The sequence below is a fragment of the Miscanthus floridulus genome, chromosome 10 (assembly GCF_019320115.1).
Source record: "Miscanthus floridulus cultivar M001 chromosome 10, ASM1932011v1, whole genome shotgun sequence".
Classification (NCBI taxonomy): Eukaryota; Viridiplantae; Streptophyta; class Magnoliopsida; order Poales; family Poaceae; genus Miscanthus; species Miscanthus floridulus.
In genome coordinates, this window is record NC_089589.1 from 18066730 (window position 1) to 18200751 (window position 134022).

Genomic DNA, 134022 nt, shown 5'->3' on the forward strand with positions numbered 1-134022 from the left:
GGGTTTGCTAGTTGGGCTTCTCCGGGCAATTAGACGATAGGTGACCCTCTTTTCCACAGCAGAAACACTTGTTGGGAGTGCTAGGGGCACTAGTCTTCGTGTGAGTGTTGTTAGGCGCTCCCTGTCGTGGTGTCTGCTGACCACTCTGCTGTTGAGGACGTTGATTGCCATTTTGCTACTAGTTTGGGTTGCGCTGAGGGTACTGACCACGATTCCACTGATTGGGTGGTCCCTAGTACCTCTGCTAGAAGCCTTGCTGAGGGTTGGTGCGCAAACGAGTATTGCTTCTAGAGGCCTATCCCTGAAGCCTCCTCTTCTTAGCCTCCATCTCTTTATGCTTATTATCAATAACAATAGCACGATTCACCAGCGTCTGGAAATTAGGGTATGTATTGGACATAAGCTGGAGTTGTAGACCGTCATATAGACCCTTGAGAAAGCAACATTGCTTATCAGTATCATCAGCCACCTCATTCGGAGCATAACGTGACAACTGAGCAAATGTCACGATACTCAGCTACAGACATAGATCCCTGTTTTAGAGCTCTGAATTCCTCCTGCTTGAGCTCTATCAATCCTTCAGGTATGTGGTAGAATATGAAATTCTCTCTAAATTCCTGCCAGGTAACAGGAGGAGCATTAGTGGGACGTTCATACTCGAATGACTCCCACCAGTCTTGAGCTTCTCCCTGAAGTTGTCCTGACGCGAACAACACCTTCTGCTGGTCATCGCACTATGCTATGTTGAGTTTCTTTTCCACTGCACAAAGTCAATCATCGGCTTCTAGTGGATTAGTGGCATGAGAAAACACCGGGGGCGGCCCTTCAAGAATTCACCACGCTTGTCACGCGGTGCTCCACCAATTGGATGATTTTGCTAATTCTGCACCAGAGCTTGCGTAAGTTATGTCTGCACTGCCAGAAGTTGCTCAATAGTATGTGGCGGTGGTGGTGGTGGATGTGGGGGAACACCTCCACGACCTTGGCCTCTTCCTCTTCTAGACATCTGACATCCAACAAAATATTCAAAATTTAGAGATTTCCAAGTTATAGGCACTTATAGAGATATAGAATATATCCTAAATTTTTTCTGGATGAGTTCCAACATCAGCAGCTTGGTAAAATAGTCATATCTCGAGTTTCAGATATCCAAAATAGGCGTTCTTTACATGGTTGGAAAGTTTAAGAAATTATATAGAACTTTTATTCAGAACACATGCCCAGATTCTGTCGTTATGTTAAGCAAAAATAGGACATAACCGAAACTATTTCAGATTCTAGACTGCGCAGAAACTTTAACTTGAAACAGCTATATCTCACAAACCATATCAGGTATAGGGGTGATTCTAGAGGCATTGGAAATACACTTAAGTCTAGTTGTCCCCATAAAAAATTCATAATTTTTTATCAAGCAGATTTAGATTGGAATTGAGATAAGAACATATTGCTCCAAAAAATAGATCCGAGAGAACAAGATGTACCAAACCCAACTATTTATTTATTGACTCAAACTTTAATATTGTTAACTATGGAACTTGCGGACATGCCCACAAAGTTCCAGCACTCATTACAAAAATCCAACTCACACATAAACATAATAATAAATCAACTAGGCACACCAAAGTTCACACCACACTACTAGACTCGACTTGACTCAACTTGACCCGTGCTACTAACGTCTTATCACATAAAAAGGAACTCCAATACCTATGGGAGAAATTCATGGGGAAGCTCCTCATAGATCCTAGGTAGGTTGGGACACACCCTTTGCTCATCTATCACTTATCAGTATCTCTTAAGGGTCGCCTCCTGTGCCTTCAACTGATCTTCCAGCCGTCGATTCTTATCTACTAATTCATAGGCATAGTTCACCATCACTTGAGTAGTGGGATCTGTACCTTCGGGGTCCATTATTGTCCATCCCAAGTCAGGGTGTTGGCAAGGGAGGAAGTGGTATTGATCTTCCTTCATATCATCAAAGCGACGACCACGGAGACCCATGCAGGCTACAGCTGTTGTGTCTTCTATGCTATCTTCCATGGTAGCACAGTGAGCGTGATGCGTATAGTTCGAGTCCAGCCGGTATGCTTCCTTCTGTTCGTCCCTGATGTAGATGCACACCCTGGTCTTCCAATAAGTGTCCTCCAGAGGATGCGTATGCTCATTGCAGACATACTCCACAGCTGCGTTCCAATCAATGTAGTAGGTCTGAAGAATCCCCATAAGTCGGTGGTGCGAGACAGAGGATTCACACCCCGGCTTGTACCAGATCTTTGTAGTCCATCCTAGGGGAGGGATCGGCTCATCCTCTTGAATGGCCTCCTCCTCCTCCTCCTTATCAGACAATACAACGACCTCCACTTCTTCAGGTTCTTCTTCTTCGGGCTCTTCCTAGAATGGCTCAGGTGTAGGTGTAGGTGTTGGCGAGTCAACTTCTTTCTCATGGAGTTCCTCCTCCTCACTTGGCTCTATGGACTCATACAAGCCATGAGGTGGGTAGTAGCCTTCAATACTGATGCGAGCGGTCTTAATGGCACGAGACATCTATAGAATTAGATTTAGTTAGAGTAGAAGCAAAAATTTCATAACAGAATGAGGCAAAAAAAGCATAAAACTTTAGCAAATAACAAGGGTGAGATGCGAAGCATGAAATGAGTGAAGCAAAAGAAGCTAAAACGACCATTGCTAACTAGGCTTACGTCCTACAGTTGACACGGCTCCGATACCAATCTGTCACTCCCAATTTTAAGGATAAAATGAGATGCAAAATCTTATGTGCGCCCAGAGATCGGTCACACACATAAGCCGACAAATTATAGATAGTATCATCACAAGTGTTTATTATATCATGAATAATAAGACATAGTCTTCACATAAATGTAGCGAAAGTATAAAGAAAAATCTCTTGCGGAAGCTCCATATCACAGGGACTGTCAACTAGGTTGACCATAAGTCTAGTAATCCTTAAAAAAGTCATCATTACCATAGCCATCTGTTACCCATCCAGAATTTTTATCCAAATAATGAAAATAAACAAGCGTAAGTACGTGTCGTACTCAACAAGTGTAACATGGGGTTCATGAGGCTCAAAAGGCTTGACACAGGTTTAATAGCATTCAACTTTTAGTTGTCACAATTTTAGCATAAGAGTAGCAACAAGTTGTTTCAATCTCAAAGTAAAACACATGATCAATGTAAACAGGAATAATGAATAGCATAAATAGATAATTCTTAGTGATCATCTATTCCATAAGGGTCCAAGGCCGCTCGTGACCATGAGCACGGCTGATATACCAGTTTTACACTCTACAGAGGTTGTACACTTTCACTGTGAGTCGTGATACCCATATTCCTGGGTTAATTACTCTCAAAACACTTCCAAGGTGAGCAGGCAGGGGTCACTATGAAGCCTTTCAAAGGTTCGTCCAACAAGTTAGGACTGCTAGGTTTCTGTGCCCTGTGAATGTAGGGCTCCCGTTTCGACAGGCATAATGACACGCAGCCTATACACTGACGGACAGATGTCGCACTATATCCAACCTAAACACACCCCTCTTGCTCCATAAAGGTAACCTCTAACAAGCTAAAAAGGTCCTTGTACTGATCTAAAGCCAGAGCCATGTAGCCCTCACAGCTGTACTGTAAGTCCCGGATGTTCACTTACAGATAAGTCCTTAGGGAGAGGAATCTGGAGCACCATAAAAATAGCCCAATGCTCTAGCCCCCTTGTTCCATGTTGCTAAAAAGCATCTTTTAATATTTATTGCATATACCATTAGTCAAGTTAAAAGATCATGGTTTAATTGAGCACTAGCAAAGCTACCCAACGCATATCCCATAGGAGACAAGGTATAAGTTCAATTCTAGGGAATCCCTATCAAGGTGACACATGCAACATGAATTAAATGTATTAAAGTTGATAGGAAACAAGGATAATCCCATGCTATACTTGCCTTGAACAAAGTGCTCCTGCTGATTCTGCTTGTCAAAGTAGTACTCTTGTTCACCCACGACTTGCTCACCGTCTATACTCGATAATCACAGCAACATACAAGCATCCAGAAGCAATCATGCATAGCAACAAAAGCTATAGATTAGAACAGTACACTAACAGCATAAACTCAAGATAAACAGTTTGTAAAATGAATCTACATCTCACTACGAACACACAGACGCGAAGATCATAAAAATCAGAGCTAAAATGAAGAAGTTATGAATTAAACAAGATTTCCTTTAGTAAAATAATATATTAAATCTAACCTCGAATTTTAAAAGTTGAAAACATACTTAACAGTAGTTTGAACATGTAGATTATGGAATTACGAACCTAACGCAACTTGAATAGATCAAATCGGAGTTAAAACGAAGATTTTATGGCTAAAACAAGATTAGTGGCAAAACTGTAAATAGATGAAAATGTATTTTGGATCTAAACCGAAAGAAACTACGCTTTTGAAAGAAGAAGGCGTCTTCTGGATTTGCATATTGGACTGCGTGTTATAACATAGAAAAGTGCAGGGACTCTTTAGCATAAATGCAGGGACGGCGGGTTGAGATCCAAATAATTATAAGGGCCTTTTTGCAAATCGACAAGCGAAGGGTAAGATCTATTTGGGATCGTCCGATCCAGATCAAACGGATGGAATTAAATCGTAAGGGGGAAGTGGCCGGTGGTGAGTCTAGGCGGTAGCGCCTTTGATGGATCCTCGTCGGAGTTGGGCGAATCGGTGACTCTGGCCATTATTTGGCTCAGGAGAAGGTCAGGGAGCAAGAGGAGAACGAGGCGAACACGATGGATGGGACTAGGGCGGCGGCAATGGCTTGGGGGTGATGCAGTGCTAGATGGGGTGGCTCGAGCTCGTCAGAGAGACATTGGCGATGTGGCACCAATGGTAGAGAGCGAGGGAGAAGGAAAAATGGGTACCGAGGCTTGCTTACCTTGCTTAGAAGCTCGGCAAGGCAGTCACGGAGGTGGAGAAGCAGCGGCGCGGCAAACCAATGGCGGTGGTGGATCTCTACGCTGGGGCTCACTAGCTACGCTGGGGAATCGTCAGTGTTCAGATTCATCATGCAAGCATCTCCAGCTAAGCTAGGGACTCCTTTGGTGGTCGGATTTTGCTACGTCTCATCGGTGTGCGATCAAGCTGCTCCATGCTATTCGGATCAGGGTGTTGATTTTGGGCAGCACGTTTGGGGTCCTGATACGCGCATGTCAGATGACGTCGGCAAGCTTTTAGACTTCTTTTCTTTGACCCTGCTACAAGATTCATTCTTCATCTTCTAGCAGGCTCGGGGACTAAGTGGCTACACTTCACCTAGCGGTGAATGTAGTGATCTTTTGTTGATTTACCCTCCTTATTGATGGAGTCTAAGTGGCTACACTTCTCCTAAGTGGAAGAATTTTCAAATTTTATCTTGAGCCCCTTACATCTTTCTAGAAAACCTCAGCTTTGAGTAAGTCTGGGGCTTGCTCATAGTTGAACTTCTCGGACGCCGTTCCCACTGCTCGGACAATAGCTCGGATGATAGTTCAACTGCTCGGATGCCATTCCCACTGCTCGGACAACTGCTCGGACGCCTGTTCAACTGGTTGGATACTCACTTCAACAGCTTGGCTCCCAGTTAAACTCGTTGGACACCTATTCCTGATGATCAGCAGCAAGTTGGATAGCTCGGACAAGCTCAAGATGGTGTTGCTCATCGGATGCAAGGCGCTCGGGGACTAGCTGTGGGGGATATGACCCCTGGTATCCATAAGACAAGACATGGGCCACACCATTAGAGGTGGCCTAGCCCACAAGATCAAGGCTTGTGGTGCACGACACTGCTCGGCGTGCACAGCAAAGCTACAATAAGACATTGTATAATACCAAATAGGATACTTTCCTTGTAACCCTAGTCCTCTAGAGCATATAAGGAGGGGCAGGGGTCCCCTAGTCGACATCCCCATACGGATCCTAGGCCTAGCCTAAGGCATCTGATCACACGCAATATCATACGATAGCCAATACAATCCAACAGACCACAGAAGTAGGGTATTATGTCATGCTGACGGCTCGAACCTGTCCTAACTCTTGTGTCTCTGTTGCCTTCTTATTCTTGATTACACGCATCTCTACCAATCAATCTACCATTGGGGGATACCCCTCAGAGGACTGCCGATGATATTCTGTCGATAGTTGGCGCACTAGGTAGGGTGTGTGTGCTATTTCCATGACGAACAAGATGGTACGTTTTGTAGGCTCTTCATCCTCCCTAAAGCCTGGCCAGATCTTTACAGTAAGATCGATCTCCCAGGTCATCAATGCTGATGGAGATGGAGAGATCATTGAGCCAGTGCAGATCGATCTTGCACCGATGACACCGACACCTACAACAGTAGATCCGATCTCAGAACCGCCTCCAAGGTCATCTTCACCACCAACTCACCGCCTGCTCCTCCGCTACCTGAGGAAGTAGATCGACAATGATGATCTGATCGCATCCATCGATCAAGTTGGCCAAAAGCATGCTGACCACCTGGGGACAACAATAACGCCTTCCAGGATCATGACAAAGTGGTTGCCACTATCTTTGGGGGCCTCATCGCCATCGAGAGCATAAGAGATCGAAAACTCACCGCCCGCCAGGTGCTCGCCATCAACGTCAACCATATAACGCCATACGTCGCTGACCTGACGTTCTATCTAAAGCTAAGTCACGCTTTAATATTCTTCTAAATGATCTCCAATCTTCATATATCGCCATGATGTTTCTCCGATCTATTTTCTCCATGTTTGCTCTCCAAATGATTTTCTTTCATGTATACCATCTTAAAGATGACATACAACTAAGTTTAAGGCAAATCCCCAAATAATCATGTTGATGCTCGGATGTTCCTAGAGACGGCCCTATTTCCGGCTCCTCCCTACACATGCACGAGCTTCTGCCCTCTGCGTTATGGGTTGTCGACAACAGCTCCTTAGCAACGCTTTGTTCTTCCTACACACGCATGGGTTCCGCACTCTGTGTCATGGTTAATGGGCTAGCTAGGGCTGGAGACTCAGCTACACACTAACTGGTCAGACGGTTTATGTTAAATATAAACACATCTTCAGAATAACACTAAGTGTTCACACCAACTGATCATTGAGCTGCATATGCTACTTTCATCACCATTGCTGATTCTTCTCCAGAGTTCATATATTCTATTTTTACATCATGTACTACCCATTCTACACATTTGTTTCATAGGGGCATGGCTCGATCAATGAGGTTATTCTTAGGAACTGGACAAGATGATCATTGTCTGGGTGGTCAGACCACCTATCAGACAGACTTCACCGCCAACCAACTGGTCGGACTGCTCCGCACTCACTCCTGCTCGGCGTTCACTTCGTCGCCGACTAGTTGGTTGGACTGATCATTGCATGGGCTTCATCATCAGCTATGCTAAGGGCTCGCCAACTACACCGGGGACTCCTCAGTGTTTGGATTCTTTGTGCAAGAGCGAGGATCATTGTCCAAGTGGTCGGACCACCTGGTGCTTGGAGTCTTCCACTGATCAACTGGTCGGGCCGCTAGGTTTATGGACTTCATCACCGACTAGTTGATCGGACTGTTCGCCGGTCACTTCTACTCAATGCTCACTTCGCCACCGACTAGCTGGCCGGACTGTTTCATCGCTCACGCTTCATCGTCAGCTACACTGGGGGTTACTAGCTAAGTTGGGGACTCCTTGGTGTTTAGAAAGATTAATCTACTGCTCGGCACTCACTCCTGATCGGTGTTCACTTCGCCACCGACCAGTTGGCCAGACTATTCGTCGCTCATGCTTCGTCGTCAGCTATGCTGGGGGCTCGCCAGCTATGCTAGGGACTCCTCGGTGTTTGGATTCATCGTGCAAGCGTCTCTAGCTAAGCTAGGGACTCCTTTGGTGGTCAGATCTTGCTATGTCTCATTGGTGTGCTATCAAGCTGCTCCATGCTATTCAGATCAGGGTGCTGATTTTGGGCAGCACGTCTGGGGTCTTGATACATGCATGTCAGATGACATTGGAAAGCTTTCAGACTTCTTTTCGTTGACCCTGCTACAAGATTCATTCTTCATCTTCCAGCAGGCTCGAGGACTAAGTGGCTACACTTCACCTAGCGGTGAATGTAGTGCTCTTTTATTGATTTACCCTCCTTATTGACGGAGTCTAAGTGGCTACACTTCTCCTAAGTGTAAGAATTTTTAAATTTTATCTTGAGCCCCTTACATCTTTCTAGCAAACCTCGGTTTTGAGTAAGTCTGGGGCTTGCTCACAGTTGAACTGCTCAGACGTCGTTTCCACTCTAATCTCTAGTACGCCTAGAGGGGGGTGAATAGACCTGTAAAAATTCAACTCAAACCAAAGTCAAATTCACCCGCGGCACTACCGCTTCATGAGCACAGCACTGTCGCACCTACAGGAGAGATTAGTTCATAGTTTAAAATCTACCTAATGAAATTTAGATCATGTAAATTTCATAGCTTCCTATAGGGTAGTAGATCACAGATCAACAGCTAAAAATGGTGGAAACACCACACATAAGTAGATCGGCCTCAATCCTAGAAATCATCTCAACAACAACAAGAACACAAGTGTAGCAACACAAGCACAAGATGACATAAGGATTTATCCCATGGTTCAGCTCGCCACCAAGGCTTGCCTATGTCCACATTGTTGAGGTATGCCACTAAGGCTTAGGGATTTGTAACCCTACCTCGTTCTCAAGTCAAGACAGTGAACTCTTGAGATGAGGGGTGATTTCACTTGCTGCAAGAGGTGGTTACAAACCTCCCGGGACTGCCACACAAGTTGGCAAGCTCCACAGACAATGCTCTACCTAGCTAGGAGCCAAGCTCCAAGAGTAACAAATATAACTGCTGGCTAAAACATGAACCAAGTGCTCTTTAGAATTTGGAATCAATGGAGTTGCTCTCTAATCAAGTTTTGGACCTTTTTCCCCTCATGGATTGATGGGGAAATCAATGGATTTGCTTGGGGGCTTTAGATCAACAATGGAGTCAGAGAGAGAGAGAGAGAGCTCCTGCTCTGTTTTGAGCGTGTTGGAGTGAAGAAGAAGAGAGCAGGTTGGTTCGTTACCATTGGGAAGGAAAGGAAAAGGAATATATACCCCCAACCCCCCAACGGTCATATAAAACACAGAGAGCCATTGGGAAGGAGAGAGAAATTATATATACCCCTAGCTCCCAATGGACACTGCACCTAAGAGGTTGGGTGAGATGAGGCCATGACAAAAGGATCGGCCACGGGCATGCACGCGGTTAGAGCTCACCGCTGCCTCACCCGAACCCTAACCACCCCAAGGGTAGGTTGGGACACACCCTTTGCTCATCTTTCACTTATCAGTATCTCTTAAGAGTCGCCTCATGTGCCTTCAACTGATCTTCCAGCCATCGATTCTTGTCTACTAATTCATAGGCATAGTTCACCATCACTTGAGTAGTGGGATCTGTACCTTCAGGGTCCATTATTGTCCATCCCAAGTCAGGGTGTTGGCAAGGGAGGAAGCGGTATTGATCTTCCTTCATATCATCAAAGCGACGACCACGGAGACCCATGCAGGCTACAGCTGTTGTGTCTTCTATGCTATCTTCCATGGTAGCATAGTGAGCGTGATGCGTATAGTTCGAGTCCAGCCGGTATGCTTCCTTCTGTTCGTCCCTAATGTAGATGCACACCCTAGTCTTCCAATAAGTGTCCTCCAGAGGATGCGTATGCTCATTGCAGACATACTCCACAGCTACGTCCCAATCAATGTAGTAGGTCTGAAGAATCCCCATAAGTCGGTGGTGCGAGACAGAGGATTCACACCCCGGCTTGTACCAGATCTTTGTAGTCCATCCTAGGGGAGGGATCAGCTCATCCTCTTGAATGGCCTCCTCCTCCTCCTCCTTATCAGATAATATAACAACCTCCACTTCTTCGGGTTCTTCTTCTTCGGGCTCTTCCTAGAATGGCTCAGGTGTAGGTGCAGGTTTTGGTGAGTCAACTTCTTGCTCATGGAGTTCCTCCTCCTCACTTGGCTCTATGGACTCATACAAGCCATGAGGTGGGTAGTAGCCTTCAGTGCTGACGCGAGTGGTCTTACTGGCACGAGACATCAATAGAATTAGATTTAGTTAGAGTAGAAGCAAAAATTTTCATAATAGAATGAGGCAAAAAAGCATAAAACTTTAGCAAATAACAAGGGTGAGATGCGAAGCATGAAATGAGTGAAGCAAAAGAAGCTAAAACGACCATTGCTAACTAGGCTTACGTCCTACAGTCGACACGGCTCCGATACCAATCTGTCACACCCGATTTTAAGGATAAAATGAGATGCAAAATCTTATGTGTGCCCAGAGATCGGTCACACACATAAGCCAACAAATTATAGATAGTATCATCACAAGTGTTTATTATATTATGAATAATAAGACATAGTCTTCACATAAATGTAGCGAAAGTATAAAGAAAAATCTCTTACGGAAGCTCCATATCACAGGGATGTCAACTAGTTGACCATAAGTCTAGTAATCCTTAAAAAAGTCATCATTACCATAGCCATCTGTTACCCATCCAGAATTTTTATCCAAATAATGAAAATAAACAAGCGTAAGTAGGTGTCGTACTCAACAAGTGTAACATGGGGTTCATGAGGCTCAAAAGGCTTGACACAGGTTTAATAGCATTCAACTTTTAGTTGTCACAATTTTAGCATAAGAGTAGCAACAATTTGTTTCAATCTCAAAGTAAAAAACATGATCAATGTAAACAGGAATAATGAATAGCATAAATAGATAATTCTTAGTGATCATCTATTCCATAAGGGTCCAAGGCCGCTCGTGACCATGAGCACGGCTGATATACCAGTTTTACACTCTACAGAGGTTGTACACTTTCACTGTGAGTCGTGATACCCATATTCCTGGGTTAATTACTCTCAAAACACTTCCAAGGTGAGCAGGCAGGGGTCACTATGAAGCCTTTCAAAGGTTCGTCCAACAAGTTAGGACTGCTAGGTTTCTGTGCCCTGTGAATGTAGGGCTCCCGTTTCGACAGGCATAATGACACGCAGCCTATACACTGACGGACAGATGTCGCACTATATCCAACCTAAAACACACCCCTCTTGCTCCATAAAGGTAACCTCTAACAAGCTAAAAAGGTCCTTGTACTGATCTAAAGCCAGAGCCATGTAGCCCTCACAGCTGTACTGTAAGTCCCGGATGTTCACTTACAGATAAGTCCTTAGGGAGAGGAATCTGGAGCACCATAAAAATAGCCCAATGCTCTAGCCCCCTTGTTCCATGTTGCTAAAAAGCATCTTTTAATATTTATTGCATATACCATTAGTCAAGTTAAAAGATCATGGTTTAATTGAGCACTAGCAAAGCTACCCAACGCATATCCCATAGGAGACAAGGTATAAGTTCAATTCTAGGGAATCCCTATCAAGGTGACACATGCAACATGAATTAAATGTATTAAAGTTGATAGGAAACAAGGATAATCCCATGCTATACTTGCCTTGAACAAAGTGCTCCTGCTGATTCTGCTTGTCAAAGTAGTACTCTTGTTCACCCACGACTTGCTCACCGTCTATACTCGATAATCACAGCAACATACAAGCATCCAGAAGCAATCATGCATAGCAACAAAAGCTATAGATTAGAACAGTACACTAACAGCATAAACTCAAGATAAACAGTTTGTAAAATGAATCTACATCTCACTACGAACACACAGACGCGAAGATCATAAAAATCAGAGCTAAAATGAAGAAGTTATGAATTAAACAAGATTTCCTTTAGTAAAATAATATATTAAATCTAACCTCGAATTTTAAAAGTTGAAAACATACTTAACAGTAGTTTGAACATGTAGATTATGGAATTACGAACCTAACGCAACTTGAATAGATCAAATCGGAGTTAAAACGAAGATTTTATGGCTAAAACAAGATTAGTGGCAAAACTGTAAATAGATGAAAATGTATTTTGGATCTAAACCGAAAGAAACTACGCTTTTGAAAGAAGAAGGCGTCTTCTGGATTTGCATATTGGACTGCGTGTTATAACATAGAAAAGTGCAGGGACTCTTTAGCATAAATGCAGGGACGGCGGGTTGAGATCCAAATAATTATAAGGGCCTTTTTGCAAATCGACAAGCGAAGGGTAAGATCTATTTGGGATCGTCCGATCCAGATCAAACGGATGGAATTAAATCGTAAGGGGGAAGTGGCCGGTGGTGAGTCTAGGCGGTAGCGCCTTTGATGGATCCTCGTCGGAGTTGGGCGAATCGGTGACTCCGGCCATTATTTGGCTCGGGAGAAGGTCAGGGAGCAAGAGGAGAACGAGGCGAACACGATGGATGGGACTAGGGCGGCGGCAATGGCTTGGGGGTGATGCAGTGCTAGATGGGGTGGCTCGAGCTCGTCAGAGAGACATTGGCGATGTGGCACCAATGGTAGAGAGCGAGGGAGAAGGAAAAATGGGTACCGAGGCTTGCTTACCTTGCTTAGAAGCTCGGCAAGGCAGTCACGGAGGTGGAGAAGCAGCGGCGCGGCAAACCAATGGCGGTGGTGGATCTCTACGCTGGGGCTCACTAGCTACGCTGGGGAATCGTCAGTGTTCAGATTCATCATGCAAGCATCTCCAGCTAAGCTAGGGACTCCTTTGGTGGTCGGATTTTGCTACGTCTCATCGGTGTGCGATCAAGCTGCTCCATGCTATTCGGATCAGGGTGTTGATTTTGGGCAGCACGTTTGGGGTCCTGATACGCGCATGTCAGATGACGTCGGCAAGCTTTTAGACTTCTTTTCTTTGACCCTGCTACAAGATTCATTCTTCATCTTCTAGCAGGCTCGGGGACTAAGTGGCTACACTTCACCTAGCGGTGAATGTAGTGATCTTTTGTTGATTTACCCTCCTTATTGATGGAGTCTAAGTGGCTACACTTCTCCTAAGTGGAAGAATTTTCAAATTTTATCTTGAGCCCCTTACATCTTTCTAGAAAACCTCAGCTTTGAGTAAGTCTGGGGCTTGCTCATAGTTGAACTTCTCGGACGCCGTTCCCACTGCTCGGACAATAGCTCGGATGATAGTTCAACTGCTCGGATGCCATTCCCACTGCTCGGACAACTGCTCGGACGCCTGTTCAACTGGTTGGATACTCACTTCAACAGCTTGGCTCCCAGTTAAACTCGTTGGACACCTATTCCTGATGATCAGCAGCAAGTTGGATAGCTCGGACAAGCTCAAGATGGTGTTGCTCATCGGATGCAAGGCGCTCGGGGACTAGCTGTGGGGGATATGACCCCTGGTATCCATAAGACAAGACATGGGCCACACCATTAGAGGTGGCCTAGCCCACAAGATCAAGGCTTGTGGTGCACGACACTGCTCGGCGTGCACAGCAAAGCTACAATAAGACATTGTATAATACCAAATAGGATACTTTCCTTGTAACCCTAGTCCTCTAGAGCATATAAGGAGGGGCAGGTGTCCCCTAGTCGACATCCCCATACGGATCCTAGGCCTAGCCTAAGGCATCTGATCACACGCAATATCATACGATAGCCAATACAATCCAACAGACCACAGAAGTAGGGTATTATGTCATGCTGACGGCTCGAACCTGTCCAACTCTTGTGTCTCTGTTGCCTTCTTATTCTTGATTACACGCATCTCTGTCAATCAATCTACCTTTGGGGATACCCCTTAGAGGACTGCCGATGATATTCTGTCGATAGTTGGCGCACTAGGTAGGGTGTGTGTGCTATTTCCATGACGAACAAGATGGTACGTTTTGTAGGCTCTTCATCCTCCCTAAAGCCTGGCCAGATCTTTACAGTAAGATCGATCTCCCAGGTCATCAATGCTGATGGAGATGGAGAGATCATTGAGCCAGTGCAGATCGATCTTGCACCGATGACACCGACACCTACAACAGTAGATCCGATCTCAGAACCGCCTCCAAGGTCATCTTCACCACCAACTCACCGCCTGCTCCTCCGCTACCTGAGGAAGTAGATCGACAATGATGATCTGATCGCATCCATCGATCAAGTTGGCCAAAAGCATGCTGACCACCTGGGGACAACAATAACGCCTTCCAGGATCATGACAAAGTGGTTGCCACTATCTTTGGGGGCCTCATCGCCATCGAGAGCATAAGAGATCGAAAACTCACCGCCCGCCAGGTGCTCGCCATCAACGTCAACCATATAACGCCATACGTCGCTGACCTGACGTTCTATCTAAAGCTAAGTCACGCTTTAATATTCTTCTAAATGATCTCCAATCTTCATATATCGCCATGATGTTTCTCCGATCTATTTTCTCCATGTTTGCTCTCCAAATGATTTTCTTTCATGTATACCATCTTAAAGATGACATACAACTAAGTTTAAGGCAAATCCCCAAATAATCATGTTGATGCTCGGATGTTCCTAGAGACGGCCCTATTTCCGGCTCCTCCCTACACATGCACGAGCTTCTGCCCTCTGCGTTATGGGTTGTCGACAACAGCTCCTTAGCAACGCTTTGTTCTTCCTACACACGCATGGGTTCCGCACTCTGTGTCATGGTTAATGGGCTAGCTAGGGCTGGAGACTCAGCTACACACTAACTGGTCAGACGGTTTATGTTAAATATAAACACATCTTCAGAATAACACTAAGTGTTCACACCAACTGATCATTGAGCTGCATATGCTATTTCATCACCATTGCTGATTCTTCTCCAGAGTTCATATATTCTATTTTTACATCATGTACTACCCATTCTACACATTTGTTTCATAGGGGCATGGCTCGATCAATGAGGTTATTCTTAGGAACTGGACAAGATGATCATTGTCTGGGTGGTCGGACCACCTATCAGACATACTTCACCGCCAACCAACTGGTCGGACTGCTCCACACTCACTCCTGCTCGGCATTCACTTCATCGTCGACTAGTTGGTTGGACTGATCATCGCATGGGCTTTATCATCAGCTACGCTAGGGGCTCGCCAGCTATGCCAGGGACTCCTCGGTGTTTGGATTCTTTGTGCAAGAGCGAGGATCATCATCCAAGTGGTTGGACCACCTGGTGCTCGGACTCCTCTGCTGATCAACTGGTCGGGCCACTAGGTTTATGGACTTCATCACCGACCAGTTGATCAGACTGTTCGCCGGTCACTTCTACTCAATGCTCACTTTGCCGCCGACTAGCTGGCTAGACTGTTTCATTGCTCGCGCTTCATCGTCAGCTACACTGGGGGTTACCAGCTAAGCTGGGGACTCCTTGGTGTTTAGAAAGATTAATCTACTGCTCGGCACTCACTCCTGATCGGTGTTCACTTCACCGCCGACCAGTTGGCCAGACTATTCGTCGCTCGTGCTTCGTCGTCAGCTACGCTGGGGGCTCGCCAGCTATGCTAGGGACTCCTCGGTGTTTGGATTCATCGTGCAATCGTCTCTAGCTAAGCTAGGGACTCCTTTGGTGGTCAGATCTTGCTATGTCTCATCGATGTGCTATCAAGCTGCTCCATGCTATTCAGATCAGGGTGCTAATTTTGGGCAGCATGTCTGGGGTCTTGATACATGCATGTTAGATGACGTTGGCAAGCTTTTAGACTTCTTTTCTTTGACCCTGCTATAAGATTCATTCTTCATCTTCTAGCAGGCTCGAGGACTAAGTGGCTACACTTCACCTAGTGGTGAATGTAGTGCTCTTTTATTGATTTACCCTCCTTATTGACGGAGTCTAAGTGGCTACACTTCTCCTAAGTGGAAGAATTTTTAAATTTTATCTTGAGCCCCTTACATCTTTCTAGCAAACCTTGGTTTTGAGTAAGTCTGGGGCTTGCTCACAGTTGAACTGCTCGGACGTCATTTCCACTCTAATCTCTAGTACGCCTAGAGGGGGGTGAATAGGCCTATAAAAATTCAACTCAAACCAAAGTCAAATTCACTCGCGGCACTACCGCTTCATGAGCACAACACTGCTGCACCTACAGGAGAGATTAGTTCATAATTTAAAATCTACCTAATGAAATTTAGATCATGTAAATTTCTTAGCTTCCTATAGGGTAGTAGATCACAGATCGATAGCTGAAAATGGTGGAAACACCACACATAAGTAGATCGGCCTCAATCCTAGAAATCACCTCAACAACAACAAGAACACAAGTGTAGCAACACAAGCAAAAGATGATATAATGATTTATCCCGTGATTCAGCTCGCCACCAAGGCTTGCCTATGTCCACATTATTGAGGTATGCCACTAAGGCTTAGGGATTTGTAACCCTACCTCATTCTCAAGTCAAGAGAGTGAACTCTTGAGATGAGGGGTGATTTCACTTGCTGCAAGAGGTGGTTACAAACCTCCCAGGACTGCCACACAAGTTGGCAAGCTCCATGGACGATGCTCTACCTAGCTAGGAGCCAAGCTCCAAGAGTAACAAACATAACCGCTAGCTAAAACATGAACCAATTGCTCTCTAGAATTTGGAATCAATGGAGTTGCTCTCTAATCAAGTTTTGGACCTTTTTCCCCTCATGGATTGATGGAGAAATCAATGGATTTGCTTGGGGGCTTTAGATCAACAATGGAGTGAGAGAGAGAGAGAGCTCCTGCTCTGTTTTGAGCGTGTTGGAGTGAAGAAGAAGAGAGCAGGTTGGTTCGTTACCGTTGGGAAGGAAAGGGAAAGGAATATATACCCCCAACCCCCCAACGATCATATAAGACACAGATAGCCATTAGGAAGGAGAGAGAAATTATATATACCCCTAGCCCCCAATGGACACTGCACCTAAGAGGTTGGGTGAGACAAGGCCATGACAAAAGGATCGGGCGCGGGCATGCACGTGGTTAGAGCTCACCGTTGCCTCACCTAAACCCTAACCACCCTAGATAGCTTCGCTAGGATCCCATGAAGCCGTAGCGTACCTCACCAAAGCACGAGGTGCCTAGAGAACACTGGTGTACCGCCGTGCTACCTCCGCTGTCCGCCATCGCTGTCGGCGTGGGTGCTCCAATGCACCACCGGTCCAACGAAGGGTACTACTGGGTGCGGGGGATCATAGGGAGCACGTTGGTGTCATCGTCGTTGCTGGTGATCCCACCGTCGGTGAGATATCGCTGGCCGAAGCACCTCCCCTACTCTAGAGTCGCTGACATGCGGGTCCCACTGACTAGCGGGCCCCAGCTGTCAATCTATAATGAATGGAATTTTTTATTTAATTTTCTAGATTTGAATGCATGTTTCAAAAATTCATATCTCAAGCCAGGAGTGTCCAATTTTGGTGAACCAAATTTTGTTGGATTCCTCATTAAGTGTAGTATTTGATAAAAATATGGGATGCACTGTTTATGGTATTTTTCTAGGGGAATAAAATGTAGCTAGATAACTACTTTTTAAATGGTTTCTATCTTGAAAAATGCATAACTTGAGCTTGGTATGTGCAAAACTTGTCATTCTATTTTTGTTGAGTTTGTATTGACATGCTCTAAATAGGAAAAATATTAAACTGGCAGTAAACTTGATTGGAGTAGGGTCTTTCCATTTATCTTTTTATAAATGGTGTTTTCTGAGGAAATTCATAAGGATAAAAATAAGTAATATATTGCCATGCAAATTTTTGTACAGTATTATGGTTCTAGGATGAAGCTAAGAAAAATATAAAATCTGTTGCTTGCCACTTTTCTATTGGGTTAACTATTTTCACTAAAATAAACCTTACTAGCTTGTCATTTTTGTAGAGGATGTTATACATGTTTAAAGGGTATGAAATTTGTATAGTAGCCTATTGGGAGCACTTGGAAGCTACTGTAATTTTCTGAGAATTTACTGTGCACATTTGAGATATGTTTGTTACTTCACATAATTATCTAATTAAATTATTAAAGGCATTTAAATAAATAAATTGGGCTGGTCCATTATGTTTTCTTGAGTGTATTTGATATTTCTAAACTGTTGGTATATTTGGTGATGTCCAATTTTGAATACTTATATGCAGTAAAAATATTATTGCTCTATAATTCTCTCATAGAGGTTGTTTTGGACAGATTCTGTCATTTGATGAACTGCGTTGGCAAGATGTGATTTGTTGTAAAAATGATTAATAACAAATTTATAGGAAACTTCTTCATCTATCTTGTTTCAAAATTTCAGGGCAATAGACCAAATGGTTTAGGAGTTATAGCTGTTCGAAGTTGGTCTCCCGAAATGCTTGTTCTCTGGAATTTCTAGATAGAGCCGAAAAGATTGCCTATTTTGGTTAGGATAGAATTTGAGTTGGCTTGTGGTGATTAAATAAGAGTTGTACGAAATTTTATAAGCTTTCTAGAAAATCCAAGATCATAGTATTTGGATAGGTAGAACTACAGTTATGATTTAAACTTGTAACTGCTATGTGTAGCTCAGAAATTGTCTTGTGAAGAATATTGGAAGTGGATAGAGAAGAGTTATGCACCTACTCAGTAAACAAGGAATTAGCATTGTTATCATTTGTGTAACTTAACATCGTTATCACAGCATCATATACATTCCCATGTCGCATCATCCATGATCCTTCTTATGCATTCATGGAACTTATGCATATGCATACAATAGGTGCAGCCGAAGGGATCATGTTGGTGGAACTCAAAGCCGATCCACAAGAGGAGAGCCAAGAGGTGCAGCACCAGGAGATTCTAGGAGAAGGAGAGCCTAAAGCTGATCATCTTCTTGAGTGCCCGGATCATCAACCTGCCACATTTGTGAAAGGAAAGCCCCGGAGCATTATAAGTCTCCCTATTTTATTAATGTCACCTAAGTTGCTCGTATTGATGAATTACGTGATAGGAGTTGTTTGGGAACACTTGTTGCATATTACCTTTCCTTGTCTAGAAATATCTACCCTGAATCCTAATTAAGTCCAGGAACGCCCCTTATGCTTAGCTATGCTTAGACCGGTAGAAGTCGGGTGATTTTCTATCACCTACGAGCCATAGGCGATAACTTAATCACGGTTCACTATATTGTGCTATCGTGGAACATAACTTGGTGTTGTTGATTAATTGGAGACCGAGCGAAGTCTTATGTTGGTGGTGATCATAGTGGTTTCTGTCTGTGTCGTTTAGGACCGATCGTTGGAGGTCATCTTGTCATGTTGAACGCATGCCTCTCACATAGTTGGCCGGATAAGTCGTTCCGATCACGAAGCCGAGTAGCTCAACTTAGGCCAGGGACACAAGCAGTTAAAGTGTGCGCCCTGGAGGCAGTAAGGATGTGCGGAGAGCCAATGGCGTGAGTCCAAGGGTGGGTTCGAGTCCCGAGCTTCCTACAGATTGGTAGTATCTTTGAGGGTGCGGCGCTGGTCTTACCCACGATTTGGACATGAGATGTACCAAAGGTGACCTGATGCGACCCCGATGGGGGGGGAGTATGGGTGTGTGTTAGAAATAATTCCCCAGCTGGGTAGGAATCGATTCGAATCGCTGTCTCTTCTGGATAGTGAGAACTTGACAGGAGTACGCTTCATCATAGTAATTGATGGAAGTGTTGATTATGAGGTTAAGAAAGGGCTCAACTTGATATGGTTATTATTGTATTGACTTGATGGTACCAACATGTTTGGCATAGGATAGTTGCTAATCTAGTATGTGATAGGATTAATAACTTGTGATTCATAGTTTAAAAGATATTGGACAACTAATGCTTTTTATGCTAATAATGTCTACCAGCTCTACTTATAAAGCCTTCCATACTCCTTGGTGTCTTAGTATTTTAGTTGTTGATGGATAAGTCTAGCTGAGTACCTTCTCGTACTCAGGGTTTTATTCCCATTGTTCCAGATAACATGATGTACCATGGCTATTATAAGTACTGCTTTGCTCCTACAGTGGATGAGGAATAGGACCATGGGCATGGTCATTCTATATATCATCTCACCCTTGTGCTTTTGTTAGAGATGACTATGAAAACTGGCTATGTATCTAAACTACTATTGATGTCGTTCTGAACTATGTTGCTTCCGCTACTATTAAACTGATGTTGTAATAACTATGTTGGAACTCTGATGTATGACAAACTACTTGTGAACTTGTTGTAACATGTGGCTTGTATGTTGAATCATATACGATCTTGGCTTGTATGTTGGTTGATTCAAGATCCTTCATGATACTCGATGGACTACCGGATTTATGTGGGCTCAAGTGTGATGGTTCGACTGCCTCAGTGGTTGCTATTGCACTTGTGCTCTTATAAATTGGATGGTTCTGTTATAGACCCAGCGATGATAGGTGCATCATCACTGCCAGATAGTATGCCGGGCCAGCGTCGTTGTATGCATCATCACCGTTGGATAGTACGCTAGGCCAGCATCAATAGAGGCATCATCACCGACGGATGGTATGCCGAACCAGCGTCGATGGAGTCATCATCACCGCCGGACGATACGCCGAACCGGCGTCAATTCTTGCAACATCACCACCAGATGGTACGCCGGACAGGCGTCGAAGGACACATCATCACCATCGGATGGTACGCCAGACCAGCGATGAAGGACATATCATCATAGCCGAATGGTATGCTGGGCTGGCGGCGGTAAGATACCGTCACCGCCATACGGTACGCTGGACCGACGGTGGTAAAATACCGTCACCACCGGCTCTCTACCGGTGGAGATAATGGTCGCCGATCACCGCCGACATACACCAACGAGGGCCAAAACTGGCGGTAATGGGGGTTTTGGAGCTGGTAGTGTTTAGCTTTCTATAGTAGTGTATGGTACTGATAACTGGATTTTAAAGCATGTTTTGGACATGGTGGATTTGTTTGGACGCATGAATATTAAAATTGGTTCTGAGCTTTGTGATGAGGAGTACATAGTGATTACAGTTCACCCAGAATGAAATTTCATTTTTCTTGTTGGGAAGGATAGAACATTGATTGCATATGACATGGATCGCCGAAAAGTTCATGTCATCCAAGCCCGTGTCATCCGCTTTTGTAGATCAATAGGGTGTTTCCATATGAACAAGCCTTACTATCTTCCTTATGTTCCCTTGTTCATAGAGTCTTTAGCAGAGCAGTAAAGGTGCATTTTCTGCATTTCGTTGTCACGACAATCTTTGTTTAGGTAGGGAGTTGTTTTAATTCTATGTATATATAGGCCAATTTTGGCTTGTTAACTAAAGCAATGGTATGTTCAATATTATTAATTCTACTGCTTTGTTCAAGTTATGGATCAGAGATGAATAAGAGGGGTTCCATGGTGCATTGGCTACCAATCCAAAGGATGCACTAATTAGTATTCATTTTGCCTTGCAAGGGGTGGCACATAGAATGAGCATAGCTATGTCATTTCGTTATGTAAGTATGTATAGATCAGTACCTTTAGTATACTCTACGTGCTGCTTGTCTTAGGACATTAGTTGAAAAAGATGTTATGGTAGAGTCCACTGTTATATATTGTAAAAAATACTATTATTTGTGAACATGATTTATGGATGTAATAATTATATATCTGTATGCTTTGTGTTCATAAAGCTATTAAGGGCCCAGCTGAATTAGTATCTATTGTGAAACCAAATGAAATTCTGTCACCGTCAGATGTAAGCGTCGCACCACCATCGCTATATGTATGATGCGACAGGGATCAAAATCATATCACTGCTAAATCATTTAGTAACTCGACACCGACTAAATGATCATCAAAGGTGGATCATGGTGCAACGCAATGGTGACCATGCCCTATGACCAGGTGGTTCATACGCTGAAGCGACTATGATGTTTACCTCACATAGGCGGGTCGTGCTTCAATGCGATAGAAACAAGGATCTGATCACGGACTGATCATAAGCCAATATGGCGGTGTTAGTGTATACCCACACAGGTGGGTCGGGCCTCAATGCGATGGAATAAGGATCTAATCACGGACGGATCATAGGCCATGCGGCGGTGTTTGTGCATACCGACACAGGCGAGTTGTGCTCCAATGTGACGGAAGTAAGGACCTTGTCAAAGGAATGATAAGCCAATGCGGCGGTGTTGTGTACTTCCCAGTCAGTCCAAGATAGCGATGGTGATGGCTACGACTATCACTACCGATAGCTCACTACCGAGGCCAAAATTGGACTGTTATGTGGGTTGTGACGCGACTGTAAAGGGTGTGAGTGTAGTAGTGATTCATATCTGGGAAAATCGGGAAACGTTACAGTACCTCAGCGCCTGACTCGTCTGCTCCCATTCCACCACCCGTCCCTTAGGTTTTGGTGCTTGACGCCAAAGGGGGAGAGGGAGCGATTATGTTAGAGTTAGGGGGAGCGTGTGAGATGGACTCGTTCTTTTGTGTGCTACTTTATGCATATCATGTTTACTTTCATGCATTGTGATATATGTGTTATATGTGTGATTGTGAGACTTATGTGACATGTGTGCCCTCTACTTTGATATATTTATATCATGTCACTTGTCGATGCTCATTTGCTTTGCTTCTGCATTATACTCCGATTCAAATGAGCTTTATGTTTTGTACTCGTGCTTATTTCATATCTATTGAGTACATGATGTTGGCTTGGTTCATATAAGCATTCCTAACCCTTATGTGCTTGTTGTCAATTGCTTATATGAACCAAGCATGTTGAAAACCTCACCCATCTCTTATACACATACTCAAGGTTATGTTGTCACCAATCACCAAAAAGGGGGAGATTGAAAGCATCTAGGTCCCTAGTGGGTTTTGGTGATTAATGATGATATAAGATTATTGTGACTAATATGTGTTTTGCAGAGGCAATTTAAGTTAGGTCACGATAATAGCGATTGTTTCGGCAATCTTGGTTTTCATGCCCCTATCGATGGAAATCTTTTCGGTTTTCAAAGGATGGACGACAAGGTTAAGGACGAAGTAGTTCTAAGTGTCGTTTGGCATTGGAGTGATACTTAGAGTAGTTTAGGACTTTGTTTTTCCTTTGGCCATACTATTAAGGGGGGTATGAACTAGTAGCTTGACCTAGGTGAGACTAATGATTTAGGTGTGGTGCACACTTGTCAAACTTAGCACTAGGTAGCTCAGGGACAGCCCAAAGATCAATAGAAGTCAACTCCATTCGCAAAGTATCTTGATTTGGAAGTGAATGGAAGCTTCAATGGTTGACCATACGCTGTGGATAACGGGACCAAACGCTGAGGCGACGGGTCTAGTCAGTAGTAGTATGCGCAACACAGGTTTGAGCATCGATCGGACGCTGGTTCCTAGCCAGGATCGGACCTAACCCTTCAATTGTAGCAGGTGAGGCACTCGAAGCTGGCATGACTGGACGCAGATCAGTGTGAGACCTGACGCTGCTTGCCGCGAGTCCGGTCGTGTACAGAAAGGCACCAGAGAGGAAAATTGATGACCGAACGCGTCCGGTGGGTGCTGACCAGATGCAGGTTGGGGTCCGGTCAGGGTAATGACTACCTGTCAGTGCTGGCGTCATGTAGCCATTGGCTACTAACCGAATGCGTTCGGTCACATCGACAGGCGCGTTCGGTCACTACGTAATTTGTTGAGTTGGACCCCAACGGGTATGTTTTGAAGTAGGGAGTATAAATAGTTCTCCTACTCGTCCAACTTAGCTCTCTTGCCCATTTGTTCAGCTAAGGAAACACTTTGTAGTGCAAGGGAGAGCAAGAGCCTAGTGGGGTGATTGAGATTTGATAATCCAAGATTAAGGACCTCATTAGTGCATAGAGAGTAGCAAGTGTGCATCCACCTTTCTCATTAGGCTTGTCTTGGTCAAGTGAGAGTTTGTGTTTGTTACTCTTGGTGATCGTCATCACCTAGATGGCTCGGTGGTGATTGGAAGCTTGATAATCATCCGGCAGAGCTTGTGGATGACCCAAATCATGGTGTAAGCGGTTGTGGGCGATTCACTGGGACGGAGTGTCAAAGAATCAGCCCGTAAAGAGCACTTGATCCTTGCGCGGATCAAGGGGAGCTACACCCTTGCGTGGGTGCTCCAACGAGGACTAGTGGGGAGTGGCGACTCTCCGATACCTCGAAAAAACATCGGCGCATTCATCTCCCTCTCTTTACTTTGAGCATTTACTTTTGAGCAATTTAATTCATGTCTTTACATTCTTAAAATTATCATGTTAGAGTAGGATTAAAACCTAGGATGCAAAATTTTTATACGGTAGAACAATAGAGAACACTTTTAGGCACTAGGGGTGAAATGGGCTAAATGTAGAGTTAATTATTGCAAAAAATTTTAGATTAGCCCAATTCAAAACCCCCTCTTGGATATCTTGATCCTTTCAGATAGGATGCCTTGTAGGAAGTAAATATTTTTGTGTTTTGCACGGGAGAAAGAATCTGGCAAAGTTGTACCGATTTGATATAAACTTCATAGGACATTGTTCTATTATTGCCAATATTAACTTATATTATAGATGACCACTTTCATAAAAGGATAAAATATAACATTTATATTCTCATTTCTCATATATATATATATATTCAATATCTTTTTTGACCTCGTTGCAATGCACGGACATATTTGCTAGTAAGATAAAATATGGGATATGAGATATAATAAAAGATCACAGGTATGTGTCTGTGTCCTATCCGGTTTCATCCCTACTGCAAAGTTAGAGGCCAAGGATGCCACGGAAGCCTTGATATCCACGCCTCTATCACATTAACGATGCAGTTAGATAACCCAGATCTGTTTGAATCCCTTTTTTGTTTGAGCATAGAGATTATTTCCCCGGCAGTTGGTCTCTTTGTTGGGTCCTTCTCCATGCAGTTCAGCCCAATTTTTATGCACAGTTTCACTTGCTGAAGGCAGTCCGCTTCAAGGTCTGGGCCGTACATGGATTTGATGTCGTCATCTTTTGTCAAATTTTGACGTAACTGTGAATTTGGAAATTAAGCAGATTTATTTATTGTTAAACATTGGGAGGAAAAGCATGTAAAATATGTAAAAAATACATATATAATATTTTCTTACATGGTTGATAAAATGCTGGGCATTTATGTCTGCGTTGTAACTGTGTGGGCACACCTTTCCTGTCACGATTTCCAGTACTATAATGCCGAAACTATATATATCTGCCTTTGTTGATACCTTTTTGTGTTCAAGGTACTCGGGTGCTATGTAGCCACTACAAGAAAAAAAGCTCCATGACGTAAATAATCTTACTATTACTAATTAGAGGCCCAACAGAACCTACACGTTAATCCTCATAAGATGCGCTAGAAAAAAGATAAATACTAAAAATTCTCATATTAATGGCCATCAAATAAAAAACCCGAGCCATCTATAACCATTGAATCTATTTTATTTTCTATAAAATTACCCACCTACCATTATAAATAAAAATATATTTTTGAAGGAAAAAAAGTTTGACCATTTGGAAAGAATCTTGCTCGACGACAATTAGTTAATAAAATAGTCACCGTCACAAGGAATTGCATTATTAAAATATTATATCTATTGTACCATGTTCAGAATTAGTCATCAAAATATCGGTATTAATAGAACAAAATATCTGTGTTATTAAAATATCATTTTACTAGCATTCATAATAAGTTAGTAAAATATCAGATAAGTCTTATTGATCAAATTCACTTGGCAACGTATTAATTAGATATAATATCTGTAGTACCCATCATGTCCCATTAGTTAATCTATTAAAAAAACCTGATGGAAGGTTAATATGTTAATAAAAAAATCAGAGGCAATATTTAGATGCTATCAAATAAGATACGTGTGTGCTGCACGACTTCTTTATATTATATATAAATAAAGAGGAGTCAATTTTCCTCAACCACGCAGAAACTGAAATTAACACTCCAAATTTAAATCTAATTATGCACTTCTGCCATTTATGAACTATAATTCAAAATAACCCCTAATCTTATATCCAAATTATCTATATTTATCATTATATGAAAGATAATGTAAAGTATCATTTGAGTTTGTATCCAATTTACCCACATATGTCATTAACAAAAATTATATAAAGTAAAACGTTTGATTAAATAAATAAATACATCTCTAAATGCACGTGTAAATACAATAAATAAATTAATAGCAATTGTTATTTAAAATAAGTTTATCATGCATCTACTAAAATTTTGTGTTATATCAATACTGGTAATCTATTTTATGAAATAAAAAATAACTCTATTTGTATGAGTAAATACTAATATAATTAAGCTATTACAACAAATAAATCAATAACCATCGTAGTTTAAATAAGTTTATACATTGAATAGCATCAATACTAACAATCTAATTTTAAGGGTTCTATGTTTTTGTAAAACAATAGTTTTACACAATAATTAATTCTATTATATGATAAATTTAACATCGTGATTGTTGTAGTCCGAGCTGTTATGACCTTCTGTGCATTGTAATAGCAAGAGTGTAGCCTACAATCTACATTGTTTTCTAAATAAATTAAAAATAGAAATTCTGATAACACGTTGATAAACAAATACGTTAACCATCGGCTAACCGATATTAAAAAAATCTACGTATTCATCATGAGGACATGCAATTAATAACGTGACCCAGCATCTCACAAAAATCTCTAAAACATACTGCCACCAGCCAAAAATATATGTCAAAGCTATATCTATATATAAGGCCAGTCTAAATGTAGATTTCACGAGAGTTTTATGGTATTAAATAAGCTAATGCGATATAATATAGATAAAGATGGAGATGATCAAAGCTTCATTGGATGAAATGAGTTTCATAGGGGAGAAACTTATCTTCACAGTTCCATACACAAAGTCTTGGAAACTAGGACACGAAAGTCCCCCTAAGACTGGCCTAACTAACTAATCTTTCTTCCTGATTTGGCCAAAAGAATTTGAAAAATAAATTCGGTGGCATGGAATCTAATCCCACTAACAAATGCAGACTACAAGCAAACACCTTCAAGGCTTCAATGGCACGTTGATGCACAATGTCATCATGCAACCTTCAAAAGCATAAACTACAACAATAATGACACGATAAACAAGGTAATTCACTAATACTCCTTTCTGCACATGTAACCCTTCCGTAAGAGAGAGAGAGAGAGAGAGAGAGAGAGAGAGAGAGAGAGAGAGAGAGAGAGCAAAAGCTACGTCGGAGAACATCTCAAACCTAGGAAGTCATTTACACTAACGACATGATTATGAAAGAAGTGGCACAACATCTAACCCGGATGGAAACATAATAATGTTACCACCTCCTTTTCAAGAGCGCAATAATTACATATAAAATAATTTCAAAGATGCAAAGGCAATGTGTTAAGGAATTCAGAGCAACGACTTAATTAACTCAGCGACATCCATTCATGAAGCAAAAGATGAGAAACCAACAAAAGACAAGCCAAACATCAATGCTATGGACTTAGAAAGTAACCTCAAAAATTTCATCCAACAAATCAATGAAAGACTACTATTTGTGAAAACAATTGAAGGTACACATAAATATCCAATACTCAATCATGTTATTAATTTTTTATTTCTAGGTGAACTAACCTTTTAAAATTGTTTATCATATCCACACGGTTCAATTCCTACGTAGGGAAGCCTAACACGCCCATACACTGCATAAAGTCAGCCATAATAGGGAACAAAACAAATGAAGGAAAAGAAAACACCTAACCGTGAAATCAAACTAATGTTACATGTTTAGTTGGTCCATGACAATCTCTCTCGATCATGCCAATGCCAATTCTATACATGTTTATAACTCTAGATTCAAATATAAGTTAATTATATGAAGTAAATTTATTAGTTAATACATATTAAATAAGAATCTATATTGCTTAAGTGTCTCAACGTTAGCCCGTGCACAGGTTGATGGACTAGTAAGTATAATGCAAATGTACATATATTTTATGTCGGAAAGAACTATAATATACTGCCACAGTTTAACAATAAGAAGAGGAGATAAGTCAAAATAAGGATAAAAGAGTTGAGATTAGTAACCCTCGCTACTATATAAAGCACTGACCACCCAACCTTTCTCAAATCGCAGCGAACAAATGCAGAAACAAAGTAAAGATTAAACCCACTTCAATATTTCTTTAACAAATTAAAGTTAGAAATAGTTTCTGAAACATAGATCAACAGAATGAAAAATGGAAATAATTTTTATCTCTAAGTGTTAGTTTAATAGTTCCTTAAAACCTACTGACAGTCTCAATAACTTATTAGTTTGATAATTTCATTATCAAGTTTGATAAATTCTGAAATCTAGCTAGCTAAATAATTTCTGCCTCAAAAGGACCTACATTTGGGAGGTTCTTAATATGTTACATTAATTCTAAAAACCTGGTTTTATACCTCCTCAGTCTTGGAATACTATAAGTAATTCTGAGTTTGTCCTAAGCCAAACAATCCTATGTTTAAACAAGTTTATAAAAAAGAATAATAATATTTATGATATCAAATGAGCATCATTAAACATATTATGAAATATATTTTCATAGCTAGCTTTTTCATATGGTATATGTTAATACACTTCTCAATAGACTTAGTCAAATGGAAATCTTTTGATGAGTTAACGAACTAAGATTTCCTTATACTTCAGGACAGATGTACTAATGAAGAAAAACTAAATGCGTCTTTTAAACCAAATAAGTTCCAAATCTGTTGCAAGGCAAATAAGTTCAAGAAAGCATATTCAGTAAAGTTAATGAGCTTACGGTGTTCCAGTAGCCTTGGAAGCAATGATATAAACTTGTTCGAGATTGAAGAACCTTGACAATCCAAAATCAGCAAGTTTAGGAACCATGTCACTGCCAAGTAATATATTTGCTGGTTTTAAGTCCAAATGCACGATCTGAATATCCTTCTGACCCTCGTGAAGGCAATGTAAGCCTTCGCAAATACCTTCTATTATTTTATATCGCATATGCCAATTGAGTTTATCTGCAAAGGATCGGAGTAATTTGTAAATTATTAATTCTATAGAAAAATGTGTTGTATAATTTGTCATTTGCCATGCGTACTTAGATAAAAGGAGGCGGCTCTCCAAATTTGGTAATATAGTTGGGTTCTAGTTCCCATTATTAAAACAAACTTGTGTTGGGATATTCATTTCAGTATTAATAATGAGAAGGAAAACCTAAAATCAGGGACATGTGTCACTACTACAGAGTAGGCCTTCACAACTGGACACACGGGTCTGGTTGGCTGAGAACAAGATCTTATGCTACTAATGAAGAACGGTTCATGTCAGAAACGTACCAGTTATGATGCATCCGGTGTCTATCACAATGGATTTGTAACGCTCTCCATTTCTGAAGGTCCTCTTAACATAATTGGGGTTGTGTCACTTCTGTGCAGAATTTTGTGGAAACACTATTTAATATAATATTATGATAAATTAAGGTCTAATTTTCTAACTACATTGAAAGGGCGGAGAATTAGATTTTGTAGTAATTTGCATTATATTTTCAGACATATTACCCACTTGTTTCACTGCAAAGATATGCCAAAGCTTCGTTCTCTGGAGAAAACTCAGTGTTGCTTTATTCGGAAGACATTGTTGTTATCTTAAGTTTGGCTTGTTTCAGTTCTGTCAAGACTAACCTTCTGCCCGATTCGCCAAATCACACGAAGACTTCTGTGATTGTCCTAATATCTTTGTATCCTAATTTGTTGTGAGGCAAGGTGGTCAGGATGGAGCCTTTTCTCCATTTGGTGTGACAGACAAATTTTGGCTCAAATGTGGGACACGACCTGCGGCGCCCATGACTTCCTCCTCTTGCGGCCTAGTGATGCCAAGTGTGGTCTTGACGTAATTACAGAACTAATGCAAACAATTAGTTTCATATACTTTTGTCGTGTTTCTATGCTTGGATGGCATGGGGCTACGACAAAAATATTCGTTTCTATGTAACTTTGGTTGGGTTCCTAGACTTATTGAAAGTGGTTGTCTATTTCCAATTTTAGAGGAAAAGTGAGAAACCTAAATTGTCTATGATCATGTTATCACATTTTTATGCCACCTAATTTTAGTATCTACAATCGACTACATGAGTTTCTATGATCAGAATCAACACACAAACTTGTTTTGATTAAAATCTTACCGAAGCAAAGATTTCTCTATTTTATGCTTACACTCATTAGATTCTACTAGCAAATTTGCCCATGGATAACAACGGTAAAAATATAGAAGTAAAAAATAATTCTAACAACCATAAAATCATCAAAAATGATTTTATTAACAACACAAAGGCTATAATCCCGTATAAACTTGTCGTGGATCCATAAGACAGATTTTTAGAGGCCAGCACTAACTTAAATTGAAGCTTGATCATAATATGACTGTTCAAATAATGCATCAGTTTATAGGCAAACAAACTCTAAAAGAAATTATTCATAATGGAAAATTTTGATTAGGCCAAGACATCGGAGCCTTGGCCAACACTAAAAAAGTATTGGCTAGACGTTTGGTTATTACGAACCTTGACATATTTATTCACTCACCACACATATTTAGTGCTGGCCAGTCTACCTTCTGGATCCACATATTCATGTGAAAAATAAAAAACAATGCGTCCTAGGTACGGATGATATGGTATATATATTAAGAAAAAGCATGGGCCAGTAGGTTCGCATGCAACGGCTGGAATCTAAACATATAATAGCTAATATTTAGCTACAGCTAACAATTTTAGTCTAACTAATTAAAAAATAATCATACTCCCGTCATATTTGCAGACATAAGTGGAACAACCACCTGCTCCACATATTTGCAGTCCACCGCACAACACTCACCAGCTCTCTTTCCTCTCATCACTCTCACAGCTCACGATCAAGGCATCATCACTGATGCTCCTCCTCTCTCCATCTTCACATTTCTCAAGTCTCTCCCTCACCAGCGTTTGGATCCAGAAGCTGGCAATGTGCATACACCAGAACCCAGGATGAGCTGCAGCGTGCGCATGCTCTAGCGCCTGGATCCTACCATGGGGCTCAGCCTATACGTACCGGTGCTCGCGACGAATCAAACTATCAGAGTAGGGTGGTGGAGGTGCTGGTAGTCGTCACACAGGGTGGTCAAGGTTCCAGCGGATGGCGCAGGATGATGGGATCTGCACCTTCCTCCTTGTGAGGTGGACGAATCGAAGTCTGACGTGCCGGGTCTGGCCCTTCCTCCTCGCGAGGGCCAGGCGCGTGGATCGGCGGCCAGCAGGCCAGATCAAAGTCCAGGTGCCCGTAGGTAGAGCTCTTCACGGCCACGCTCCCCTTCTTTACCGAGATGGAGTTCCTCACGGCTGGAGTGGGCAAACCGGCGAGTACGCGGATTTAGTGGGATAAGCTCCCTTATTGGAGGAGGCGGCGGCCGGCGCCGTGTGCATCTCGAGCGGCCTCCAGCAAGGGCTAGTTGTGTTTGGCTGCTAGATCCATGAGACCACGACTGGCATGGTCGGATTGATGGTCCTTCCGGGCGGACCGGTACCGAAGTAAGCGGATATGATGTGGCTCCTTGACATTTTGGTCCAGCGGCACAGGGTTTGATGTCGACTCCAGACGACATGTGGGCTTCGTTTTGGAGTTTTATTTTATTTGAGCTGTTACTTATATTCTTTTGGGGACTTTCAATTCTTGTCTTGGCGTAGCTTGTTAGATTTCTTTTTCGTCTTGTCTTGGTGGTTCACTGATTGGAAACATGACTTGATATTTCTTATATCTTGGATCCTTTCTCTCCTAGTCTTTTCTGCCTTCCAAGATATTGTTGGTTCTTGTTCTTGTTCAATAGCTTACGCCATTACTTTATGATCCTGTGGAGATTTGGGAAGGCGGTAACAGTGCGGAATTTGTGGTTGCGGGAAGGCAGACGACAGCAACGGAAGCAAGGCTCGCTCGTGTCAATTTCCACGGGAGTCCCTCATGGAACTGTCTGAGAGGTGGGGGCATGATTGCGAGTGCGAAAGGCAGTGATTTAAGAATGAGGCAGAATTTTTGGCTCTTCATTGTTAGGTATAGATACATGAAAAATGGATTGTCATTCCTCACTTTTCTCTATAGTTTCAAATTTTCTGTGATCAGGTCAATGAATTTTTATGTCACTAACTACTAGTTTTTTATACTCATCTAAATCAAAAGCATGATAAGCTGAGTCAAAGCAGATCGTACTCAAATTTCAAATTCTAGTGAAAAAGCATGCAACTTAAGTTTTCTACGACAGTGTCACCCAATTTCTATACTACCAACTTTCATTATTTATACCTAAACACATGAGTTTATATGAGTAGAGTCGTCACATGAAGTTGACATGATTCAATTTCAAATTTTTGAGAAAACCAAGAAATTTAAAATTACTATAAAGGTGTGTCGGTGTTTCGAGTAAATACCAACGAGTAAATTTGTATTATTGCGTGTCTGGCCTGGATGGTGTGCTAAGAAGGCACAAGGTTTATACTGGTTCGGGCAGAATGTCCCTACGTCCAGTTCGTGGATGTTGCTCGTGTTACTAGCACTGAAAAGTTCATAGTAGGGGTTACAAACGGGCGATAGAGGGACAAGTCCCAAGTCTCTAATGGAAAGATCGAATGGGAGCCGAGAGCTCGGTCGCTATCCAGCTATGTGTTCGAGGTTCGATGCTAGTGGTTCTGCTATGATGCGGTGTGGTGTGCGATGCGGTGAACTGCCCCCTCTTTAGTGTGACGCCCTGCTTTCCCTTTTATAGGCCAAAGGAAAGCACATGTTACAAAATGGGAGAAAACAGGAGGAGAGGCGGAGGAAGTCCTTCAGGGTCGCCGGCCTCTCTTTTCCTGCATGCGGGTCCTGCTGACATGGCAAGAGGCGACATGGACAGCCCCACGCCGGGTGCCTGTCCGCTGACACTGCCATGCCCTGGCGTTGTCAGCGGGTCGTAACGTCCCGCTCCACCCCGACGGAAGGTGCGGCGAACCAGCGTGCTGGTCAGTGGTCATACAGGGAGTGGGCAGCATAGTGACCACGCGTCCATCACTGTGGGCGATGTGAGTCCCCTGGAATGACATGTCGTGGGGACGGGTCGTGCTGAGACGTGACTGCTCCCTGCACGATGTTAGAAGTTTGACCTTGAGTAGTACTTTTTGGCCCGTAGCGGTTGGCGGCGGCGTGAGCTTTTGTTAGGAACCAGCCCTCAGACGTTGATGAGGCGGAGCCAGCCCTCGAACGTGGGGCGAGACGGAGCCAGCCCTCGGACGTCGGGCGAGGCGGAGCCAGCCCTCGGGGGTCGGACGAGGCGGAGCCAACCCTTAGACGTCAGCCGAGGCGGAGCCAACCCTCGGGGGTCGGGCGAGGCGGAGCCCACGGCCTCAGTGTCCACCGAGGCGAAGCCAACCCTCGGGGCTCGGACGAGGCAGAGCCCATGGCCTCGGTGTTCGGATGAGGCGGAGCCCAGCAAGAGATGTAGTCGCGCTCTTGACCGCTCGGATGAATCAACGTTGATGGTTATCAGCTCCTCCTTTTCGGATACCCTAGTATTGGTCCCTAACAAAGTGTCTATAGATTTCTATACTACCAAATTTTAGTATTCATACAGGAGTGCAGTCAGAACCTTCACACGAACATGTCGTGATTTAAATTTTAAACTTTAGATAAGAAGATAACAGTGTTTGAATTGGATTCTTCGTTGAAATTTATCATGAAAAAATAGAAGAGGATTGAATTGGGTTGCATGCATTCATCTATTTGGTTGTGCCAGGTGGGAGTGAGAAAGCATCCATCTATCAGGTGGGAGTGAGAGCAGCTTCTTTACATAGGGAGGTTTCTATGCTTGGTAACAAAGGTTTTTACCACGGCGAACACTGGTTTCATTGCTTCCACACAGGTGCTTCTTGGATCGGAGGGACCCCGTGATGCGCTAGCTAGGAATGGCCTGGGCTACTAATATGACTATCTGTGAGGGGCTCCAAATAACTATGGGAAGTCCTGGCTCTCAATAAAGTGACACTCTACATGTGTGTCTATATATATGTATATACTTATGTATGTATGTATGTATGTAGGTAGGTAGGTACGTATGTAGATATATATACCTATCTAGATATACATATGTATACATGTCCTATATGTATATATAGATATGTGTACGTGTTATATATATTATATATTTATGTATGTATGTATATATGTATGTGTGTGTATATATATCAAAGAAATAGTAGTGAAAGAACTGGAGGATATAACATACCATAAATTATCTTCTCAAGGCTTCCTTCAGGCATATACTCGTAACACAATAACCTTTCTTGAATATCTTCGCGGACAGGTGGATCATCCTTGTTCTTACCATGAGACAGTATTTCCCGTATTTCATCACAGTAACCTATGAGCCGTACTATATTCCTGTGCTGGATTCGGCTCAGGTTTTGAACCTCATTTTCAAACTGTTTCGGTGATATACCTATTTTTTCTTTAAGCCTCTTCACGGCCATCGCTCCCATGTTACCATGTGGTATTCCCTGCTTAACTTGTTAAGTTTAAAAAAGGCCAAGGGGAAGGAAACATTCGAACGGCAAGAAAAAGGATGCTATCTCAATCATACCTCATAAACAAATCCAAATCCACCTTCCCCACGTAGGCGTCCCGAACTGAAGCTTTGTGTGATGTCATTCAGGAATTTAAACGAAAACAACTGTGGCATACCAATTTCTGGAATGCATATAAACCTTCATGTTAGCAATACATAGCATATATATGCTCACCCAACTCACAACTGACGTAATAACAGACAAACAGTTCCCCATGGTTACGACGACGATAGACATTTGCTATTTGTGGATTCTAACTGTTGGAGTATGAGAGTATGTGTATTAGGCCCATGAGGCCCATGTATGACCAATATACATTGCTACCCTTCTAGGGTTAGCCCAATAAGGAAATCACAACTCTAGCATGGTATAGAGCCTTCAGAGCCTGGCTTTCCTCCTCCCCTTCCCCAGCCGCCAGGCGTCGCCGGCCGATTTCTTGCCGCCGCCATGGCTGGCCGCCCTCCCCCTCCCTCCCCAACCTACTTCCAGGCTTTCCCCTCCCTTCCCTACCCGTCCTGGGCCCAGCGCGCGGGCGCCGGCCTCCCTGCCGCGGACGCGGATGGCCCAGCCGCCGCCGCGGTCGCTGCGGGCGCGGGCGCGGGTGCCGGCGCGGCCGCGGGCGCGGGTGCCGGCGCGGGAGCGGCGTGCGGGCGCCCGGGCGTGGCCGCCGCCTGCTGGCGCGGTCCCCCTGCTGCCGCGTGCGTGGCCAGCGTCACCGTCGGCCCCGGTCCGGTGGGCATGCCTCTGGGCGCGCGTGCGAAGGCTGCCCTGCCGCGGGCGCGGGAGCAGCCTGGCACTGCCCTGCGCCCGGGCGGGGCTTGTTAGCCTGGCCGCTGCCGCGCCGCTGCTGCGGCAGACAGCCACCGCCGCTGCCGCTGGGGGTGGCGGGGGAGAAACCTGGAGTCTTTCTTCTTCCCCGCTTCCGCCTCCGCTGCCGCCCCCTGCCCCTCTCCAGACGGCAGGGGCCAGCTCCGCTCTCGCCGCTGCTCTCGTGGCTGCACGGGCTGCTGCTGCTGACAGCCAGGCCCGGGTGCGGGCGGCCGCCCTCGCTTTGGAGCGCGAGCGCGACGCAGCTGATGCCCTGGCCCGCCAGATCGCTGAGGCGGAGCAGCTCCTCGTCCTCCCTACATCCTACGACACCGCGGCCACCTCCTCCGGCTCGACGGGTCACCGCGCGTCTCACACCACGGTCATCTGGCACGACCCGGCCGACCCGCACGTCGCTCAGCTCCACTACTAGGCCGGGGGTGTCCAGAACATCCGACTCCTCGTCCCGGTCGTCCTCGAACCTGAGTCGCCCTCTTACGCCCGCTGGAGGGACCTGGTTCTTCTCACCCTCCGCCGCTACGCCCTCGACGACCACGTCCTAGTCGACGCCTCGGTCGCAGTCCAGACCTCATCGTGGCTGCGCCTGGACAGCGTCGTCCTCTCCTGGATCATCGGGACGATCTCCCTGGACCTCCACGACCTCGTCCGCAACTCTGCTGACGCTCGCCGGGCCTGGCTTGCACTCGAGGGCCAGTTTCTGGGCAATGCCGAAGCCCGGGCCCTGCGTCTCGATGCGAGCTTCCGCACCTTCGTCCAGGGTGACCTCTCCGTTGGCGACTTCTGCCGGCGCATGAAGAGCATGGCGGACTCCCTCGGCGACCTTGGCTGGCCCGTGGAGGACCGCATCCTGGTCCTCAATGTCCTCCGCGGGCTCAGTGACCGCTACGCCCACCTCCGGACGTGGATCACCCGGCAGAGGCCCTTTCCCTCCTTCCTGCAGGTCCGCGACGACCTTGTCATGGAGGAGCTCACTCAGGGCGTCCAGCCAGGGTCCACCTCCACGCCAGGGTCCTCGTCTTCCTCGACTGCCCTGGCCGCTACTCCTCCGGCGCGTTCCCTCGCTCCACCGCCGTCGTCGCTTCTTGGTTCTCCTCCCCCCGGGCCGGGCGGGGGTGGAGGGGGCCGTGGCGGCCGCCGTCGCCGTGGAGGGGGACGTGGGGGCCGCGGAAGCCACCACACACCAGTGCAGTCGCCCTCCGGAGCCCCTACGCCCGCGAATCCACGGGGTGCACCCTCGCCCTCCTTCCACAACCCGTGGTCGGGGCGCATCTACATGTGGCCCTTCCCGGCTCCAGGCGGAGAGCCTCGCCCACCAGCAGCCTTGCTCACTGGAGCTCCTCCAGGGTTTCACTGCCCATCTTCGTGGGTGCCACCTCCCGACATCTTGCCCGGGCCTGTCGGTTGGAACCCGGCGGCCTTGGCCAGATCCTTCAGCACCATGGCCCTGACACCGCCTGCTGGTACCGACTGGATTGCCGATTCGGGTGCCACTTACCACACTACTCCAGACCCTGGTATACTCTCTTCTATTCACCCTCCTTCTTCCTCTCATCCTTCGTCCATCATGGTCGCGAATGGTTCATGTATTCCAGTTACGTCCGTGGGGGCCGCCGGCACTCATGGTTCCTTTCGTCTTCCTGACATTCTTGTTGCACCCTCTATGGTTCACAACCTTCTTTCTATTCGTCGTTTTACAGCTGACAATTCTTGTTCTGTTGAATTTGACTCTTCTGGTCTTACTGTGAAGGATTTGGCTTCCCGGCGTCCTCTTCTCCGATGTGACAGCACGGGACCCCTTTACACCCTTCGGTTTCCGGCGTCTGCTTCCTCTTCGTCGCCGTCTACTTTGTCAGCTGCCTTCGCCGCCACTCCTTCTTCCACCACTTGGCACCGTCGCCTTGGCCATCCTGGACGTGATGCTCTGACGCAGCTTAGTCGCAGTTCCGACATTGGTTGTACTCGGGCTCACGATGAGCACTTGTGTCATGCGTGCCAGCTGGGCCGTCATGTTCGTCTCCCCTTTTGTTCTTCTTCTTCACATGCTACGCATGTGTTTGATCTTGTACACTGCGACCTATGGACATCTCCTGTCATCAGCATTTCTGGGTATAAATACTATCTTGTGGTGGTTGACGATTTCTCGCATTATTCGTGGACTTTCCCTTTGCGTGCGAAGTCGGATACTTTCACCACTCTTCTCCACTTTTTCGCCTGGGTGTCTACTCAGTTCGGCCTCACCATCAAGGCCGTCCAGTGTGACAATGGCCGTGAGTTCGATAACGGCACCTCCCGTGCCTTCTTCCTCTCTCACGGTGTCCAGCTGCGCATGTCTTGCCCGTATACCTCCTCCCAGAACGGCAAGGCCGAGCGCATGATTCGCACCACGAACGACACCATGCGCACCCTTCTGCTCCAGGCGTCGCTACCTGCTCGCTTCTGGGCAGAGAGTCTGCACACCTCCACCTATCTCCTTAACCGCCTTCCTTCCGCTGCCTGCCCGGCTCCCACACCACACCACGCTCTCTTCGGTACCCCTCCTCGGTATGACCACCTTCGTGTCTTCGGGTGTGCGTGTTACCCTAACACCACTGCCACCGCTCCCCACAAGCTAGCTCCCCGTTCCACTCTGTGTGTCTTCCTTGGGTACTCCCCGGATCATAAGGGGTACCGGTGCTTTGACCTCACCTCCCGTCGGGTCATCATCTCTCGCCATGTGGTGTTTGATGAGTCTGTCTTCCCCTTCACCACCACCACCCCATCTCCCACCCCCGATCCGGACCCCTTCTCTTTGTTTCCCACTGACACGGTGGTCCAGCCACTTTTACCGCTGTCTCCTGCAGGTACTGCTTCCCCGTGCCCCTCGCCGGGCCCGTGCCCCCGCTCGCCACCCACCAGTGACACCCCTGGCCCTGCGCCCTGCCCGGGTCCGGAGGCGTCGCCCTCCGGAGCTGCTCCTGCCCCTACGTCCGCAGCGGGTACGGGGACGCTGCCTGTCGCACCTCCTGCGCGTTTCGCCCAGCCGGTGCACGTCTACCGGCGCCGTGTGCCGGCGGCACCGCTGCCTCCGGCATCACCGGGGTCCCCTTCTCCACTGGTGACGCCTACACCACCGGTGGCCCCTTCTCCGCCGGCGACCCCTACACCGCCGCCGCCGCCTCAGGCTGCCCGTGTCGTGTCGCCGGTGTACCACCCGCAACTCCTTCACCGACACCCGCGGCATGTTCACCCTATGGTGACGCGACACGCGGCTGGAACCCTGCGGCCCCGGGCTCTCGCGACGATGCCCGACGACCCGCAGATCTCTCCTGTTCCCTCTTCCGTTCGCGACGCCTTGTCGGACCCTCATTGGCGCCGCGCGATGGAAGAGGAGTACGCGGCTCTCCTCGCCAACCAGACATGGGATCTGGTGCCCCGTCCACCCGGATCCAACGTCGTCACCGGGAAGTGGATCTGGACACACAAGCGGCGGGCTGATGGTTCCCTTGAGAGGTACAAGGCTCGCTGGGTTCTCCGGGGTTTCACTCAGCGCCCTGGAGTCGATTATGATGAGACTTTCAGCCCCGTGGTGAAGCCGGCCACCGTACGCACAGTGCTCTCCCTGGCTCTCAGTCGCTCGTGGCCCGTGCATCAGCTGGACGTCAAAAATGCCTTTCTCCACGGGACTCTCACCGAGACGGTCTACTGTAGCCAGCCAGCGGGGTTTGTTGACTCTTCTCGTCCGGCCATGGTCTGCCGGCTCAACAAGTCTCTCTACGGGCTCAAGCAGGCCCCCCGGGCGTGGTATTCTCGGTTTGCTGCTTTCCTGCTGACACTGGGGTTTGTGGAGGCCAAGTCAGATACGTCCCTGTTTATCTATCACCATGGAGCTGAGACTGCCTATCTGCTGCTCTACGTTGATGATATTGTCCTCACAGCCTCCAGTCCGTCCTTACTCAGCCGTGTCATCGCCTCTCTTCAGCAGGAGTTTGCTATGAAGGATCTTGGTGTGCTCCACCACTTCCTCGGGGTCACTGTTGAGCCTCGCCCCACCGGCCTTCTCCTTCACCAGCGGCAGTACACTCTTGATATCCTGGAGCGTGCTGGGATGACTAACTGCAAGCCCTGCTCTACTCCAGTTGACACACAGGGCAAGCTGTCCGAGGCCGTGGGAACCGCCGTGGCAGACCCCACTGCTTACCGGAGTCTGGCAGGTGCCCTTCAGTACCTCACCTTCACCAGGCCAGACATCACCTATGCAGTACAGCAGATATGCCTTCACATGCATGATCCCCGAGAGCCTCACCTCACTGCGCTCAAGCGCCTCCTCCGCTACCTCCGCGGCACTGTCGACCACGGCTTACTTCTTCAGCGGTCTTCCTCCACCGAGCTCGTCGTCTACACTGACGCCGACTGGGCCGGGTGTCCGGACACTCGGCGCTCTACCTCCGGCTACGCTGTCTTTCTGGGCGGCAACCTGGTGTCCTGGTCGTCCAAGCGCCAGCCGGTGGTCTCCCGATCCAGTGCCGAGGCGGAGTACCGAGCTGTCGCTAACGGCGTGGCTGAGGCCTCCTGGCTCCGACAGCTCCTTGCCGAGCTCCACAGCCCTCTCTCCCGGAGCACGCTGGTCTACTGCGACAACGTCAGTGCGGTGTACCTCTCCACCAACCCTGTGCAGCACCAACGGACCAAGCATGTGGAGATCGACCTACACTTTGTCCGTGATCGGGTTGCCATCGGCGATGTTCGGGTCCTCCACGTCCCGACCACCTCCCAGTTTGCCGACATCTTCACCAAGGGCCTCCCGTCATCGACCTTCACCGAGTTTCGCTCCAGCCTCAACATCATTGGTGGCTAGTTGCGTCTGTGGGGGGGGATCGTGTGATCGTGTGTGCTTCTTTTCATGTCCAGTCTGTAACTCCGCTGCGCCGGTAGCTCAGACTGCGGGGGGGGTGTTGGAGTATGAGAGTATGTGTATTAGGCCCATGAGGCCCATGTATGACCAATATACATTGCTACCCTTCTAGGGTTAGCCCAATAAGGAAATCACAACTCTAGCACTAACAAAAACTTTTAGTAGACTGTCTTGGCACATCATCACTACTGGTTATAGGAAACGGTGGTGATGGTGCATACAAAGTTAAAAACCGGTCTGACATCTACAAAGCTAGACCAGTTATTTATGGAAACCTACCACTACTACTTGTTTCGCTCAAACATGTGTATTGATATTTCCACTATCGATCGTAGTCAACAGTTTCCATGGATCAAGGAAAACTACAGGTTAATTGGTAGCCAGAGTAGTGTTTATCAGCACAACATGGCACCCAAATCTATATATACACCTACAGGTTATAATTCTCATACATTACTACTGGTTTTTGCTACTGGTTCCATTCCAAATTAATTATAAGACATTTTGACTTTTAAAAATAGCTTTTGCTATTTGCACTTATATGTATACTATATCTAGATATAAAGTAAAAGTTATGTATTTAGGAAAATTAAAATGTCTTATAATTTGGAATGAAGGAAGTACAAACTAGTATTGTGTGCTCTCCTATTTCAATATTCCTCTCTTCCCCCAAGCCCCACCCATGAATACTGAGAGGAGGTATGTTCTTATGCGCTCATGGAAAGGATATGGGAAGTATTGTAAACATTCTTTTTTTCAAAATTTGCGGATTCTATTCTTATCCAAGTGTTCAATGGTTAGTACATCATCCTCACTGCATTTATAGTTAGATTTGGGTGCAACATTTTATCAAAACCCCAACCCACAAGTTGAGATTTTTTTTAAAAAAAATCAAAAAACATGTTTGGTGATGTGCTCATATAGAGGAGATAGGGACCAACCAATAATTGGACCCTTAGACCTCGCATTGCATGTTCCCAAAGGACCGGAGTTGTTCCATATGGATTTCAACTGCTTGATTCTCATCTAGTAAAACTTTTTCCTAAAAGAAAGCTTATGTTTATATAAATGGTAATAGGAGGAAGGAAATAGAAATGAAAAAAAAGGAAATGGCAGTAGCACATAGCCCTGGGCATAATTAACCGATAACCAACGAACTGAACTAACCGAGACCGAGACCGAGAGCGAAGTGACCGAGACCAAATTTTTTGGTCACTAGCTCAGTGCTCAGTTTGAGGTAACCGAAATTTAATCGGTTAATTCGGTCTGATGCCTCAGTTACCCGAAGAAACCAAATAGACCGACATATGTCAAAGAGGCCCAAAAACACAATAAAGCCCAGGCCCAATACTGTAAAGTCACGTTCATTCCCCACCCGAACCCTGCAGCTGTGGCTGGGTTCCCTGCAAATCCACGGGCACCCGCACCTACGCTCTCCTCTCCGGCCTCCGCAATCTCCGAGCTCCTGTCGCCGCCGCAAGCAGCTAGTCTTCCTCTCTCCCATGGCACGGCCAGCTAGCTAGCTCCCATCTCCGTCCCTCCTCGCAGGCTGCGGGGCGAGGAGCTCCACCTTGCGTGAATCGCGACGCTGGACCAGGCTGCAGGCGAGCGAGGTGCGAGTGCGAGTCACCTAGGGGACAACGACGCAACTCCAGCCTATCCCGCAGGCTGCTGCTCTGCCTGTGCTGCATCTCGACTCAAGTCTCCAAGCATGCGAGTGCGACACAGCAAGAAGCCAAAGCCAACAATGATAGCAGCAGTACTAGTCTCCAAGCATGTGAACATTGTTGCTAGTGCTTGAAGAATTGTTTCGATTTGATTCTACTTTCTCATTTTTTTCTTTTGATTCGTGAGAAGATTTGGTGGTGATTTCTTGGTCGGTCAGTTCGGGCAAAACCGAAGATGGCAATGGGTATATACCCACTGGTAGTGATATCCCATACCCGTACCCGCGAGAAATATTTATACCCGTGAAGATTACGGTACCCGAACATGGGTATAGACTTGTACCCATACCCGCACCCGGGTGGGTATTGATACCCGATGGGTAACCCATACCCGATTGAGCACCCGCCTCAGACATTTCAGCAATAGACATATTAGGCACTTCAGTTCATCAGAAGAACACCGGAACACCACACCAAAAAAAAAAACAAGCTTACAAGCTCATGAGTTAACAAAAGGAACTTCAGAAAAAGGCAAATGGTGGCAGACGATGGGTCTCCGTTGTGGAGTTCTTTCTCGTTGATTGCGGTGCCAGAGTCTGCTGCCATGCATGGACCTGAGAAGTTGGAATCTGGCATCGTTGCAGGCACGGAGCTATCGCCTATCAAACACACTGGTTGCTTGTGCTATCGGAGAGGAGACTTGCTGGTCGCTTGCTATCGGCGCTTGGAGTCGAAGTGACGCAGACTACGGCGAGCTGCGTGGCTGTAGGAGACCGGACACAAGGAAAGCGGCGGTCAGAGGGGAAATGAATGGGTGTAGGGTTTCGAACAGGTCCGGCAGCCAGGCTATATATATACTGGATATTTTTATGGGCTTGGACTAGGTACTTGGGCTGTCTGGGCTAAATTTAACAGAGTGTTTGGATTGGTTAAATGGCTGGTATATATTACCCGCGTACCCGCGGGTGAAGATATATTCCCATACCCGCGTCTTAATTGGGTAAAACCCACCGGGTAGTCGGGTTTCAATACCCATTGCCATCTTTACAAATGACCGACACCGAACCCGAAGTGCTCGGTCTCCAGTTTTCACAAAGAGGCGCATCCGGTTCCCAATTTTAGACAACCCCGATCCCCTCTCACTCGGTCCATTCATGGCTCAATGACCAAGAGCCTTTGTCTCTTGCTCTCCATCACGGCCCATCGCCCAGCTAGGACACACATGGCCACATGGCGTTACGTGATTGGTCCCATGTGACCACGCGGATCGATGGCTGTGCACTGTACTGTCCTACTCCCCTCACCTGCGCTTTGGTATAGGGGCCGAGCAGACCCTTTTTCTGTGGAAAAATATGTGGTGGACAATACCAAGGTGGCTACAACAACGGTGGTGAGGCTTAGTGGCTTGTGACACTTTCTTTGGGTTGCTCAAGCCTTTGCGGCTAACGCAATACTGTGACCCATGGAAGACCCGTGACCAGGAGCGTACCTAGATATGGTTCCAACATGATTAGGAGTTTTGTTTTGGCAACCGATACTAAATTTTCTTATCTTTGAGAGTTTGTCCATCTTGTTTGATCTTTTTAATTATCGCATTTAGGCTTCCACACTATGCTTGTTTCTATGAACTTTACCTTTTCTAATTTAGCTTAGGCTAAGTTGATAGGTTCGTCTGTAGGTAATAAACTCTTGGATAAAGTGCATTTTTCAAACTATAACTTGCACCAGAGTTCGATTTTCAACCCAAAACTATGAAACCGGCCAAACACCGACACCCTCCACAGTCAAAAGCCAAGAAATTTGGTCATTTAGCTAGTTCCAAAGGTGGTTTTATATTTTCTAAATAAAAACCTATTTTAATTTTCAAAATTTTATAAATTAATTATTTGGAATTAGAAAAATGTGAAACTAATACCAGTTTTTTTTCCTATAAGTGTTACTTATTTGTTGGTGCTCTATTTGGAGTTATTTGAATCTTTTTTTCATATTTTTAATAAACCAGATCACAAGCAATAAAACAATAGGAATGGAAATAAATAAGTTTAGTCAAATAACACTTTTTTAGAAAAGTGGTATTAGTTTCAATTAAAATAGGTTAGTTATGAATTTTTAGAGGTTGAAGCTGATTTTTGTTTTATTAAAAAATAGAAAATCACCTTTTAAAGGTGAAGGACCAAATTTATCTAGTTTCAACAAATGGAGGATGCCCAGTACCCAGTTTTATAGCCGAAGGATGAAAATCAAAACTATGCAAGTTGAGGGTTGAAAAATACACTTTACACTAAACTCTCTTGGGAGAGGACTAGAAAATCCTGCTCCTCATTCAACCACCACTAGAATCACTTATTATCTACTCCTCACCCTGTTCCCAAACTAGAATCACACTATCAAAAAATCAATGAGTGCAGCTCGAGAATCAGGAAGCGGAGCTTTACCATACTGACCCTTCATATTTCTCTATTGTATTTCAAGCAAAGCTGTAGGTTTCTTTCATTGTGCCAACAGTAATTAAGTTTTATATTTTGACAAAAGCTGTAGGTTTCTCTATTGTATTTCAAGCAAAGATGTAGGTTTTCATTGTGTCGCAGTAATTAATGTTTCTCTATTGTATTTTGTGTCAACAGTGACATTGCTTACTAAACCTTCCTAGCTTCATACCTCACTTGTATTATAGTCATTTATAGCTAATTTTTATCACTAAGTGTGGTTACATTTTTCAAAACCATAGAAAACTGTGACATGAATGCGAACTTGTGAAACAAAAAGTTGGCAGTTGTTAGGAGGCAACTAAACAGTACCCATGAGTTCAGGTCTATATACCTGTAGTAGTATTTTTACGGGATGGTGTAGGGCCCAATTTGTTTCCTCCCTCGAGCTTACGTATAATGTCCCCTGCAGTAGGTCTTTTCGTTCGATCTGTCTGGACACACTCTAGGCCAATTTCGATGCACACTTTTACCAGCTGAAGGGAATCAGCATCTAGATAGCAATACATACTTGCTATCCATTCGTCTGTGCAGTTTTCACATACCTGTTGAATTTTGGAGCAATTAAAGATCTATATGTGTAAACTTTTCAAAAATAAATATACAAAATAGAATTCTTCAGAGGCTGTCAGACATTCTTACATGCTCGATAAAGTCAACCTTGGTACTGTTGTCTTGCCCAGTTACAATCTCTAGTATAAGAATACCCAAGCTGAATATGTCTGCCTTGCGTGTAACCACCCCTATGCTGTACTCAGGTGCCATGTATCCTCTTAATAAAGTAACAAAGGCAGTAGAGAGTATCAGCTCGCAGTATTCGTGAAAAAAATATTAAAACGGTCGAACTGAAAATGATTGAAAAATAGTTGGTATATATGTAGAAGTGGAAGTGGCAGTAATGTTCTTACATTGGTCCAAGCATGCGTGTTTTAACGTTTCCAGTATTATCTTCAGCAACAAGCCTTGATAAACCAAAATCCGTGATCCTTGGTTCCATGTCTGCGTCTAGCAAAACATTTGCTGGCTTCAAGTTCAAATGAATAATTGGAGCTCTGTCATTTTCCTCGTGGAGGTAACGTAAACCCTCACAAATCCCCTTAATCATTTTGAAACGCATCCTCCAATCTAGTTCGTAATTTTTTCCTTAAAAAAAGAACAGAACTAATAAAAATAAGAAAAATAATACAATTTCCTGAGACACTAAACATAGGATATATATGAAGCTTTGTTTCGTACATTTGTGCACGATCTTTGGAACTTTTGGTTTTCTTTTCCTAACGAGCTTAATTTGCTGTGGTACTCAAGCCATTCATTTAATTAGATCTGATGGATAGGATCAGCTATTACTTTCTAAGAGGTAATATGTGAAATATGTATTTATTTAAATTCTAATTTTGAAAAATAAGATAAATAAAGAAAAGTTTTAGATACAAAAAATGTTTTTCTAGATCTAAGTGATGCATCCGTAATTTATTATATGTGGTATATCTTTTTTATTTTAGAACTTTGAAAATGAGTTGATTCTGCTGATATTTTTTGCATGTGAATCCACATGATTTGATTATTAAATATTTAGTGAATTAATATATCAAACATAAATAAAACTGTACATAAATATAGTAAAATATAGCCAAAAGGAAGGGTGGTGCACATCAACATGGAAGCGCCCCGTGATGAGGGGATTTATTTTTTCTTTTCTTAGATCAATCAATTAATTAATTCAAAAAACTGAAAAAAATCAAAGGTTCAGATTTGTTTTAGGTATTAGTACCATACATTGCCCTCCACTTATATATAATCTCTCTCCTAGAAAAAGTCATTCTAGGTCCATCTAAATTCAAACCATCTTAAGTTCAACTAAATTTATAGAAATTTGCATCAATAATTAGCAATAAATCGTCATACTATGAAAATATATTTTATGGTGAATCGAATGATAATTATCTAGTACCATAAATATTTCTACTTTTTTCTTGGTAAACTTGTCAAACTTGATGCTCTGACTAAAAACAAAATTGGAATGCCTTTGGTGGCTGAAGGTTGGTGCGGTATGGCATTTAGAAAAGTGAATCTACCATTAAGCAGCGCTAAGAGTTTCGCATCAGACTTCGTTATCATACCAAAAATATACTTGTCGATGCTTCCGTAGTCCAGATACTCGTAGCAGAGCAACTGTTCAGAGGTTTCAGCCCATACAAGTTTTCCTTGGTACTCTACCCTCGTTTGCCTATCCTCGTGGCAGTATCCCAGGAGATTTACAATGTTTTTGTGTCTAAGCTCCATGAGTATATTAACCTCATTGGCGAAGTGTTTCATCTGAATTCCCTGGAATCTAAGGAGCCTGCGGACAGCAATGGAATGTCCGTCAACAAGCAATCCCTGTTGCAAAGAACATATGTTACCACTCGGTTTACTCTCGCATGAAACGCAAATATAAATATGAAACGAAAGGATGTTGGCATACCTTATAAACCACTCCGAACCCACCTCTGCCAACCTCCCGTTCTTTAGAAAAACCGTCAGTGATTTCCTCGAGGAATTGGAATGGTAAATTTTTAGGCAACGTACTTAATAATGAAACTTTCTGCTGCTTTTCATCAGTGATAGCTGCAACATTCGTATCTTCTGAAACATGTTCATCACTTCCCTGAGAGAATAATAAGCTAAATATTAGCAGTAATCACATCAACATACTTTCTACAAAAGGACAGATTTTGACAACAACAGGTTTTCTGAGATTATTGTATTCTGTCATGGGCCTAAATATAGGCCGCCATGACAGGCCAAGAGAGGCCCAATGCTGGGCCTTGGCCAGCCATGGCCTCACCTTAGCTAGGCACAGCCAGGGGGCACGTGGGCTAGGGGCGGCCGACATAGCCTCGCCGGCCCCCTGTCACCCGGGAGAATCCAGAGGATGGAAATTAGAGATAGATTCAGATAAGTTTGGAATAAATAATTTGTTTAGGAAAGGAGAGTACATTGTTTAGGAAATAAGATTGGTTTGTTAGAAAAGGAGAGTCCAAATCTATAAGGATTCCTCTAGTTTGTTTGGAAATCAAGTCCCATAGAAACTATAAATATAGGGGTCATGTGACCATTTGGATCTTAAACAAAAATTAAGCAGTTGCTCTCCCCTTTATCCTTCCCCCTCCTGCCCTACCATAGCCGCCGCCTATCCTCCTCCCCCAGCACCATCTATAGCAGCCGCCCACCCCCACCCAGCAAGGCTGTGACACCTGGTATCCAGAGGCCAGATCGCATCCATGGGTGACAACACCACCATGTCCACGGAGATGAAGGCATGGCTCAAGGCCTTCGCCACTAACCTCAACAAGCATAGAGCACCTTGTCAATGTCGTCGCTCACCTGAGCAACATGGAGCATAGAGGCTCCAAGGAGGATGCCGACACTGCAGCTGCGGCCAAAGCAAAGCTGCAGCGTGAGGCCGCTGCCAAGGAGCTCGAGTGGAGACCAAGCGTGCCAAGGAGACCGTCGGATGCGCCTTCCTCAAGGAGAAGATGGAAGGATCAGCGTCATCTAGTATTCCCGAGATCGCAGAGCAAGTGACGAACAAGTTGTTCATCGCGCGCCAGAGACGGTGCCACCCAAAGCCCCCATGCCCTCGCCATACCCGCACTCGTCGACAACACCGGGATCCTTTCCAGTCCACCAACCATGCTACCACAAGCTGTGGTTCCCAACGTACGATGACAAGGAGGATCCGCTGCGAGCAGTTCTTTAGCAGCCAAAAAAACCAGGACAACAAGAAAGTCTTGTATGCCTCTTTTCATCTCACAGGTGGACCTCAGTAGTGATAGATGCGCCATGCAGGACAAGGCGATGACCGACTTGGCGTACTTGCCTCGTTGCATCAACAAGCACTTCAAAGCACCCAACATATATATTATGAAAATATATGTCTGAGTATATCTAACAATGCTAACTAGATGCTGCATATATTATTATTTTCATTATAAATTTGATAAGCCTAATTAAGATAGTTTAACTAAAGACAACTCATGACTCCCTTATATTTCAAGATGTATGGAGTATTCGGTGACTGAAAAAAAATGTTAATATGTGGCCAAACACTAGTACCAGTTTCTCTAGACTTGCCCGTGTTGGCTGCTATTAACCCCTTATTCTGAATCTACGTCACTTTTGGTGCCAATCTTTATTAATAATGTGGCGTTGGTAAAATTACCTGCGTTACTAATGAAGAACTTGTGGTAGTTTCTGTAACCACGTACATGCTTTCCATTTCATTAAGCACCCTAATTATATGCCTGAGATCCGGTCGATTATCTGGGTTACTGTCAATGCACATGATGCCAATCTCAACACAGACTCTAATTTGTTCCAGTGTATCTCCCATTGGCATTTTCAATCTTGTTTTCCAGCTTTCAAGTACCTAAAAATGCGAACACTTAGAAGTCAGGAAACAATATTGCATCGTCATTTCAGAAAACTGACGTAGTATAAATTACAAAACACATCTTACTTGTACTTTAAATGGAATATATCACTAGATATGATGAACGGGCGGACGTTGTAGTATGCTACTTCTACACAGCAGGAAGAGTTGTCTTTTATATCTTTTTAGATATTCTATGCTACCCTTAGGTCATTCTCAGTGAAGAGTTTCCAAAAATACAGAATGCAATGATACATTAATAAAATGATCACAGTCAATTATACTCCCATTTAAGGGCAATAAATTTTTCTCATCAGTTCTAAGGTCACATAAACATTTTACAGTTATGTCATAAGTATTATTTGATTAAGTTATTATACGCCTTTAAAATTTATGACCAGAATTTTTGGCAAATATAGTCTAGGATTGAACCCTAAAAAGTTGTAAACCACATTTCTATTTATGCAGATGATGTGGTGTTACTTCTTAGACCAGAGGCTGGGGATATGAATTTAACAATGGGCATTCTTGATCTGTTTGGAGAGGCAACAGGGCTGAAGACAAACTTACAGAAAAGCAATGTTTTATCCATTAGATGTGGTGAAACAGAGCTAGCAACTGTACAGAACTTGCTGCCATGTGAACTTGCAAGTTTTCCATGCAAATATCTAGGTTTGCCCCCTCTCTTTGAAGAAACTCACTAAGGAGCAAGTCCAGCCCATTATTGACCGCATTGCTGATCAGCTTCCGGGCTGGAAAGCAAATCTGATGATCAAATTTGGGAGAAAGGTTCAAGTACAATTTGTGCTCACTAGCATGCTTATCTATATCTTCATGGCTATTGATTTTCCAGCATGGGCCATCAAAACAGTGCATAAAATTCGGCGTGGATTTCTTTGGAAAGGTCGCAGGGATGCACAAGGACGACACTGTGTGGTTGCTTTGGGTCAAAGTGTGTTGGCCTAGTGAATTGGGTGGGTTAGGAATTTGTCGATGTTTCACCACCGATAGCCTGCCACGGGGGTACCCGGGGCAGTATGTTCGGGCTTCAGCATATGCAGAACTCGATGGTAAACGCAAAAGACAGTCGATTTATCCTGGTTCGGGCCCTCGACCGAGATCGAGTAATAGCCTTACGTCCAGTCGGCGTTAGCCTTTGCGTTGGATTGATTGTAAAGTGTTGTGTTACGTTGTATCCAAGTTGTCCTCTCTAGGATCCTGCCCTCCTTTATATAGTCAGGAGGTCAGAATCCTACTCGGTTTACAATGAGAGTTCCTAGTAGGATTACAGAATAATACTACTACTAAGATTACATGGGGAGAATCCTAGTTAGAATAGATCTTCTCTCTTCCTTGCGGGGTATCCTGTGGGTCCCGCACCGACAAGCCCCTCGAGCACTTCATGGTTGCGCTCTGGAAGCCTCGTCTTGTTCTTTCAGGTCTTGCCGAGCAGGAACAAGCGTCGTCCGAGTGCTTTCTTGAGCGAAACCGTGTAGCGCTCTGTGAGATCTTCGCGTGGTGTGTACCTTTTTTGAAGAAAAAAGTACTCCCCTTTGGGTGTAGCCCCCGAGCCTCTTGCTATTTGGTACAAGGAGCTGGAGGGTCTTGTCTTAAAATCGCTCTGATCCTTCGTTGAAATGTTTCCAAGCATGTACCCGGGTTCTTTGTCAAAAAGAACTCGGATATAGCTCAGTCCGGCTTCTTTTTGTCATGAGTCCTTGAAGTAGTTTTGTCTTGCAAAAAGTCTTTTTGGTGACGTGCGCTTTTTTGAAGAAAAAGTGCACTCACTGAGTGTAGTCCCCGAGCCTCTTACTATTTGGAACAAGGAGCTGGAGGGTCTTGAATCTTATGCTGTCTGAAAATTGCTGTCTTGAAAAAGCCTTTCAAGTGACATGCGCTTTTTTGAATAAAAAGTGCACTCACTAAGTGTAGCCCCTGAGCCTCTTGCTGTTTGGAACAAAGAGTTGGAGGGTCTTGAGTCTGATTTGTTCGAGGAACTGAAATCTTCCCCTGTTGCAGCCTCTGAGCATTTATCCGGGTTCTCTGATTCAAAAAGAACTCGGATGTATTGTCTTGGCGTATTCTCTGGTAGTCTACCGTTTGTCAGGTGTAGTTGTATGGTGGTGGTTGAGTGTAAATGTTGCCTGTTCACGGGTTGTACAGCGTTGACATATTCTTCCGAATATGCTCATCTTCGAGTATTGTTCCTTCTCGCCTGAGTCTTTCATTATTGAGTCCTGTCTTTTCACTGTGTCCTTTGTTAGGCTTGTTTCGTTGGTACTCCTAGTCCATGTGCGCTGCTCCTTCGATCTATAAATACCCTTCCGGAGTGCTTGTTTTCATCCATTGAATATTTTGTTGAAGCCTTCGTGGTCATGAATATGGTAGTTTGTGAAGTAGAGCAGCCCCCGGGCGTATTTTGTATTTCCTGTGCGTCTTGTCGTAGCTAGAGGAAGTCTTGTGATAGGGATTAGACGTAGACTAATCCCGCAGCAGCATTGTACTTGGAAGTACGTGGTGGTAGTTGGAGGAAGTCTTGTGATGTGGGATGCGTTCCTTCATCCAGCAGTTCTGGGTTGATCTTCCTTGCCTGCCCTGCGACTGTCCGGTGCAGATCAACACCTGATCCTGCATCACATCGGGCTTGGGTAGACAGATGCCTGCCAACTTCCCCTAGTCTATGTTGTCCCGCCGTGCTGCTGATTTCCGCCTTGGATGCACTACGTCCATCCTTTGAAGAAAACAGTGCAGCCGAGTGCGGTTTGTTCTACCGAGTAGCAATTTGGGACACGTAGTCGTTCCAGAGCCTAGCTGTGTCCGGGTTCCTCTTTGCTACCTTGATTGTCGTAGTACCGAGTTCGTTGGGTCTTGTAAGATGTGTAATCTTCTATTTTTTGAAGCCACTTGTAATAGAAAGAATCTTGTCTTCTGAGTTGTCTTTCATTTTCTGCTGTAATCCTGGTCGTTCATGAGATTCCCGAGTTCTTTCTGTAAGAACTGGGTTCTTTTGTTCCTTGTGAGGTAGCCCTTCGTTTCTTCATGTTTGATGGGTTGTTCTTGTAGTAATCTGATAACTCTGCCGTGGTGCTGGATGGATAGGTCTGAAATCTGCCCGTTAAACTGTACCGTTGGGTGGATTTGTGTCGTTCGTCTTTTTAGCTGTGTCAGTAAATGGACCGTTGCGTTCCCACACCGTGTTTTAACGGGCCTGGTGGGCCGTTTTTATCGTTGTAGAATCTATTTAAAGACCTTTTGTCTTCCTTTTCTTTACTGCCCTGCTCTAGCCTTTAAACCCTAGCTTTCAGAAATCCGCAGCCGCCATTGTCGCCGTCACCCGAGCGCCGCCGTCCTAGCTTCGTCTTTCCCCAGTTCCTTTTCGCTTCCGCTAGTTCATGGGTAGGAAGAAAACCGTGAACAAGTCCTAGGGAACCTTCGTGGACGAGGAGTCATCCCTTTCTTTGATCGAGAACCAAGAGTTCATAGCCATGAGGGCTGCCCAGAAGGTTTGGCCGGCTCCGACAACAACCGAAGGCCAGCTTCGCGAGCTTGTCAGCGACGGCTTGATCCAGAGCAAGGACATTGCTGAATGGAGAGCTCCAGGTGACCATCGGGTCCCTGCTCCAGGTCCTGGTGAGATCGTCCTCTTTGTCTCCTTTGTCCATGCCGGACTCTGCCTTCCCGCTTCTGCCTTCCTCCATCGATTCCTTAATTATTTTGGGGTTACTTTGAACCATCTTACCCCCAATGATGTCCTCCATCTTTGTCTTTGTTCATCTTTGCGAAACCTTTCTTGGAATTCCTCCTTCTCTTTCCCTCTTCCGTTTCTTCTTTCGTCTGAAACCACAACCCCGCCGTGATGACACTTCTGTTCTTGGTGGGTGTGGGATTCAGTTCCGTCAAGGTCTCAAAATTAAATTCTTTGATTATGACTTAGTTGACTCTGTGAGGAATTGGCGTTCCGAGTGGTTTTATTCCGCCAACATGATTCCTCCCCTTTCCGTTCATTCTTCTTCTGGTCCCACGGTTAATGATCGATGGGAAAAGAAACTCTTGACGAAGGATGAGAACCAGGCGATCAAGCCGCTTGTTGAGAGGATAAGTACTCTGAAACAGCAAGGTTTGACCGGCCTTGATATTGTTTCCAGTTTTCTTCGCCGTCGAGTCCAACCTCTTAAGGAGCGAGAAAACTTTGGTTTTGAGTACTCTGGGGCAGAGGATCCTTCTCGTATGGTCCCTGCCCTTGAGTTGACCGACGAGGAGGTGCTCGAGCGTCTTCGGAACATGCTGAAAGGAGTGAACGTCATTCCTTACGCTATTGTTGAGTATTGCGCTAAGAACCCTCCTCCTGCTGTGAGTTGTTTTTCTTTATTCGAGTACTTTTTGAATTTCCTTTGTTGTCTCCACCTTTGTTTAATCTTTCTCATCTGGTTGTTTTACTCTTCTTTGTAGAAATTGGAGCGCAACTTTGTTGACCCAATCCCCCTTGACGTCCTCCCTGTCATGGTGAATATTAGGGAGGATCTTGCTGGGGCTTCTGTAATTAGTAAGTTCCAAATCACCACATCGTTTCCTGGAGTTTCTTCCGGAGTTGTTGATGTATATGAAGAATATGTTCCTCGTCCAGTCCCCCGAGGTCCTCGTAGCGTCTCGAAGAGGGGGCGAGCGGATGGCTCTTCATCTGGTTTACCTATTTCCAAGAAGTCTCGCCAGCCGAGTACTCATCCAGGTACTCCAGTTATAGGTAGCGTGCTCCTAGGTGAGCATATTAATATGTTTGGTCTTTCTATTATTTATTTGTGCCTTTGACCGAGTTCTTCTCTCTGTGTTTTCAGATGGCGCTGTAGCTGTCTTGCTGGAGACTAAGGAAGATGAGGACGATGATGTGCCCCTCATTACGCATCGGTGAGTTGTTTATTTTTCTTTGTTTTGTTGAGCGCTTTTTTCTTGTTCTGACTTCGTCTTGGCTCTTTTGTAGCAAGCGGTCATTGGGCTCGAGTTCCTCTGGGGCTCCGGCGCCAAGTTCTTCCGGGGCTCTGGTACCGGGTTCCTCTGGGGTTCCGGTACCAGTCGCGCCGCTCCTGTCGCAGGGTGGCGGTAATGTTTTTGCTGCCGTCGTTCCCCCTGCGAGGTCTTCTTTGTGTTTTACGAAGAAGAAGATAGCCGGGTGAGTGACTTCTGGTTTCATCTCTTTGCTTCTGTTTTCCTTTTCTTTTGTTCTTATTGGCGAGTTTCTTTATCAACTTTCAGGCCTTCGTCTTCTCTCGACCCTCCGTCGACTTCTTGCTAGTCTTCTGGTGTGCCACCGAGTAACGAGCCTCAGGACTCGGAGCGCACGGTTGGCGAAGTGGTTGTGGGGGAGACAAGGTTTTTTGGTGATGATGCTGCTGCCGGCTTGGTTGCCCCGGAGGTGACCGTGGCCATGGTGGTGGATTCATCTAGGGAGGTAGCCGGGACTTCCCATGATGTGTGCCTGCTTTTGCCTTCTCCGCATCGGCCGTCTTCCCCCACCGCTCCTCTCTCTACTAAAGATGTGGTGCATCAATTTGATGCCACTCATCGATTGTCAAAGTTGACCGCTTCTTGGGGAGACTTTGCGACCTTTGCAACTTCTTTTGGAGAGAAACTCCAAGTAAGTTTTCTGAAGTTCTTTCTTTGGATGTTCATTTTTCTCCTGTTCTTATGTCTTTTTTCTTTCTTTCTTCTTGTTCAGTCCTTCTCTCGGGACCATACCGGCTTCTTTTTCTCGTCGGAAACCGAGAAGAAGTTGTCTTCTGAGTTGAGCGCCTTGAAGACAGATCTTGGTCTCTGCCAGGCCGAGCTGGAGGCTGAGCGTCAAACGCATCAGAAGGAGGAAAAAGCTTTTTGTGCCCGGGTAGTTGAGGCCGAGAGACAGAGGGATGCTGCTATCCAGGAGGCTTTAAAGAACTCGGAGGCCATGAAGAACTTGGTGGCCGCGAAGAAAGAGTGCAATGGTTTGGCAGGTTCTTTTCGTTTCCTTTTGTATTCAAACTTTCCTTTTTGCTGACTTGTTGTTTGGTGCCTTGTCCAGCTCTCCGAGTTGAAAAGCAGAAGCTCTCGGAGAGTATTGATGAAATGAAGACTCTTGTTCGTTCTAGTCACAACAAGGTAGAGGAGGTAATTACTCATGCTAAGGAAGAACTCGCGCTTGCTAAGTTGATTAGGCGTGGAGCTGATAGAGATCTTGTGCAGGCTCAAAAAACTATTGAAGACTTGTCTGGCAAGTTGGCGACGGCTACTAAAAACTGGAAAGCTTTGTGGAAATCCTTTCGTTTAGTAGCCGACGCTCTCCGAACTCCGGCGGATGATGGGCAATCTTGGGCTCAGTTAATTCCCCGAATTCCGACTCGTTTTCAAGAGTTCGTGAAGAGGTGCGCCCAATTGTGTACCAAGAATGTCCTGGCCCAGATCCGGGTTCTTGCTCCAGAGACGCCTTTGTCCAAGATAGCAGAGGAAGCCGATAGTCAAGAGTACATTGATGCCGTTGAGAGGATGGAGCCTGAGGTCGAAGACTTAGCCAGTAGAGTTGTAGATAATCTTAATATTGTTATCTCTTCTCCTGATGATGACGCTTGATGTAATTGTCCTTTGTGCTCGTGCCTCGTAATATGACATTATACTTCCTTTTGAATGAAGATTTTTTGTTGATGTCTTCTCTGCCTGGATGCCTTGTTTATTATTTGGATGAGTTGTCCAAGTGATCAGAGTCATTTAATCTTGCCGAGTACTTTGCCATGTAAACAACTCTGCGTGTTATCTTTGTGTTGACAACCTTTCTTGATCTGTCGAGTGCTTGTCTGGCTCCTGTCTGCGCCGCATAAACAACTCAGTGTAGACCGTTGTCTTGACAGACTAAGTGTCTTCAGTGTAGCCCCCGAGCCTCTTGCTATTTGGAACAAGGAGCTGGAGGGTCTTGACTTGAATTCTTCCTGATCCATGGCCAGGCTTAGTCGTTTTGTTTTTTGGTCCGGGTGTTAGCTTGTTAGCTACCCTCATCGGTGGGCTCAAGCATCTTTTCAGCTATTTTGCTCTCGGCCGGTAGGCTCAGGCATGTTTCGGCCATTTTGCTCTTTGGTTTGGGTGTTAGCTTATTAGCTACCCTCATCGGCGGGCTCAAGCTTCTTTTCAGCTATTTTGCTCTCGGTCGGGATGCTCAGGCGTATTTTCAGCCATTTTGCTTTTTTGGTTCGGGTGTTAGCTTATTAGCTACCCTCATCGGCGGGCTCAAGCATCTTTTTAGCTATTTTGCTCTCGGCCGGGATGCTTAGGCGTATTTTCAGCCATTTTGCTTTTTGTTTCGAGTGTTAGCTTGTTAGCTACCCTCATCGGCGAGCTCAGGCATCTTTTCAGCTATTTTGCTCTCGGCCGGGATGCTCAGGCGTATTTTTAGCCATTTTGCTTTTTGTTTCGGGTGTTAGCTTGTTAGCTACCCTCATCGGCGAGCTCAAGCGTTCTTTCAGTTATTTTGCTCTCGGCCGGGATGCTCAGACATATTTTCAGCCATTTTACTTTTTTGGAAACAACTCGAGGTTAGCCATCATAAGACATATGTTGCCTGAAAAACCATCTTTATTGATCATGATCGTTTGATAAGCCATAATACATATTTTGTCGAGGAACACCATCTTTATTGGCCGTGAACGTTGATCTCTTATGGTTTGTACATGTATTTTCTCTTGAGTTGTTTTCAAGCGTAGAATCTTCTTAGTTGGCTGATGTGCCATGTATTGCTGACTTCTTTCCCATCTTCAGTTATTAACTTGTACGTGCCTGGTCCAGTGACTTTTGAGACAATAAAAGGACCTTCCCATGGACTGAGTAGTTTATGACGTCCGTCAGTTTTTTGTATTCTTCTTAGCACTAGGTCTCTGACTTATAGTGATCGAGGCTGGGTATTCTTGTTGTAGTGGCGTCTTAATCCTTGGAGGTATCTTGCTGATTGAAGGGTAGCGTTTACCATGACTTCTTCTGTACTGTCAAGTTATAATCTTCTGGTTTGTTCTGCTTCTCCTTCGTCATACTGTTCTATCCTTGGTGACGTCCAAATCAAGTCGGCAGGTAGTACGGCTTCTAATCCGTAAACTAGGAAAAAAGGCGAGTATCCGGTGGCTCTGCTTATTTGAGTTCGTAGCCCCCATACTACTTTGGGTAATTCTTCAATCCATTTTGATCCATAGTCTGCTAGCTTTTCATACAGTCTTGGTTTCAATCCGGCTAGTATGAGTCCATTGGCCCTTTCTACCTGTCCGTTGGCTTCTGGATGTGCGACTGATGCGTAATCTATGCCAAAGCCACAATCCTGTGCCCAACTTTTGAACTCTGTGGCTGTGAAGGGAGAGCTTAAATCTGTGATGATTCGATTGGGCATGCCGAAGCGGTGCATAGTCCTGGATGAACTCGACTACTTTGGCTGCACTGTATTTTGCGAATGGTTTGTATTCGATCCACTTGGTGAACTTGTCAATTGCTACGAAGATGTATTCGAAACCGCCCTTTGCTTTCTTGAGAGGTCCTACTTGATCCAGTCCCCAGCAGGAGAAAGGCCAAGCGGGTGGGATGCAGATGAGATTGTGAGCTGGCACATGAGCTTGTCTTGCGAACATTTGACAACCTTTGCATTTTCTGATAAGTTCTTCTGCATCTTTCAGAGCTGTTGGCCAGTAGAATCCGGTGCGGAAAGCTTTGCCGACTAGTGTTCTTGAAGCGGCGTGATTTCCGCAGCAACCTAAGTGTATTTCGTCTAGGATTTCTTTGTCTTCTTCAAACGAGACACATTTTAGGAGTACTCCTGACGATGCAGCTCTTCTGTAGAGCTTGTCCTCCACTAGGGCATAGTTTTTGCTTCTGCGAACAACTCGGGTAGCTTTCTCTTTATCTGCTGGCAACTTATTCTCTTTGATATAATCAATAAAAGCATGTGTCCATGAAGTGTTGATTACAAGAATCTGGTTGCCTTTGGCTATGAGTTCTAGGGTTGTCTCACCGGATTGTTTTATAGGAGCTGATAACTCCTCTATGAATGCGTCGGGTGGGACCTTTGCCCTGTCTGATCCGAGCTTGGCGAGGACATCTGCTGCAATGTTGGAATCGCGCAGGACATGTAGAATTTCTAATCCTTGGAAATGTTTTTCGAGTTTTCGGATTTCAGCGCAGTAAGCACCCATGTTTTCTTTGGTGCAGTCCCAATCTTTATTAACTTGGTTGATGACTACTGCTGAATCACCGTATACGAGTAATCGCTTGATTCCGAGGGTAATTGCCACTCGTAGCCCGTGGATGAGAGCTTCGTACTCTGCTTCATTGTTGGTAGCTTGCCATAATATCTGAAGGACATACTTGAGTTGTTTTCCATCTGGAGAGATTAGGAGAATGCCCGCACCGGCTCCGCCTAGCTTGAGTGATCCATCAAAGTACATCTTCCAATGGTCAAGGATTGTATTTGACATAGGTTGTTGAATCTCTGTCCACTCGGCAACAAAATCGGCAAGGGCTTGAGATTTGATTGCTTTCCGCGGGGTGAAATCGATGTTGAGAGCACCGAGTTCAACTGCCCACTTTGATATGCGCCCTGTTGCATCTCTATTGTGTAAGATGTCTCCGAGTGGGAAATCTGTCACCACGGTAATCTTGTGGCTTTCAAAATAGTGGCGAAGCTTGCGTGAAGTGATCAATAGGGCATAGAGTAGTTTTTGCACATGCCGGTACTGGATTTTTGATTCTGACAGTACTTCGCTGATGTAGTATACTGGGCATTGCACTTTATACACGCGCCCTTCTTCTTCTCTTTCTACTACTATCACTGTGCTGACTACAGTAGAGGTTGCCGCAATGTATAGCATCATGTCTTCGTCTTTCTTTGGAGGCATGAGGACTGGTGAGGAGGTGAGGTATGCCTTAAGTTTCTTGAAAGCTTCATTTGCTTCTTCTATCCACTCGAACTTGTCTATCTTCTTTAGCAATTTAAAGAAAGGTAACCCTTTTTCGTCCAGTCTTGATATGAAACGATTTAGTGCCGCCATGCAACCTGTTAGCTTCTGCACATCTTTGATACTTCGAGGAGGGCCCATCTCTGTTATGGCTCGAATTTGCTTGGCGCTTGCTTTGATTCCGCGATGACTGACCAAGAATCCGAGTAGTTGTCCTGAAGGAACTCTGAATACACACTTGTTCGGGTTTAATTTCCACCTCCACCTTTTCAGATTTTTGAATGTTTGCTTTAGGTCTTCAATTAGCGCATTTGGGTTCTTTGTCTTTACCACTACGTCATCCACGTATGCTTCTACATTTTCGCCGATCTGATCGCCAAGGCATGTTTGAATGGCTCTTTGATAGGTGGCTCCAGCATTCTTGAGTCCAAATGACATGGTTTTGTAGTAGTAGGCACCGAACGGAGTGATAAAAGATGTCTTGTTCTGGTCTTGTTCTTTTAATGCAATCTGGTGATATCCTGAATAGCAATCAAGAAAGGATAATAGGGCGGATCCTGCCGTTGAGTCAACTATCTGATCAATGCGCGGCAGGCCAACTGGATCTTTCGGACAGTGTTTGTTGTGATCTGTGTAGTCGACGCACATGCGCCACTCGTCTGTATTCTTTTTCTGTACTAGAACTGGGTTTGCTAGCCAATCTGGATGAAGGATTTCTCTGATGAACTCGGCTGCTAATAGCTTCGTGATTTCTTTTTTAATTGCTGCCTTCTTGTCGGGTGAGAATCGTCGTAGTCGTTGCTTCACAGGCTTGGAGCCTTCATTGATATCAATTCTGTGCTCAGCCAACTCTCTTGGGACCCCTAGCATGTTGGCCGGCTTCCAAGCGAAGATATCTCTGTTGTCCCGAAGAAAGTTGGTGAGCGCGAGTTCCTATTTTGCCGAGAGGTGGGCGCTGATGGTTGCAGTTTTGGAAGGATCGCCAGTGCCCAGGTCGATTTGCTTGATGTCGGCTTCTTTTGGTGGTGCGATGATGCTGGGCTTTTTAGCCGGTATCTCTAGTTCTTCTTAGCTTGTTTCTGCGGCAATAATGGCTATTTCTTTTCTTCCATCGTTTGCTTGTGCTTTTGCTGCAATTTGGATTGCCTGAACATCACAGTCAAATGCGTGCTTTAAATCACTCCGAAGAGAAAGGACACCGTTAGGCCCTAGCATCTTAAGCAACAGGTACGGATAATGCGGTATTGCCATGAATTTTGCTAGCGCCGGGCGACCGAGGATCGCGTGATATGATGAATCGAAGTCCGCGACTTCAAACTTGATGAACTCTGTACGGTAGTTCGAGGGAGTTCCAAAAGTAACTGGTAGAGTAATTTGTCCGAGTGGCATGGCTGCCTTTCTGGGTACTATTCCATAAAAAGGTGTACTTGTTGGTGTAATCATCCCGGCGAGTTGTAGTCCCATCTTCCTTAGCGTTTCTGAAAAGATGATGTTGAGTCCGGCTCCCCCGTCGATTAGTACCTTGGTGATAGTCATACCGGCAATAGTTGGATCTAGAACCAGTGGGTAATGGCCTGCGTTTCCTACGCTGGTCCATTGGTCTTCTCTTGAAAATTGGATTGGATACTCTGACCAATTGAGATATCTTGGTGTAGCAGGTTCTGCTGCCATGATGGTTCGTAATGCTAGTTTTTCTTGATGTTTGCTTCTGGAGTCTGGGACCCTAGCAAAGATTACTGCCACTGTCTCTCTGGATTTTTGGAATCCCTTGTCTTCATGGTTGTCTCCTTTTTTCTGATCGTCTTCTTTATTGTTTCCCTTGCTATCTTTTCTAGTGTATCTTTCGTTGAAGGTGTAGCAATTTCCGATGGTGTGCTTTCCATTGGGGTGCAAGGGGCAACGTATGTTCTCAATGTCGTCATACCTTCTGGGTTATGAAAACTTTTTTGATTTGTCAGCCATTGCTACTGTGTTGTCTCGACCATGCTTTCTTTCCTGATGTCTGTTGTTTCGAGGAATTTGCCTGTCCGGGTTGTCTCTATTGTTTCTATCCGGGAATCTTTCTCTTGTTTTTTTCTCTGCAGTAATCATCTTTTCCACTGTTCTTCTGAATTCTTTGTTGTTTCTTGTGTTTTCTTTGTAGAAGTCTTGAAATTGCCACCTAGCCATGATTCCATGAGAGAAAGCTTCGATTATTTCTCGTTGTGTGATGTCATGTACCTAAGCTCGCAGTTCGCCAAATCGTCGATAGTAATTTCTGAAACTTTTACCTCCTTTCTGCTTGAGCCCTTTTAATTCTGCGTGGGTGATTGGGTGTGTAATAATACCCACGAAATTTTCACAGAAAGCTCTTTGCAAGTCTTCCCAATTTCTGATTGATCCTGGATTCAATTTGTCAAACCATTGAAGTGGCATGGTTTCTAGGGCCATGGGAAAAAACAAGGTTTTGATGTCATCGTCTCCTCCGGCCAATTCAATCGATTGTGAGTAAATTCTGAGCCATTGCTTTGGTTCGGTCTTGCCATCATACTTGGAGTGGTTGGACGGCTTGAACTTGTGAGGTAGTCGTATTGAAGCAAGTTTGTTTGCAAAACAGGGGAATCTATCATGCGTTCTGGCTTCTGTATATTCTGATTCTGCGCCCTCTTCTTGCCAACTGTCGTCTTGGTGAGAGTAGTTTTGCGTAGCTATCCGAGTAGGTGCTTTGCTTCTGGCCTTTCTTGGCTGTTCGACTCGGTTATTTTGACTATGATTTCTTCGACTCTCTCCGTTGTGACTTCCACTTGGTCCAAGTCTTTTGAAAGCGGATTTCCTTTGATTTTGATCTTCCTGTTCATGAGATGTTGCCCTTTCGTCGTGCGTCCTAAGGACTATTGATCGGAGGAAGTCTCTGAGCTGTTCTTGTTTTTCATTGGGATGTGAAGTTGCTCTGAGTTCTTCTAGTGCTTCTCGAATCTTATCGTAAGGTGTATTTGCTGCTCGTCCTTCTTCGATGTCTCGCTCTGATTTTCTTCTATTGTACTCGGCTAGGTCTGACTCATATTTGATCCAAGTGTCCTTTCGCTGTTTAGCACGACGTTGATGTCCTTGTTTTAATTTGTTCTTTCTCTCTCTGGCTTGCCTCTGACTCTCAGTCTCACCATCGTGCCCCTGGATAAACAGTGATATATTGGATTCAGATTCATCTGAAGACCTCACGTCGGGTACTTCTGGGGGGATTAATGGTGATTGAGGACGGCGAATCCTGAATACTTCTCTATCGTGAGTTGTTCTGTCATCGTCGTTGATTTCCATACTGCCAGAGCTGTTGATAACTTCAGTAGAGGTGGCCATAGATCGAATCTCCTTGGTAGGGTAGAGTTGTTGTTGTCGTATTGTCGACTAGTTGGGTGCCGTCATTCTCGGGAACGGTACCTGGCCAGTGAACGATGTAGTCTTGAGATGTTATAGTTAAAACGAGACCTTCTTGGGCTCCCTTCAGCGGCATTCTAAGCATGGGATAGGTGGATCCTTCAGGCCATGTCTGATAAGATGTTGCCATGTTGTGGAGTCCGAACGGAAGAGGACCCGACTTCTTTGAAGTACTTTCAGTGTACCCCGAGTAGTACTCTTGATAGGTTGACGTCATGTTCTGGAGCTTTGTCAGAAAAGAACTCGGTTTTCCAAAAGAACTCGAATAAGACTTCGTCTCGGAAGCGAAACTTGAGTTTGAATCGGATGCGTGAAGTCGTGGAATCCGAGTTGGATTGGACATTACGAGCTGCGCGAATCTTCCGGCAAGCTGACCTATCGTTGTTGCCGAAATGGAAAAGTCCTGATGATGATCTGAATCTTCGAGGAGACGGCTTTGGAGCTTGCCATTGTCGCCTGCCTCGCAGATCCATGAACCAAAGATGAAGGTCGATCACTTCGAGAAGATCATGTTGTCGAGGTCCATCGAGCTCTCGGATGCAAAGTCGCCAAAAGCCCCTACCTGTCGCGCCAGCTGTCGATGTTTCACCACCAATAGCCTGCCACGGGGGTACCCGGGACAGTATGTTTGGGCTTCAGCGTATGCAGAACTCGATGGTAAACGCAAAAGACAGTCGATTTATCCTGGTTCGGGCCCTCGACCGAGATCGAGTAATAGCCTTACGTCCAGTCGGCGTTAGCCTTTGCGTTGGATTGATTGTAAAGTGTTGTGTTACGTTGTATCCAAGTTGTCCTCTCTAGGATCCTGCCCTCCTTTATATAGTCAGAAGGTCAGAATCCTAGTCGGTTTACAATGAGAGTTCCTAGTAGGATTACAGAATAATACTACTACTAAGATTACATGGGGAGAATCCTAGTTAGACTAGATCTTCTCTCTTCCTTGCGGGGTATCCTGTGGGTCCCGCACCGACAGAATTGCAGATCTCAAGTCCCTCGGCTGGGCCCAGCGAATGCGATGGCTCTGGTTACAAAAAACATAACCTGATCGCCCATGGGCAGACCTCGCAATCCATGTACCTAAACAATTAAGGGTCTTCTTTGCAGCAGCTATTTATTCAGAGGTTGGGGACGGAGCAACAACCCTTTTCTGGATAGATTGATGGCTCCGTGGACAATGCATTGCAGATGTGGCACCTCGTCTCTTCGCTGTCACTAGTGTAAGGAGACGCATCATGAAGAGAACGGTGCAAAAAGCCCTCACCAATCGTGGATCTCAAACATATGGGGGGCTCTCACTGTTGGGGTCATCACTGAATATCTCCTCCTATGGGACCTCTTATCTAACTTTGAGCTGCAGCCTGAAATGGAAGGTAGACACGTACGGCGACTTGCTTCAAATGGTCAATATTCTGCTAAATCAGCTAATGAGGGCCTATTTTTGGGATCTATTCTTTTTGGGCCATGGGAAAATTTTTGGAAGACTTGGGTACCGCCCAAATGTCGTTTCTTTCTGTGGTCGGTTGCTCATAATAGATGTTGGATAGCGGATCGTTTAGCTCGCCGGGGTCTCCTTCATCCTGAGCGCTGTCCTTTGTGTGACCAAGCAGCCGAAACCATTGATCATCTCCTTATTGGTTGTCTTCACAAGAGAGTTTTGTTTCTGTTTCTTGTCACAAGTTGGCCTGCAATCCCTCTCCCCTCAGCCCACTGAACTCTCATTTTTAGATTGGTGGGATAGAGTGAGTAGTTCTACTAGTGACATAATATTGCAAGAAATCAATTCTCTCATAATTCTTGGAGCATGGACTGTACGGACTCATCGCAACAGGTGTGTTTTTGATGGAGCAGCCCCTGATATTGCAAGAACTCTGATCGTTGCTGGAGAAGAGAGAAAACTATGGTCATTGGCTGGGCCTCGAGGAATTTCCCTCCTGACTGCTCCGCCCGCCCCCCCCCCCCCCCCCCCCCCCCCCACCCCACCCCACCCCTCCCCCCAATTCAGAAAGTTAAGATCCTAGTGCTGCTGTTGGTCACCCTTTGAAACAGACACGGGAGCGCTTATATCATAAGGATCAGAGAGTTTGGGGGAGTTTTGCGTGAGTTGGCGTGAGTGTGTGGACTTGCCTTTTGGCTGGCCTGGGGTGTGTTGTATGGGTTCTTTCCCATTTTTCACTTCTTAATATAATGATGTGCAACTCTCCTGCATTTTTTGAGAAAAAACTTTGCATTCTACGCATATAAAGTATTGCATGCTTATGCGAATAAGAAGTCTGGTAACCATACAGTTGTAGCTTGCTATGAAAGTAATCTTCTTTTGCAAGGTATGTTGATGATAAAAAATCCACATAAGCATTTCTCACCAAACATACCAAGAGGTGCCATGTTGTGGAATGGCTTCAATGTATCATTAAAGCAGAGTTACCAAAGCAAACTAAGCTATAGCATGTTTAATCCATTACTACGAGAAGCAATTTCAAAGGAAGGCATTTTTTATTTATGCAGGTGGGCGTCCTAAGATTCAAACCCATAATCTCTCGTCAGACACATCTCTATGACTACACTACACAATCACTTATGAGTGAGTATAGGATGTTATTCTTTTATATGAACCTTTCATAATCTTGTAGTGCAAGTCTCGTCTAACACATCTCTATGACTGCACTACACAATCACTTATGAGTGAGTATAAGATGTTATTCTTTTATATGAACCTTTCATAATCTTGTAGTGAATATTTTTGACACCTAAATAAAATCAAATGACAAGTTTTCAACTACAAAATATTAGACCTTGTCAAGCACTATAACTTTGATATAGGGTGTGTCTCCATCCAAAGTTTTTAAAAAATTAAAAAATTGAATCTCAAAATATAAGAACTTATATAAAACGAATATGTGAGACTATAAATGACTTCAAATAAAAAACTTATCAACTACAAAGTTGTATGTCGCGCCGACCACAACAAATTTGATATTGACCATGAACATTCAAAGTCATTTGGAAACTTCAAAATTTGAATTTCAAAATCTAAGAATTTCATACACATATTTTAGGACTCTAAACAACTTCAAACCAAAAACTTGTAAACTAGAGTTTTACATCACACTAACAACTAAAACTTTGGTGTAGACCATGTCAACATCCGAGACCATTCAAAAATTCTAAAATTAAATTTCAAATTATGATAAGTTAATACAAAATTTTGGGACTAAACATTTTCAAATAGAAAACATGTCAACTACAGAGCTGTAGATTGCGTCAAACTCTGCAATTTGGATATATATTTCATCTTTGTCTGACTCCATATGACAAAATTATGATTTCTATTTGATGCAACTACTTATAGCGGTGAGGCTCTAAAAAGTGTGGCCTTTGTTAATCCATTTCTCGAGGTGGCACCCCTAGAATGTCAGCCTCTGTTATAGACATTTTCTAAGACGAGCCTCTTAGCCTCTGTAACTAGTCGATTTACAGAGGCCGCCTCCCTAAGATGTCCATTTATATAAATGATTAATAGAGATGGTGCCTAACAATTTACAAAGGTAGCTCATAAAAATGTCATCCTCTGTTAATCAAGGGGCTTGTTTTCTAAAGTACTTTTTTTGTAGTAGTGGTCAATACAATTTTGAGTTTATTGTGATTTAAGTATTATTATTTACAAACAAGAAGTTCTTTAACTTAATATATTCATCCAGGAATATGCTATATAAGAGTGCAGCTTTTGGTTCTAGTAATAGGTCAAGAGGTATAGACAAAATCAAGACAATGTGAAAGGTAAATCAAGAATCAAAGTGTTGGGGTTATGATCCCCGAGTGTCTCAAGACATCGACTAGTCAGCAAGCCGGACGGCCCATGGTACGCCAGCTAGAACAACCCCAAGCGATCGAGGCCTAGCTAAGCCATGCGGACCTGGGCCTAGTACTGAAGGAAGGGGTTGGCCACGACCTCTACCCCTCTCCTTGCCTTCACCGCGCTGCGCAAACAACTCACGACCTCTCCCCGTCACGACCCCTGGGAGGATTGGGGAGAGACTGGGCCTCGCCATGCGCGCCTTCTCCGACAAGAGCAGGCATGCCGCACTGACCTAGCAAGGACCGAGGCGACAACGGTCACCTCGATCTGGTCAGACGCCATCCCTGCACCACACGGTACAGATAAGACAACACCGCCCAGTGGTGACGGCCAGTATGGTGACCCACTGTCCAAATACGGCCCGACAAGACATACGTACGACTCCACCCACCACGGGATGGGATCCACGACGGTGGCCTTGATTTAGAGGCCAGAAGGAGCCATGACCCTAGGGCTCAGGATCGTGGCCCCTGGCTCCACAAGCCAACAAGATGACCAGTGACCTGGGGGCGGCTACCAACTCTGCTACGATGCCCTTGGGACGTCAAGAGGCGATGACGAAGGCCACGGCGAAGACCACGTTGCACAGGACGGCTGGCGAACCACCATCGTGTCTACAGTGCCGCCGCCACCAGCACAGTAGCACCACGCCACACCATACCGCGACGTGGGCGCAAGACCAGGACGATAGCCATGCCCGGACGTGCACCACAAGACAGTGTTACTTGCAAGCCCCCTCCCATAGGCTCACAACCCCCTCGGTCAGGAGAACCTCCTTCTTTGTATGTGACTTGGCCTCAAGCTCTATATAAGGGCAGCCAGGACACCCATTCTAGGGATTCTGACCATTTTGTAAGACCAGACTCCTGAAGCTCACATTCGAGAAGTCCATCTCCTAGCTCTAGCTCCATCTCCTACCTCTTCCACCATTCTTGCACCCCCATTGTAAGAACTTCAGAGCATTCAAGTGAGGAACACGCACTCGATCATCTCTGAGACTGGACGTTGGGCTCTGGCCTGAACCAATATACATCCTCGTGTCTTTTGAATGCTACCATCGTCTTCCTTGAGCAGCGCAACATTCGTATAAATTTACTAGCCGGTTTACAAAACACTGATAGTTGGCGCACCAGGTAGAGGACAGTCGCGCACTCTCTTTGTTGAGAAAGAAGCGATGGCTCCCACCGCCTACGTCGAACTCGCTCTAGGCGTGGCCCTCGGAGGCCGCATCCGCTTCGGAAGCCTCGAGTTCGTCGACATCAATGGGTCATCGCCCAATCTCAGTCTGCTCCCCGAACAAGCCCTATGCTTTGGGGACCTGGACTTCATAGCTGACCACCTAGGTCAGCTATGCCTCAGCGAAGGGGATGCGGCCACGCCGTACACTCCGACGCCCAATCCCGAACCAGGACGTGCAGGTCCCGCGATCATCGATTTTGATGTGTTAGTATGCAGAATCGACACCTACCAAGGGACGAACCCCAAGCTAGGACAAAGCCGGCGCATGTTCTACGCGCTGGCCAACGTCTTTGTCCAGCTCACAGGGAGCGGGTCCATGCCACTAGAGGCCAAATTCTAGGACCCCAACACCATGCTACCCTCCAGAATGAGGGATGCGATCACGCTTTTTGAGCGAGAGCTGGCCAGGAGCAATGGCCTTTCGACGATGCCAAGTCCCCCTAGGTTTGTGGGGATGATGGAATGGGATTCGGAGTCTATCTACGATCTCCTGCCGATGACCCCTAGGAACACAGACTCCAAGTCCGATTCCGAAGGGAGCTGCTACCCACTGAGGGAATGCAACATGTTGCACTTCTCGGAGGGCGGAGCGGCGACAGCGGGAGGCACAGAGGATGACGCATATTTGATTCCACGCACCCTAGGGGAACAAGCGGAGTACGACCAGGAGCACCTAGAACAGGCCAGGGCCCACAAAGCCGAACAGGCCAACGAGCGCCGCGGCGACAGGTGCCCAAGTCCGCAACATCTTGACACCGAGGGCGCGCGGGCATGGGCACGCCGCGTGTACGATCAAATCCAACAAGGCAAGAGGGAGATGCCTGTTTTCCCTCGAGCCAGCCAGAATGTCACCGTGGCCGCCATGATCATGCGAACAGCCCCAGAACCCTCGATCGACGAAAGGAAGCACATTCACCAGGAGCTGTGGGACCTGCTAGAAACCATGGCGGTACAACAGGACCAAAGCTCAGCGGAGAGGCGACATCCCGATCCCGAGGCTAGCCTCATGCATATCTCCTCCATGCATGGTGCCCCTAAGGGGCAGCTCGCCCTGAGCAAGCTCTGACCCGGAAATGACGGGGCGGCGCGCAGGCGGGAGCCTTCCCTAGCACGCAGCCACAATGTTGCGAACCACAACGCCTGCCCGGCTCAAGGCGCCAGACACCCGGGGCTGGACCTGGCGGGTACGGATCTACCATACTATGGTGACAATGACCCTGACAACCATGGACGACATCCAAGGAACCGAGATGCTCGATGCAGCCCGAGCTTGGACGCTTGCGGCCCGTGGGCGTTCGCGAAGAGGATCCGATAGATGCCGTTCCTGGCGTATCTCCGCGCACCCCGAACATCGTCAAGTACTCTAGGGACACCAACCCCGCCATATGGCTAGAGGATTTCCACCTCACCTATCGAGTAGGCAGGGCAGACGATGATCTCTTCATCATCCAATACTTGCCACTCTACCTCGCGGAAAGCACCCGAGCATGGCTCGAGCACCACCCCACGGACAGCATCCGCTCGTGGGCAGACTTCAAACGCGTCTTCATATGGAACTTTCTGGGCACATATGTGCGCCCTGGAAATTCCTAGTATCTCAAAGCCTGCAAGCAGAAAGCAGGAGAAACTCTGCGCGAGTACAGCCGCCGCTTCTCCAAGCAGTGCAATGAGCTTCCTGACATCGTGGATGCGGACGTGATTGGCGTGTTCATCTCCGGCACGACCAATGAAGCACTTGTTCACGAGCTTGGACGCTGCAAACCGCGAACGATGTGGAAGTTGCTCGACCCTACGACAAGCCATGCCTCTAGCGAGGAGGCCATCCTGGCAATCTTTTGAAAATATAAGGTAAAGGCTCAGGCTGAACCCACAGACAAGGCTAAGGGCCACAATCGACAGGAGAAAGGCAAGAAGGATAGTCAGAGGCACCGCGACAGTGAGTTTGTCATGGCGGTCGACAGGGTCTAGAGTCAGAAAACTAGCAAGTTCAACCATGTCAGTTTTGACAAGATAGTCAAGATCCCCTGCCACAACCATGGCTATCCGGTCAAGCACACCCTCAAGGAGTGCGACCTGATCAAGCTCTACTTCAAAGGAGACTACAAGGCACCTGGCACGAATGCGCCATCTGGCTCCACCGGCGATGAGAGGAAAAGGGATGCGTATCCCGACCCGAAAGGGTTCCTCATGATCTTTGGTGGGCCGGTGGCATATGAGTCCAAGCACCGGCAGAAGCTCACAGCCAGGGAGGTCAATGTGGCCGCTCTGGGCGAAGCCGCCCCGGCTTTCCTAAAATGGTTGGAAACCGCGATCACTTTCAACAGGAAGGAACATCCCGACCACATTCTGCAACTGGGACGCTTCCCCTCGTCATCGACCCAATCATCGGCAAGACCCACCTATCTCATGTCCTCATGGATGGCAAAAGCGGCCTCAACCTCCTCTACACCGAGACTTATGATGCCATGGGGCTATCGCGGGGGGTGATACGGCCATTCGGTGCTTCATTCTACGGAGTCATACTAGGGCATTAGGACGTGCCCCTCGGGCAGGTCGACTTACCTGTAACATTCAGGGGTCGAGCCAACTTCCACACGGAAACGCTCACCTTCGAGCTAACGGACTTCCCTAGTGCCTACCACGCAATCCTGGGCTGACCATGCTACGCCAAGTTCACGGATGTCCCCAACTACACATATCTCAAGCTCAAGATGCCAGGTCCTCATGGGATCCTCACCATAGGAGGCGACCTTCAACAGGCCCACCTCTGCAAATGGGAGAACTACGACAGCCATATGCCAACCCTCAAAGCCTCAGCTTGCTCAGACGGTGGCGACTGAAGCCACGCTAGGACTAAGCTCTGAGGGACAACCCCCGGGGGCTAGGCCCAAACGCGACTTTCCCACACAATAGGAAAGCACGTGGAGGTCACGCCCTGCGACCTCGACCGCGGTGTGTGATAATACCTACTACAACCCGGTGCGAGGGTGACGTGATCGATGAGCTTCGAAGAGCTCACGACACAGCGCATTCCTTGACTCGACGAGCCACACATTCCAGGTCTCGCCACACCAAATGTCGCGGGTATCAAGGAAAACAATTAGCGATGCGGACACCAGCTCTCGCTTCAAAGATGCCCCAAGATGTAAGTCTCCTTAGCTGAGTTACTGTACATAATCATTCATGCGAATCCTTCCCTATGCCCAAATATCGTAGCACAGCCGCCACTGCATATCAAGAAGTGCGCATCGAAGCGACACTCTGCCAACGCATTTCATCCCAAGTGTCCCGTGTCAATCAACCCGGCTTACTTGCGGGGGCTACACTACAGCACATCACGCATCGGCACACATCTATAGGTCGCACAAAGCCAAACCCTTAGAGCTAGCTCTAGGCAAGGCTAAGCACCCGCGCGAAAGGAAAAGGGAAGAAAAGTTATCACGACCCAGAGCAAAGAGGTCGACGAAAGGCACATTGCCGTCAGAACTGTCCTATGACACTTTGGTCATGAAAACAGAGTTGCACTAGGCTGAGCCTCGTGGGTCGATCCCCAAGTGAGGTCATGCAACTGCGGCATTCGAATGACGGATCATCGGCAGGCACTGCTAATCGGTGTCACACAAAAGAAAAGAAGCAAGAAACACAAGCTAAGAAATTTTTTTCATTAAAGGACCCTAGGTACAACCTAAGGCCCTTGGCCACCGCCGTGGAGGATGCCCTCCATGTCCACGGCGGCCACGACGGCGGCCATGGTGGCGACCAAGTCGCCAACTAGCTCCGCCCACTCCACCAACCCCGCATGGTCTGGGAACTTGGGTTCCACCTGATAGAGGTCATGGCCGGTGCGGAGCTGCACCGCGGTGAGGGCAACGCCAGCTCCCTGCCCGACTCTAGCCACCGCCGCGCGCTCACGATCCTCCATCAGGAGAACCTCCCGAGGGCTGACCTCCTCCGTCTCGTGGTGGGAGGCCGCCAGCTGCTCTTCCAACGCTGGCAACAAGAAGGCAAGAAGATCAGAAGCCACGAATGATAAACAAGACGGCCAAGCGGAAGCACCATCCTAACCCACGATGCGGGCCTAGGCGTCGGTGGTCGCTGCCTGCGTGGCGGCCATCTCCCTATCCGAGGCCTCAAGGGCCACCCTGACGACATCAAGGTAGCGCTCCAACCGGCCCACCTCATGGGTGGCATCAGAGAAGCGCTCACGAGCCTCATCCGCTGCGCTGACTAGCTCATAGAACTCCCGCCGGTCATCCAAGGACGACAACGACAACAAGGACGATGAACCCGACCCTTTCGACGGCGCGACACTCATGGGACGACCCTCCAGTCGCCACCACGGCATGGGACATGGCCCTAGAAGTGCATACGGTCAATACAGGTCAAACTCCAAACTCAAAACATCATCTAAACACTTACCCTGGCTCGCGCAGGCAAGGTCAGAGACGCGGTGGCGGTCCTCCAGCCTCCGGCAATTCCTCTCGCGGACGCTTGCCATGATCCATCTCGGCGGATAGAAAAGAGGCCACGTGCACACGAGGACGATGACGAGGAAGTAGCAGGGCAAGCGATTTGTCGCAAATGCCTCCCCCACCGTACCACGCTAGCGTATTTATAGTCACTATGGATGCTTAAGGCACGCGCGTACTCAGTCACATTTACTAACTACTTAGGAAATCCCGCAGAGCAGGTAAAGCGATTGGGAGGGACACGAAGAGGCAGTCGCTCGCCCAGCGTCACGAACCAAGTAAGCCTCACACGTTACCACTTTCCATAACCATTTCAATTTACGCGCCCACATTCCGTGGTGTACGACTGCTTGCGAGTGGGTGCCATTATGCCACGACATGATAAGGGAGGCCAACTGCCCCTGACTTTGTGTGCAAAATGACCCACCGCGACCGTGACCCTGTGTCGTGTTTAGGAAAACCTTTCTTAGGCGTGTTTAGGAAAACCTTTCTTAGGCCAGCCCTTAGAAGGGCTCGAGGCCGCAAAGGGGTAGGGACAGGGAGGAGATGGGCCCCTGCGGCTCTAATTGGTGGTGCAGAGCCACACGACAATCTCTATGTGTGTTCTAGCTGTCTGCTTCGAAGTCGCCCGGGTTGACCCCCTCTGGGGGGAGGCATCTTGCCCTCTGACCGCTGCAGAGGAGGTTGGGGACCAGCGGGCTTGATGGCCGATGATTTATGGGACGCCTCTCGATGAGGCATAGCCGAACTCCTTGTCGATTAGGGAGGATATCAGGTCCCGCTCGAATTACCCATCGACCCCGACGAGGTGCACTGCTCCGACCGCATAGTTACGGTGGACATGCCTCTCCCCGCGTGGGGCGAAACTTAACTTGCCCGTAAAAAGGCAACACGACCTCTCAAGGTCGGCAAGGGCACTGGGGAAAAACAGGGCCGGGTCCCTACGACCCCGTTATGAGTCAAGGCCAAGCCATGACCAACTCCCACCGGCGCCCTAGGTCAAAGACCCAAGGTCAGCTTCAAAAGACTCACAAACTGTCAGAGGACAACAGCCTCTCCCGGATAGATCGATGAGGCTAGTGGCCAGGGCGACGCAGCGGCGACTTCCACGTGAAGCAATGCAAAGCCCAAAACATGATCACAACTCGGTCACGTGGAAAAAACAAGAGGTCCAAGACCTACGAGCCCAAGCACGGTCACAAAAAGCCTTGCGACCATGCAAAAAGAGGTCGAGGGAATGACTCCTCGCGTCATCACGACGGAACAACCTACCCAAAAACCCTAAACCAAGGGCACGACCTTGAGCCCAAGGCTCGGGGGCTCACCCCAAGGGCTGCAGAAAATACACAAGGGAAAGCCTTCCTCAATCGATCATCCTTAAGTATAGGAGCGGTCGAGCCGCTTATTAAGTACTAAACCACGACGCCATCACACGAGTGGCGTCGGGGAGAAAACTAGGGGCGCCTGCTACAGGTGCGGGAGGAACAACGCAATGGCATCACCTCGCGCACTGTCTCGTAGCATCACAGCCTCTGGGGCAAAAACGCGGGGGGAAAGGAAGGCAAAGCCAGGCCAGGCTCACAAGTCACTACCATCATGCCGTGAAAGCATGATGGGGTCACCGAGACGCTGCAACGTGTCTCCCAAAACTCGGGCGGCTTCTCAAGGCCACCTATGGGTTTCGGGAGAAGCTAGCTGTAGCCCTCGGAGCTAGAGTTTCAGCGACCCCAAACCTAAGGGTTTGGGAAAGCACCGAAACCACCAGGACTGGTGACTAGCCCGAGCACCGCCTTGATCCTCCCTTACTCGCAAGATCCCTTCTAGCACCAGTTGTTAGAAGGGACAACAATGGCTTTTGGCCACCGCAAATGACCCCCAGCGGGTCGCATGCTTGGAACCACATGGTTCTCTTCAAAATTCTCTCTCTTCTTTCCTCAAACTCAACCTCTCAAAGGGGTTAAAAAGTAGCTCGCAGATGTGGTTGCAAGTAGCTCAAATGGAAGGAAGGCCTCTATTTAAAGGCCCAAGGGCAGACTGAGCAGCCTGAGACCCCTACGCCACGTGGTGAACCACGGGAGGTCACAGCCAGTGTCAGATACCCGCGTGAGGTTTGGGAAATCGAGATCCTCCCAAAGGCGAAGCCGGTACAGTGTCGACAAGACTTCATGGCCCAGCCTGGATCACGGACCCCGATACGCAGCACACCGACACGCCCAGGCTCAGCAGTCGCGTACCACAACGTCAGGGTGTCCTAGCGGGATGGGACGCAACAGCCACCTACCGCATTGAACGCACTAGCCCGCAAGGGACCGAGCAGCAAAGCCCGAGCCAGCCATGACTACGAACCCGCACTCAGCACACGCATATAAACGCTTTCACGATCACTTCATGATCGTAAAAATGCTTGGGGGCTACTGTCGGGGTTATGATCCCCAGATGCCTCAAGGCACCAACTAGTCAGCAGGCCAGACAGCCCACGGTACGCCAGCTGGAACAAGCCCAAGCGATCGAGACCCAGCTAAGCCACGCGGACCTAGGCCTGGTACTGAAGGAAGGGGTTGGCCACGACCTCTACCCCTCTCCTTGCCCTCACCGCGCCGCGCGAACGACTCACGACCTCTCCCCGTCACGACCCCTGGGAGGATTAGGGAGAGACCGGGCCTCGCCAAGCGCGCCTACTCCGACAAGAGCAGGCACGCCGCACTAACCCCGCAGGGACCGAGGCGACAGTGGTCACCTCGATCCGGTCAGACTCCATCCCTGCACCACGCGGTATAGATAAGACAACACCGCCCGACGGTGATGGCCAGTATGGTGACCCACCATCCAAATACGGCCCGACGAGACATACGTACGACTCCGCCCACCACGGGATAGGATTCACGACGGTGGCCTTGACTTAAAGGTAACGATTGAGGTAGCATCTTAATTGAGGTAGCATCTACGAATGTTAGAAAAAACTTTTGGGGTAATGTGTATAAATTTATTTGACATGAACATCATATTTGATTAATTTAAAATGTTGATAATATTTTACATATACTAATATACATATTCGTTATTATTTTTTGTACATAGTAGAAAGTATTAATTATTATTGACATGTTTCTATTGAGGGCCCCTAGCTTTTGTTTACTCTAGGCACCTGAAATCTCGGGCCTATTACTGGCTGAGCCATAAACAAATTTTAGACGTAGGGTGTTACAGCAACACACTAGCTGAGACAATTCGGGACATTTAAATTTGGACATGGAGTGTTACACCAACACTACCATATTGTAGATGCAGGGTACGGTGTTACACCAACAGTAGCTGAGACAATTTGGGACATTCAAATTTTGGACACAGGGTGTTATACCAACACTACCAGATTTTAGATGCAGGGTACGGTGTTACACCAACACTAGCTGAGACAATCTGGGACAAAATATACCTCAAGAACTATTATTCATTGGATAGAGGTATGCAGAAATAAATTAATTAACAATTTACATACCTGAACCATGACCTAAGATATCGGCTACCTTTTCTAATATTACTGTTTTCATTACTACTCTAGCTTGTTGGGATAACTATTATCATTGTTGTTTGTAAGCAAAATTTTCTGGGACACAGGAACATAAGAAAATAGTATGATTTGATTTTTCTTTCAGGAACCAAATTTACTTTCCACAACTAGACATGCTCGGAAAACAATATTATATTACGAACTGCTCTGTATAACCCGATTAATGTATTTCCTTTGTCCTGGAAGGGTCATATAAAATTTTCCTTACATATTCAATTTGGCAGTATCCTTTTCTTCCTGTCAGCATCTCCGTGATTATAATACCAAGGCTATATACATCTGACTTGAAAGTGATCACTCCACTGGAAGATTCTGGTGCCATGTATCCCCTGCATGAAGACGTATAACGTTTAACTTGGAAAGGTGCACAATAGGTGCAACATAACAAATATATCCTAGTGAAACTAAAAGTTTTTCAAAGGCGAGATTAGCTTACATTGATCCATTCACATTGTGTGTAAAGGTTCGAGTTTGCTTATCATCAAAGCATCTTGAGAGACCAAAATCAGTAATTTTAGGAACAAGATTATAATCAAGCAGTATATTTGAAGGCTTAAGATCTAAGTGCAGAACATTCTCCTCATGAAGATAATGCAAGCCCTCACAAATTCCCCTGATTATTTGATAGCGCTTTCTCCATTCGAGTCCTTCAGACATATCTGTAAAGCCAAGAAAGAAAAAGTGGACATGTTATTGCATCCTTGAGATGCTAGATAGTGTGTGCAGCCCCATTGAAAACTGATTATAATACTATCCCATCCAAAATATAAACTGTTTTAGGACTCCTTTATGTCAAGCTTCTATAGCTTTGGCAATCAATAAATAAAAAACATGTTTTTATTGAAAAGTAATATATTCTCCATGAAAATAACACTCATAATGAATAGCCACTTTTATTTGAAATAACATATTCGTAGAAATATCACTTTCTAGACTGTATTAATCTGCTAAATGAATTACATTTTGGATTGGAGAAAACAATAGAAGTATGGGAGTATCTAACTAAGTGATGACCAAACTTTTCTTATTTTCCAGTCTCCTTTTTTGAACCACATAAACGTCCAACAATTCACATATGTTTCTTTCGCAATTTTTATATCGCAATAAATTTTAACTGAAGTTGTGTGATGCAACTTAAGCTAAGTATCGTGCAATTTTATGCAATCGATAAGATATTTCCACACAATTGAAAAATTGCATAGCCAACGTATCATACGAGTGAGATGCTTGGACAAGATAATATTCAGGGGAAAAATAAAGATGCAAAATGTTACTTTCAACACAGTCGTACCAGATATATATTTATCAAGACTTCCTAGAGGCACAAATTCAAAGCAAAGCAACCGTTGTCGTATTTCTGCAAGCACATGTCTTCCACCGTGTTTGACCATTTTCCACTGCGAATCAGCACAGTATCCAAAAAACCGTACTATATTTTTATGTTTCAACCTTATCATGGATTCAAGCTCCTTAATGTAAATTCTTTCATCATTTAATAAAATCATATCGGAAAACTTCTTCACGGCAACGGATCGTCCATTTCGCAGACGCCCCTGCAGTTAAAAAGTCAGAGCATTTGCCTTGTCAGCAATAACTCGTGTGTCTCTATTATGGTATATGCTGGGGTAACTGAGAGCGAGTCAAACCTCGTAAACCTCAGCAAACCCACCAATGCCAATTTTCTGCTCATCTGAGAAATTATTGGTGATTGCTCTTAAAAATGATAATGGCATGTCTGACGGCTCTGCACTTTCATCAAGTAGCATGTGCTCAATGTGATCCAACATACTGGCTTCAGAGTCCATTTCAAATTAAACAACTGTACCCTTCAAACAAGATGCACAATACATTAGTATGAGGCCAGATCCAGTAAATTTCCAGTTGACCAGGAAAGACTAACAGAACCATAATAAAAAACATGAAAGATTATTTGCGGAACTGTCTACTGCCTTCTGCCGAACTAAGCAAAGATAAGTACGGAACAACAGTGACGTCTCAGCACTGCCACACGCGGGAGCAAGGGGGCGCCCTGCCGGCAGGCCTCTCGATCCTTGCTCTGCTTCTAGCTGCCGGGGTAGGAAAGGGCGCCCACTACAGGGAAGAGCGGAACATGGTCGGGACTCGTGGCCAGTGTTTCGTCTATCATTTCGTGAAGCTTATCTGACCCGCAGAGAAGCCTGGTGTGCGTGGTTATCAGCAGTATCTAGAAACATTTGACCTCATAAATTCCAATCGAAATTCAGCTTTGGCACTATAGCATAAGGGAAACAGGAATTCCAATATATGCACAAGAATCTTGCCAATATAGCAGCACAGACGTTCACTCTGGCCGCGAAGGCCACCGGATCCAATACATCTTGTACAAGAACGTTCATAATAAGAGATGAGTCAGACTGAAGAACTTTGATAAACAGCAAGAGTGCTGCACCGCAAACGCTGAAAACCCCAAAAAAAAAAAAAACTCCAGAAACTAGCATTCAGATATAGCCAGAAATGCTAAAAAATAATCAGATCTGGACCTCGGTTTGGCCTTGATTCACAAGCACTGTGTATCAGAGATCCCCACTACACCTCAGAAAAGTTAGCAGAATCAGACTAGGAGAAACCTAGCTTACTTATTATGAACTAATACTGTAACCAAGGATAATTATGGCAAGTACCACCGACTGCAAGCAGAAATAAGCTTACGCACCTGTTAGAGAGAACAGAGCCTAATGGTGCAGCGAAGAAATGAAGACGACTGGGGAACCGGGGAAATGGAAAGATGCAATAATAGGGAAGCGAGGTTGCTGTTGCTTCACCGACTATATGGGGCCGGCAATTAAAACAAATTGACCTGACTCAGTCACTCAGATCTAGAGATGTCTTCCTTTCCATTTTATAATATTTTTGTTGTTACGACTTTCACTGTAGCGGATTTTTTTTTTACCGACCCGTCTACCGCGGCGTCGATCGGCGCGCCCAACCAAGCGTGCTAGTAATCTTGACGTTGGAATAAAATATACCATGGAACAGTGTAACGACCCACTTTAACATTTGAGTTAATCATATATATCGTCATCATGCATGTTCTTGCCAAAAAAATTGTTTTTTTGAAAAAACTTATGTTCATTAAAAACTTGACATTCTGTGGAACGTCTGATGGTCCGGCAATACCCTCGGGGAGTCAGAGTTCAGCACGTAGCAGCCTCTAGTCAAATAGGCAAACCCATGAGTCTCAAACTATCTATCATCTATGTAAGACCACGGAGTCACGGACGGTCCGACGTCACCAATAGACGTCTGAAAAAAAAATTCCCAGTGGCTAGACAGCTCCCGATATTCTGCCTTAAAAAAGAAGATCTTCTCACATAGATCGAAAAAACCCCGAACCTAGCCACCCATAAACAGCGGCACTATAGCTCAACCTTTAACCTACACATACACAGCGGCACCGTAGCTCCATAAAATGAGTTGGCCACAGACCTGTGCTTTGGTTGTGGGGCAGACGAGGGAGTTTTCTCCCCCTGGTCGCTGGGCCGAAGCCATAAATAAAAAGTGAGTCCTTTATGACTCGAACTCTGACCACCTCAGGGGAGGTATGAGCCTACACTGACAACTCGGTCAGTACAACATGCGTGACAAGGGAATGAATTAGATCACTTTAAAAAGGTCCAAAAACATTTATAAAACCTACCTAAGTTATCTTTAGATGTCCGCTCACAGGTAGAGAGATAAGCACCGGTCCCGGTTCCCAAGTACCTTTAGTTCCGGTTTTGGGAACCGGGATTATGTAATCGGGACTAAATGTCTCAATTTCTAGGTGTTTATTGGGTAAAAAAGATGTGGAGATTCGAACTCAAGACCTCTCACTTCGACCCTTGCGCGTATTGTCATCTCAACTCCCACCACAAATCTGACATAGACAAGATACGCTTTTCTTTTAAATTCACTTTGAAGACACCTTTAGTCCGGGTTTGAGACACAAACCAGGACTAAAGGTACATTTAGTCCGGGTTCGTGTCTCAAACTGAGACTAAAAATCACACTTTTAGTCTAGGTTCGTGTCTCAAACCGAGACTAAAGCCTCCCACACTGACATGTCTTCGAAATCGTTACAACCGGGACTAAAAGGTGAAATTAGTCCTAGTTTGTATTACAAACCGAGACTAAAGGTCTCGTGCCTCCTTTAGTCTTAGTTTACAATTTGAAACCGGGACTAAATATTTTTTGGCCATCGACGAAAGGTCGTTTCTCTACTAGTGGCTAGGTTCTTCTAAGTGTTTGTTATCTCTAACACAAAAATAGTTTTGCATTCTAGATTCCAATGCTATCAACTAACTTAGCAAGCTACACTAGAAAAGTAAAGCAGACACCAAGGAATGCTATAAGTAAATGCAAAAATATAAATTAAGTTACACAATACAAACACCTGCATAACGATATTTCCCGAGATATTGGAAAGCCCGTGCTTTCTACTTGTCCTTGCTGCAGCCACTTGCAAGGATGCCCTTGCAAAGGCCAAGCTCCATGATCGAGTAACTTCGTGGATAATCCACTGACCTTCCCTAAGTGCAAGTGAGGTGTCTCAACTTTTGGCGAAACCATGAAAGGCCTCTCGGCGGCCACACTATAAACTCTTTCGTGTTATCTCTCAAGATTACAGGCCTTGCATGTACAAGCTCGGTGCACGCAAGAACACTCATTTATAAGTATATATAGGATGCTCTCTCCTTCTATCAATATTTCATAATCTTGTATTGAATATTTTGGCTACTAATAAATGGCCTCAAATGAAAAAAAAATTCAAATACAAAGCTTTAAATCTTGTCAACCACTACAACTTTGGTGTAGGATTTGTCTCCATCTAAGATTGCCTGGAAATTTCAAAAATTAAATCTCAAAATATATGAATTTTGAAAATATATATTTGAGACATAAAAAACTTCTCAACCGCAAACATGTACTCAGAATGGCCACTACAACTTTGGTAACTATGTGAACATTCAAGGTCGTTTAGAAATTCTAAATTTGGAATTTCAAATTCTATTTACTTAAAACACGTATTTGGGACTCTAAACAACTTCAAATCAAAAACTTTTCAGCTACAAGTTGTATATTGTATTGACAACTCCAACTTTGGAATGGACCAAGTCAACATCCAATTTTGTACGAAATTTTTAAATATTAAATTTCAAAATCCATTAAGTTAAAATGGTCTTTTGAGACCCTAACCAGTTTCAATTTTTGGTCAAAACTCAGTTATCTGGTCAAAAGACAGATCCCACGAGGTTCTAACAAACCGTCCTATAGCCATCACTTGACCGTCCGACAGGACACGAATTCTACAGACATGGAAAATTACGAGCTATCCCCCCTCACTTTCCATTGCTCCCACATGTTAGCTCAAGATTCTCACCCAACCCACCAGAATTAGTCTCCATGTCCCACTCACTCACCACTCTCATGCCTCCCCTCTGTTTCTAGAAGAAATAACAAGAAAAGGAAGAAAGGAGAGAAGAAAGAAGAGAAGAGAAAGAAAGAAAGAAAGAAAGAAAGAAAGAAAGAAAGAAAGGAAGGAAGGAAGGAAGGGAGGGAGGGAGGGAGGAAAGAAAGAAAGAAGAGAATGAAGCCAAGATCATGCTTAGGTTGCAGAATGAGATGAATCTCAATCTCTCTCCCTCTCTCTCCCTCCCACATGTGTAAGCTCAAGAATCTCACTCTGCTAGTTCATTCTCATGAACAAATCTCGAATCCTAATTCTTGATTCCATCTTGCATGATTGGAGAAGATGAAGATTGCCCCCACTAAACCCATATGTAGTGTAAGCTCTACTTCTTTATTGGTATTCATCCTCATTAGCATCTCAAACTTGTTCTAATCCCTATGTGCATGTTTTATTGCAAGGAGCACCCTCTCCAATTTTGTTCTTCCAAAGCAAAAAGAACTCCCCTTCCATGGATGCAAGAACATTGTACCAAGACTACGAGCTTGAGCTTGGTGACCTTAAGTCACCAACTCATCAAATGTAAGTTTATCAATCCTCTTCAATCCCCTAGATTACACCTCTCGTTTATGATGTAGAAATTCCAAACCTCGATTTAGCCTCTCTAAATGTTGACCCAATCTAAGCTATTCAACCCTAGCATGTCACCAAGAGTGCCCCCATAAGTTCCCTAACATCCCTAGACACACCGTACATGAACTCTAGAACAAATCCCTCAAGAACATCAAGAACACCTTTTCACATTGGTTCTATCGACGTTCTAGCAGACCATCCAACAAAATCTATCGTCAGACCGTTTGACAAACACTACAACAGAAAGGCCATCACAACTGGTTCATAATCTCGCATTGTCGTCGGGTTTGGACCTCAGCAGTGAAATGTTGATGGTGAATCGGTGATGGCCATGGTCTTCACCGTCGGTTCACAACCGATGTGATATTATGCTATCACCACCAATTTGGAGTTTAATCTGGCTATGACAAAGGCATGATCACCGTCGGGTTGTAGTATTGTCGGTGTTTCGAGTAAACACCAACGAGTAAATTTGTATTATTGCGCATTTGGCCTAGATGGTGTGCTAAAAAGACACAAGATTTATACTGGTTCGGGCAGAATGTCCCTACGTCCAGTTTGTGGTTGCTGCTCGTGTTATTTGCACTAAAAAGTTCGTAGTAAAGGGTACAAATGGTCGAGAGAGGGACATGTCCCAAGTCTCAGATAGAAAGGTCGAACGGGTGCTGAGAGCCTTGGTGCTGCTCAGCTATGTGTGATGTGGTGCGTGATGTGTTGAATCGATCCCCCTTAGTGAGGTGCCCTACCTTCCCTTTTATAGGCCAAGGGAAAGCAGGGATTACAGATGGGAGAAAAGGGAAAAACCAGAGGCCAAGAAAGTCCACCGTGGACGTCGGGTCTTCTTTTTTCCTCTGTGCGGGTCCCGCTAATATGGCAGATGGCGGTAGGGAATGTCCCCTACTGGGCGCCTGTCTGTTGATCCCGATAGGGCCATGCTGAGCATCTGTCCACTGATGATGCCACTTGCTGGTATTGTCAGCAAGTTGCTACATCCCATCCTGGCCTGGCGTGCGGCGCGGCGGAACAGGGTGCTGATCTGCGGCCATACAGGGAGCAGTCGGCGTAGCGACCATACGTTAGTGACTGCAGATGGTGCAAGTTTCCTCCTGGACCGTAGTGGTTGTCGTGAGCTTTCATCAGGATCCGTGCCCGGGGGTAAAGGGCGGTGCCTACAACACTATAAGACAAATGTCGGCGCCTACAACACTGTTTGGACTCTGACATGCCTGGAAGGGCTTAAAGCGTCTGCCTTGTCATATTCTAATGGTACTTTCCTATAGGCGTGCAGGGTGTGGTCCTTGGTACTGTGGTTGACTTGAGTGCCCCGCTTTATCTACGCGCGTCATGATGGAGCAGTGTGTAGACATTGGGCAAGGTGGAGCCAGCCCTCGGACGTCGGGCGAGGTGGAGTCTACCCTCGGACGTTGGGCGATGCGGAGCCACCCCCCGGACGTCGAGCGAGGCGGAGCCAGCCCTCGATTGGACTTCGGGCGAGGCGGAGCCGGCCCTCGGGGGTCGGGCGAGGCGGAGTCTGCCCTTAGACGTCGGGCGAGGTGGAGCCAGTCCTCAGGGGTCGGGCAAGACGGAGTCCACCCTCAGACGTCGGGCGAGGCGGAGAAAGTCCTCGAGGGTCAGGCGAGACGGAGTCTGCCCTCAGACATCGGGCGAGGCGGATCCAACCTTTGCGGGCCGGACGAGGCAGGGCCCATGGTCTCGGTGACCGAACGATAAGTGACCCGGCAAACAGTGTAGCTGCGCTCTTGACCGCGCGGATGAATCAAAGTTGACTGTCATTAGCTCCTCCTCTTTGGATACCCTAATATTGGTCCCCGACAGTAGCCCCCGAGCCCCCGGATGACTCAAGTAGAATCGCCCGGGGGGGTTCTGTCACACCCAATTTTAAGGATAAAATTGAATGCACAAAACTTGTGTGTGCCCAGGGATCAATCACACACACAAGCTGACAAATTACATAAAGTATCATCACGGTGTCTCATACATCAGATTCATAATATAACTTAGTCTTATACATCACAGCGAAAAATAAAAGGTAACTCTCTCGTGGGGCTTCATCACAGGGAAGGTCAACTGGTTGACCACAAGCCTAAAAATCCTCAGGGAATTCCTCATATCCGTTGTCATCTGTTACCCATCCGGGATTTTTATCCAAATAAAAAAAATAAACAAGCGTAAGTACATCCCGTACTTAACAAGTTAACATGGGGTTATGAAGCTCAAAAAGGTTGACTCTGGTTTACTGCAGTTAGCATTTTTAGTAGGTCAAGCTTTTATTCTCAGGTATTATCAAATTATGCTTAAGCTCCCATTTAATCCCATATGAATAGATATCAGGGTCAAGTGTATCATATATCATCATAGAACAACTTAAATGATCAACAACAAGTAACCAGTTATTCTGTGAGTTTTCTGGGCCGCTCGTGACCGTGAGCACGGCTGTTATAACAGTTTGTTACCCTCTACAGAGGTGGTGCACATTCACCGCGAGTCGTGATTCCCATATGCCTGGGTTAATTACTCCCATGTCACCGCCAAGGTGAGCGGGCAGGGTACACTATGAAGCCATTTCATAGGTTTCTCTAACAAGTTAGGGCCGCTAGGTTTCCTCGGCAGGTAGATGTAGGAACCCCCCTTTCCTATGGCACATATCCATCGCGGCTATACACATAGGAACAGAGGCAGCCCTATACCCAACGTGGCAAGCCCCTTTTGCACCAAAAAGGTAACCTCTAACTAGCTAGAAAAGGTCCTATTACTGAGCTAAAGTCAGAGCCATATGACTCTCCCGGTTGCACTGTCAGTCCTAGCTTTTACCGACAGATAAGTCCTTATGGAGGGCCGGGTGCAACATGATCAATAGTCATTTGCACCTTCGCCCTATGGAACAGTTGTTATAAATCATGTTATACCTTTAGTTCCATAGAATCATTCATCATCATATAGATTAAGTTCAGTTAGAGCACTAGCAATCTACCCACATGCAATTACCCCATAGGAGTCAAGGGAACAAGTCATCAACTGTCTAGAATGTCCTTAGGGTTATCAAAATTAGACACATGCACATGAGTAATTGATTAAAGTGAAATAGGACATCAAGGTAGGCCCATGCTATACTTGCCTTGGTTCACAAACTCTTGCTGGTCCTGCTGGTCGTCGAAGAATTCTTGGTCTCCAACGTTCTCCTCACCATCTGAACGCGACCAACACGGCAACATACAACATTCCAAAAGCATTCATGCAAAGCAAACATTCCTAAAATTAGAATAGTACACCAACATTATATAAAACAAGATAAAATGTTTGTGAAAATGATCTAGGTCTCGCTACGATCACGTCAACGCGATGTTCACGAAAAACGGAGCTAAAATGTGAAAGTTATGATTTAAACGGGATTTCCTATAGCAATATATTTAATTAAATCTAACCATGAAATTTAAAAGTTCCAAACTTGACTAACAGTGGTTCTAACATGTAGATTATGAAATTACGAAGCTAACGCGATTTGAACGGATCAATTCGGAGCTAAAACGACAATTTTATAAGCAAAATAGTTCAAATGGCATTTCTGTAAATACTGAAAACATATTTTAGACTAAAGCAGTGAACTTTACGCTTTCAAAACGAGAATGCGTACTCGGGGAAATGCGCTTTGGACTGCGGGTTAGGACTTAGAAAAGCTCAGGGTCTCTTTAGCAAATTTACCCGCAAAGGGTTATCGGCCTACGTGGGCCGTCGATCAAGCAACGGACGGCTTGGATTAGATGTGGGGGGGAAAGAAGGAGACGCCGGCGGGGAACAGTGTAGCTGCGGCGGCTCTCCCTGGCCGGCGGCGTGGAGCACTCCGGCGAGCATGGTACGGGGGCTAGGGGCCATGAGTCGATGACCCAAAGCCACCGGATGAGAGAGGGGGAGCAGGCGAACACGTCCAGGCCAAAGAGGTGGCCGGAGGGGAAGGCCGAGGCGGCGGTCGCATGGGCGGCGGCCAAAAGCTATCGGCGCATGCGGTTAGAGCCCTAGGGGCCACGAAACTCAAATTAAATGGCATGGGGAGGTAGAGGGGAGCATGGCGAGGAGAAATTGGGGTCAGAGTCGGCTCGGGGAAGACAGCGATGCGGACGGTGGACTTTGGTGTTCTCCGTGCGCCGGTTGCGGACTTCGAGGCGTGAGCGAGGGCGAAAGTGGAGCGGGGAGAGGAAGCAGGGGGCGGCTCAAGCGCGGGCTCCATTTTGTAGAGGCCGGGGCATGGGGGAAGGGCGCTCCCATGACGCGCGTGGAGCGGGGCGTCGGTTGCTGCAGGCGCACACGCGGGCGGTTGCGGGACGCGCGGAAGGAGGTGGGGGGAGGAGCTGACAGGCGGGGGCCGGGCGTCAGCGGCTGGGGAAAGGGAGGAGCGGCGGTTTCCAGCGGTGCGCGCGACTTGGGCCGGCGTGGAGCTAGGCTGGCGCGGTCGCTGGGCCGGAGCGGGGCTGGGCCGGCGCAGGACGCCAGGGGGAGGCTGATCCGGGCTGACACGGCTGCTCGGGCTGGGCCAAAAATCCAGGAAGAGAGGGGGAAGGAGAAAAGAAAGGATTTTTCTTTTTTTTCTTTTTCCAAAAGCATTTTAATTTCAAATTTCAATTCTCTTTGAAATTTTTGATCAATACCAAATATTCACAAATTAATATGCAGCAGCATGTATGCATCACTTGTAGCTAATCTTACATTTGATTTTAGTTTTACAAAAATTATTACTTTCCTATGTTTGAATGCTCACATAAATTGCTTAAATAAATCAATTTGACTATTTTTTTTAGAAAATGCAAAATTAGGGTGTTACAGGTTCGACTTGCCATAGGGTGCGCATGAGCGCACCCGACGGATGTAGCCCCTGAGCCCCCGGGTGATTCGGACATAATCGCTTGGGGGTGATTTGTCTTGCCAAAGGGTGTACGTGAGTGCACCCGTCGGGTGTAGCCCCCGAGCCCCCGGATGATTCGGATAGAATCGCCTGGGGGTGATTCGATTTGTTAGTGGGTGCGCGCGAGCGCACCCGTCGGGTGTATCCCCCTAGCCCCTGGGTGATTCGGGTAGAATCGCCTAAGGGGTGACTCAACTCTTTTGTGGGTATGGCTGTGAGATTCGGTGTTTTTGATAACTAGATAGTTCGATTGGAGTCTCGGTATCCCATTCGCGGGGATCCGGCAAGGGTCAGCCTAACTGAGACTCAATCATGGCCCAAGATGTCCGTGGCGTTTAGCGTGCCTGGGTTTTGACAGCTTGTGGGGCCCACTCCTTTCCATCCTTATCGTAGGAGGGCTTAGAGTGGCCGTCGAACCCGTTGATGGGCCAACCGTCGACCTCCTGGGCCTAGACGGGCTGTAGAGGCGCTTTCTTGATCCGTACTCTTTTTGCTCGTAATGAGTCCCGGTTCGCCCGGGGAGGCGAAATGTCCGGTGGGTTTTTCGAAGGAAAAGATATGGATTGCGTGCGCGTATCTCATGATCGTGATGTTATGGCAGATCGTGGCGGGCGCGGAGACCCAAGCGAATGGTTGCCTTCCTTGCATCCGCCGCCCCTATAAAACCAAAGGATTCGCCCCCAGGGTTTCGTACTTTGCCTCCTTGCCTTCGCATTTGCAACCTCCGCCGCCAATCGCCCAAGCTCCCTGCACCGCATCTTTAGCCATCGTCAAGTTCGCGTCCACCCACCCCAATCAATCAATGGTGCCATGGGGCAGATCCGATATCACCCTCCAGTGCCTGGAGGGCCTCGTCCACCGTGGTCTTCTATACGTGCGGACCACCACCGAGGAGTGGCGGTTGCCCGGCGATGAGGACACGCCGTCGCTGTTCAACGGTTACATCGTGTCCTTCTCTCACTTCCACGAGTAGGGATTCACCACCCCCGCCCACAAGTTCCTTCGGGGGTTGCTGCATTACTACAAGGTGGAGTTACAGCACCTAAATCCTAATGGTATCCAACACATTGCGGCGTTCTTCGCCCTGTGTGAGGGGTTCCTGGGGATTAGTCCCCACTTCGACCTGTGGCGATACTTCTTCGCCGTCACCCTCCTGAAGAAGCGGGATAAGAAGCAGGAGGTGAACGTGCCGATAGGATGCATCGGCATCTAGCTCTGCAACAATCAGGTCAACGAGTACCCGCCAATGCATCTATCGACCTCGAACAAAGAGTGGCATTCACATTGGTTCTACATTAAGGACAACGCAGCCGCCCCCTTCCCAGCGTTCACCGGGTGCCTCATCGAAGAGGTCCCAGAATCATGGAGGAAGTGGGGAGTCTCGGATAAAGACAAGAAGAGAATCTAGGACCATCTCACCGCCATCCGAATCCTGAAGGAGGGGGGCGTGAAGGGGTCGGGGATCATCGGCGCCTATCACATGCGGAGGAACAGTGCAGCCGTGGCGGCTCTCCATGGCCGGCGTTGTGGAGCACTCCGGCGAGCATGGTATGGGGGCTAGGGGCCACGAGTCGATGACCCGAAGCCACCGGATGAGAGAGGGGGAGCAGGCGAACACGTCCTGGCCAAAGAGGTGGCCGGAGGGGAAGGCCGAGGTGGCGGTCGCCATGGCCGGTGGCCAAAATCTATCAGCGCATGCGGTTAGAGCCCTAGGGGCCATGAAACTCGAATTAAATGGCATGGGGAGGTAGAGGGGAGCATGGCGAGGCTCACAGCGGGAGAAATCGGGGTCGGAGTCGGCTCGGGGAAGACGGCCACGTGGACGGCGGACTTCGGTGTTCTCCGTGCGCTGGTTGCGGCCTCCGAGGCATGAGCGAGGGCGAAAGTGGAGCAGGGAGAGGCAGCAGGGGGCGGCTCGGGCGTGGGCTCCATTTTGTAGAGGCCGGGGCATGGGGGAAGGGTGCTCCCACGACACGCGTGGAGCGGGGCGTCGGATGCTGCAGGCGCACGAGCGGGCGGTTGCGGGACGCGTGGAAGGAGGTGGGGGGAGGAGCTGACAGGCGGGGGCCAGGCGTCAGCGGCTGGGGAAAGGGAGGAGCGGCGATTTCCAGCGGCGCGCGCGACTTGGGCCAGCGTGGAGCTAGGCTGGCGCGGTCGCTGGGCCGGAGCGGGGCTGGGCCGGCGTAGGACGCCAGGGGGAGGCTGATCCGGGCTAACGCGGCTGCTTGGGCTGGGCCAAAAATCCAGGAAGAGAGGGGGAAGGAGAAAAGAAAGAATTTTTCTTTTTTTTTCTTTTTCCAAACAAATTTTCCAAAAGCATTTTAATTTCAAATTTCAATTCACTTTGAAATTTTTGATCAATATCAAACATTCACAAATTAATATGCAGCAGCATGTATACATCACTTGTAGCTAAACTTATATTTGATTTTAGTTTTACAAAAATTATTACTTTCCTATGTTTGAATGCTCACATAAATTGCTTAAATAAATCAATTTGACTATTTTTTTTAGAAAATGCAAAATTAGGGTGTTACAATTCTACCCCCCTTGAGATGAATCTCGTCCTTGAGATTCGGGTGATTGCTTACTCAAACAGTTGTGGGTAAGACTTTCTCAGATCCTCTTCTCTTTCCCAAGTAGCTTCATCCTCTGTATACCGATTCCACTGCACCTTGCACATCTTTATGGTTCGGCTTCTCGTAACTCTTTCGGCAGTTTCCAATATCTTTATCGGATACTCTTCATAAGTAAGATCTTCCTTAATAGCAAGTTCTTCCAAAGGAATTTGCTCTTCTGGTACCCTCAAACACTTCTTCAATTGGGAAACATGGAACACGTCGTGCACACCTGACAAACTCTTAGGCAGTTCCAACTGATAAGCTACTTCTCCACATCTCTAGGATCTTAAAAGGTCTAATATACCTTGGTGCTAACTTTCCCTTCATATTGAATCTTTTCACACTTCTCATTGGCGACACCTTCAAATACACATAATCACCAACTTCGAAAGTCAGCTCTCTTCTGCGAGTATCAGCGTAACTCTTCTGTCAGGATTGAGCCACTCTCAAATTGTCTCTAATCATTCTCACTTGTTCTTCCGCGTCTCTAAGGACATCGGGTCCAAACACTTGTGTTTCACCAGTTTGATTCTAGAACAAAGGCGTTCTACATTTCGTCCATACAACGCCTCGAAAGGTGCCATCTTGAGACTCTTCTGATAACTGTTGTTGTACGAGAACTCTGCGTATGGCAGACTTTTATCCCAACTATCACCATACTGTAGTGCACAAGCTCTCAACATATCTTCCAAAATCTGGTTGATCCTTTCAGTCTATCCATCAGTTTGCGGGTGGTAAGCAGAACTAAAATTCAACTTTGTCCCCAAAGACCTATGTACTTTATGCTAGAATTGCGATGTAAACTGAGTACCTCTATCCGACACAATTTTCTTGGGAACACCATGCAAGCACACTATTCTTTCCATGTACAACTCTGCTAGTCTTGCACCCATATAGGTAGTCTTGACTGGTAAAAAGTGGGCAACCTTGGTGAGTTGATCCACTATTACCCATATTGAATCATAACCTCTTTGAGTGTGGGGCAACCCTACGATAAAATCCATACCAACTTCTTCCCATTTCCATTCAGGAATTTTCATTGGTTGTAGCAACCCTGTAGGTCTTTGATGCTCAGCTTTCACTCTTTGACAAGTGTCACACAAAGCCACATACTCTGCCACATCTCTCTTCAAACCATACCACCAATACTTCTCCTTGAGATCCAAGTACATCTTGGTACTTCCAGGATGTATAGAATAAGCAGACTCATGGGCCTCTTGCAGAATTGCATCACGGATAGCCTTCACTTCAGGTACACATATCCTTTTTCCGAACCAAAGAGTGCCATTCTCATCCGTTCTGAATCCGGGTGCCTTTCCAAGCACTACATTCGCTGCTATCTCCTTAAGTTTTTCATCCTCCAATTGACCTTTGCATATCTCTTGTTCCAAAGTAGGCTCTATCACCAATTCCATTGCATTAGTGACAAAACTCAAATTGAGATACTCCATTTCAGCACACAACTCTGCTGACATAGATGTCATCTGAAGTCCATTGGCATAGCTCTTTCTGCTAAGTGCATCAGCTACGACGTTTGCCTTTCCCGGGTGATAATGCACTTCCAAATCATAGTCTTTGATCAATTCCAACCAACGACATTGTCTCAGATTCAGATCTGATTGGGTAAAGATATACTTCAAGCTCTTATGATCTGTATAAATATCACTCTTATGTCCAATTAGATAATGTCTCCAGATCTTCAAAGCATGAACCACAGCTGCCAATTCCAAGTCATGAGTAGGGTAATTCAACTCATGCTTCCTTAGTTGTCTAGATGCATATGCCACCACCCTTCCTTCTTGCATAAGCACACATCCAAGGCCCAAACGGGATGCATCACAATATATAGAGAAGTTCTTACCTAAATCGGGCAAAATTAATACTGGAGCCGTAGTCAATCTCTTCTTTAGCTCATCAAAGTTTGTCTGGCATTTATCCGACCATGCATACTTAGCATTCTTTTCCAACAGAGCTATCATAGGCTTAGCTAGCTTGGAAAAACCTTCAATGAACCTTCTGTAGTATCCAGCCAATCCCAAAAAGCTTTGAATCTCACTTACAGTTGTTGGTGGTTTCCAATTCAATACATCTTGCACTTTGCCTGGATTCACTGCTATTCCACCATTGGAGACAACATGACCCAGAAAAGAGACTTCCTTCAACCAAAACTCACACTTTCTCCGCTTAGCGTACAACTTATGCTCTCTAAGCTTTTGCAAGACTAACCTTATATGTTCAACATGTTCTTCTTCAGTCTTGGAGAATATCAGTATGTCATCTATGAATACCACCACAAATTTATCCAGAAACTCCATGAACACCTTATTCATCAGATACATGAAGTATGCAGGTGCATTGGTCAATCCAAAAGATATAACGGTATACTCATACAATCCATACCGTGTAGTGAATGCTGTATTTGGTATGTCCGAGTTTCGAATCTTTAGCTGATGGTACCCTGAGCGGAGATCAATCTTGGAGAACACATGGGCTCCTCTCAACTGATCAAACAAATCATCAATCCTAGGTAAAGGGTATTTATTCTTGATTGTAACCTCATTAAGTGAATGGTAATCCACACACATCCATTGACTACCATCCTTCTTATCCACAAAGATCACAGGTGCCCCCCATAGGGAAGAATTGGGACATATGAAACCTTTTTCTTGCAACTCTTTTAGCTGTTTCTTAAGCTCTTCTAATTCATTAACCCCCATTCTATATGGACGTTTAGCTATTGGTGCAGTTCTAGGTAATAATTCAATAATGAATTCAATGTCTTGAACAGGTGGCATACCTAGCAAGTCATCGGGGAAGACACCCGGGAACTCCTCCACGACATGATCTTGTTTATTGGCTTCACCATCTAGCTGGTTCACTGTGGCTATAGGCTGAGCTTGCACTACCACTTCTACATAGATTCTATCTCCATTGAGTGATGTCACAACCACAGATTTCTCCTGACACTAAATCACTGCCCGGTGTTGTTTCATCCAATCCATTCCCAGAATAAGATCAATTCCCGCTATTCTCAACACAATTGGTTTCACTTTGAAGTCTACCCCCCTAAGGAAATGCTAGTTGAGGGACTCCAATATGAAGCGGGCATACTACCTCCCGGTGAATTTACTAGTATGGGGTTTTTCATGGCACATAAAAGTATGCTATGCATTCTAACAAAAGCTTGGGAGATAAAAGAATGCGAAGCACCAAAATCAAAAAGTACGGTAGCAGAGATAGAGTTGATGCTGAACGTACCCAACATGACCTTAGGAGTCTCCTGAGCTACATCAGATGACACATAGTTCACCTTCGCAGTGTGAGGTGGTCGGGCGTTGAACTTCTGATTGCCAGTCTGGTTCTGAGGTGCTTGTTGGTTCTGCTTCTTAGGACACTGATGAGCATAGTGACCTACTTCTCTGTAGCGGTAGCAGGCATTGGGGTTATTGGATGCACCACTCTTCACAGGAGCATTGTTGGATGGCCCCTGGCGGGTTGCCAGATTGCCAGTCTGTTGCGGGGGACGCTGATTACCATACTGTTGCTGGTACTGAGGACGTTGCTGGAACTGGTTCCGCTGAGGATACTGACCACAGTTTCCCTGGTGAGTTGGTCCTTGATTCCTCTGCTAAAAACCTTGCTGGGGATAAGCACGTGGGCGAGTGTTGCTTCCAAAAGCTTGCCCTTATAGCCTCCTCTTCTTAGCTTCCATCTCCTTGCGCTTATCGTCAATCACGATAGCACGATTCACCAAAGACTAGAAGTTAGGGTAAGTATTAGACATCAGCTGGAGCTGCAGTCCATCATAGAGTCCCTTGAGGAAACGGCGTTGCTTATCCTTGTCGTCCGCTACATCATTTGGAGCATAGCGTGATAGTTGTGCGAACTTGTCCCGATACTCCACCATAGTCATGGATCCTTGCTTGAGGGACCTGAATTCTTCTTGCTTCAGTTCCACTAGTCCATCGGGAATATGGTATGACCAGAAATTGTCCTTGAATTCCTGTCAGGTGATAGCAGGAGCATTGTTGGGACGTCCAAACTGGAATGATTCCCACCAATCCTAAGCTGCTCCCTAGAGTTGACCAGAAGCATACAACACCTTCTCTAGATCATTGCATTGTGCTATGTTAAGTTGCTTCTCTACATCACGCAACCAATCATCTGCCTCCATAGGGTCTGAGGCATGAGTGAACACCGGTGGACGACCCTTCATAAACTCTCCACGCTTATCTCTGACCTGAATAGGCGGTGGTCCTCTTGCAGGTTTATTGTCCAAGCGCTGCATCATAGCTTGCATCAGCTGCGCTTGCATTCCCAATATTTGTTCCATGGTCACAGGTGGCGGCGGTGGTGGATTTATGAGAGCATCACGCCCACGACCACGGCCTGATGAGGACATGACACCTTCGGATACGAACAATGATTATAAGGTGCGTTCGTTCCTACATTTGCATAGTGCTTTGGTTATAATTCACTTGGTTCCACATGTACATGTCACTATTTGATTGTAGGTTCAAATGTGTTTCATAATGGAAGTTCATCAAAGTTGAACTTTTGGTTCGTCGGCAGCCCGACAGTGCCTCATTGGGAAGGCCATAACTCATCCATCCGGAGTGCGATCGAGGTCAATGAGCACTTGATGGAAAGCTTGTTTGATAAGCTTTCAAATAGATCTGGTCCCATCTCAATATCATGTCGGCAAGGCCTCCAAATCACCAATATATTCTGTCGCTATTTCTCGCGGGAGCTACACTGTCGTCATGGGCTTGTTAGACATCCTTGGGACCCAGGCCCAAGTTAGAGCACGCCCCAAGAAGATGGAGAACACCTAAGAGATGGCCTTGGATGTCCTCCTCCTTGGCCACCACCTTAGGAGGCCAGCAAGGACGTCCAAGCCAAGCCAGAGGCCCAGTCCAATCCGAGTTCGAGTCTGCCTCGGCTGTCAGGACCAGTCTATAATAAAACGGACGCCCAGGATGCATCCGAACTCCGTTTTCGATGATCTACATATGGATGGAAAGCTAATTTGATAAGGAAGCCAATACAAGTGGTTTCACGTCAAAACCTCTTCAGAATCAATAGGAATAGTCGAAACAAGTCAGTGTCCAGAATCTGTCAGGGTGCTGCGACACCTACTTTTGGTCCGTTGGACCATGTATCGTGTTTAGGCCCATTAGGGGGTGCGTCTAGAGTAGGCGACGACCCTAAGACCTTTACAATCATACACCACCGCCGTCATTAGGTTTAGGTTTTGTTTTAGATCAATCTGTCATTGAACAGTCGCCGTTATCGGTTTGCAAGACCCCAACTTCGAGTGCTTAATCATTCATCTGCAATTGTCACTTTAATTGAGTTGCTTTTTATCTTGTTCTTGCTTGTGTTCTTCGATTCGTAGCAGGGATTAGCCTTCTTGGCAAGGTCAACCGGATTATGACACGGTTGATAACCAGAGGGGACGTGGTGCTAAGGTTGCAGGGTTTGGGTCTTTGTGATCTGAAGCCGGATCGGTGTGTCGCTCTCCGAACAAATCGTTGTTTATCTTGAACCTGACGGAAGATCAGGATCCCCGTCTCCATTAAGTGGTAATCAGAGCTTCAGGTATACCGTCAAGTTCGCATCTTACCCTTAGTTCGAGTGTTTTTGCTTTTATCCCATAGTCCAATGCCATATTTGTTTCCTATCCTATAACCATCCGCGCCATAGCCTTTGCATGATTCAGTTTCAGAGTCCGCTTTATTGAGTTTATGTCCTAGGTCAAAGTCTTGTTGCTGGTTTAGATTGTGTTCTTTTCTAGTTTGTGTTGATCCCTTCACCCGCTGCTATTCCGTATCACCATCGGTTTGCATCTTGTGTCCACTAAAACCCTGATTCGAGAAGCTTCCTTATAACAGTCATAACTTTTGCATCCGAACTCGAAACGGGGAAAATTTTATATCTACGGAGAACTCCAGAAAATTTTAGATCTATTTCATCCCAGCATAGCTGGGTTCACAAAAATTAGATTTGTGAAATTCGATTAGGAAAATTGAGTCTCTGAGCCCACAAGTTTTGGTATGCTTTTTAGAACACAGTCCTAATTTTCTATAGGCCACATCTTTTATTCAATTGAGCTCAATTTTTTTGTGGTTTATTCTTGTGTGCTCCTTGCTGAGAAAAAAATATCAAAAGAGCAAAAGCAAGAAAAAAAAAGATTAGACAAAAAAATAAAAGAAAAAATAGTAAAAGAGAATAGAAGATATCGAAAAGGAGCACATAAGGAACACTCAATAACTCTATTGTTTGTGATACCTTTTGTCTTGTTCACATCCGTTGCTACCTTTGATACTTGTTTCCTTTCATCCTTGTTTCCTCTCTTGTTTATCACAACTGGTGATAGGAACACGTATAGGCCAGCAACGAGGACACGTGCTCTAGACATTTATTCAATATTGTTGTCTGTTACTGACTTGTGTGCCAGATATACATATTACTCTTTGTTTGCCTTCCAAGCTCCACAAATTCTTCAGATCAGTATAGAAAAAGGGCTTTGCAATCTCGGTACCACTGCCTCACAGGTATCACGAACCAGCCGCCGGTTGTACCGCCACTGCTTGCGTTGGTAAGAACTTTGTAAGAGCTTGGTAAGACGTTTCCACTTGCTGTGAAAATGACACCACTGCAACCACGTAGTTATTTGATAGGGATACCTTTCACTGTTTGTTCCTTGTTTTTGTGTTTACAATGACAGGTTGTTCGTATCCACCGACTTATGATTGTATAGGTGCTGATGAGTACATGGAGTGGGAAATTGCCATAGATAACATATTTGCTACTCGCTTTATGTGTCCAAGGAGAAAGGTAAAAAATGTAGCTAGTGTTTTGCGACATTCTGCTTTATCTTGGTGGGAGTCTTTAGATCCTTCTAATAAACCTCAAACTTAGAATGATATGAAACTCCTTATGCGAGAAACCTTTGTTAATCCACCTCCTGTTTTGACTTCATATGATGAGGTGCACCATTTAGAGGAAGAGTCTGTTGTTATTCCTCTTGCTATGACTAACCTTCTGCAGGATAATGTATATAAGCAAGAGGATTACATGGAAGAAAATGAGGAGCTCACAACCTCATATGCAAATTCAGAACCATCACTTCACAATGCACCTATTACTCCTGCTGAGAACACAGGTAATGCCCATGGTGCTACACTCATGGAAGGTGAAAATTGTCTTAATGTACTAAATTTTTCCACAAACCATGCTATCATAGAGCAATTGTTAGTGGAACCCTCTCTTGATTTATCTTTATCCCATGATAATTTGTTTGATGTTCCTTGTGATAAAGATGAATTAGTTGATGATGCTTCAGTTTTCCATATTTTAGAACCAATTACTTATGCTGAACATAAATGTTTGCTTCCCATTGCTACCGAAAAAAAGAAAAGAAATTATTGTATTCTTCAAATACTTTAGGTTATATTGAGTTTGATACTTTATATGCTCTTAGTAGTTTAGAAGAGAAACTTAAATGTGTTGAATTGCCATGGTTGTCTACTTGTACATATCATTTTATTGGAAAATATAATTGTAAAGGAGAGTATATGGTGCATCGTGTCTATATTTGTTCAACTCTGAAATCTCCTAATATTGCGCAAAAGTATGATCAACCAAAGGATTCCAATTGCTATAATCTTGTCATGTCGAGTTTCCCTAGTTTTGTTATAAAGAAACATGTTAAATTTCAAGAAGGGGAGCAATGTTGGCTACTACCAACAACGTTTCCTTCAGCTAATCCCAAACCGAGGACGGTTTGTTGTCAAGAAGGGGAGGATGATGAGGACATGGCACCTTCGGATACGAACAATGATTATAAGGTGCGTTCGTTCCTACATTTGCATAGTGGCTTTAGTTATAATTCACTTGGTTCCACATGTACATGTCACTATTTGATTGTAGGTTCAAATGTGTTTCATAATGGAAGTTCATCAAAGTTGAACTTTTGGTTCGTCGGTAGCCCGACAGTGCCTCATTGCGAAGGCCATAACTCATCCATCCGGAGTGTGATCAAGGTCAATGAGCACTTGATGGAAAGCTTGTTTGATAAGCTTTCAAATAGATCTGGTCCCATCTCAATATCACATCGGCAAGGCCTCCAAATCATAAATATATTCTGTCGCTATTTCTGGCAGGAGCTACACTGTCGTCATGGGCATGTTAGACATCCTTGGGACCCAGGCCTAAGTTGGAGCACACCCCAAGAAGATGGAGAACACCTAAGAGATGGCCTTGGACGTCCTCCTCCTTGGCCACCACCTTAGGAGGCCAGCAAGGACGTCCATGCCAAGCCAGAGGCCCAGTCCAATCTGAATTCGAGTCTGCCTCGGCCGTCAGGACCAGTCTGTAATAAAATGGACGCCCAGGATGTATCCAAACTCCGTTTTTTATGATCTACATATGGATGGAAAGATAATTTGATAAGGAAGCCAATCCAAGTGGTTTCACGTCTAAACCTCTTCGGAATCAACGGGAATAGTCGAAACAAGTCAGTGTCCAGAATCTGTCAGGGTGCTGCGACACCTACTTTTGGTCCGTTGGACCGTGTATCATGTTTGGGCCCATTAGGGGGCGCGTCCAGGGTAGGCGACGACCCTAAGACATTTATAATCATACGCCGCCACCGTCATTAGGTTTGGGTTTTGTTTTAGATCAATCTGTCATTGAACAGTCGCCATTATCGGTTTGTAAGACCCCAACTTCGAGTGCTTAATCATTCATCTGCAATTGTCACTTTAATTGAGTTGCTTTTTATCTTGTTCTTGCTTGTGTTCTTCGATTCGCAGCAGGGATTAGCCTTCTTGGCGAGGTCAACCGGATTGTGACACGGTTGATAACCAGAGGGGACGTGGTGCTAAGGTTGCAGGGTTTGGGTCTTTGTGATCTGAAGCCGGATCGGTGTGTCGCTCTCCGAACAAATCGTTGTTTATCTTGAACCTGACGGAAGATCAGGATCCCCATCTCCATTACGGCCTCTACCTCTTCCTCCTCTTGCGGCCATATGTTTTCCAACAAATGTGCAAAATTTAGAGATTTTCTAATTATAGAGAGCTTACAAAAGATAAGAAACAATGCTGAGAATTTTCTGGACAAGATTCAAATTCAGCAGTTCAGTAAAACTGTTATAACTCGAGTTTTAGAGATCCAACAGAGGTGCATCAAGATTTGTTAGAAAGCTTAGGAGATCAGCTACAACTTTTATGTATATCACTTTTACAGATTCTGACACACAGATGGTCAAAAGTAGATCTAAACTGAATTTGTTCTGGGTTCCAGACAGCGCAGGAACATCAACTTGTGTTAGCTAGATCTCACAAACTTGAATAGCTATTGACGTGATTCCAGAGACATTTGAAAGATACAAAAGTATAGTTGTCTCCACAAAAATTTCAGAATTTTTTGATGGCCCAAATTTCAAGATACCAGATAAAGAACACAGGCTGCTCCAGAAATCAGCACAGCAGAGATAAGATAAAGCGAAACATCTGCATTAAGATTTCATTCTAAACTTAAGGTTCCAATCTAAGGAAGTTGTAGACATGCCCACAAACTTTCAGCAATCAAACAAATACCAAATCAACCAAGTTCATAAATTAAACATCTAATCATCCAAGTTCACAAGACCAAACAAGACTAAATATGAAACATGAACTAACGACGTGGTAATCTAGATCAAGGCACCTAACACCTATGGAGCGGTGTCAATCATGGTGAAGGACCAACGCTTCTTCTTGTAGATGGATGGTTGCCCAAGTTGAGCTCAAAGTTCATCCACTTGCTTCTGGAGACGTCTCTCAGCCCTCTGAGATGCACGCAGTTCTCCTTTAACTTCCTCATCCACCCCCTGCATAGCGTGGACATGCTGCACTATCGCTTCTAGAGTTGGGTCACTCTCTGGTGGAGCCAAGACCTACCAAACACCCTCATGATCATTGCGAGGAAGGAACCTGAAGCGATCCTCCCTCATGGCCTCAAAGCGACGACCATGGTAGTGGATGTAGGCGTCCTGTGCTGCATCCTCCATGCCATCCAAGGCATGGGCCCTCCTAGCAGGGGCACGGTGGACAGTCTCCACCTCATGTCCATTCTTGATGTCGTTCCAAGCGGTGACCACTAGCTCTACCTTTCAGAAGGTAGCCTCCATTGGATGCTGGTACTTTGCACAGTGGTAGCTGATGGAGGTGTGCAGGTCGGGGTAGTAGTCGTCCAGCACGTGAGTAAGGAGGGTGTGGTAGTAGGCCGTCTCTGGGGCTGGCTTGAAGTAGTACTTGCACTTCCAGCCTATCTCCTCATCCACCACTGGGACAGCTGGGGATGGTGCAGGTGTAGGGGAAGTAGCCGTCGACTCCTTAGTTGAAGCTACGATAGGATAGACCGGTGCGATAGCTAAAGTAGGAGCGGGTGCAGGCGTCGGGGTAGCCATCTCCTCGTCGTCGGAGATGATCACAATCTCCTTCTCCACCTGTAGAGCACGTGGGGTGAACAGGGCATGATAGCCAGCAGTGCTGAGGCGAGCAATCTTCGGGTTATGAGACATCTATAGATTTAAAGTGAGATAGAATTAGAATCAATAATTTTATATAATAGATTAAGGTATGAAAAACATAAATGTTTTAATAAAGTAACAAGAATAAGACAGTAAGCAAGAAACCAAAGGAGCAAAGATGCTAAAACGACCGTTTTTCTAACTAGGCTTGCATCCTACAGTCAACACGGCTTTGATACCAATTTGTCACACCCAATTTTAAGGATAAAATTGAATGCACAAAACTCGTGTGTGCCTAGGGATCAATCACACACACAAGCTGACAAATTACATATAGTATTATCATGGTGTCTCATACATCAGATTCATAATATAACTTAGTCTTATACATCACAGCGGAAAATAAAAGGTAACTCTCTCGTAGGGCTTCATCACAGGGAAGATCAACTGGTTGACCACAAGCCTAAAAATCCTCAGGGAATTCCTCATATCCGTTGTCATCTGTTACCCATCCGGGATTTTTATCCAAATAAAGAAAATAAATAAGCGTAAGTACATCCCGTACTTAACAAGTTAACATGGGGTTATGAAGCTCAAAAAGGTTGACTCTGGTTTACTGCAGTTAGCATTTTTAGTAGGTCAAGCTTTTATTCTCAGGTATTATCAAATTATGCTTAAGCTCCCATTTAATCCCATACGAACATATATCAGGGTCAAGTGTATCATATATCATCATAGAACAACTTAAATGATCAACAACAAGTAACCAGTTATTCTATGAGTTTTCCGGGCCGCTCATGACCATGAGCACGGCTGTTATAACAGTTTGTTACCCTCTGCAGAGGTGGTGCACATTCACCGCGAGTCATGATTCCCAGATGCCTGGGTTAATTACTCCCATGTCACTGCCAAGGTGAGCAGGCAGGGTACACTATGAAGCCATTTCATAGGTTTCTCTAATAAGTTAGGGCCGCTAGGTTTCCTCGGCAGGTAGATGTAGGAACCCCCCTTTCCTATGGCACATATCCATCGTGGCTATACACATAGGAACAGAGGCAGCCCTATACCCAACATGGCAAGCCCCTTTTGTGCCAAAAAGGTAACCTCTAACTAGCTAGAAAAGGTCCTATTACTGAGCTAAAGTCAGAGCCATATGACTCTCCCGGTTGCACTATCAGTCCCAGCTTTTGCCGATAGATAAGTCCTTATGGAGGGCCGGGTGCAACATGATCAATAGTCATTTGCACCTTCGCCCTATGGAACAGTTGTTATAAATCATGTTATACCTTTAGTTCCATAGAATCATTCATCATCATATAGATTAAGTTCAGTTAGAGCACTAGCAATCTACCCACATGCAATTACCCCATAGGAGTCAAGGAAACAAGTCATCAACTGTCTAGAATGTCCTTAGGGTTATCAAAATTAGACACATGCACATGAGTAATTGATTAAAGTGAAATAGGACATCAAGGTAGGCCCATGCTATACTTGCCTTGGTTCACAAACTCTTGCTGGTCATCGAAGAATTCTTGGTCTCCAACGTTCTCCTCACCGTCTGAACGCGACCAACACGGCAACATACAACATTCCAAAAGCATTAATGCAAAGCAAACATTCCTAAAATTAGAACAGTACACCAACAGTATAGAAAACAAGATAAAATGTTTGTGAAAATGATCTAGGTCTCGCTACGATCACGTCAACGCGATGTTCACGAAAAACGGAGCTAAAATGCGAAACTTATGATTTAAACGGGATTTCCTATAGCAATATATTTAATTAAATCTAACCATGAAATTTAAAAGTTCCAAACTTGACTAACAGTGGTTCTAACATGTAGATTATGAAATTACGAAGCTAACGCGATTTGAACAGATCAATTCGGAGCTAAAACGATAATTTTATAAGCAAAATAGTTCAAATGGCATTTCTGTAAATACTAAAAACGTATTTAGACTAAAGCAGTGAACTTTACCCTTTCAAAACGAGAATGCGTACTCAGGGAAATGCGCTTTGGACTGCGGGTTAGGACTTAGAAAAGCTCAGGGTCTCTTTAGCAAATTTACCCGCGAAGGGGTATCGGCCTACGTGGGCCGTCGATCAAGCAACGGACGGCTTGGATTAGATGTGGGGGGGAAAGAAGGAGACGCCGGCGGGGAACAGTGCAGCCGCGGCGGCTCTCGATGGCCGGCGGCGTGGAGCACTCCAGCGAGCATGGTACGGGGGCTAGGGGCCACGAGTCGATGACCCGAAGCCACCGGATAAGAGAGGGGGAGCAGGCGAACACGTCCAGGCCAAAGAGGTGGCCGGAGGGGAAGGCCGAGGCGGCGGTCGCCATGGCCGGCGGCCAAAAGCTATCGGCGCATGCGGTTAGAGCCCTAGGGGCCACGAAACTCAAATTAAATGGCATGGGGAGGTAGAGGGGAGCATGGCGAGGCTCACAGCGGGAGAAATCGGGGTCGGAGTCGGCTCGGGGAAGACGGCGACGCGGACGGCGGACTTCGGTGTTCTCCATGCGCCGGTTGCGGCCTCCGAGGCGTGAGCGAGGGCGAAAGTGGAGCGGGGAGAGGCAGCAGGGGGGCGGCTCAGGCGCGGGCTCCATCTTGTAGAGGCCAGGGCACGGGGGAAGGGCGCTCCCATGACGCGCATGGAGTGGGGCGTCGGTTGCTGCAGGCGCCCGCGCGGGCGGTTGCGGGACACGCGGAAGGAGGTGGGGGGAGGAGCTGACAGGCGGGGTCGGGCGTCAGCAGCTGGGGAAAGGGAGGAGCGGCGGTTTCCAGTGGCGCGCGCGACTTGGGCCGGCGTGGAGCTGGGCTGGCACGGTCGCTGGGCTAAAGCGGGGCTGGGCCGGCGCAGGACGCCAGGGGGAGGCTGATCCGGGCTGACGCGGCTGCTCGGGCTGGGCCGAAAATCCAGGAAGAGAGGGGGAAGGAGAAAAGAAAGAATTTTTCTTTTTTTTTCTTTTTCCAAACAAATTTTCCAAAAGCATTTTAATTTCAAATTTCAATTCTCTTTGAAATTTTTTATCAATACCAAACATTCACAAATTAATATGCAGCAGCATGTATGCATCACTTGTAGCTAATCTTATATTTGATTTTAGTTTTACAAAAATTATTACTTTCCTATGTTTGAATGCTCACATAAATTGCTTAAATAAATCAATTTGACTATTTGTTTAGAAAATGCAAAATTAGGGTGTTACAGGTTCGACTTGCCATAGGGCGCGCATGAGCGCACCCGACGGATGTAGCCCCTGAGCCCCCGGGTGATTCGGACAGAATCGCTTGGGGGTGATTTGTCTTGCCAGAGGGTGCACGTGAGTGCACCTGTCGGGTGTAGCCCCCGAGCCCCCGGATGATTCGGATAGAATCGCCTGGGGGTGATTCGATTTGTTAGCGAGTGCACGCGAGCGCACCCGTCGGGTGTATCCCCCTAGCCCCTGGGTGATTCGGGTAGAATCGCCTAAGGGGTGACTCAACTCTTTTGCAGGTATGGCTGTGAGATTCGGTGTTTTTGATAACTGGATAGTTCGATTGGAGTCTCGGTATCCCATTCGCGGGGATCCGGCAAGGGTCAGCCTAACTGAGACTCAATCGTGGCCTAAGATGTCCATGGCATTTAGCGTGCCTAGGTTTTGACAGCTTGTGGGGCCCACTCCTTTCCATCCTTATCGTAGGAGGGCTTAGAGTGGCCGTCGAACCCGTTGATGGGCCAACCGTCGACCTCCTGGGCCCAGATGGGCTATAGAGGCGCTTTCTTGATCCGTACTCTTTTTGCTCGTAATGAGTCCCGGTTCGCCCGGGGAGGCGAAATGTCCGGTGGGTTTTTCGAAGGAAAAGATATGGATTGCGTGCGCGTATCTCACGATCATGATGTTATGGCAGATCGTGGCAGGCGCAGAGACCCAAGCGAATGGTTTCCTTCCTCGCATCCGCCGCCCCTATAAAACCAAAGGATTTGCCCCTAGGGTTTCATACTTTGCCTCCTTGCCTTCGCATCTGTAACCTCCGCCACCAATCGCCCAAGCTCCCTGCACCGCATCTTTAGCCGTCGTCAAGTTCGCGTCCACCCACCCCAATCAATCAATGGTGCCATGGGGCAGATTCGATATCACCCTCCAACGCCTAGAGGGCCTCGTCCACCGTGGTCTTCTCTACACGCGGACCACCACCGAGGAGTGGCGGTTGCCCGGCGAGGAGGACACGCCGTCGCCGTTCAACGGTTACATCGTGTCCTTCTCTCACTTCCACGAGCGGGGATTCGCCACCCCCACCCACAAGTTCCTTTGGGGGTTGCTGCATTACTACAAGGTGGAGTTACAGCACCTAAATCCTAATGGTATCCAACACATTGCGGCGTTCTTCACCCTGTGTGAGGGGTTCCTGGGGATTAGTCCCCACTTTGACCTGTGGCGATACTTCTTCGCCGTCACCCTTCTAAAGAAGCGGGATAAGAAGCAGGAGGTGAACGTGCCGATAGCATGCACCGGCATCCAGCTCCGCAACAATCGGGTGAACGAGTACCCGCCAATGCATCTATCGACCTCAAACAAAGAGTGGCATTCACATTGGTTCTACGTTAAGCACAACGCAGCCGCCCCCTTCCCAGTGTTCACCGGGCGCCTCATCGAAGAGGTCCCAGAATCATGGAGGAAGTGGGGAGTCTCGGATAAAGACAAGAAGAGAATCCAGGACCATCTCACCGCCATCCGAATCCTGAAGGATGGGGGCATGAAGGGGTCGGGGATCATCGACGCCTATCACATGCGGAGGGTGGCACCACTGATGAGGTGTGCGCTTCCCCTACACATGATGGCGCCCGAGGCATCACTCGAGGGGACAGCGCTCGTCGAGGGAGCGCTCTCTCCCTCCGAGGTAGCGCAGCGCATCAAGGAGGCGATGGAGCCTTCGCGTGATGATGACGGCTCCATCCTCGAGTTCATGTATCCGGTGCCGGGGCACCCTCCGATGCAGCCAAAACCGGGGCACATCATCCTTGTAAGTTTCCTTTACTCATGACTCCTCTTTAATTGAACTCCCAACCCCTTGACGCTGACATCAGGATGGGGGGACCAGCTGAGGAACCTCGCCCTTATAGACCACCTGGTCCTGCTACCGAAGGACCCATTCGTGATAGTGGCAAATCACGCCGCGGCCGAGTGGCAGAGGAAGATGAAGGAGGTTGAGAGGAAGAAGAAGTAGCAGAAGTTGCAGGCATGGGAGTGAGGGGGGAAACCGATAGTGATGATGATGACAAGGAGGAAGGAGATGATGAGGTAGTTGCCGACACCGAGTGGGACAACTTGGAGAGTGAGGATACGCTGACAGGTACCCACTCGTCCATGCAGGGACCCTTCCCATTTCATGCGGGGGGAAGTGAGTCCGTGAGGCCGACGAAGATGGGCCAAACCGTCGGCCCGTCCTCTGAACTAGTAGGGGCGAGCGGATCTACCACCGCGCCCGAGGTGCCATTGGAGGGGAGTGGCCCTACCACCGTGCCTCAAGAGGCAGTAGGGGCGGGCGGATCTACCGCCACGCCCGAGGTGCTAGTTGAGGGGCGGCTCTACTACCGCGCCCCAAGAGTCAGCAGGAGCGGGCGAATCCCCTGCCGCCGTGCCCGAGGTGCTGATGGAGGGGGGTGGCTCTGCTGCCGCGCCCCGAGGGCCAAGGGAAGCAAGTCCTCCTACCTAGGAATAAGGGACGGGCACAACACGGCCCCATCCCGATGAGTCAGAGCAGGGACCTTTGGGTTCGTCCCCCAAACGTCTCCACTGCCCAATAGCGCCAATGTAAGTCACCAACTCCTCTATTTTCTCTGTTTTCTGCGTGGCTTTACACCTTTTGTTTTCTTGCAGCGTTTTGAGACGGCATGACTTTTTGGCGGTGGCATCCCAAGAAGAGCGTCGCCATCCAGGTGAGGCAGGGGCCGTCGCCCGACGTTGCTCCTATTTTGGGTAGGAGCGGAGCTAATGTCATGGCCTCATTGGTCAGTCAAGCGCCGCCCGCAGTGGCGCCCATGCCCTCAGTGGGTCAAGCGAACACCGAGGCTGAAGGAGCACCCACGAAGGTCACCGAGCAACCGGCGATGGAGGTGATTCCGTGGCCAACGTTGGGGTGGACGGAGCTATCGCTAGCGCTTGTGGCGCCGACTGCGGCGGGCGTGATGCCGCTGGTCGAGGTCCAGCCAACACAAGCGGAGGTGGCCGTGACTGTGACAAGCCAGGCATAGCCAGACATAGCTGCGGTGGTGCTCGAGGAGACGGCACGATCCGCGCCGCCGCCGGCCCAAGTGACGGTGCCTGACGTGGTCTGGATGGAGGGGGACTCGGCCGAGGGGTCCCCAGGTGTCGTGGTGGTGGTGGAGTGGACCAGCGGGGGTCACCCTTGGCCCTACTAACATCAGGGGCAGCCGCTCACCCACGCGGGGTGAGTCACTGCTCTAGTGGGTGGATCCGTACGACCCAACGTCGATACTCTTCTCGCTCGACGATGCTACCGAGAGCATAGAGCGGGAGAGTCTCAACGAAGGGATCTCGGCCATGATGGAAGTCCTAAACCAGGCCAGGGGCATCCTACGTGACATCGTCGTTCCTACTAGCCGGGTATCCACTTAACCTTTCCACTAGTTTTTCTTCTTTCTTTATGTATTTTTGTGTTTTGACATTGATCTTCTTTCAGTCCCTTATCGCTCATAGCCGGGAGAAGTCCTGGTTCCTTCATGAGCAGAAGGAGAAGTGGGACCGCCTCGCCAAAGAGACCCGGCTGCATGGGGATGTAAGTGTCTAGCTTGCTGTCGCCCAACAGAGGGTGGCCGAGCTGACCCCCCTGGCTGAGGAGGCAGCAGGTCTCCGGCAGCGGGAGGCCAAGGCATGTCGGGACGTGGAGGATGCTGAGAAGGCGTTCCATGATCTATCGGCGAGGGCGCGTCAGGATGAGGAGGAGGCTACCAGAGTCCAAAAGGAGCGGGACGAGCTGCTCCAGAGGGATGCTAAGGCCCGCCAGCAGGTCCTCAACCTCCTCGCCGAGGTGGAAAGGGAGCGGGAGCTCAAGCTGGGAGCAGAGGAGAGGTCCATTGCCCTGCAGCAGTAGGCAAACCTAGATGCCAAGGTGGTTGCCCGGCTACGCATAGAGCACGACGAGCTGCATCAAACTACGGAGAGACTCTGCTTGGAATGCGGCGTGGCCCACGAGGAGCGTGACCAGGCCATCCAAGAGCGCGAAGAGGCATGGCAGGGGGTTAGCTCCCTCTGGGTCAATCTTGGAACCACGGTAGCCCAAAGGCTAGAGGCCAAGAGTGTCTCCGTCGGGCTAGTCATGGAGGTTGCCAAGGCACGGAGTATCCTTCAAGCCAAGAACGATGAGCACAATCTCCTACGCGCTACCATCGGGGTGGTCTTCGATGACCTAGAGGTGGCGCGTCTAGAGGGAACCAGCTCACTCGCGGCCTGTGCCGTAGATATCATGGCGCGGGTGCGCCAGCTTGAGGAGGACGCCTTTCATGCCAAGATCACCCAAGCCTTTGTTGTTGCCCGCTCTCATTATGCGAAGAGCATTGACTTGGAGACAATGAGCCTCGGCTTCACGCCTGGCTACGAAGCCTCCGAGCTGGATGAGATTGAGAAGGCGGTGACTCCTATTGCGCGGAATCTGGCGAACAGAATCAAAGACATAGTTCTCCCCTGGAGGGGATAGTTAGTCGAATGGGTTTGATAGACATTATCTGTAATATGTGGACAAGTGCCGACCCTTTTGTATCTTACAAACAGATTCGTAATTTCGTTTCGTTAAACAAATTCGTAATTTCATTTCGTTTGATTGAACTTGCTTTCTTCCCTTTTTGTATTCGAGAAAGGGGCTCATGCAATCCGACCCTTCCATTTGTTAAGACCATAGGGCCTGAGGTGTGTAAGAGGGAAACTTCGATTATGCCAGTGAACAAAGTTACCATAGCCATCGGGGCATGGGTTTTTTGCAGTCTGACCAGGCATGCTCGGTTATTCGTTCCCACAAACCTTGCCACTAACCTTAACATGAGGAAGAGGTCCGACACAGCGGCTATTTCGAAAAAGGGGTATTTATACCCTTATCAGCCCCGAGTGAGATCCGACCCCTTACAGGTCGAATGTCACTGAAGACCGAAGAGAGGATAGCGAAACTACTCTTGTATTCACACGTACCCCTTCCTTAGGATTTTAGCTATCATTCAGCGATCATGCGTTCGGTCTCCTTGCAAGTCCAACCTTCCCCGTGCCCCTGCGCATGGCGGGGATTCGGTCAAGGGTCGGCTCATTTTTGTGATCGTCGCCCCATTGTGGTTTCCGCAACCGAAGGTGTTGAGGTGACGTCACTTGCCTCAATGGCTCGAGTGACGCGCTCTATGAGCTTGCTAACAGGCATGTCAGAATAGAATCTGGTCCCGTTGCTTGTGACGGGGTCAGCAAAGCCCTCGTGTGGCATTCCGTTGCTCCTTAACCCGCCTTCCAACAGATTCCCCCTCAATGGGGATTCTATGGGCTCAGCTAAAGGCTGGAACGAACGAGAGTTTGAGATGACCATATCCGCCTCTATGCGGGTTAGGCGAAGGCTGCTGAGGCTCATCTGTGTTTTCTCCCCTAGCTCTTGTTCAACATGAGGTAGCCTTGGGCCCTCCACGGGCCGGCCTTTGGACCTCGGTCTCTCGATCTAGGATCGGGCGGCTTGAGCCCCCAAGCCCCATGGGGTTCGGTAGGGGTCGACCATGTTTCATGCATCACCTCGTCCTCGATTTTCACAATCGGAGGGGCTAAGCTAACAACACTTGCCTCGAGGGCTCAAGTGTCGCGCTCGGTGAGCTCGCTAACAGGCATGTTCGAGTGGAATCCGGGTCCATCATCCGTTGATGGGGTCAGTTGAGTCCTCATGTGGCATTCCACTACTTCTTAACCCACCTCCCAGAAGATGCCCGAGCCGTTTGATAGGCTCGGGTGGCCTGTTGGCTTCTCCTCGATGGAGATTCTATGGGCTTGGCTCGAGGTTAGAATTGAACGAGAAAGGTTGAGATGTCCCTCTCCGCTTCTGAGCGGGGTCAGGCAAGGGCCACTAGAGCTCATCTTAGTTTTTCTCCCCCGCCTCTGTTTGACACAAGGCAGCCTCGAGCCCTTTACGGGCTGGCCTTCGAACCTCGGTCGATTGCCGTTCATATCGAATGAGACGACTACCACTTCGTGATGCGACGCGAAGCGTTGTGATGCGGTGATCGCATGTGCAATGTTTGAATGTATAGGATGATTGAATGAACGAGTATATAATGGAAAAAAGGCAGGGATCGGTAATGTTACCTCGGTGGCCTGAGTGACGGGGAGCTCTTATCGGACATGTCCGTGCGGGGTTTGAGTCCGACATTTGCGATGGGGCCGGTGTAACCTGCATGAGCATCCCAATTTTTGGTGGAACGATTGGAGGCGCCTTCGTCGGTGTCCTCATCTCGCCTCACCTTGACATCGAGGCGATCGAAGATTGCTCCGACCACTTCTTCGCTCGAGGCATGGTTAGTGGCGATGTCTAGGAGCTCCTTGGTGGTTCGTGGGCCCTTACATCCTAGCTTGTGAACCATAGACTCGCAGGTAGTCCCAGACAAGAAGGCTCCTATAACGTCGGCGTCGGCGATGTTAGGGAGTTCGTTGCATTGCCGGGAGAAGCGGTAGATGTACCCATGGAGGGTTTCTCCAGCCTTCTACCGATAGTTCTTGAGGTCCCATGGGTTTCTATGATGCTTGTATGTGCCCTAGAAGTTCCCAACGAAGACCTCTTTCAAGTCCGCCCAACTTTGGATTCTGTTGGATGGAAGGTGTTCCAACCAGGTTCTTGCTGAATCGGCCAAGAATAATGGAAGGTTATAGATAATGAAATCGTTATTATCCACACCATCGGCTTGGCAAGCAAGCCGATAGTCTTCGAGCCATAGTCCGGGGTTTGTTTCCCCAGAGTACTTCGGGATATTGGTTGGTGGTCGGTACCTTGACGGGAAGGCAGCATTGAGGATGTGTCGGCCGAAGACTTAAGGTCTCGGTAGGCTAGGGCTTGGGCTTCGGTCCTTGCCGCTGTCGTAGTGTCTGCCATGGCGAGGGTGATAGCCACGTCTGTCTCCGTCTCTTAGGTCATCATAGGCGCGTTTGCGGGCATCGAGGGTGTTGCGTGCATCATGGTTGCGATCGAGACGCTGACGCACCGGGACCGCGACGTGTTGCCTACTTCCTTGTGGCTCCTAGTGGACCGATGCGTCCCTACCGGGGCACTCCGAGGGCATGCACTGGCTAGCATCGAGCTCACATCGCTGAGACAATGAGCTTTCAGCCTGCTGTGCTGCCGCTCGATCGAGCAGTGTGCGAATCTCGCGGTGGGCACCATGATCCTCAGGCGTCGTGCCCTCTGGAAGGCCATGGAGCAAGGCTGTTGCGGCGGTGATGTTCTGGCTTGCCTAGGCGAAGTGAGGGAGGGCTCCATCATCGGTGATGATCCTCCGGTTCACATCACGGGCCATGGCGCGGGTGCGCCCATCGTCTCCGCGGCGCTCGATCTCCCGATCGAGCTCCGCGCATTCCTGCTCGAGCTGGAGTCTCGCTTCCTCGATCTCTCGGTGTCGGGCTTTTAGCTGCTCCACCAGCATACGTGGTGGGACCACTGTCTCCCTCTTGGCCTCATCGCTAGGGCCGTTTATTGGGGTAGCCTGCCCCTCGCTGACACTTTTAATGTGCCCCTCGGGGGTTCCCATCATGAAGCATTCACGAGAGGGGTGATGGCTTCCCCTACTGGAGTTAGAGCCAGAGGGTGACCCTGGCTCCTCTGCCAGGCGGTCGTGGAAAGATTCCGCGACATGTTCGATCACCCCCATAAACCCGTCGTTCATAGGAGATGGAACCATGCGTTGTGCCACAAGGTGTCTAACGGTCGACGCGGCGTTACAGAGACCGAACGGAAGGGTTGTCGGGGTGCTCCACATGGGATGTTCCGGAGAGAGGGGTTCCCCTCCAGCGAGCCATGCCATGTCATTGGCGTTAGAGAAGGTGAGGTGGTGTGGGTCCTTCTTGGATGATTGGGGTCCTAGGGAGACGCCGAGCCGACGCTCAAGCCTCTCGTAGTCGAGGCCGATGTTGAGGAGAGGTCGGATGGTGGCGTGAGCCAAAGCTTACTCTCCTCCCACCATGATGATGAAGTCCAGGTCCTCGAAGCGCACGTGTGCACCCAGGACCTAGCTGATTCCATGGCTAGCCATCCATGGCCTGATGTTGACGTCAAAACATGCAAAGGCCCCTACCTAGCAAGCCAACTGTCGGTGTTTCGAGTAAACACCAACGAGTAAATTTGTTTTATTGCATGTTTGGCCCGGATGCTATGCTAAAAAGACACAAGGTTTATACTGGTTTGGGCAGAATGTCCCTACATTCAGTTCATGGTTGCTGCTCGTGTTATTTGCACTGAAAAGTTCATAGTAGGGGGTACAAATGGTCGAGAGAGGGATAGGTCCCAAGTCTCAGATGGAAAGGTCGAACGGGTGTTGAGAGCCTTGGTGCTGCTCAACTATGTATGATGTGGTGCATGATGTGTTGAATCAATCCCCCTTGGTGAGGTGCTCCGCCTTCCCTTTTATAGGCCAAGGGAGAGCAGGGATTACAGATGGGAGAAAAGGGAAAAACCAGAGGCCAAGAAAGTCTGCCGTGGACGTCGAGTCTTCTTTTTCCTCTATGCGGGTCCCGCTGACATGGTAGACGGCGACAGGGACTATCCCCTGCTGGGCGCCTATCTGCTGATCCTGATAGGGCCACGCTGAGCATATGTCCACTGATGATGCCACTTGCTGGTATTGACAGCAAGTTGCTACATCCCATCCTAGCCCGGCGTGGGGCGTGGCGGAACAGGGTGCTGATCTATGGCCATATAGGGAGCAATCGGCATAGTGACCATACATCAGTGACTGTAGATGGTGCGAGTTTCCTCCTAGACCATAGTGGTTATCGTGAGCTTCCATCCGGATCCATGCCCGGGGGTAATGGGCGGCGCCTTCAACACTGTAAGACAAATGTCGGCGCCTACAACACTGTTTGAGCTCTGACATGCCTAGAAGGGCTTAAAGCACCCGTCTTGTCATATCCTGATGGTACTTTCCTATAGGCGTGCAAGGTATGGTCCTTGGTACCATGGTTGACTTGAGTGTCCCACTTTATCTGCGTGCGCCATGATGAAGGAGTAGTGTATAGACGTCGGGCGAGGTAGAGCCACCCCCAGACATCGAGCGAGGCAAAGCCAGCCCTGGATTAGACATCGGGTGAGGCAGAGCTGGCCCTCAGGGGTCGGGCGAGGCGGAGTCTGCCCTCAGAAGTCGGGCGAGGCGGAGCCAGTCCTCGAGGCCGGGTGAGACGGAGTCCACCCTCAGTCGTCGGGCGAGGCAGAGCTAGTACTCAGGGGTCGGGTGAGATGGAGTCTACCCTTAGACGTTGGGCGAGGCAAATCCAACCTTCGAGGGTCGAACGAGGCCGGCCCATGGTCCCGGTGACCGAACGAGAAGTGACCCGGCAAACAGTGTAGCTGCGCGCTTCACCGCGCGGATGAATCAAAGTTGACAGTCATTAGCTCCTCCTCTTTGAGTACCCTAATATTGGTCCCTGACAAGTATGATCCAGCATTGATGATCCTATAATCACTGTCGGTTTACAAAATGATCTAACAATGATGAGTTTTTTATCATCGCCAGATGTCACACCTATGGTGTTATGGTTGCTTCACCACCGGTGGTTAGTGTTGCAGTTCGGTAGTGACTAGCATTTTATGACCACCAGTTAATGGTCCAATCCGACAGTGATGAGCAATTGATCAACTATGGTTCAATGCATACCCATTGGTGATCACTACTACATCATACCTGATAGTTCGAGCTAGCGTCGATGACCTTCATGGATAGAATGATATTGCATCCTGATTTTCACAATATATTTGTTAAGTGAGATGTACCTTAATAGCCTACCAAACACACCATCTAGATATAATCATCAAATCCATACATCATGTCTAGGAACAAGCGTATTTTGTACAATAGTTTGTTCCAAACTGAATTGAACCATTTCAATCGAAGTGATTTAATTGCTCTTGTCCTAGTACATACCAAGTGAATGTTGCTCATAAGTACTATGTGTACATATGTGTCGGGTTCATAAACCTGAGGTCCCCAATGGACCCGCTTCCATGCAAAAACTCGACCCAGTAGACGGCATAGCGACAACGCTCGCCTCCTGGGCTGGCCCAGATACTTAATGATAGGCTAGGACAATGATCCGGTCCCCGACTGGAAGGCCTAGCCAAAGTGGGTCCATAGTCCGACTCCGACCTCCTTTTTCGACCAGGGATACGCCAGACCTCTGCTCGCAACTCTTCCCCGACCGACACGGTCGGGGTCAACTAGGAACGATCGACCAGGGACCCCTGCTCGGTGAGGACCCGGGGATCACGCAGAGCAGATAAGGTAAGGCACTCAAGTCAACCGTAATACCAAGGACCATACCCTGCGCGCCTTCAGGACGGTGCCACCAGGGCATGCCAGATGGGCACTATGCAACCTTTTAGGCATGTCAAAGCACCAATAGTATTGTAGGCGCTAACGTTTGCCATACCAGACGAACACGGTAGAGCCTGCCACATGCGTTTGACATAAATAGTATTGTGGGCGTCGACGACCGTCTCGTACTCAACAACGTGGGCAACAAGACTAGGTAGCACACGTATACCTTGTCTCTCTTTCTCTGACTTGTAAGGCCATCCCTTTCAACTATAAAAGGGGATGCACTCTCTCCTCTCTCGAGGATGTTCTCTCTAACTCTCCTCCGAAAAGACAAGCTAGACGATTCGAACACCAGTCACTCTGGTCCCTTCGGTTTAGAGTCCGACTGGGCCTTTAACACCCCCTTCTCATTCCTACTTGTTTGTAACCCCACAGCAAACTTTGAGCACCTGGGCACAGGAATAAAGTCACCGACCGACTAAAACTAGATGTAGGGCATGTTGCCTAAACTAGTATAAATCCTATGTCATCGAGTGCTAGGCCACATCCGTTCACAACGCATGGCAAAACTACAAATATTTATTTGTTGGTCACTTTTCGCACCGACAGTTGGCGCTGTCCGTGGAAAAGACACCGTGTTCACGCTTTTGGTCATCGGATGGCCCACCTTTCCACCAAGTTCGCCATGGCGGGCTTGAGCGATACGATTCGCTTTAGTTCGCTGGTGTTTCCTACGCTCCCACCTATTAGGATGTGGCTTTCTCCCGACTTCCAGTCGCTCCAGAGTTTCCTCTTTGGGAGTCTGGACTGCGCCTCCACGAGGAGGTGCTCATCCTGGCATCCACTGGAGTCGAAGGGCTCTCCACCGGCCCTGGGCCACTCGACGACCCCAACATCAAGACACTTGCACTTTGCCTCGAGCCCATGCTGGGCTCAAACCTCACAGTGAGTGATGTACATTTTGTTCTTTACTCACTATTTAATACCTTCCGCCAACTCTCTGGAGGGACCCCATTGTCCTCACCGCGACTGTCGTGCGACCGGTTCCCCTATGGCTTCACGTCCCCCGGGGACACGTATGCGTGGGGGCTCCGAAGGATGCTGACGCTTCCCCCTCCCGCATCCGAGTTCATGGGGATGGCGGGCTACGCTCCTGGCTCCTTTCACGACCTCGTCGATGACGAGGTTGAAAGCGATGGCTCTAGCATCGGTGACGTCTTGGCACCTGGCCACCCTCTATCTCGGGAGTGCGCTATGGTGGACGCCCTAGGATAGCCACCGGTGGTGACAGAGTCTCTGCAGACTCACACCCCTCTAGACCCTCATGCGAAGGCCCTCGCGCGTGCGTAGGAGCACGGCGAGGAGTTACGACAAAGGCGGTAGAATCAGCCGCCACCTGCGTTGGCGCGCTCGGCGCAACACGCTACGCCACATGCATGTCACCCGACAAGCGGCACTCGGGGCCACGCCCGTCAGGTTCAGCGCAACATCCTGTAAAAAGGGAACGATGCCCCTCAGTTTGCTTGGGCTGGCCAGAACATCACTGCTGCGGCGATGCTTCTACATGGCCTCCCCAAGCCTACCGACCCCTAGAAACAGGTGATCCACCGGAACCTCCGGGCGCTGGTGGAGACCGCCATCATTCAACAAGCGGAGAGCTCCGTGTTGCGACACCGGCTCATGGCCTATTGCCCCACCGTGGGACTAGGGCCACACCAGTCAAATCGTTCCATCCACTCGCCACTGCAGTTGCCGGGCGTGGGGCAAGAAGCCACGGCTGCACCACACCGACCACCTGTGCATGAATGGCTTGGTCCGAACCATGATGCTTGTAGCATCATCAATAATCGACACCATGCCCGGCACGATGATGACGTCCATCGAGTGGCGGCAAGGGAAGGTGGCACGGGCCCTGGCCTGACCATCGAGGGATGCGGGGACACACACCCTAGGCATGGCGGCCGATCGAATGATCGAAGCCCCATCCCGAATGGCCTAGGGCCACAGGCTTTCGGTCGTCGCATCTAGAGAGCGCCATTGTCACGGCGCTTCCGACCACCCATCAACATCACCAGATACACTGAGGAGACCAACCCTAGTATATGGCTCGAAGACTTCTGGCTCGCTTGCCGACAGCATCTATGACTGGGCGGATCTCAAGAGGGTCTTCGTCGAGAATTTCCAGGGGACGTATGCCCGTCCTAGGAATTCCTAGGACCTCAAGAGCTATCAGCAGGAGCCCAATGAGTCCCTATGGGATTACATCTACAGGTTCTCAAAGCGGTGCAACTCCCTTCCTGATGTCATCGACGCGGACGTCATCAACATGTTCCTCTCTAGGACAACCTACAAGTCCTTGATCCACAAGCTCGGCTGTGTGAAGCCTCGTACCACCCGTGACCTGCTCGACATCGCCATGAACCATGCTTGTGGTGAGGAGGCGGTCGGGGTGGTCTTCAGTGGTGGTTGGGACAGAGGCAAGGCCAAGCGTGAGGATCAAGGCGAGGGCCCCTCCACACAAAAGGGCAAGAAAACCATGAAGGATCGGCGTCGATCGGCCAACCTAGCTCTAGTCGCCGTGACAGATCGTGCAGGCAAGCAGCCCCAGCAGGGCTAGCCCGACCACTTTGACAAGCTCATGGAGAGTCCATGCACCAACCACGCCTATCCTATCAAGCACCTCTACAAGGACTACGAGCTCCTCAAGTGCTTTCTGCGGCAGGCCGGCAAGCCAAAGGAAGGAAAAGGCAAGGAGGAGGTGACCAAGAAAGGGGGCACGACGGTGAAGGATGATGATGGCTTACCTACCCTCGAGGAATGCCTCATGATCTTTGAGGGATTCGACGCCATCCACTTCAAGTGCCAGCATAAGGTACGCTACAGAGAGGCATACGCCACCGAATCGGCCATCCCCTCTTTCCTTAATTGGTCAGACTCCCCGATCACTTTTGATCGGAGAGACCATCCTTCCCACGTCGCCCGACCGGGTCGCTACCCGCTCATCGTCGACCCCATCTTCCACAAGAAGCGCCTCACCAAGGTGTTGATGGATGGAGGCAGCGGCCTCAACATCCTCTACGTCGACACCTTCGACTCCATGCGCATCCCCTGGTCGGAGATCCACCTAGTGAGCTCTCCCTTCCAAGGCGTGATCCTAGGGACACAGGCATACCCGCTCAGGCAGATCGACCTACCCATCATGTTTGGTGACCGAGCCAACTTTTGCTCAGAGGTCTTGACCTTCGAGGTGGTGGAATTTCCAGGGTCCTACCATGCCATTTTGGGGCGGCCATGCTATGCCAAGTTCATGGTGATCCCCAACTACACCTACCTCAAGTTGAAGATGCTAGGACCGAATGGCGTCATCACCATGGGTAGCACCTTTTTTGCATGCCTACACGTGCGACCGCGAGCATTACGAGCTCACCACTGCCGTCATCAACTCTACCGAGCTCCTAGAGCTCGAGAATTCGTCGACTCCAGCAGTCCCAGACTGCAACGAGCCGACCTCCTCGAGTGCCTTCCACTCGACCGAGGAAATCAAGGCGGTGGGGATCGACCTGACAAAGATGGTGTGGATCGGGACCAAGCTCCCGGCCAAAAGGAGAATGAGCTCGCCGACTTCCTATGAGCCAATCATGATGTCTTCATGTGGAAACCTTCTAACATGCCGGTCATACCAAGGGAGGTCACCGAGCACACATTACGTGTTGTCCCGGGCTCAAAGCCCGCCAAGCAACGCCTGCATTGCTTTGACGATGAGAGGCGTAGGGCCATAGGCGAGGAGATCGCCAAACTCCTGGCAGCCGGATTCATCAAAGAGGTATACCACTCTGACTGGCTAGCTAATCCTATTCTTGTGAAAAAGAAGAATGGGAAATTGAAAATGTGTGTTGATTATACTGGCCTCAACAAGGCGTGTCCAATGGATCATTTTCCTTTGCCACACATAGACCAGATAGTCGACTCCACCTTAGGATGCGAAATTCTCTCTTTCCTGGATGCCTACTCAGGCTATCACTAGATTGCAATGAAAGAGTCTGACCAGGTCGCAACGTCATTCATCACCCTGTATGGTTTGTACTGCTATGTAACCATGAATTTTGGTCTGAAGAACGCTGGCGCCACCTATCAATGGTGCATGCAACAGTGCTTCTCCGACCAAATCGACTCGCCCGACCAGCCTAACCAAGTCGAGCGTCCGAAACCAACAATCACCGTCTATGTAGATGATGTAGTGGTGAAAACGGCTCAAGCTAGCGACCTGATTGCAAACTTGGCCATAACATTTGTGAACCTCCGAAGGTTCAGCGTCAAATTAAATCCCGAAAATGTGTTTTCGGGGTTCTAAAGGGGAAGCTGCTCGGATACATTGTGTTCGAGCACAGCATCGAAGCCAACCCCGAAAAAATCACGTCCATCTCCAACATGGGCCCTATATGCAACATCAAGGGCGTGTAGAGGCTCACTGGCTGTTTGGTCGCCCTGAGCCGGTTCATCTCCTGACTAGGCGAATGGGGGATGCCTCTCTATAAACTTCTCAAGAAGACAGATGCATTTCCCTAGATAGATGAGGCATAGTAGGCTTTGGAAAGCCTCAAAGCATCACTGACGTTGGCCCCAATCCTCATCGCTCCCGAACGGGAAGAATCCCTCCTCTACATCGCGGCAAGCAACCATGTTGTGAGCGCTGCCCTCGTCATTGAGAGGGAGGAGCCAGGACACCCCCTGAAGGTCCAGCGACCAAAGTACCTCATCATGGTCATCACCTCGTACCCGCTGGGAGACATCGTGCGCAACCGCGATGCCGCAGGATGGATCTCCAAGTGGGCTCTTGAGCTCACGGGCCACGACATCAGGTATATCCCTCACACTGCTATTTAGTCTTAGGCTCTTGCCGACTTCATCACCGAATGGATGGAAATCTAGCTCCCGGCCCCAGACGACACCCACAAGTACTGGACGATGTACTTCGACCGGTCGGTCATGGCGCCCAGCTCGGGGGCTGGAGTGGTTTTGATCTCCTCAGATGGGAGCGGGCTTCGCTACGTGATCCGTCTCCATTTTTTTGCCTCGAACAATGTTGCGGAGTATGAAGCCCTCATCAACGGACTCCGCATCACCATCGGGCTTGGCGCCACGCGGTTGTATGTCCACAGCGACTCAGAGTTGGTCATCGACCATGGAGCCAAAGTAGTGTTGCCCTCCGACCTCGATCATGGCACCCCAAGAGTGAAGGCTTTCGACCAAGATCAAGCCACGAAGGCTCAGCGGGACATAGTCGACCTGCTCAACGAGGCTCATGACACGATCGTCATCCACTCCACTCGTTACCAGCAAACTCTCTGTAGGTACCATGAAACAAAAATCAAGGGAAGGATCCTTGAGGTCGGTGATCTTGTACTCCAAAAGACCTAGTCCACCAAAGAGAAACATAAACTCTCTCCACCATGGGAAGGACCCAACACGGTGACCCAGGTGATCCGACTGGGTGCCTACCGGCTGAAGGACGACAATGGCAACGTTCTCACCAACACATGGAACATCGAACATTTACATCGTTTCTTCCCCTAAAGCTCGATTTTATCATTTCTTTCCATTCAACACTTGCTCCTACAGCACCCTAGCCCAAGCACTCTTGCCCTAGGGCGCTTGGGGGCTCCACGGGGGTGCAATACCACCCTCCTTTTTTACTATCATATAGTAATACTTTTCGCTCAAACGAAAGGGCGACGCCTAAACGCAAGGGCATTTCATTCCTTTTGATTACCCTACGTAACTTGTGTTTTAAATTCCCGACCAATCACACCTCACCATGACCTATGGTTATGAGTAGCTGAGCCTCGTGGGCCACTCCTGGGTTCTTAAGGTTGCATCCTATGGGTCAACGGGTAGGTGCGAAAAAGAAAGGACAAAAAAGCAAAGCTACGTAAGGGTAAAAACAAGGGCAGATGGGACAAGCTTCCCCTCATGGGTGATTTCATCACAAAATGAACTTAAAATATACACGAATGTAAAACTATTAACACGGGGGCTCCCCAACGAACTCATCTTTTACATGAACTGACTATTTCTACTCTAAACCTATTGTGGCCCCCCGATGGCATCGCCTGATGGTACGGTCGACGAGGACGAAGGCAGCTCGCTTCCGGACGGGACGACATTCGGCTCTGTTGGGGGCGGGATGACGCTCGCCTCCAACCCAGTATCCACTCCCTCCAAAGGCTGGAGGACACCTTTCCAGCACACGTCTTCAGCCATGCTCGAATGACGAGCCTCCATCACCCACTGCGCGATGACCTGCTCAGTGACCATCTATGCATGTGGCACCAAACTCGCCCCCAGCGCATGGATTTTGTCTGTGCTCCACCCATTGATGTATCCTCTGTAGATGGACATGAAGTCCTGGTCGGGGTGATGGGTCCCCACCGAGGTCAGCACCCTCGATGTCCCGTAGAACATGTCGTCGGAGATGAGCGCCCGAACTTCATTCGGGATCTCCGCCAGCTGGACAGTGGGCGTACTGGTGCTCGGTCTTGACCCAAACACCTTGGAGATGACCACCTGTGCAATGTTCCGAATTTGGTTGAGCTCTCACTCGAGAGTGTGTCGCTCCTCAAGGGACTGGGCCAACACCTCCGCACCCTGACCGATCGCTGCTTTGACGGTTTCCAGCTCTTGCTCTAGAGAGCTAATATTTCCACCTAGTTCTAGAAAAAGATGACAAATTCAGAAGCAAAGGAAAGAAAAAATCAAGGCATTAGCCAAGGGTTGGACAGATACGTACAAATGCGGGCGCTTTCGAGAATGGACATCTCTTCCTCTTGCCAGGTCACCCTCTCGAGCAGTCGAGCGTTTGACTCCTCTGCCCCCGAGCATCTACCCTCGGAGCGCAACTACTTCTTATTCGGTGTCTGACTGGCCTTCTGCTCCGCCTCTAGAGCCTCCAAGGACTTTTGAGGTGCCACCTCGATCTTCGCCAAGTGGACCTTCGCCACGTCGAGTTCCCGCTTGGTAGCAGTAGCCTACTCGACCGCACACAGTTCCGCTGCCCATGCTCCCGTCGCCTCGGCTGGTGGTCTTGGGACTCATGATGGGTGGACTCCAGCTGGTGCTAGAGCTTGTCGACATGCCACGACACCATTGCTTCCTACTCCATCTGACCATGCTCCTCCCAAAGAAATCAGGACTTACGGATCGACATCATCTCTAGATCCTGTTAGATAAGAAGCAGGCAAGCTGAGACAACCATTGAAAGGCCAAAGAGTCAAGGACAACACCAAAAATGCAGAGAACTTACCTCTACAATGCATGTCAGGTTGACTGTCACGGCCTGATGGATGAGCTCAACCCTCTCCAAGGCCTCCTTGAGCCTCGCCTTTGTAAGGGCAAGATCAAACTCCATCGACAGTCCTCTCTCCCCGAGCAGGTGCTAGAGCTTCACCTCCTCCTCATCATGAAGGATGAACCGGGCCTTTCTCGGCTAGCCGGGGCAAGGCCACACCAGCTCATGGGTCGCCCCCGACCCACTAGAATATCCAGCCATCGTAGTACCATGCGACGACCGGATCATCACCAAATCCTGCGACGATAGGATGGCTAGCGGCTCCACCCTAGTGCCTACCTCGCCAAAGTAGGGGATGTCCACCACCAGGAATCCGTGGCCCACCAGCGAACACACTACCTCCAGCCTGGCCGTGGTTCCTTCGGACCCTTCCAGCTCTGACCAGACAGGTGAACTGTGCGCTCCTCCACCGGGTGAGGCAGGGAGCCCGGTTTCCCTCCTCTCCTCCTCCACAGCCATTGGGGGAGGGACCGCGAGAGTCACCTCCGATCCGACCTTCACCGTCACCACGGGGATCACCGCCATCACCATTGCTGCCGCTGTCACCGTACTCACGACGGGCCGGGAAGACGCAACCCCTAGTAAGGAAGGTCACACCACCGCTAACCTGCTTCCTCCGTCGCTCATCGGGACCAGCTATAGGCTAGGTCTCCACTCCTCTCGCATGGGAGGTCGGGAGATTCCCAGTCCTGCCAGCGCCTGGCTGCTGTCAAACAAGCACAGGTTAGTCACACCCAAAAACTCAACTATGAGAACAAAAGGGAGCATCAATGCATACCTAGATGAAAGCGGCATAGCCCTAAAGCCCTGGCTGGCTGACAACGAGCTGACCGGATGAGGATCGTTCACGGGTCATGACCCGTGCCCCCTCGCATCAACCGAGGGAGGAGCTGACCCGGCCGGTCCTCGATCCGCCCACTAACAGCTGCGACCACCAGCTCGTGGCAAAACCACCAGAGCAACTAGCGAGGCATCTCCCCATTGGGGGTCGCGCACACGCGCCGACCCTAAAGACTCAGGGGAACGATCACGTCCCCCAACCGACCAGCGTGCTCTACCACGCTCGGAGCAGGGGGCGCGAAGTCGATGACACCTCCAAAGGGCACGGCGACCGCACCCGCTTCACCTCTCGTTCGAGGGCAGTGTCTTCGCTCACGGTGTGCTTCCTTGACTCAGGAACATCACCGCGCACCTCCACATCATGCCCACCGCCGACGGGTGCAGCCACGGGCTCATGGTGCTCCATCGAGGTCATAACAGCGCCCCCAACTCCTTCGTCCTCTGAGGCACTCGTGTCATCGCCCATGTCTTGGGCTCCTCCAACTCAAGCTCCACCTCCACGTCGCTCCGGCTCTCACCCCCTCGGACCCGCCGATTGATCACCTTATCAAACCTCTTCTAGGACTTCTCGGCTTTCTTCTTCTTCTTGGCAAGCCTAGCCTCCCTCTAGGCAGCTTGCCGAGCTATGCCCTCTGGTCCCCTCGGAAGATGCGGGTAGGATTTATAGCCCGTGAGTCCCTTTGAAATGGGCAACTTGAAATCAATCAAAACATCAAAACAAGGAGGATAAGGTCACGGGAAAAAAGCATACCAAATTGGATAGCTTCACGACGTGAAGAGGTTCGGGCATCCCTTTGAGGGAGTCTTTATCCCTCAACTGCAGCACCCGATCGAGTTGACTCCAGACTTCATCCTTTGGCAACTCCTCCAGCGACGCGCGGTCAGGATCCATCGGGCTGGAGTACTCCCACATCGGCCACCTTCTCTCGGCCAACGAGGCAACCCGATGGTGGAAGAAGGTATGGAAGACCCGCAACCCATCGAGGCCATGCTACACAAGCTTCTGAAGCTCCGGCGGGACCCCACAACCAGCTTTCCCTCCTCTCCGACCTTTTCCCGGTGAACATTGGGAATGGCGCCTCTGCTGGGTTCCTAATGTAGAACCACTGAATGTGCCACCCCCAGTTGGAGTCATAGGGGGAGTACGCAGGGTAGGGGACCGACGGCTTTGGCTTCTTCTGCAAGGCGAATACCCCAACTGATGTGATTCTAGGTGGCTTCCCCTCTGACAGGGCTCGCCCACTGAAGATCCACCAGAAGAGGTCCACGTGCGGCTCCATCCCGAGGAAGGCCTCGTAGACAGTGACAAAGCCAGCGATGTGCAGTACCCCAGTCGGGTTGAGGTGCTGCAATTCCAGGCCCCACTCGTTGAGGAGCCCGCACAGGAACCAGTGCGTGGGATACCCGAGCTCGTGCTCGTGGAAGGCAAGGAAGGTTATGACCTCATTGGCCCAGGGTTGCAGAACGACCTCCCTCGGCACAGGAGCCCTCCAATGTGCCACCTCCTTCCATGGGAGCAACCCCTTCTCGGCAAAGGCATCCAGCACCCCTTCATCCACGTTGGAAGGCCTCCAGTTCGACATCACGCCTCAGATTTACGGATGAATCTGTGAGTTCTCGTCTCCCTCGGTCTAACCTTCTCTCTCCTAGAAACTGCCACGGCACACGAATGTACTTGGCGAAAAAGAGGAAGGAGGAACGGCAACGGTTGAAGGAAGGCAAAAGAATGGGAGGGAAAACCTCTCCCTTCCCCCTATTTAATGCAGGAAGGCGTGCGGTGGAACATGGCCCCTAGCTAATGGGACGCGCCCTGCCCGACAAAATGTCGCCTGATTAACGGGATGTGGCCTGGGCAGGGACCACCACTACCGCAACCCGAGCACAGAAACCAAGGTGCAACCGCACGCAAATGACCCTCCGCCTTGGAAGGGCCCACCAACAGAATCTCCATCGAGGAGAGGCCAACGGGTCACTTGAGTCGATCGGATGGCTTGGGCGGCTACCGAGATATAGGTAAGGAGCAGTGGGATGCTCCATGCGGGCTATGCCAACTCTGTCACGAACGACGGGCTCGGATTCCATTCGGACATATCCGATATGAGCTCCCCGAACCCGTCACTCGAGCCATCGAGATAACTTTACCAACCCCCGTTCTACTTTTCCAATACATGATCATTCATTCATTCTCATGCATGCATTCATACATTCATCCATACATTCATCCCATACATCCAAGCATTGTATATGCAATCGTTGCATCACAACGCTTCGTGTTGCGTCACGAAGCGATAGTCGCCTCATTCGATATGAGCGACGATCGACCGGGGTTCGAAGGCCGGCCCACAAAGGGCTCGAGGCCACCTCGCGTCAAATAGAGCCAGGGGAGAAAAACTCGGATGAGCCCCAGCGGCCCTCGCCCGATCCGCTCAGAAGCGGACAGGGTCATCTCGACCTTCTCGTTCGATCCTGACCTCGAGCCATGCCCATAGAATCTCCATCGAGGGGAGGCCAACGGGCCACCTGAGTCGGTCTCCAGAATGGCTCGGGCATCTATAGGGAGGCAGGTTAAGGAGCAGTGGAATACCACATGAGGGTTATGCCGACACTTGGGTTGGCGCTCCGTCTCACCCGACCCTTCGGCCAAGCCCGACACTTGGGTTTAGGCTCCGCCTCGCCCGACACTTGGGTTGGTGCTCCATCTCGCCCGACCCTTCGGCCGCGCTCGACACTTGGGTTGGCACTCCATCTCGCCCGACCCTTCGATCGCGCCCGACACTTGGGTTCAGGCTCCGCCTCGCCCAACAGTTGGGTTGGCGCTCCGTCTCGCCCGACCCTTCAGCCACGCCCGACACTTGGGTTCAGGCCCCGCCTCGACCAACACTTGGGGTGGCGCTTCGTCTCGCCTGACCCTTCGGCCGCACCCGACACTTGGGTTCAGGCTACGCCGCGCCCGACACTTGGGTTGGCGCTCCGTCTCGCCTGACCCCTCGGCCGCGCCTGACACTTGGGTTGGCGCCCGACACTCGGGTTGGCGCTCTGTCTCGCCCGACCCATTGGCCGCGCCCGACACTTGGGTTGGCACTCCATCTTGCCTGACCCCTCGGCCACGCCCGACACTTGGGTTCGCGCTCTGTCTCGTCCGACGGCGACCCACGATCTTACACCCATAGGGTGCGCTCGTGAAACGAGTGTAAACAGCCCCTTCACGACTTCACAGAAGTCCCAAAGGGGCTCGGGGGCTCCTGTCGAGTTCATAAACCTGGGGTCCCCAATGGACCTACTTCCATGCAAAAACACTGCCCAGTAGACGGCATAGCAACAACACTCGCCTTCTGGGCCGGCCCAGATACATAATGACAGGCCAGGACAACGATCCAGTCCCCGACCGGAAGGCCTGGCCAAAGTGGGACCATAGTCTGACTCCGACCTTCTTTTCTGACCGGGGATACGCTGGACCTCTGCTCGTGGCTCTTCCCCGACCGACACGGTCGGGGCCGACTAGGAACGATCGACCGGGGACACCTGCTCAGTGAGGGACCGGGGATCAGGCGGAGCAGATAAGGTACGACGCTCAAGTCAAATGCAAAACCGAGGACCGTACCCTGCCATACCCTGCGCGCCTTCAGGACGGTGCCACCAGGCCATGCCAGACGGGCACTATGCAACCTTCCAGGCATGTCAGAGCACCAACAATATTGTAGGCGTCTATATTTGCCATACCAGGTGAACACGGTAGAGCCTGCCAAATGCGTCTGACATAAAACAATATTGTGGGCGCCGACGACCGTCTAGTACCTGACAGCGTGGGCAACAAGACAAGGTAGCACACGTATACCTTCTCTCTCTTTCTCTGACTTGTAAGGTCATCCCTTTCAACTATAAAAGGGGATGCGCTCTCTCCTCTCTAGAGGACGTTCTCTCTGGCTCTCCTCCGAAAAGAGAAACTAGACGATTCGAACACCCATCGCTCTGGTCCCTTCGGTTCAGAGTCCGACCGGGCCTTTAACACCCCCTTCTCATTCGTACTTGATTGTAACCCCACAACAAACTTTGAGCAACTGGGCTCAGGAATAAAGTCACCGACCGACTGAAATTGGACGTAGGGCAAGTTGCCTGAACCAGTATAAATCCTGTGTCATCGAGTGCTAGGCCACATCCGATCACAACGCACTGTAAAACTACAAATATTTACTTGTTGGTCACTTTTCGCACCGACAATATGATTCCCCGTTGAGCCATTGTGAAGAGTGAACATAACTAGTCCAAACCGAACTGAAGGATGTGAATTGAAGGGATTTCCTTATTGAATTACCTCGCCAATATGTTGTCATAGACAAACATCTAGTTATGATATGATTCCCTGTGCGCCATGGTGACGAATGAAAATAATTAGACCCAAACATAATAGAAGGATGTTAATGTTAATCAATGTGTGCTTGTTGAATTACCATGGGAATTGTTCTCCTTGTCATCCCACTCTTGTGACACCTTATGCTGTGACAAATGGTGTTTCGACAAAAAATGCAGTTTTTACATGTATGCCACATGTCAATCAAACACAGATAATGAAGTGATCTTATTGAAGAAACTACCTACAAATTTTGGGATAGGCGCCCCACATCTGTACTCCTATTGAAGAGATTCAGCAGTATCATCATGATTGTATAAGAAGTCATCAAACAAAGTATTTTACTAAATACACAAACTTATAGGCCCCAATTTATATCAACGAATCAGACCCAGACGTGCAGTTGGAATGAGCTGCTTACCTTAACATGTCTAGTTGCATAGGGGAGAAGGTCTGGCGGTGAGAAGTAGCTTGCACGCTTGTGAGTAGGAGTGACTGGGAGCACGAGCGGGCACACCGGTGAGCAGCAACTTGCACGCCGGTGAGTGGCGGAGACCACGAGCTATCCGGCAGTGAGTGGCGGCTTGCACGGCGGTGAGCAGCAGCGGTCTCGCCCATTGAGGATGAACAACAATCAGCCGGGTGCAGTGGTGAGCAGAAACGGCACTGAAGAACGGCAGTGGTGAGGAGGAGAGGGGCAGAGAGCAGGCTCACCGGGTAACCAAAAGGAGGAGCGGCGGGAGTGGAAATTTTGTCCAAAATTTCCAATCCCACGCGGGAGGGTCATATGTATTGCAAGGCACCATCCTCAACGGTTGCTAGATACGATGGAGGGTATACGCAGTGCACACCATTGGTGGAGATTGGGTCTATCGTACAACATGTCGGTATCATGCAAAGATGTTAACATATATATTCACCGATAAGGTGCCCAAAATTCAACTTCTAGCATGTACTCTGAAAGAAAGCCAAACTGAACACTTAAAAGCACCCAATGGCTTGCACAGCGATGAGCAGCAGCGGTCTCGCCCAATCCATTACTAAAGATTGGTCATTGAAATGCAAACTTTCATATCTAATAATGATCCGGCATGACACTGCCAGGTAGCTAGCCTGACGAAAGCTATAATACACATACTAATTAGTACACTTTGTTGTACCGCCTACGCGAAAGCTAAAAGGCCATGATTTGTACCAAATTAACTGCATAATTAATCAATCTTCTTGAGATCTAGGTTAATGTCCATGAGATCCAGGTCAATGTCCATGAGATCCTGCTGTCTATTTGACTGTACATACATGATCTTCTAGAAACTCGTAGACAACATCCTCTCTATGGGTTGTACATGCTCTTAAGGCACTCACAACCAAGAAGTTACATGGTTTCTATGTTCATCAGTTCAGTTGCCAACTAAGGAAAAAGATGACGTGGCACTGCAATTAAAGAAGAGAGGACGAGGAAATCTCCTATCCCTAAGTAGGAGAACCCCACTAGCCTATTTTTCTACAATTCAGTGAAGCCACATCAGCTGTCTCCTTCCCATCTATCAAAGCGCAACTGAAACAGTCCTCGCAAACCCGAAGCGTCTCTTCAGATCGGCCTGGAAATTCAGGCGCTAGGCGACACTACAACCATTAATAAGAAACCATGTCTAGACATGAAGAGATGTGATAAGGAGATGATGAATAGAGAAGCAATAAGATTGGACAAAAATTATTCTATATAAACTATCCATTAGGAAACGTTTTATGAGTAATGTTTACATAAATTAATATACGTAAAAACTATATATGATTTCTAGCATTGGGACTACTCCCTCCATGCTAGAAAGAATCTAATTCTCACTTTTTGAGGAGTCATCTGATTTAAACTTTAACAAAAATTATATAAAAAATGTACTAACACTTATGGTACAAAATAAGTTTCATCAAATTAATTACATAATATATTTTATAATAAATTTACTTAGAAACATAAATGTTAAGAATATTTAGTATAAATGTGGTCAAACTTAAGCTAGTTTGACTAGCGTAAATCCTATAATTGTATTTCTTTATTAGATGGAGATAGTACTTTAGAGTAGAAAACAACTTACGCCCTGTTCGCTTGGCTTATAGGCAATATTTTTTCAGCCAGCGAACAGTATTTTTCTCTCACCACAAATTAGCCGACAGTACTTTCAGCCGTGGCTTATCCACTAAACGAACTGGGCAATACTATTCGATCACCAGTAATAATAAATGCTCTGTCTCAAACTGCTACTCCAAAGTCCAGGCCTTGTTTAGATGAGGCCCAAATTGCAAGTTTTTCTAACATCTTGAATTTGGAATCTAAACGGGTTGGCTGAAAAAAATTTGGGCTGCAAAAGTTGTGGGGTGGAAAAATTTTGGGCCCAGCCAAAATTGTCTCGGGGCGCACACTGGACGCCCTATACCCCTGAACCCCGCGCCGCTCACCCCCCAACTCTATCCATTCGGCCGCTGTCTCCCCCAGCTCGCTCTCCCTGCGCCGCCGCTGTCTCCCTCCGCCGCCGCCGTTCTCTCCTCCCCTGCCGTTCGTCCAGATCTGCCGTCCTTCACCACAATACACACCATCTCCCTCTCCCTTATCCTTTCACCAGCACCAGCTCCTCTCGCCTTCGAAACCCTAGCCGCAGCAGACGCCATATAGCACCACCGCCGCCGCTCTCTCCTACGCCAGATCCACGCCGTCCTGAGCGAGATCCACCCCATCCTCGTCGAGATCCAGCGTCCTTCTACCCGTCGTGCGCTATGGAGGGGTTCAACGGGGACGGCAACGACGGCCACCAGTTCAACGACGACGGCTACGCCTCCGGCTTAGGCAGCGGCTTCAACTCCGGCTACGGCGTTGGCGGCTTGAACTCCGGCTACGACGACGGCGCCTTGAACTCCGGCTTCGGCGACGGCGGTCACACCAGGGACTTCCTGTCCCAGCCGCCGTCGTTCTCCGCCTCCGGTGCGCACACCTCCGCCGGCGCGCCGCCTCCTGGCTTTTCCGTCTTCGAGCAACCCCACCCCTAGCCAGCTGAGGCTGGATTCGCTCAACCTCAACGCCAGGCAGTCCTGGGCGGACATGAACGCCTACCAGGGAATCCTGCAGTCCGAGGCTCAAGACGGCGGCAGCGGCAGTTTTGCCCCCCCTGCTGTGCGCGTGCCTTCACGCAGCGGCAGGGGTTCACTGGGCCTTCGCCTGCCTCGCGGTGCCTCTGGTAGCGGTGGTGCCGGTGCCGTCCCTCCTTGTCAACGTGGCTCCGCATCTGGCGGCGCTAGCGGTTCCAGGGGCCGCGGTGCACGCCGCCGCCAGGAACCGCCTACCGACGACGACTTGCCTCCTCCTCAAGTCCCGGTACAGATCGATTCCCAGAACACGATTGTCATGGTGCTGTTGGCATGCATGTGTAGTTTTCCTCAAATGTCTAGTTTTTCTCAAATTATCAATGTTCTGGTGGCATGCATGCCCTGTTCCTCATGGCCTGTTCCTGCGGTTGTCAAATTGTCATGGCTAGTTTTTTTACTTGTCACATGCAATGCATATTACAAAAATGTTACAACATACTTAGTAATACAACTTTGAATGCATATGTATGTTCTGCTTATCATGATAATTTCAGTATCAGTTTCCATATGGTTGCCTCTGGTTATTAAGGCAATTAGGTTATGCATTATTTCAGAGCCGGCTTGACAGGGCAAAGTGGAGTCCTTTCCACACTAAGGTCTTCTGTAAGCTGTACTGTGAGCAGATTGACCTCGGCTACTGCAATAGGGGTCAGATGAGTAAGTGGGGTTGGAAAAATATCACAGAGGAGTACTTTAAAGCGACAAAGTTGGTTCATGACAACGTAACCTTTGGCAGTAAGGTCCGAGAACTGAAGAGGGAATGGTCAGCCATACAGAAGCTCCAGCACAAGAGCACAGGATTGGGCCGTTCTGCTGATGGTTCTGTCGATGCTACCGATGAATGGTGGGAGGAGAACAACGAGGTACACCTTATTCTTAGGTGTCCACAACTCCTAAGTTATCTTCGTACGCTTTCTGATAACCTCTTTGCTACATTCCAGGACAAGGAGTGCCAGAAGATGAAGGATGGGCTTCCTGAGTACCTCCCAGAAATGGACAAGATGTTCCAAGGCATAGCAGTCACAGGGGAGAGCGCATATGTTCCTGGTGGCCACAATGGGCCACAGTACATTAGCAGTGACGAAGACGAAGATGGCGACAATGGCACTCCACACAGCACTCCACACAGCAGTGGCAGTAAGAGGAGCTTCAGCAGCATGAGCACTCACAGCACTGGTACCAGTCCTAGGAAGAAGTCCAAGAGCCCAGCACTTCATCAAATGCAGAGCAACATGAGGCATTTGAACGTCATGATGGAGAACAAGGCTGCACGACAATCCCAAATCTGGGCCGATAGGCAGAAAAAAGAGGATGATAAGGAGGAAGCAAAGAAAGCCAGGAGGAAGCAAGTGATATAGATGGCCAAAGATTTGGTGGCAACTACGGGAAATCGTCACTTGTGGGTTGGAGTCCTCAAATTAGCCTGCTCTGAATCTGACATGGACACCTTTGAGGACGCAGATGAAGAAGGAAGAAAAGTCCTCCTTGACCACCTCGCTAGGGTCGGCAACTAGACCCTCTAATCAATGCATGCACCTGTGTGTGTGTTTGTGTGTGGTAACCTGTGGCATGAACCATTTGTTGTTGTGAACTTTATTGTGTTGTTGCTCGGTTGATGAATGTTTAAGTGATGTGGTACAATGGATGTGTGCTGTGTGAATGTGAGAGTTGGTTACATGTGCTAAGGTTAGGGTGCATCATTATGTTTGGTTATTGGAATATGTACTGACAACACTTCATTTGTACCAGGAACCTCAACAACCTGGTGCAGCGCTGGATGATGATGATGATAGGAAGTAGCAGTGGGAGGAGGATTTTTTTGCCATGTTGGCAGAAGATGATGACGACGAAATTGCATTGATATATGGTATGTATTCTGAGTATGCCATGCACCTTGACAAGTACTACAATAGGGCAGACTATAGGGTGCCAAAGATGAGTGGGTTGGAATGGGTAGAACGGAAGCTACGCAATGAAACATCCTGCTACAACATGTTTAGAATGACCCCAGATATGTTCTATAGTTTGCATAATCTGTTAAAAACTGAGTATGGCCTGAGAGACACAAAGAAGTCCACCTCTATTGAGGCTTTAGGGATGTTCCTCTGAATTCTAGGTGCTCCACAGTCAGTTAGGCAAGCTGAGGACAGATTTGAGAGATCACTAGGCACCGTCCACTCGATGTTCTATAGAGTGCTCAAGTGTGTGATCAAGTATGCGGACGATATCATTAAACCTAGGGACCTAGAATTTAGAACAAGGCATCGAAGGGTGATGAACCATCGGTTCTATCCTGAATTCGAGGACTGCATAGGAGCTATAGATGGCAGTCACATGCCTTGTGTAGTGCCTACTGATAAGTTTGTACAGCACTTGTGTCGCAAGGGCCTGACAACACAGAATGTCATGGCTGCTTGTGACTTTGATATGATTTTTACATTTGTCCTTGCGGGATGGCATGGCTCTGCTCATGACATGAGAGTGTTCGATGATGCCATGACTACATGGAAGGATGACTTTCCTCACCCACCCGCAGGTAGCCACCTAACTGTTAGTACATTTGACATTTCTAATTGAAGTATTTAACACTTACATGTACGTGCTGCTGTAGGGAAGTTCTATGTCGTGGACTCCAGGTACGCAAACCATCCAAGATACCTGGCTCCGTACAAGGGAACCATGTACCATATTCAAGACTTCCAAAACATCGCAGAACCACGAGGTAAAAAAGAGATATTCAATTATGCCCATTCATCGCTTAGAAATGTCATTGAAAGGGAATTTGGAGTTTTGAAAATGAAGTGGTGCATATTGTTGCAAATCCCTTGCTATCCTGCTAGAATGCAAACAAAGATTATAGTTGCTTGTATGGCTTTGCATAACTTCATAAGATTGAGTGGCCTCAACGATGTTGACTTTGGGCTGGTAGATGAAAATGTTTTCTATGTGCCGCCAGAGGCCTCGTTTGATCAGCCTGAAACTGTTGATGCCCCTGACAGCGAAGATCATGCATAGATGAATGAGTTTCGTGATTATATTGTGGAGCACCTGTACAATAGGTTGTGAGGACTTGTATTTCATTTGTAATTGCTGAGAACTTGTAATAATGTTGCTTGTGGAAGACTTGTATTTTAGCTTTATTTGCTGAGAAGTTGTAATAATGTTGCTTGCGGACTGTAATAATCTGTGGGTCTGTTAGTGCTTGCGAACTGTTTTGTGTGTGTGTCATATGCATGCAATGTATAGGATGCCGTAGCAAATGTATAGGATGCAGTAGCATGCATGGGACATGCAAATCTTTGAATAAATAGGGGCAGTTCTGTCTTTGACCAAGCTTATTTATTGCAATGCAAAGAGTTGGAATTCTGAGTGGCAAAGATTTGGGATGAAAACTTTCTAACCCCTGGTGGTTAGAAAAATTTGGGTTACAAAAACTTGCAATCTAAATAAGGCCCCAAACCCACTCTGCGGCTAAGCCGCTCCAAACCAATCTCTACTCCTAAAAACACCGAACTGGGGACGTCAACAGAGAAATCAATGTGATTCCACTTCCACCTCTCTTACCGCTCCCGCACCCTCTCCACATCCACCAGGGCCAGAACCCCACCCCACATCATCGATCCACGGCATCCCGACGTCCCCAATCGGCGCTCGGCCTGCCCGTCCCTCCCCAATCGACAGCGGCGGTGCCACCCCAGTTCCCATTCGGCAGCGACGGCCTCGCCCTTATCCTGGTGCCCCAACCGCATAACGCCGAAGCTGTAGCTCCCTTCCGCCCCGTGCCTCTCTGCCCCACCCTGCTCCAACGACGCACCTGCCGCCGACCGCCCTCATCAACGCCGCTGCCGGGGTCAGGGCACCGGGCCACCGCCGATGCTGTAGCACCCCTCTGTCGATTGCCCTCACCAACACCTGCTGCCCGGGTCAGGGCACTGGGCCAACGCTGACGCCGACCCCCACGTGACCAGGGAGCCAGAACGCCGTCGCCCCCAGCTCCTGGTTCTCGCCCGACCCTTCGGCCGCGCCCGACACTTGGGTTCAGTCTTTGCCTTGCCCGACACTTGGGTTGGTGCTCCGTCTCGCCTGACCCTTTGGCCGCGCCCGACACTTGGGTTGGCGCTCCGTCTCACCCGACCCTTCGGCCGCGCCCGACACTTGGGTTGGTGCTCCTTCTCGTCCGACCCTTCTGCCATGCCCGACACTTGGGTTGGCGCTCCATCTCGCCTGACCCTTTGGCCGCGCTCGACACATGGGTTGGCGCTCCGTCTCGCCCGACCCTTCGGCCGCGTCCGACACTTGGGTTCAGGCTCCGCCTCGCCCAACACTTGGGTTGGCGCTCCATCTCGCCCGACCCTTCGGACACGCCCGACACTTGGGTTCAGGCTCCGGCTCGCCCGACACTTGGGTTGGCGCTCCGTCTCGCCCGACCCTTCGGCCGCGCCCGACACTTGGGTTCAGGCCCCGCCTCGACCGACACTTGGATTGGCGCTCCGCCTCGCCCGACCCATCGGTCGTGCCTGACACTTGGGTTCAGGCTCCACCATGCCCGACACATGGGTTGGAGCTCTGTCTCGCCCGACCCCTCGGCCGTGCCTGACACTTGGGTTGGCGCCCGACACTTGGGTTGGCGCTCCATCTCGCCCGACCCCTTGGCCGTGCCCGACACTTGGGTTGGCACCATGTCTCGCCCGACCCCTCGGCCGCGCCCGACACTTGGGTTCACGCTCCGTCTCGTCCGACGGCGACCCACGATCTTACACCCACCGGGTGCGCTCGTGAAACGAGTGTAAACAGCCCCTTCATGACTTTACATAAGTCCCAAAGGGGCTCCTGTCGGGTTCATAAACCCGGAGTCCCCAATGGACCCGCTTCCATGCAAAAACTCGGCCCAGTAGACGGCATAGCAACAACGCTCGCCTCCCGGTCCGGCCCAGATACATAATGACAGGCCAGAACAACAATCTGGTCCCCGATCGAAAGGCCTGGCCAAAGTGGGACCACAGTCCAACTCCGAACTCCTTTTCTGACCGAGGATACGCCGGATCTCTGCTCGCGGCTCTTCCCCGACCGACACGGTCGGGGCCAACTAGGAACGATCGACCGGCGACGCCCGCTCAGTGAGGGCCCGAGGATCAGGCGGAGCAGATAAGGTAAGGCGCTCAAGTCAACCGCAATACCGAGGACCGTACGCTACCATACCCTGCGTGCCTTCAGGACGGTGCCACCAGGCCATGCCAGATGGGCACTATGCAACCTTCCAGGCGTGTCAGAGCACCAACAGTATTGTAGGCGCCGAGATTTGCCGTACTAGGCGAACACGATAGAGCCTACCACATGCGTCTGACATAAATAGTATTGTGGGCGCCGATGATCGTCTCGTACCCGACAGCGTGGGCAACAAGACTAGGTAGCACACGTATA

At 47.8% G+C, this 134022-nt stretch overlaps 1 protein-coding gene across 5 annotated transcripts; it reads right to left on the reverse strand.

The window, feature by feature from the left end:
* Positions 1–24439: 24439 nt before the first annotated feature.
* Positions 24440–78112, reverse strand: LOC136486314 (uncharacterized). Of its 5 annotated transcripts, none has more exons than XM_066483182.1 (16): positions 77977–78112; positions 76931–77103; positions 76576–76837; positions 75721–75943; positions 75493–75613; positions 48591–48797; positions 46851–47033; positions 46507–46765; positions 45295–45529; positions 45029–45158; positions 44721–44931; positions 34529–34635; positions 34175–34445; positions 28686–28911; positions 24983–25136; positions 24440–24885 (listed from the first exon to the last, which is right to left on the reverse strand). In XM_066483182.1, exons 2-16 carry the CDS (start codon positions 77087–77089, stop codon positions 24610–24612), a joined length of 3024 nt encoding a protein of 1007 aa, XP_066339279.1. In that variant the 5' UTR covers positions 77090–77103; positions 77977–78112; the 3' UTR covers positions 24440–24609. The 5 variants fall into 5 exon arrangements, 4 of the variants coding, with proteins under 4 accessions (XP_066339279.1, XP_066339281.1, XP_066339278.1 ...); XM_066483184.1 differs by having other exon boundaries at positions 45295–45391; positions 76931–77110; XM_066483181.1 differs by having other exon boundaries at positions 76931–77110.
* Positions 78113–134022: the final 55910 nt, after the last annotated feature.

What these genes read in the sequence shown, in the direction of transcription:
- LOC136486314 (XM_066483182.1), bottom strand. Translation starts at nt 77,089, where the DNA reads ATGGACTCTGAAGCCAGTATGTTGGATCACATTGAGCACATGCTACTT. An exon ending in CATCGACAAGTATATTTTTG is followed by an intron (nt 45,530 to 46,506) that starts GTATGATAACGA and finishes TCTTTTTTTAAG; the next exon opens with GAAAAAATTACGAACTAGAT. An exon ending in TCCAAGGCTACTGGAACACC is followed by an intron (nt 25,137 to 28,685) that starts GTAAGCTCATTA and finishes TTTTTCTTGTAG; the next exon opens with TGGCTACATAGCACCCGAGT.